Raw genomic sequence first — 110,954 nt, 5'->3', positions numbered from 1 at the left:
ATATATCCATTTATTTATTTCTCCAAGTTACGTTTTTGTGTGCACTGAGGAGTCGCAAACAGGCGTTTGTTTAATCATTTTAAGATTGGCTTTAATCAATGTTTGAAAATGAATTCTTCATATATGATAAATGAGAGGTAACATTTTATTTATGGTATTATTTCCACATATTTCTCTCCATTCTTCCTTCTGCCAACGGTGTCGCAGTTTCTCGTCCCTCACGTGTTTGTGCTTAGTGCGTACGCATGGGTTAGAGTTTGCGTGGAGGACACACATTTCCCCGTCATGTTAGTATTTTATAAATCGCAAACATTGCGTAGAAACTGGCGTACGACATTTTTTGAGCATATATCCCTTTATAAATGAGGCCCCAGGACATCAATCCTTAAAAAACAGAAAAATTAATAAGTTGGCTTTGTAAATAAATGAATATCACAGTATGGCTACTGTGTACAAAATAGAGACTCCTTAATCAATATATGCAACTTGGAATACAAAATGTACTTTTATGGGAATAATAGGGTCATAAACTTGAAACCCTCTACACTGCATTATTGGATATAAGTCCCTGTAGCGACATTACAGCCCCATATCAAATTGATAAAAGGCCCAACAGTGCAGAAAGATCACAAAAATGTAGCCTATTCAGTATCACAAACTAATTATAACAACAGAAGAGGGAAATATGGTGTATGATCTAAACTCCACCAGTAGTATTTGAGCCTTTGACTTTATGATCCCTGAACATGCACTTATAGGTATAGTAAATGTGAGGATCTGAGTCACATGACTTGGACTCAAATCACATGAAAAAAAAGGACTTTGCTTGGAATAAAACACCAATGAATCGTGACTTCACTTGAGCCTTTTGACTTTAAATTAATAGATAGTCACCCAAGCCTAAAATGTAAACAGTATGGAATTTTAAAAGTATTTATTTCCTTTCGCAGTGATCATTTAGTCCGGTTAAGGAAATGATATGGAGGTCAACAAAAAGCACTGTTGAGACTCGAGACTTGAGTATCGTGTCAGGTGTGACTTGGGATTTGAATTTTCTGCCTTCAGTATGGACTGTCTTGACACTTGACCGGGGACCTCTCTATTTGGACTTGAGACTTGTCAGCCCTAACTAAGGTCTTGTCTAAGAATTTCAGTCTTCTTTTTAGTCTTGACTTGGGACTATACTTGGAACTTGTAGGTGTTGAATTGGGACTTTAGTTGGGACTTGTCAGTCTTGACTTAAGACTTGCGTTAGGGCTTGTCAGTGTTTACTTGGAATTTGTCAGTCTTGACTTGGGACTTGAGAGCAAAGCCTTGAGTCTTATTTGTGACTCTAGAAACAATGACTTGGTTCCATCTCTGGTGGCAGTGTTTAGAGGTGACCCTGACTGATCATTTCCCTTTGTTTCTCTCCTCAGTCATTACCCTGCCTTGCAGTCATAAACAACTTCCCAAACATAAAGCTGTCAAACCCGTGGGCTCAGATCAAAGCTTCCATGTCCGACAGTCAGACTGTGGTCAGCAGCACATGCCCCACGCTCACTGCTTGATAACTTATTTGCAATACTGCAATAACACATTTATTTCCCATGATGGTTTTATTGGGGCATAGCAAAGTATTACTGAGGCGCACTCGACAGAAAATGGGGTCTAATAACACCCCATGGTTAACGGACCACCAGTAAGTGATCATTATTAAGGCATTGCAGCCTGCAAGTATATTATATATTTTCTTTCGTAACACCCTGCAGTATATGTGTTTCTAGTTTCGCTGCTTACTATTACGTAAGAACAGTTTGTCCTTCCTTCTCTCTCTGTGTCTTGGACTGAAGAAAGAGCATGAAGGTCTTTAAAATGGCTTTTATTAAAGGGGGTAATTGGAGTCAGGTCATCTAATCAGTGTTGACATTCAGATATGGTTATAGCGGTGCCCCTGAATCTGTTCAATCTTCACCAACGCTTGGTTTTGAAAGGAGATTGCTCTTCACAGCAGAGACCCAGTGAGGTGAAACGTGCCTCAATCCACAGATTCCAGGGCATCAGGCGCCAAATATATATCTGAAATGCCAAAGAACTGAAAATGATAACGAACCTTCAGCGTGTTATGAAGTTGCTTATGCCTGCATTCAATGGTCCCAAAACAACTATAATTAAAAAAAGGAAAAACTATGAAGATTGGTGTTAAAGGACAGAAAGCCCTCAAAAAATATACAATTGAAAATGACGGCAAGGACAGGTTTTATAAGGCTATTAGAACACAATGCTGAGGACACCTTACTTCTTCCTTCTGTCTGTCTGTACCTGTGTACTCTCATGTTCCGAATAACCCAGCTTCCCCCAAATTTCTTTTTGGTGTCTATCTACGCCGGGATCCTGAGTCGTGACTGATCCTGAGTCCTGAGTCCTGATCTGAGTCCTGGACTTTGAGTCGTGGCTGAACCTGTCACTGTGGCCCTGCCTGACTCTCATCATACTTCACTGATGGCTCCCACAGGATTGTTGACATCCTCGTGGATTCATCTTCTTATTATAGACACATGCATGTCCAAAAATGTGGTCTACCTACGCTGTAAAATGTATTATCTTTTTGATTTACACACGGCATCTATTGCACGTCTGTCCGTCCTGGGCTCTCCCTGAGGTTTCTCCCATTTTTCCCTTTGAACTGTGGGTTTTCTCTGGAAGTTTTTCCTTGTACGATGTGAGGGTCTAAGGACAGAGGGTGTTGTATTGTCATACTGATATTCTATACTAACTGTGAAGTCCACTGAGACGAATGTAACATTTGTGACATCTGGCTATATAAATAAACATAAATAAACACAAATCAGGAAAATCTTCCAATTTTCAAGGGTGCAATGTTGTGTTTAGAAAAATAAGAAAAAGCACAATACTCACATAAACCTGGAGGGAGAGCAATATGGTTTGTTGTTTTCTGGTCCAAGCTACAGTGGCCGACAGATGCAAACATGCTACAAAAGCCCAAAACACTTAGATAAGGAGAAACGTGCTGCAGCTTAAAAAACTATGCAAATACAAAAACACAAATGTGCCAAAACCCATGCAAAGGAAGGAACATCTTCACCAACTTGACAACACATGCGCAGCTTGTCAAACTTCAAAAACACACAGCCCAAAACATCTCGTAATGGGAATGTTTTAGGGCTGCCACTGTACCAAGTAGCTTCAATTTAGGGAATCATTCAAAAGGAACTTGTCATATTAAAGCTTCGATTTGAAATACAATTTAATTTGTGTGTGAATGATACACACAAATGTGCTATCTCGCATCCCCGTCCTTTACTGTGCAACAAAAATATCAACATTATATGAATAAACCTTGATACTTTATTTATGATTCAAATTAAAATACAGCTAATGTATTTTATACAACCCGATCTATTTACACCAAACAAGTCTCATATGTATTGCCCTTTGTAGAAAAATGATGGAGAAGTGATTGAAGTCCAACCATACTCCATGACCTTATGTTTAATGGCAACACGTTTGAATTATTAAATGTAGAGGCTAAACGACGGCTTTCTCTAAGTTGAAATACAGTGGGACAGGTAGTTTATCATTGTACCTAACAAGGTGGACACATTCCCCCCTGGTTATGCTGCAGTGTTGTGGGAAAGTGCTTAAGATCAATGAAGTTTAAAATGGCACTTACAGACTGTTACATAAAGTCCAATAGCCCATATCATAATGTGGCCGGTCACTTGAAATGACATCTTCTTCTTCTGGTGACCATCACTGCCTCCAAGAGTGGTGTCAGTGAACACACCATCCTGCAGCTTTAGTGTGGCTGTCCATGGTGCTGAAATCAGACTCACTGCATGTCAAAACCACCAATGGAGCTTATCACAGTAAGATGACTCTCTCATAACCTCTGTAGTCCAAACACTTTGCTATCAATGGAAAATGAAATGCTTTTTAGACTACTTGCTAATAGTCATACCCATTATAAATAGGCTTTCCACTTTGAAGAATAGAGTATTTTTTTTTTTCTTCTTTAGAATCAAATATGGATTCCAGACTTGTAGGAGCATTCAATTGGAGATAAGCTGTGCTGCATAGGTCTACAAGCTGGAACAAAATGTGTAGGGACAACAACAACAAAAATATAGTAAGTACTTACATTTGGTTGTCAATGTCAACTGCTGCAGCTCTTTTAAACTGATTCTAAATGTGGGTAAGGACAACAAATATTTTCAGTAAAAAGCTATTAGTGGTAAACTTGTGACAGTAACAACTTATTAACTGTCTTTATATTAAGATTGAAATGTTGTTAAAGTAATATTTGAGTCCTAAAACCTGGATATGAGTCAGCATTTTTGCACTTCCGGTTCCCTTGTCTCAAAGAAATGATTTTATATATAACAAATATATATATACAAAGCCGGAAAAAATCTGCCACTTCCTTACAGAGCCCCTCCTCCAACACACACAAAGGTGCACATGACCAATGAGGGCACGAGATAAGTTTGTGCACAGATGGAAGGCTGACAGGCAGGTAGGCCATCCAGTTATTTTAGCCGGGCCGGCTCAGATGTTTGGTCGTGCTTTTTACAGTAGCTTCTACGGCTTCCACAGATACATTTTTTTGTATGGATGTTTTGTCAAAGCACTTAAGATATTCATTGCTATCGGGATTTTAAGAGCATTCCATGGAATATAACAAAAAGTGTATCTCGAGCCGGTTTCTCAAACTTACATACCTTTAAAGCAAAAACAAAAAAGGAGCATCAATTTTGGATGCTCTAGGCTATTTTTTTAATTTTATTTCACTAAATCTTATTAATTATCTATTAAATAAACAAAATCCTGATCAACACTAACTGTAGTCAGATATTGGTCAATTCAGTCTATGAATGAGATACAAATATGGGAAGCGTTTGTTTGTTTGGAGCTTTGCATTTTTAATTGTTATCTTATCATACCATAATATTTCATTTGCATGGCAAAAAACGTTGAAAAGTTGAAGGTTCCTGAACGTGTTTCTAATATCCTTCCTCTCAAAACCGCAGCACCTGCGATATTGAAGAAGTCCCTCCGCCGCATGTAGAGCCAAGTGAACGGAAGCAGAGGCTCAGTCAGTCCGGCACACAGAGAGGCTGCAGCGACTCCTCTCATCTTTCACTCTCTTTCCCGCTAGAACAAATTACCTGGATTTAAAAAAACAAACAAACAAAATAAAAAAATCTTTCTTAATCGTGCACTACCGGATCTGAAACAGGACAAGAGAGGGGAAAGGAGATAAACCAGAGGAGACATGGGAGCGTTCAGAGTGCTGCTGGGGAGTTTACACTACATGGGACTCTACATGCAACTTAGTGTCTCCACAAGGCACGCTGGACACGGCGAGGTGGAGAACCACATCTCCGGGAACGGTAAGAGTGATCATTTATTTTTATTTTATTCGGGGGCATCAACGGGGCTGTGGAGAGGACGGCAGAAGTGATGCCACCTGCTGACATGCAGAGGAGGGATTAAACAAAGAGCAGCACACGGGCTGAGAGGCTGTTGCTGATCATATGCAAACTAATGCAAAGGTGTGTTTTATTTGATTGTGTGAGCAGGCATTTCATGCAAAAATAGTTTCTGGCTACCTGTCAGTGCATGTCTATCCATCTTATAGCAATGTTTGGAGAAATGTGGATGTTCAGACACATTTGGAAGGCTGAATGCATTTGCTAGCATTGATATAATTGGCTGTGGATCATTCTGTGATGTATGTCTGACAGGATTTTGTTTTCTGTAAGAGCTGCAGCTCTCTCCGGATCAGTGGGTGATTCATCCAGGAGGAGCAGAGTAGTCGGTGATGTCTGCTGATAGATGGAAGTTAATATGCTCATTGAGTATACCCATGAAATCTGTACTCAACCAGCTTTCCTTGGAGCTGTCTCTTTCTCTCTATCTCAAGGAGCCCCCCTAAATATCCTCCAAGTGTTTACACAGTGTTACATCATGCAGACTAACACATATGGAGTATACACAGTTTGCTTTCGGTCACTTTGGCTCGGCCTGGAAATCTCCACAGGTGTCACGATGCTGGTTTGGCTTGCAGATGTGTGTGGGTTGGACATAAAGGGAGGAAGAGGAGGCGAAGGGGTGGATGTGATGGGAAGAAAGTCAAGATGATTCACTGCCCTTGAGGTATTACAGGAGTAGATGTTGGGTTCTTATTCCGTTAATGTGCCTATCACCTATGACTCAAGGGGTATCCTACACACCTGAACTGTTGGGTTTAAAACACAAATGCCTTTTTTCCTTTCATTTAAAAGTGGATTTGCAAAATTACATTTTTGAGGTTTGGTAAAGTCAGGTATCCTCATGTCTGGACCTGAAACCTGAGAAGAGCGCGTTGAGGACTAACCAATTTGATATGAAGCACTGAGCCAGTCTATGATCCAGAGAAAGCAGTAATGTTAGATCTTCATGACAAAAAACGAAGAAATTCTAGACAAACATGAACTGCACTCACACACTTTCTTGCAGAGAAACTAGTCAGGATGTTCTGATCAAGATTGTTTTAACCGAGTCCTTTCATAATTCACTTGGCTGTTGGACATGTTGGACTGGTATCTGTATGTATGTGAATATAAAACGTAGAACAAATTTGACATTGACACATTGCAACACGTTTGTCAGACTGAGGTGACCAAAAACATTCCCATAAAGACAATGATAACATTTTTAGAGGCAGTATGTTAATTTTTTCCTTGTGAGGTTTGAGTTGTCTTGTGTGATCTTAGTTTGGACCTTTGGTTACGGCTGTCCGTATACCGGCATGGATAAAAAACTCACCTGGCATTCACCTACAAAATATCACAAAAAAAGACATGTAGTGACCAAGAAGAGACTCAGAAGGATCATACAAAGAGAAAGACTATAGAAGGGGCAATGAGCACAATAAGACACACAATGACAAAAAAGAGACACCCAAAGTGACTAGAAAAATTGGCAAACCAACCACAGACAAAAAATAACTACAATGAGACACCAAAGAGATGCGTAATGACTACAAAGAGACACAAAACGTGTATGTATGATAGGTGGTAAGCTTTTGCATCTCTGCAAATAATGCGCCAATATGTATGTAGGGATTGTAACCTCTGTCTAAGGGTGATTCTAGTCTTGTCAGTGGTATCCTCCTCCATCTTCCTTGGTTCGTCCACTGTCTCCTCGCCGTTGAAATTTGACTCCTTATCAGTTAATGCTCTTTGTTGTAGTCCCACTGACGTCTGCCTTTGTGTTAATGAATTCTCTTTTCAACTTTGCTGTTTCATCCATGTTGTGTTCCTCCCAGCTGTAATATGGGATGTCAAATATGATTCAAATCATTCTCTCTGGAGTTCGTTCCCAGTCTTTAGGTTTAACCAGCAGAGATCATAAAGTGTTGAGTTGTTTTTTGGGAGTGCTTACTTCCTGTGACAGCAATGGGCCCATATGGGAGTCCCACCGGGATGCTACTGAGGGTTTCTCTTCATTTAGTAATGCCCACCCGCTCTAAAACGTTTGCCTTTCAGAGCGATATGGGTAATACCTCCCGGCAGGTTGCGCCAACGCATCAGAATATCTTTCAAGCTGATAAATGTGAGAGAGATTTTCTAACAGTTAGTGTATGGGATTTGTATGGAAATGAGTGTGTGCTGATACACTTGTTTTCATGTTGTCCCTCATGTAGTATGAGAGGAAAAAAGCACAGTCATGTCCTGTATTTCTTTATTATAATATAAAATGGCCCTGAAAGTATGATGGTTTGCAGGGCATTAGTGATGAAGCGTTACGGGTTGAAGATGGGGATAAACCTTTATATTTGTGGAATCAATTAGAATTTTCTTTAAACTGACATCCATAGTCCTGAGGTGAATTCACAGCGCTTGCTACACCGCAGCAAGTTTTATCAAATGGATGGAAAGAAGACAAGTAGTCAAACGCCTTAATTTGTTATTGCTGAGAATATACTGCAGGTTTTGCTCGTATCGGTGGATTCCGAGCCCTGTGGGGGGGGTCATCATTTATCCTATGTCTCCCGTTCTGGCCCTCCACCAGCTGGAACAGTGAGCAGTGATGAAAAAGAAAAGGAAGTGTCGAGAATGAAAGAAAATAGATCTAAAAATGTTCCGGTCTGCCTAAACGCTACTTTAGTCATTGATACTTTTCAATTACTCCTAATTAGGGCATGGTTATCCTGCGAGGCGATTATTCCGGCCAATCAATGTCCTCAGTAATCAGTGAAGAGTAAATGAGCCCTTGGGCCAATGAGATGCTTTTCTTTACAATGGAAAAACATATATAATGAGACACTAGGAGTAACGCAGACAGACTTTTGGATCAGGGACGCACTAGACAATTTTTCAGTCGACACCAATTACAATTAATCTTACGTCATTGTATTTGAAAAATAATTTCATCAGCTGTAGTTTATGTAGGCATTAGGTCAAGAAAGGCATCGATCTTGTGACCAAAGATGGTTTACTGATTATTCCGTAGACTTGACCTTACCAAATCAGCCTTCGGGGCCTTTTGAATATTCATTATTTGTTCTAAATAACTTTATCAAAAAATGTTACAACTTCACTAATTGCAATTTTGTTGTCTTCTTGTTAAACTTTAAATAAGTTTTCCTCCTGGGCTTGTTATCGTTCTTCTTTTCTGTGTTTATTTGAGGATTCAAACCAACTTTACGGGTGCATACTGTCACATACTGTATTGTATTGTGTAGATGCTGCAAATCTTAAGTCAATTTAGCTTCTTACTATTGGCTTATTAATATAACTTGGATTGATATATCTGGATATCAGTTTATTCTTCGTCTGGCTAGCTGCTTGGAGGATGCTTTGGATAGTGATCAACTCAACGATGGCTGCGATTTTTTAAAACCTCATTCTCTTTTCTTCAATGTTGATTGGTGAAACTCTCTTATTTACCATACATGCTCCAGCAATGCCAAAAAGACACAAATAACATTGTTTTTTTTTTAGCAAAGTTCAAGACATCTCAGTGGACTAAAAACAACTGGGTGGTCTTATTTAAAAGTTTCTGGGCCCCCTAAAAAAGTGAGTTTGCCCCTCCTCAGATTTATTTTTGGCTCCAATGACTGGACTGAAAAAGATATCTGTGCCTGTGAGCCTTCACTCAGGGCTAAGTCTCATATCTCCACCCTGCTTTGACCTCCATCACCAGAGAAACCGGCCCCATTCTGGCTCCCATTATTAGATTGGATTTGAACCATTCTTTCCAATTCAACAGGTGAATCATTTACCATCAAGCGAAAGACAGATTCCTTTATGGCTGCTGCTGCTGCAGCAACTTGAAAAGGCTTCAGGCATGGCTGCTCCTTCTGACAGTATTTGAGAGGAATATACTGGAGAGTAAACCCAGGTCTGGCACAGATGCAATCACAGCCTGCGATGGTTAAGCCTCCTTTACAATCCTGTCTTTCCACCCTTAAATGGCCTTTTCTAATAATGTAATTTATAAATGTGGTGAGGGTCTTCCTCTGAAAGCAAGCTTGAGCACAGAGGCAATGACATCGCTAATGTTAGTCTATTAAAGATTTAACAGTGGCCAATGCAGTATCCCTGGCAAACATTCAGCAGCAGCTTGTGGGGTTTACTGAAGTCTTCTGCAGAATTAGACACCACGTATCCCCGTCTGCTCCTCGGCTCACTCTCAGTCCTCACGTCGTATTGTCACCACAGTGAGTTCCAGACGTCCTCACAGCAGAGAGTATAGAACAAAAACTGTTGTGACAGAAACTCAAAATCAAATACGCTGATAATGAGTTTTTTTGGTTTTTTACTTCTCTGTCAAGTACAAACACAGTTATCTAAATCTGCTATAATGGGCACAGATCCAAGAACCACTGAAAAAAAGGAAAACATCTGCTTCATCACACCTGAGAGAATTTGTAACAAAACTCAGCAAAATGAAAGAGCATTTGAATAATACAGGTTCAGTCAACATTTAAGTATAAATTGCTGTGATTTTCTCACTTTGACAAGTTAAAGTTTATTGAATTTCAAACTGTTGGTATCAGCCACCAGCAGCTAGCAACCAGACTAGCTTACTGATAGAATATACAGTGCTAGCTGTAGCTTAAAGGAACATGGAAAAGTTGTTCATTGGCCTGCTGCTGAACTGATAAATGTTAATCTGTTCTCACACAAGTTGTATACGTCTAAAAAATAGACATCCATAATTGCTAACAGTTAACCACCATGAGACGACAATTTGTTGATGATAAAGAAGTTAAATGATGAGGAAATTCAGCAAATTTGGCAATCATCTAGTTATACATTTAGTAGCTACATGTACATTATGTGTAAACAACGAGACCAATAAACGATTGGCATTAAAAAAAAATATATATATTCATGTTACTGTAAAATGTTCTGATTAAACAGTACAGTTCAATTGTCTCTGTAAACAGTGACAAAGAAGGTGCTGACTGACTCAAATGAACACGTGCATCAACAGGTCAGAATCCTAGATGTTTGAAACATCTCGCTGCGATGCCTTTCTTTGAACTAATATCATCTGGTCATGGTTGTCTTGCCTGAGTCTTTTACTACCCCGTGCAGTTTTTGTACTAATACTCAAGATATTGAAAAGCATTTTTCCTTATTTTTTTAATCAAAGACTAAGCAATAAAAGACAAAAAGCCACTTGTCTGCCACTGTGTGTATACACCAAGAGACATACAGTAGAAGGAGCAACGTGTCAGAAGGAAAAGGAAGAGAGAGGACAGAGGGACAGGCTGACAGTTTTAAAGCTTGTCTGCGCTCAGCGGCAGGTAGCTGATGTATTTAGGTCCTGACCTCAGTATATACTCCGCACTGAGAAGACAAGCACTGCAGGGCAGCCTGGATTAACTACAGCGGGTAGAGGAATGATTACTGTAGCTGCAGCACACCCCCGCACTGTTGTGTCAGGAGCTAAGAATCAATCTTACACGTCTACTGGCTTTTAGTGAACGTACCTTCATGAGCAAAGTGTACTCTGAGTAATTATCCTTGACATTTTCATATTAACAGGTGTTGATTCTGCCGATCTCCACCATTCACCAAAGCCATTGAACAGTGGCTTAAGGTATATGTATTTCATGATAGTGGTTTTGCTGGGATTAACATGTGACAGTTACATGAATTTCAGAAAGGTCATTTTTTTCCATGATCCTGCTCTCAAACAGGACGACACTTTAAGAAACAAAATTTTAAAAAACATGTTTTTATAACTAACAGATACATGTAGGAGCATTATAAATGTTTTATTTTTCAATGTGTAAGAAGTAACCATAAGTTACATTTTAAAATAAATCTAGTGACATAAAAAGTACGATATTTGCCACTAGACATTTAAAGTAGTCAAAATAGTCCTGGAAGGTGCCCTATTATGCTTCTTTGGGTATTCCCTTTTTTGTACTGTGCCATAGGTTTTTGTGCATGTTAATGGTCTGCAGAGGCTAAAATCCCAAAGTTCCCTCCAGAGGAAGTTTCTCTATAGACTCGTTGAACATTAAAACATGGAAACATTTCAAAGTAGAGGCACAAAATACCAAAATGAACCTGAAAAGGAGCATAATGTGTCCTCTTTAGGTATGGAATAAATGTGCTTGGTTACGTTCCACATCTGCATGGAAACGAGGCATTATTATCAGGGGTGCACATACATTTTCTGCCCTGGTTCTCAAAGGAGCACCTGGAGATGGTGCTTGGTGCTCATACTTAAAATGAAAAAAAACATAACTTTTGAGGTTGTCTTTACTTTATTTGTCAGACACACGCCACTGAACACACATGCAGAGGTGAACACAGAACACACGTGCAGAGGTGAACACAGAACACACATGCAGAGGTGAACACAAGACAACATTAGCACGACCAGTAATCCTACAAGCTGTCATCACTACTCTCCTCCTGACTGTTCTCCTGACTGTTCTCCTCTCTGTCAGACATGGTACCCGATGATGTAGGCCTACTACTTTCTCTCTGGTTGAGTCTGCGATTAGCTGCTTGCATCCACAAGTCAACAGCTGGTTTTGGGTCGAAAGTATCTCTTGTCATCTTAGACAAGTGGATGTAATCAAATAAGTATGTGAACATAACCAATAACCTACCATAGCCAATAACAAATGAATGTAACTTATTTTATTTGTGTTGTTCATTCATATCTTACTTTCCCTTAACATTTATTTATTTATGCATTTTTTTTATCTCTCCAGTTTTAAAGGATATTTTTGGTTACTGTCCTATAGTATACATTGGAATGATTTAAAACCTGTTTATCCCAATAATAATTATAAAGGAGTGCCTTGGAAATGTGTTTACATAAATTGTGACCAAACCGTTTGAACTTAGAGTAAAGTTAACTATCTAAACACTCAGAGTCCTTTACCTCACTGAGCTGTAGTCATCAGCCTCTCAGTCTGACTGGAGAGGACTCTCCCTCCACATTATTGTAGAAACATCTTCTTCTTATATCCGTTAAAGCAGCTAGCACCAGATTATAATAACAACAGCGCCGGTACCGGTGCACCCTCCCTCTCTCCATCGCTAACTCGCATTTTGGCTGTGAGCTGCGGGCGCCAGATAAGCCAACATCCCCCATTTTCATCACTTACAGCGCCCATCGTACAGGGCAAATGAAAAGTTTAACCGGGATGAAAAGGGTGTTACCTTGACTTAATTATGAATATTGTTACATCAAGGCCGAAAATTAGGATGAGCACGAACGGTCAAAAATGTTTTTTTCCCTCCCAGAGCTGCCAGTGCAGCGCCTCCCCTGATCTGGCGCCCTCGGCGAACATCTATAACGCCAGTGCTACGGGCCGGCCCTGAGTTCATATCATAGGTTAATATGCAACCTATGCAACTCGCAAATATATTTCTCTCTCCTCTCTCCTCTCTCTCCTCTCTCTTCTCTCTCTCCCTCTCTCTCTCTCAATGTTGGTACAGTTATGTGCAGTCTACACGTGGAAACTTGTGTGGGATGTAATTACAAAAATCTCCAGGAAAAGATTGCCAAAGCACATTCTCCATACCGTGCCCAGCTGAAACTATTTTTGGAGTCAACAGTCAACATGCTGACAGACGCCGCTGCGCCGTGATCAGGGAGACTAGGATTCACATTGAAGAGTGCGAGAGAGAGGAACTTCAGAAAGCCCTCATACAAGGCAGCCTGGCTCTGTGATGCAGAGGAGGGAGAAGAGAGGGCTGCCAAAGATGTCAGACACACAGACAGTCATCCAAGTGAGTTCATCCAAATAAACTGCGTGGTGAGCATCTTAATGAGGACATTCAAACAAACAAGATGCCTAGTGATATGAATGCTTCATAGATAATAGATGAACTGCCTAACTATAGCCACTTCCTCACGGAGAGTTCATACCTCATTCCTTATTTGTTTTCAAACAGATGGAGGGTTTACACAAGTTATTAAATTGAGTTATTAAGACAGAACTATTGAATTAGCCGGAGAAAATACTTTTCTCAAAGTGTTAATACAGGAAGAACACAAAATTAGACGTTTATTTGCAGATTAGATTATTCAGATTATAATATCCCTATCCATCTCAGCATTGATGGCTGAGTAAACAAAGTTGTCTCTTTGTGTACACTTGTCACAGCATATTTTTTTGTCATTTCAGTATTCAGTGGCTCTCTCACTTTTGACTAAGGTGGGACGATAAATTCGGCAGGGTTTGCAATTTACGTGCGACATATCCAATAGCGCTGCACTATGATAGGTCTGTAAATAAATAATGAACGTACAGTGAAATAATAGAACAATGTAAAATAATTAATAGAATATACCTGCAACCTAAACTTCACTCCGTCTTGCCGTAGCTGCTGTGAGTGAGAAAGTGGAATGAGAGTGTCTGACACACCCGGCCCATTTATCAGCCTCCCCCTTAAGAAAAGGAACCCAGCAGCAGTTCAGGTGCTCATTGTTCGACCATGTGGACTCAGACTTTTCGGTGTCCTCTATCATTCTTCCTTCCTTTCCTCACCTGTCACTGCGTTAACTCTGAAACCTCTGCCTCTTTCTCCCCCTTGATCAGAACGCTGTCTTTTAAATCGACACAAACAAGCTGCAGGGTCAGCCGGCAGTCAAGGACTCTTCCTCCGTCTTTCTCTATAAGTGCCTTCTGCTGCTCCCGTCTTTCACTCTCCCACAAAGCACTTCTCTGTGAGTGTGTGTGTGCGGGTATACTTTAGAGGAGGAATGATTGCGGGCAGCTTTGAGAAGGCAATCCAACACTACACTTTCTCTAAGGTGTGACTAAAACTCATCTCCGGGATTCACCATATAGGGGGGTGTGTGAGGCTTTCCGAACTTTGTGCAAGAGATGATGAAGGCAGCTTTGAGAAAGTTGATCCAAACCTTCACTCTCGAATGTGTTTGCATGGGTGTACACTGCGAGGTGTGTGTGCTTGAAGATATGAAGGGTGGGAGAGTATTCCCTCTACTGCACTCAGCGTGATGATCTTGGGGGGAAGTGCTTGGCTGTGAGACTTGTCTGTTGCTTATCTTCCATTAGGCACATTACTGCCAACATTGCCATCAAAGAAACACACACACGCATATAGACACTCAGATTCAGCGAGACACACAAACACTTCTCCTGGGGAGGCACTTGGCAGGACTCATCTGTTGGCAGTGTCACTGAGGGAGGAGGGGGGGGGGGGGGGACGTGATGCATTTGTGGTCCAGGATCAGTCATTTGCAGCCGGAAAAAGCTCTTCAGCCTCCAGCAGGCAGCCGCATCATTTATTGGAGTGTCATTCTTCCATGGAGAGTCTCCGTTTGTGTCTTGAGACAATGCAACTCCTGCAGATTTCCCCCGTACAATGTTAAAGTGATGCGAGAAAACATCATTTATGTTCGTTAACAATGGTATAAGTACTCCAAAAAACATACTGAAGTATGGAAATCGTTTCAAAAGACAGCTTGGTTTTTATGGAGCTCCGACGTTGCGTTGTTGTTTACGTCTGCGGTGCCATCTTGTATACGGGCATCATGTTCTCATGAGAATTGATATATCACATATGCAAGATCACTATCTATATTTTTCTAGAAAAACCCCTGACATCAAACAATCTTTGCTGTTTCCCACTAACAATTTTGTTCTGCGGCCCAAAAGCTTGCGTTACTTATTCTTCATTGTGTATAAATACATTTCTGTGATATTAAATTATCATATCAACCAATTAGGTTGTAGCTGCCTTTATAAAGGTGGCTTAATGATCGCTACCTGCAGGATTATTGATTTTGAAGATGCAGATATTGTTATTCACATTGGATGAAAGCAACAGCTTAAATGAAATGTAGTATTCACTAATATTTCCAAATGATTGGTCATGTATCCCGTTCATTGGTTTGAACAGCCACCTCCCCCCCCCCGCCTGTGGAGCCTCTTATGAAAGTATACCCTGCTTTTCTATACGCACTGATGTTATGGCCCCGTGTCAGCCCTTTGAAATCATCCCATCCCATAATCAGTGGGCGGCATCACATGACTTCAAGCATATGGGGGAAACTGACTTTGAAGATTGCTTTAATGTGTTTGCTTCTCACACTGCCTTTCATGTGGCTTTCTAATATGGAATCGCACATCCGCATTAAGATGATTTCTGATGCACTGTTTAAAGGATAGAATGATGGGAGTATTACATTATTTATAACACACGCTTTCGATATTCTACTTTTCCAAAAGCTCTTTAACTCTGTTATTGCTTCCAATTAGCTTGGCCCTACATTAATTTACTTCAAATTATAGGCAAAATGTCAACATTTCCAAAGATACCAGACATGCGGTTTAAAAAAAGCATGCAGCAGACACTGTAAATATTTATATTTGATTTAATTGTGCAAACATCAACACATTACTGTGTTCATATCTCAATATTTAATTAGGCTTTATTCAACTTTGCTTTACAGTAATTGCACAAGCAAGGTTACTGAGACAATAAAATGCAGTTTATCCTCTTACCAGAAGATAAGGTTAAATGAATTTAATGAGTATGTAAGAAAACAGGGGCATCATACAGCCTCAAAGTCAAGTGTTACAACATACAAACCACATATATCAATATGTCAAATTGCCTTTTAGTGTGGGATTTTTGTGTTTGTTTGCAAGTAGCATAACCCACCCACCTACAACATGATCCCACCATTTATTTTAATCGAAAGTAGACAAAAAGTGTTATATTTGGGTTATGCAGTTAAAACTATAGAAAAGAAGACAGTTGCATCAAAGGTTGCAATTAACTCTCAGATTACGGATAACCTGCGAGGTCGAGAGCGTAGCACCTTGTGTCAGAATTTAAAGAAAAAACGTTCAACTTAAATGTAATATAAATGTGACTGGTTATCAAAGTCCAGCCCTATCTGTTACAATGTCCAACCAAGTACTGTATAAGCAACAAATGTATACAAAAATGCCATAACTTCACACTTTATGCCTCTTCGTATGTCTTTGCTCTAAACTTGTTGCTTTACTTGCTCTTGAGTTGCCACTTCCTTAATCATAACTCCCCAAAAAAAGTAGCATATGCTAGGGCTGCTCAATTAATCGTATTTTAATCGCGATTATGATTATGGCTTGCAACGATTACGAAAAAAATAATGTATTCGAAATAAAGCGTTTTTAAAAAAATTATTAGTATTTTATTTTTTTATTATTTATTTTTTGGGGTTTTTCAGTTGAATTATACTTAAAGTTCAGGGTAATCAACTGTCCAATTTTTTTTTCTCCAATAAATGGATATTTTCAAAATCAATGAATAATCGCATTTAATAATCGCAATTACAATTATTGACCCATTAATCGAGATTATGATTTTTGCCATAATCGAGCAGCCCTAGTATGTGCTTTTACCTTAAAGCATATTCCATCCATCAGCAGTGACAGCAGAGGGCCCCTGGGCACATCAACCAGCTCTGACAGGTGGATTCCAAGGGGCTCCCAGGCCAGCGTGGAGATATCATCCCTCCACCTGGTCCTGGGTCTGCCCCTGGTCTCCTTCCAGCTGAATGTGCCTGGAACCTGGCGTCCTTACGAGGTGCCCAAACCACCTCAACTGGTACACTCGCATTCGGATACGAACCGATCCAGATCAGGTCATAGACAGATGACGCCATCAGCAACCACATCATCTGCATAGCAGTAATGCAATCTTTATCCAATCGAACTGCAGCCCCGCTCCGCCATTAATATTCATATCTTAATGTTAACTATTTTTTAATGTCTGACACTTTGACCACACATAAAAGTACTGGGCTTCAACTCAACGTTTATTAGCTGCATACGTAATCCTGCAAGAGCCAAAACAAAACAAAAACACCAGGTTTGCCGCTTTTTTTAGCCTCCCTTGTGAAGAGCACATGACACAGCATGCTCAATTATGTGTGCTGCCCCCCGGTCATTTTCAGGCAGGGTTATCCATTACAACATCTTGCTACTGTGTGTGTGTGTGTGTGTGTGTGTGTGTGTGTGTGTGTGTGTGTGTGTGTGTGTGTGTGTGTGTGTGTGTGTGTGTGTGTGTGTGTGTGTGTGTGTGTGTGTGTGTGTGTGTGTGTGTGTGTGTGTGTGTGTGTGTGTGTGTGTGTGTGTGTGTGTGTGTGTGTGTGTGTGTGTGTGTGTGTGTGTGTGTGTGTGTGGCCTGTGAATGACTCTCCTGGTTGGTTCCACAATTACCCAAAATGGAGCCAAAACAACTGGCATACACATGTGTAAAGTATTGTCCACACACACACACACACGCACGCACGCACGCACGCACGCACGCACGCACGCACGCACGCACGCACGCACGCACGCACGCACACACACACACACACACACACACACACACAAACACGCATGCACGCGCACACATACAAACTGACAGGCACATTTAGCTTGAATCCAATCATGCGCTTTCCCTCCTTTAGGCCGACTGCCAGTGATTCCCATATTCTGTCTTTCATGTCCGACTAATAGCCTCTTGGCCGTCTTTGGTGTTTACTAAAGTCTGCTGTGTTGGACAGCTTGATACCTGTCGGCAGTGTACAATGAAACATGTAAACACTCGCACACACACACATTAGCTAATACCCTTACACTCAGCTTGGTGCAGTAGAACAATGTAAAGTAAATGGTATTTTCTCAGTGTGGTTCGTAAAGGTTTGATGAACTGCAGACCACTGCCAAAGCCCAGACACACTGAATCCTCTTCCACTGTCTCCTAGAATTTATTTGTAAGTATTGGTCATTATTAAGGCTGTAACTTGAGTGTTTCTATTATCCTTTTTTTGTTGTTATATGTGAATAGGTGGAAATATAACATTGATTGCAGCTTCCAACGCTTAATAGTTAAAAGTACAAAGTAAATTAAAAATACTGTATCACAGAGAAAGGCAGTATATGTTTAATGTTGCAATATATAGCTTGAACCAATGAATGTTTGGCATCCTTACTTGATAAACACATGTATTTTTGACGAGTCTATCAATAGACTTGCCGCTTCAGCTCTAATCCGTGTGTTGGCTTGATCACTGAAGTGTGAGATGCAGACTCCTCAGAGGCAAATTCTTCATTCCATTTCATTTAATCCTTTATTTGAAGAGGGACAATGCACATTGATGAACATTTTTAACAATTAATGCTTCAAAATGTAAATATGCCGGATTTTAGCTTTCAGCTAATTTCCATCCGTAGTCCCCTCACATACAACATTTAAGAACATGACATTTATATATACAGCAAAAATAAATACATGATGCAGAAAGAGCATGAGCAGCATACAAGCATTTAACACATGGCAGTACAATGTAGCAGCTATGATACTGTATATAAAGTGCAGGAGAAGATACCCCTGTGTTAAAGTGCATTTAGCGGCGATTGCACGTCTGTTTGTATCTCATCCATTCTTTGAGTTGACCTTTAAAACTAAAGTGGGTCAATCCCGTATCTCAGTTGGGAGGCTATTCCACGAGGTCAACATCACAACCAAAAATGTGGTCTTAATATTGAAGAAGAAGAAGAAGATTGAAGATTCAACTTATTGTCATTACGTAGTACAGGTACTATGTAACGAAACGGTTTCTCTGCATTTCACCCATCCTAGTGTTAGGAGCAGTGGGCTGCCATTATTATGTACGGCGCCCGGGGAGCAGTGTAGGGAACGGTCGCTTGCTCAGGGACACCTCGGTAGCACTTGATCTTGCCGGGACTTGAACTGGTGACATTCCAGTTGCCAAGCCAAGTCCCTATGGACTTCGCCACCATATTAAATATATGATTACTCTGATTTTGAAAAGAATAAATACTTATTGTACAACAGCTAAATATTTAATTTGAGAATTTGGGAACTTGCAGCAGCAAGGATTCAAGATTTTCGTTTAACTTAGCTTAACGTCCATTCATTTTTATTGCACTTTCATGAACTCCAAAGTCTGTTTTCGGTAGGGAATTTGCCCTAAAGACAGATTCAACTGTGTGGAAATAAGTTGTAAAGACTGGAAGAAAGAGGAAACGACTAACCTGGCTCTGAACAAACCACAAACTTGTAAATAAAATATGTTTGATCTACTATGTGAGCCTTATGCTAAGCTAAGCTAACTGTCAGCCCTAAATCACTGCAGCAAGTGACTGCTACTTCTGCTTGTTTTCCTAAATTTTCTTTCAAATATTCCTCTTGAGAAAAGTATGTATCTTAAAATTAAGTCCATATACAAACTGATAAGAAATAGAGGGAAAAAAGGCCTACTCCAGTCCCCAAAACTATCCTTTTAAAAAGTCATATGTTTATATTTTAAATTGAAGCCTTTATGAATATGCCTCTAAGAGACACAGCATTTGGCTCCACAGGGAGTTGGCAGCAAAGCATCTTAATGCAGAGGGAGTCAGGGGGACATGCAGAGGACATTGGACAGAGAGGAGGTGGACGAGGCTGCTCAGAGCTGCTCTTAGCTGTCCCCCGGGGGGGTTCAGTCTGCAGCTGGCTGTGCTGCTCATAGAGGAGGAACAGTTTGTCCAGTGGGGATGCAGCTCAATAACAGCCCTAAACATGACATGGTATCAGCGATGAGAGCTCGCTGCGCATCATGCTGAATTGCCACTGGAGGGATGCTTTAACCATGAAAGCGCTCAGTGCTGAGCCTCTAACTCCAGACAAGGGATTAGAGATGAGTATATGTTGCATATCAAATCACCTTTTTGACTGGAGGGATGATTTACCTAGCAGTACCTTTCCACTCCTGGTCTCCTCTCCCAGGATTATTGGCCTCGCTTGTTAGACCAGAGTCCATTTTGCCTTCTCTCCAGTTACATTTTAATGTAATGTCTTTAGGATCTCAAAATGGTGTAGAAGCAACATGCATGACAGAACTAAAATGGCATCATAGGCAAGAAAATCAAATTTGTCCTCCTGTTACAGCACATCCTCTAACAGCCTCTAGCTTCTGAAGAGCCATTACACAGTACAGAGCAAGGACTCGGACAGCCTCTGGATTCAATTGGTTACACAGGTCTAATTTACTGTAAAATATGTACATCACCCGTCGCACACATCACTGTACGACGGGGGTATGGCGGCAATTTGTAAGCTAATGTGTTTGTGCTAGAATTTTCAGTAAATCATACCAACACTTAATGTCTTCCATTACATTAAACTGACTTAATAAGCTGCTATAGTATTTTTACTTCCTGTTTTACCTTCTGACATACACCAACTCAGCTTTTGAAAGCGCTTGTGGACTTGTGGCTTTTCCTCATGACAATTTGCTGAATTGTTATTTGTTATTAAATTAATATATCACACACCATGCTAAATGGTAAGAAGTCTTAAAAATGCATGATTAAGTTGGTTGCATCATATTTTGCAGTGCTACTGAAATCCCTCAAGCATTTGCTTTGCAAATATTGCGAGTAGCCATAGAACATGTTGGCGTTCAACTGTGAAATCCCTCAAAACAGCTGACATGTTGGCTCTTTGCTCCATTAGTTAAACTGTCTACCTTTGAGCTGCCGATGCAGTATGCTCCAATGTAATCAGATAGAATTGAATAATCAAATCCATGGTCACTGATCCCCAATCAAGCTATTCGAGTCAGTATGACTCAATGTTAGCAACCTCATAATCCTTTCAGGATTCTATTAACCCATAGAAAGCAAAACCAAAACTACCAGAATTATACTTTTAGATCCATCAAAAGACAAATTATTGACTTACTTACATCATAGCAGAATCACTGACTGGCTTGTTACAGACTTGTCATTTAACTCTAAAGTAGGTGGCAAACTTACTGATCTCTTCTACAACTACGTATGTTGATGATGTAATTCAATCATTTTAATTGAGAAGACTGTGTGAAATGGTCAAAAGCTTTAAATGTAGGCCTTTAGTTGAGAGTTGGCTACTGCGTTCTTTCTACAAGTGTTTTTTTGTATAAAAGTGCCAGAAGCTTTCCTAAACTATATAACCCATGTTCTGCTTGATTCTGATGCTCTGGTGCATGTGTGTTCAGATATTTATCCCAGATGTAAGCAGCTTATTTGTCATGTCGTTCCCTCTTGATTAAATACTATTGTGTGTCCCTGATAAGCTCAGATGTCTCGCTGCTGTCCTGAGCTGTACAATATGTCAAGATCATTAGCCTAGCCAAATAGTACTTTGAGAAAGACAAACACAATCACGCTGCGCATAAAATCTCCCGCAAATGAAGCTTAGCCTGGGCGATGCAAATAGATTACAACAGAGGAGATGTCTTCCCGACGTCGGCTCTGATTAGCGCCGCGGAGACGCAGTTCGGCCTGTTTTTAGAGAGAGTTGTTCCATTGTGACAGCCCCCGTCTCAGAGGACGCTTGATGTGTCGTGTCCCTATTAGCTGTGACACTTTCCGCGCCTGTTATTCTTTTTTTAATCTGTTGTGTCAAAGTCGTGCTCCTCTCTTTGTTTTCCGCCATTGCCTCAATCTTTTCTGGCTCTGTCTCTAACTCTCGTTTGTCTTTCTTTCCTTCCTCCTACACGTGTTAATGTGGCCCAGTGTGACCGACACTTGCTTTTTCCCACCTCTGATTGATAGAATGTTATTTACTTAAAAATTCTGTGTATGTTTTAAAAAGCAGCCCAGGTGTATTTTTTTTCCCGTCAGCTGCTCCCGTCTGAAGTCCTGCGGTGCTATTAACTTCGATTTTTTTTTTCTCAATGTAATGAGCTGCACTGAACTGAGACTGCAGTTATTTGAACATGATGCCCTCTCTTCCAAGTTTGCTCGACTAGTTTATCACACAGTAAAGATTGTGTAAAGCTATTCTTTTTTATTTATATTGTATTAGCAGTTCAAGCTATGAATCTGTGTTCGGCTTTATATTCAGTATGTTGAAGAATTCACTGAGAAACAATAACTTAGAGCCCTGCCAGACTTCTAACAAGTGTTGCATTTAGAAGCAGAGCACACAAATTCACCATATCCCCTGCATGAAACGTCTCCATTGGACTCCTTTGTTTACTTCCGTAACATAGTGACATCACTATGTAATACTCGTGCTTCTATTGGTTAGCGCTCCAACACAATTTACGTGATAGGGTAAGGTACGGGAAATATTTTTCAACATCAATAGAACATACATGGAGATGCTTACATAACTGCAGCTGTTGTACACCAGGATTAATCATTCATGCCCTCCTTGGGCACCAAAAGGACATACAGTTTCTTAATGTTATCCATTTCTATATTGTGCAAACATTATCAACATATTACAGACATCACTCCCCCTCATTGGAACCATGATCGCACAATACCTGAACCAATATGATAGTAAAAGCCAGTGCTTTACCATCCAGATGAAACAAGTACAAGTGCAGTGAATACAAATAAATGAAAAAGAAAGAAAGACAAATAAATAAGTAAAGAGGTGCAGCTAGAGATCTGGGGCCGTATTCACAAAATATCTTAGGGCTAAAAGTAGCTCCTAACTGGCAAATTTAGGAGAAACTCCTAAACATAATGGGCGTGTCAGTCTTAAATTTAGGACTCCTAATTTTATTCACTAAGAGCAATTCACAAAGTATTTTAGGCCTAAAAGTAGCACCTAAGTTTAGGAGAGCTTAAAAGTCCTCGAGAGGACTCCTAACTCAGTAAGACCTATTCACAAAGAATCTGAAAATGGCTGCGAGACGAAATGTTTTGGAGACAATGGAAGACTGTGAATTGATCAAGAGATATAGGCTAAATCGTGAGGGTATCAAACTTGTTGTGGAATTAGTGCGGGATGCAATAACATCCCCGACTAAAAGGAATAACCCGATTAGTCCGGAAATAAAATGTTTGGCAACACTACGATATTTAGCAACAGGGAAAATGCAACTTTGCAATGCCGACGATTTAGGAATATCGCAACCATCAGTCAGCCGTGCCATAAACCAAACCATTAACGCGCTCTCTAGACCACATATCATCCAACAATTTATCCGGTTTCCTTTGGACAATCAACAACTACACAGGATCAAAGCCAACTTCATGGCAATTGCAGGTATGCCCGGTGCGGTCGGTGCTATTGACGGGACGCACATAAAAATAATTGCGCCATCAAAAGATGAGGACGTGTTCGTCAATAGAAAGAAAGTACATTCCATCAACACGCAGATTGTTTTCATTCATCATGATAGGGGGACTTGAACGGCGGTATGGGCTGTTATTGAAAGTGTTTAAGTGCTGGAAATATGCTCATTGGATAATAGTTTGCGGGGTGCTTTTAATTGCCTCCTTGATTTAATGCAATTTACGTATTTTTATTGTTTGCTCTCTCTCTTTAACGTGCATATACAACGTCATTATCATGGTCTGCACAAACGTGTCATCATGCGTGTATTCTGCTACCTGCAATGTCCATAACTATTTGATAGGAATACATTTCTAGCCTAGGCTATTTCCTTGTTTTTCGGTGATTTAGTGGGCTCGTTTGTGGGATGTTGCGGATGAGTTTCACCGAGACCGCCTGCTCTGAACAACCAATCACCGTACTGACCGCTTCTAAACTCATGCACGAGAATCGACGTAATCCATAGCAACGGCGCGTCACTCTTAGTTCACTCTTAGTGATTTATCCTTAGTATGAGTAGGTCTCAGCGGCTTTGTGAATAACTTTTAAGAAAAAACTCCTACGTAAAATGTTTTAGCGCAAGTTAGGAGCACTCCTAGCGGTAAGATAAAATGCTTTGTGAATACGGCCCGTGGTGTTGCTTGTATGGGGACCATTTTTCTTCGAATTTGCCAGTTTTCAGCTGTAGTCTTGCTGTGATTTTCTCCATTAAAATGCACCCTGTTTCTCCAGTGGACTATATTGGGGGGCTGCGACTTCAGCCACAAGACCGTTGTCATTTTTTTCGCAATAAGAAGAAGAATTCTTAGTAAGAAAGCTACTTTTCTGTCCATATCACTGGGCAGTGTACCCAGTATAGAAAATGCTGTGTCCAAAGTAAAGGTAATGCCCAGCACCCGTTTAATCTCCTTTTGAACATCCTTCCAGAAGCCCTGAATGTTTGGACAGTCGCTAAAATATATGTGTGAAGTCTCCCACCCGTCGGGACGGGACATCTTTAAGCGGTTGACCAATCACAACAGAGCTGGCCAGCTAACCAATCAGAGCAGACTGGGCTCTGGTTTCAGACAGAGGGTGAAAAGAGGTGCTGCAGCACAGGCAGTATGAGAAAAATAAAGAGATTTTTGAACATTAAAGCATGGAGACATGTCACAATAGAGACACTAATTACAGATATGAACCTGGAAAATAAGCAAAATAGGCCCCCTTTAAAAAACCCTTCTATTTAACTTTAACTGAAGATTCTAGCCACTTTGTAGTCAGACATTCCCTGCATTTGCCTTACGGATTTAGAGTTCTGAAGTTGGAACATAATGATTTCATTTTAGGAGGAAACTTTCCTAATGTTTGGTTTATAAAAAACTATTTCAATTTGAACACTAGAAAATATTTATAACTAGTTTAGGTAGTTTGAGAGGTAATTAAAATAGCTAAGGGTCATGATCTGACTTGAAGTGTGTGTTTTGCTCCGTTCACCGCTGCTTCACAGCGGGAGGAGCTGCAGGTGAGCAGAGCTGCGTGTCTCCGTCCTGTAAAGTGTTTAACAATGAATTTTGGGTAACTCCTCAAACCTTCTGTTGGAGCTCGGTTTCCTTGTGCTGCTTGCAGCTATAATTTGTTTCTCCTTTTTCAAATGTCATTCATTACTTAAGTTAAGAGTCACCGCCTGGCTCCAGAAAACATTAGACATTTCTCATTTATCGTATACAGTTACAGGCATTTTGAAAAGCTGAGTTGAAAAGTCTAAACGTATTATAGTTACCAACTATTTTTGGAAAACCGTAAGCATACATTTAACAGCCCTAGCATCATTATGCCAAATCTATTATCTATAGATTTTATCTAAATATATTTTAGTGGCTAGTTCTTCTTGGAAATTGGGATGCAATATACTGTTTCATGTGTAAAAAGCTTGTTTCAAGGATTGTTTTTTGTCAAAAATAAATTGACATTAAAATACTTGCAGCTGCATTGCAAGTCAATTCATCCCAGCTCTATCAGAATGTGTTTTAGGAAACCAAAGATAAGGCTGAGCTGCAGTATCTCCATCCTTTTATCTTACACTTGACAGCTTCAGACAAAAGCTCTGTTTTGTTTTATTTCAACGCATTAGAACAGGAAAAGCTTATTTACTGTTCATTTCTGGAATCTTTTTTATACCCTGTGGGTCAGTAATCTCATTGAACAGTCCCACAATTATATAAATGTCTTTTCAGCTCCAACGTCTGTGTTTAAATGAGCTGAATACACAGTCGTCTATGTTAATATCTCAGCTTGCCTTATTGCTTCTATACATTTTTTAACCCACGTTTACTGGACTGCAAAGTACATACAGTATATTCTTATACAGTACTTGTGTACAAAACGTGAAAAATAACAACAACAATAAGGCTACAGACTGTATGCTAGTTTATTTGACCTTAAATCCATGTTGAATTAACAACAAAAGACATATTATTTACTCAGCTCTGCGTCAATGTGATCGTCAGTCATATTTAAAAAGCACATTTTTCATCAATCTACTTTTTATTTACCATCATATGATAAATAAAAACATGAACATAATACATGGATGGTTTGCTCAGATATTTGCTGTTTCAGAGACGTTTTTAAACTCCTTTTATCTTGAATATTTAGATATCAATTATGATGAAAGTATCATTATCCTCTCATCCCATGCCTACCTCTAAAAACCTTATTGTCATCTGTCATTGCCCTGTCTGCCATTATTGGTTAATCCTAACAGGTTCAGCGCCTCTGGAGTTCAGCAGATAGAGTATCCTCCTGCCTCTCTCCTGCCTCTCCTGCCTCTCCTGCCTCTCCTGCCTCTCTCCTGCCTCTCTCCTGCCTCTCCTGCCTCTCTCCTGCCTCTCTCCTACCTCTCCTGCCTCTCTCCTGCCTCTCTCCTACCTCTCATGCTTCTCTCCTGCCTCTCTCCTACCTCTCCTGCCTCTCTCCTGCCTCTCATGCTTCTCCTGCCTCTCCTGCCTTTCCTGCCTCCATCCTGCAGGGTGTAAAGTTCCCTGGGCGCTCTCCGTGTCTCTGTGTTTGATAATATTCGTTCCGTGATGAATTTAAACGGCAGTCCGTCCTGTAATCTCAGCCATTCATCAACGTCAGCCTTAATCGAGGCAGAGAAGGAAAGAAGAGTGAGGGAGTCTTGTTGGTAAACCTCCAGTGACTGCCTCCATAACTGCTGGTGTGTGTGCAGATCTGACGTCCTTAAAGAAGCACATTTTGAGATATGTGCATGCAGGAATATGTACTACAGTGACCCAGTATCCTGTCCACTCATTCATAGATATTTCACAACAGTACCCAGGGAGGCTCGATTCCAGCTGTCTACCAAAGCGTCTCCTCCCCCAACTTTTAAATCTTATTCTAAATCTACCTACAGCTTTTATGCTACGTTCACACCGGACGCGATACGAATATTAGCTTCGCTCTAATCGCTCAAGTTTCACCGTGGCTTGCAGTTTGTTTTATCGCGTCATTCAAAACAGACGTACCGTTGACACACCGCGCCGCACCGTTGACGGACAGTTGAGGTTGTTTACACTTCCATGCAAGATCGTTTTGATTATTTCTGTCATTGACTATGGAGGATATAACAACTATTGCTGCTTTGTACCTTCTGTGGAAGTCCTACAAACGTAGCAACAAACGCCGCTCTGTCTGGGTTCACAATGTAATCAAGCGTCGCACACAGTTTGGTGAATATCATTGTTTAATCAAGGAACTGCGCCTGGATGACTGCCGTTTCCAGCGGTATTTTAGGATGACCTGTGTCCAGTTTGATGATTTTCTATAGCTCGGGTTGGTGTCAGGATTTCCCGGATGGACACAAACTACAGGTGTTCCCTCTCAGCTGCGGAGCGCCTGTCAATATATCTAAGGTAAGTAAGGATCAACAGCAGGACGTCAGAGGGAATCCCAACGCTGATTGGCTTCCGTGAGAACGCGTCATGTGATTTTGACGCTGCTCCTTCAATCGCCTCAATCGCGTGATTCTCGCCGCGTCCACCACTTCATGCGCGCCGTCGGAGGGAATTCGCGTCTGATCGCGTCTCTGCATTGACTTTACATGTAATCGCGCCGCCCCCAAACATCGCATCGCGTCCGGACTAAACGTAGCATTACAAACATTCTTAGTTAGCAAATGCTCTTCACTCTGCACATTTCTCCTCGAATACTTGTTTCCACCTGATGAAGGTGAACCTGAGCAGGAGGAGAAAAGGAAGAGGCATACTTGATTGATCCTTCTAGGACATTTCTCTCTGTTGTTACACATAATAGTCATAATACACAAATGCCATACAATGGAGAGGTGTCGGAGCGTGGGGGGTGCCATGGTTAGGGGTGAGCTGGCACCTCTCCAGCTACAGGTCCACACTGTGTACATTTTGGTCCATGCAGCATTTAAACCGAGGGAAAATAACTTTGGATTCCCCTTTTAGCGCATTTTACAACTTTTAAGACCTAATGTGGAGTATAAATAAACTCGCTGATTTACATACGCCTCTTTCCTGATGTAAGTCAGTGGGGAAAAGTGTTTTTAGGCCCAAATGTTGTTACGGACTTACATTGAAGTTGTACAGCAATAATGATAATTGATTTGCTAATTTCATAATAATTTTTGTTTCTCAAATATGGAGATGTCCGGCTTTTCTATGCATTATATTATATTAGGCTGAATATCTTTGGGTTTTGTACTGAGAAAAGAAGACATCAAAGTCCTTTTAGAAATGTTGATGGATATTTTCATATAGGCCTACATTTTATAGACCAGACAATTAATCTAGAAAATAATTCTGCAGATTAATGGAAAAAGAACATTTCCACTGAGCACTGTAGTTATCAGTTGTTGCTTCCAAGGTGATTTAGTTTCCATATGTACTTAACCCCTTCCCTTTCCTTCAAGTATTGTAGGATCAAGCAGGCCACATCCTCTTTTTAACAAGATGAACCCTACAATGGTTCTGTCAGTGCATTTACATAATCCAATACTCTCCAGAGTCTAGTAGCTTGTGGTTATTTGTATGTAACAAAGAACGAAAAGCCAATGGCTTTGTCTTTCCCAATTAGCTGCCTCTCTTTACGTACATTGAAGAGTACTGTGTTCAGATTTGTACAAGATTCTTGCTAAATTGGCACTTTTTCTACTTAAAAGCCCCTGGAAACAAAGTGATTGACCAATAAGACAAGCCCAGCTGATTCAGCCTTTTTAGATCTCTTTCAACCATGCTTCCTTCACTTGCCGCCCCTCTGTTCTGAGTCAGGTGCAGTGGGGAAAGCCTACCTTCAGTTGTAATGGGGCGCTGGGTTTGAGCCGTGCAGCTGTCGACTCCTATCTATCTGCCTGTGACTGAGCTGGAGAGGATACTCCAGGGTGCATTAGAGAGGGTAAGGGGGTTAGATACTGAGTGCTGATATCTCCTGTCTCTCCCGCTGTCTCCTCTCTTCCGCCGATGCCTGGCCCGAGAGAATAGGGCTGGTGGAGGCAGCTTTTTAAAGAGGCAGAGGAAGAAAGATGCCGCCTGTTGGGATTTATTTCATTGTGCCTCGTCTGACTTCATCATCTGAAACTAGTCCCCCTCCGATGCCTGCTTTGATTCTGTTAAAAAATAAGAATATACTGCAATAATACCAAGAGAAAAGATATATTTAAAAATGTATGTTTATTGCTCTCTACACTCGGCGCAGTGATTTTCTGTGACTATGGGAGCTGCTATAGATTCACCTTGGAGATGGCTTTATTGATCGCTCCGTCTCCCGGGGGGAGATACACACCTTCAAATTCATTGACTGGATGTTTGTGAGCTATTTTAATTGCTGGGTGCTAGTTTACTGAGATGGTGGAAATGGAAAAAGTGAACCATTTGAGAGAATCAGATGTCAGAGGAAATATACTGCAGGGCACATAGCAACCAAGCCTTAAAACCTGAGGGCCACCATGAGTTTTCTTTACTGATAAATATTAAATGGTTTGCCATTACATTTAGTATATTTAGTACACACAAATAGAAGAATATTCTCAGATTATAGTTTGTTGGTTTGTTGTTGTAAAATTTGAATGAAACTTGTTCATTCAAATCTAAAATATAGTCATCATGAATAATATCTGCATAATATAATATCTGTTGTAGCTAACTCTGAGGAACAGGTGGTGGAATTCATAACTTTAAAGCAATGCAGTTTAATTGCGTTTGTTTTTTTCTAGGTAAATTGTTTCAAAATGATGTATTCCCACAAGTGTCATCTTCGTGTTGTTATTTTTGCAATTACATTACATACCGTTTCTATTGTCATGAGTGGCACAGTTATGTTTGTGATATTTAAAGGTCCCATGTCATGCTTTTCTGGTTATTACCCATCCCCTTGTGTGTTATGTAGCTTTTTCTGCATGTAAACGGTCTGCAGAATCACAAACCCTCAAAGTACACTCTCTAGCGAGTAAAACTCTAACACAGAAAAGACCTGTCGATGCTGCCCCAGAACGCCTCGTTGGAGAAATCTCTTTTTCCATTTTTTTCTTCCTGAATATGGTGACCTAACCATGCCCAGGTCCAAATGGACCAATCCGTGGAGCTCCTCACACACACTCACCCAGCCTTATCCTCTCTCAGCTGCGGCTCCGCGGATTTCTCAGGGGAATCGGGGGTTTGGCCACGAACGTGTCCGTTCACACAAGACCGCTCGAAAGCGCTGGAGAGGCTGTAGTACATATGCCAGGCCTGTAAGTGGCGCTGTAGTCACAGAATCAGCCCTTGCAAAAACAGGGCTGGAATACAGCAAATAGAGCGAAATGAGGCATGGCTAAAATGCATGATCTGTGCGGTATTTTGAAAAGAAAACTTCACAGACATGTTTTATATAGGTATGGCCCTACAATATATTATTCAAATATATATCATGATAGGTCCACTTTAAGTTAGAGACTCAGTATGCAAGCAGTGTGTATTTTACAAACCCTCATAACATGAAGAATGACTCATAAACACGATGGCATTTACACATGGCTTCTTAAACCTTCATATCATCCATCACTGTTTTATGGCTAGTTAGCTCTGCTCCTGCTGTACGGCCCGTACACCCCCCACAGGGCATTTTCATCCAGGCTTGTAAAAATCATTACACACCTCACCTTTTCAGTCGTTTTTTAGGAGCTGATATTTTTAGGGGTGTTTTACGGTGAAGAATTAATGGAAAAATCACTGGGAGGTGTTAACTAAATCACTGTTAATCCTTCAAAATTAAAGTTTTTTCTAAACTTCTATTGAAGGTTTCCATTATCTTCTCATATTTGATTTTTAAAGAGGACATATAATGCTCATTTTCAGGTTCATATTTGTAATTTGCTCCTCTACTGTGACATGTTTCCATGCTTTAATGTTCAAAAAGCTCTTTATTTTTCTCATACCTCTTTTCACCCTCTGTCTGAAACCAGAGCCCAGTCTGCTCTGATTGGTTAGCTGGCTGGCTCTGCTGTGATTGGTCAGCCGCTTAGAAATGTGTTGGAACTGCCCGTCCCTTAGCTTGTCATGGACAATGTGTTGGAGCGCTAGCCAACACATGTGGGAGAGAAACTCCCTCTGGAGGGAACTTTGGGATTTTAGCCTTTGTAGACCATTTACATGCACAAAAACAGGAAAACCCCAAATGAATAATAGAGCTTCTTGAAACTGGTCCGATCATCTTCAACATGGTAAATCCATGACAAATACTGTAGTACGATGTGTGGTATTTATTGCCATACTATCAGTCTAAGCAAAGGAGGCTGTGGCTCAGTGGTTTAGTGTGCTGATCTTCGGATCAGGGGAGCACTGGTTTAATGCCCACAGTATTGAGAGTATGTAAGTTGCTTTGGGTAAAAGCGTCTAACAAGTAAGATGTAATGTAAAGTATATAGGAAGTTGGCTTTGGAAAGAAAAACATATCTTCCTTCCAGAAAGGTCTATTTTTTTATAATCATTTGAAACTGCATCTCTAAATTCGCCTACCCCCAAACTAGTTTATAATGCTGTGGAAGCACATTATTTAATTGTGTTGTTTGGACTGCTGATTAAAGTTGTGAAGAATTGTAGACCAAAGTCCCACTGTGCCATTCCTGATTTAATTCATTTGTGACTACTCATTAGCGAAAATGTTCCAAAAACTTAAGACAAAACAGTCGTTCACATTGTGCGGGCTCATGCTGGTTTGTCTTCGGTTTGCTCGGGCTAAAGGCTTCCGGCAGGTTCTCTGTGTAACCGATGGCAGTTGTTTACTAGGGAGCTGTGCAGAGGCTCATTATCAGAGCGTGAAGCTTGTTATGAGGCCGTGTGAGAGACTCGTTAGGCGCTAATTATTTCTGAGGAGCTGCCTGGCGGGTAGGGATGGAAATGAGTATAGAGAGGAGCAGAGGGACGGTGTGGTAGAGTAGGAGGATGGATGTGGAGGTGTAGAGAAACGGATTGATCAATATGTCAGGAATTACTGCTGTGTGTCTTGACCTGAAGGGTTTTCTTTTTGGACTTCATTCAATTCAAAGTTCAGCCTGTCGCTATATCGTGAGATTTAAATAATGTTTTTCTTTTTTGTACAGGTGGTTCCAACTTGGGAATAACAACTCCCCAAGGGGTCCAAATATATGCCATGAAAGGTTTCCCAAGGTCAAAAGATGATTACATGGATAATATTGAAGCAATCAAAGACCCAACAAATATGTATTGAAAAAAAAACATATAAATAACACATTTCTGTACATTTCGGTACAGTTTGAATCCTTGAAAATACAATTTCTTGTGGTGAACTGTTCCTATACTTCCAATGTACATGTTGAGCAGGCAATAGGGTTTGTTTGAGTCATGTTAAGTGCCTGTTGAGTCATGTTTCTGCTGTCATTCCATTTTATTGAATGCACTTACCTCCAGGTAAGTGCATACTGCAGTGTATTTTTCAGCTAGTTACCAACTTTATTTGCTTCACTATGAGCATTATAATTAAAGTATGTTTATGGTAGCTTTTTTTGCTTCATAAATGAATGCTTCTCCGTCTGAAAGCCAACTGCAATGAGGGCCATAAAACATAAACAAATAAGACTGAAAAAGCATTAATCCGGCATCATTTGTTCTAAAAGTGGATTAGCTGAAATTGTCTATTTGTTTGTTCTTAATGCATTGAAATGCAAAAAAACAAGAAAAATCAAGCATCATCATAACTTTTTTTTTGCACCCTGCTAAACTTTCTCAAATAAGACATAGAAACTCTCAAAGCACCCACAAAGAATGAAATCTACTAACTGCGCTGCCTAGCAAATAGAGTTATTAGTATGCATACATTTTGTGCATGATTCTACCAGTAAGTTGCAGTGAAAGTTGGTTGTGACTGAAGTGCATTAATACTGACAGACTGGCATAATAAATCCCAGGCTGGAAGTTGTTGCCTCAGCACCTTGTCGCCCATCAACTGTAGCTCGTGGTCCGAATGGTCTTTTTCTTTTTCTCTCTGCCATTGCTCTGCCTGCTGTGTTCTTGGTGCAAAGGCACGATTTCAACTTGGAAAATTGATATTTGCATCACATGCGAAAAGGGCAAATTGCAGTCCCATACAAAACTTTATGGCCGTGTTTGTGCTGTCATTAGCACAATATATTTTGTGAATTGGACCTTGCAATGGGCAGATAGCGGGCAGATCTCCCTCCTTAGCATACTGTGGCTGCAGTTAAAGGAAGCAGGGAGCTGTGTGTTAATGTCCCCAGTGTCTCTACATTTCCAGACTGTTGATGCTGTTGCCCACTGTCTGGCTGTCATCAACATATTAGCTCCTAAATGTCAGCTCATCCATTTTAACGTTCCCTTGCTCTCACTTTATATCACACTTTATTTCAACTTTTCCGTGTCCTTATCTTGCCTTATATTCACATTTACTAGCCATAAGAATCACTTTGTCCAATCAAGTGTGTTTAAGATCAATGTATCTACATGGGCATCTTCAAAGGTTTATGAGTATCTATTTTTATTCTCTTCAGAATGTTAACAGGCTGTAACGTTGCCAAAAATTAGATGAAATTACATTTTAATTTACCCCATGGAGATATGAGTTTTCGCAGCAAAAAAATATTTGATGAAGATATACAAAAAATACAAAGAAAAGAACAACGTGTTAAGAAAACAAGATGACAATATAAATGTAGGAGGTGGATGTGTAAATATGAGTCAAAGCAACAACAATCAATTATGGATGGAGACTTTTTTTCCAATCTCCACTGGTTAACAATGTGGATCTCTCATATCTGAAAGTCTGTTTCTGTGCCTCTCACTGTTTCCAATTAAGATTGGAGAGATTTTACAGCACCTTACATGCTGCATGTTTTTTTCATGCAGCGCAAAGGACAAAAATAGCCCCATTTCTGCATTTTGAAATGTTCAAAACAGGAGCTCTGAATGAGACCTGATTGTTATGGAGAGGAAAGACTATGAGTTTTATAGCTGATAATGCGCGGCACAGAGAAATACTGCTTCTATGATTAAAACACATTTAGCCCGATCATAGAATGTTACTTTACTGACATATCGGGTTATTCAGCATATTGTTATTCAGATATTGTTTGCAATCTCTTGAATGATCAAGTAGCCCTCTTCATGCGCCTGATGTCTCTCTCGGATATATACGTATGGTGAAACATAAGATACTTTCACCTCCAACAGCTTTTGTACTACAAAGGCATCATTGTTATTCTGAACTCCCTGCACCCGTTGTGTTTTTGCGAGGAAGTAATCGCTTGAGTGTTGATGTTGTAATAATTTCTCTTGCAGAGGTGGCACCTTTTGTTACGTTGAATTACAGGGAATAAAATGACTCGTCCTTGGTATTCCGGCTGAACCCTCTGGCTCAGGAAGCTATGTTCTCCTTTTAACCTTTTTCATTTGATTAAGAGGGAAAACAGTGTTTGACCTGCGCTGTGGGGAGGCAGGCCGGCAGCTGGGATTTGGACCAAAACAGCAGGAGACTGAGCGCTAGTGGACGAGCTGGGAAAGCCAAGGGTGGTGAAGGTGGAAGCACAGAAATATACACATGCGGGAATATACTGTGTTGCATATTCTAGGTGAAAAGTTTTATGAGAATTTGCAGGAATTTATGTAAAGAAGAAAATAGAAATATATGCGGAAATTTGCTTCGCTGGGCTTACAAAGATGGAAACAGATCTTTTAACATATCATTAGCCGATAAATTAATTAATGTGTCAAATATAGATGGGCCATGTGGTAAGTTATCGAGCTAGCAATTAGCTAATGGGGAAAGATTCAAATATAAATATTTAGGGTTATTTGTTCATGTTGTTACCATGCCATATGCAGGTAAAAACATATATTTTCCTATATTATTAGCAGATATAAATATATTAATTTGTCAAATGTAAATACTGTTTAATATGCCATGTGGTGTTAGCGAGCTACCAAGTTAGCTAATGGGGAAAGATTCTTAATCTTTTTTTTTTTACCAGCAATATGATTTGGAGACAAAAGAAATGAACAGGTAATTGATAAAAGACATGTATTGCAATAGACGATGAATTGGAATAGCTTAATTCAACTCAGCATGCCAATTAGAGCTACACCCCACATGGTAACAGCTGGCTAGCAAAGACTAGCAGTAGCAGTTAACACATCTTTGACTGTGTTGTGATGGCTGTTATCTGCTGGTTAACTCAATTGGTATAGCAGTAGTGTGGGCTGCCAATGTGATGGTAATGCACTATGCATGCTGAGGGTTGATTCCTATTTAATGGGATGCTGGCAAATATGTGTACTTGTAATGAAAGAGGGCAGCTGAATGCTGAGCACACTTCAAACCAAAACCTGCCGAAGACACATTATTGCTAGTTAATGTGTAATTCCCCCCCAAATAGGTTTATTATTTAAAGATTTGTGTCTTTTACAGTTGAAAAGCTACAAGAAACCAATTTGTTGCCTGCTTGCATAGAACCAAATGGTAGAGAAAGTATTACCTTGAACCAAATGGTTTAGAAAGTAAGCAGCTTGCTGGGCAACCAAGTCAAACTCGTAGCAACCGAAGAAGGAAGAACCATGTATTTTACTGAGAAAATGTTGCTGGAGACCAAACCCAAGATGAATAAAAGATGAATATATATACGGAAAATATGAGTGATGGAATGCTAACGATGCTTAGTGTCTTTCAGCTTGTTTCTGAGTTCTCCAGCCCTATTGTGCCAATAATTTGTTAATTTAGTATAATGTTAAAAGCCTACTAATAAAGAAAAGATTGAAAACCTTGGAAGCTCAACAAGTTGAAACGGACATCTCTACACTGTACTCGCAGAATGAAAACTTTGCAAATATAGAATTTACTGAGTTTGTCAAGGTTAACATAAAGGAAGTGCAGTCAGACAACTCACGTGTTTCTTTAACATGTTTATTAGAAGCAGCATATAGTTGAGTTTGGCGTCTAGGCTCGGGCCTCATCACTCCACAGATATACATGCATGATGAGTGATGATGATATAACTAACCCCCGAGCCTACAGGCGGAAGCTGGGGTGGAAGCTGGGGTGGTGGTGGGAAAGGCAAGCAGCAGCGACGTGGAGGTAGCTGAAGCAATAGCAGCAGCAAGCAATGCATGGAGAGAGATCTGGCAGGTTAAATAGAGCGACATACTGTATTAAGGAGAATCTGTTTGGTTGGTTGTAGAGTGGCAAGGGGCGTTATGTATGAATGCAGCATAAGTGCTCGAGTTGACTGCCTGAACTAGCTCACAGGCTTCGCCCCATTTCTGAGTTGGCATTAAATACGGATTAATTTTTTCTATATTTTCGTTTTATAACGAGTTTCCAAATAACAACTTTGTGCTCTCGATTAAATCTCTGTAAATGAAGAAAGTATACTGACTTATGAATTACTTATTTACTGTGTAGGCAACATACATTGCTGGTGCATCAGCTGCAAACACGGCAAAGTTATGTTTTGATTTAAAAAGAACATATGGCAAATGCAATGCCTGTCTTACTTAAAACTCCAGCATGCACAATTTCCCATCTGCTGATCTTAGATAAGATACGCACTTATGATACAAGTGGTTCTTCTTGTTAACTTCTTATTGCAATCCAAAAGGATTTCAAAACTTTATTTTAAATCTAAAAGAATAAATGATGAACCGGGGTGCTTGGAAAAACATCTTCTAAGTATGTAGCTGCAGATTGAATTACATCCTCTCTACTGAAGAGTCCTTAAAAAGATTAAAGAGTGGAGTAGAGCTTGAGGAATGTATTTCCTTAAAAAATAACAATACTTTTTTCCTATCGTACATCATTGATCTCCTTTGGGTTGCTTCCCATCATGCCCTAGTTTTACTGTGGGCTTGAGAATTTGATTCAGAGGCTATTTTCCTCTAAGCCATTCAGCAGACTTTTAAAATATGCAAACACAATAGATTTACCTTCTACCGTTTGAGTGAAGAGGAAATGTATTTACATTTAAATATACAGAGGCTATGCATTAGGGAATATTAGTTAAATTGGGGTACAAAAAAATACAATTCTATTTAGCAGGGGTGTAATTGAACAACACAACAATATATTCCCTTCTCCTTCCCAGAGAGGGGCCCATACATCAGCCTGATTACCATAATAACAGAGACTAGGATCTTGCCATTTTCTCATCTGTTGTTATGAAGCCATTTGAAGACGGTGAAAAGCTCCTGAGAGCACTGTATGCGGCCCGACAGCCATCTCACACTCTGATCAGCATTAGCATTCAGAGGCTGAAGCCGCGGGCTGCCCCATCATGCTGCAGGTGGCGTCTATTTTGCAACAAATAACAAGTAGAAGAAGGCATATGTTAATGTTCTACTTGTCTCACAGGATCTTGTTGCTTACACTGTGGCAGTAAAAAAGGAGAACATTATGTCTGAGACTACAATCAAGTGTCTTTAATTTTGCTAGCTTTACACAGTTCATACTTCTTTAGTTTCTTTACTGTGTTGCCAACTAGATTTGTGACATGTTTTTTTTACTTCAGCATCTTTGTTTTTACCCTTCCAATTCTTCAAACAATAGATGCATCGAGGCAGTGGTGGCCTTTAAAGGGACTATTAAGGAATAACCATGGTTATTTATTAATCTGCATCAAAATACAGGATATATTCCCAGTATTTAAAAAAATACAGTTACTAATCCAAGGAGTTTGATTTTAGATTAATATCAGTTTTAACGGACTGACTGGTCTGGCACATGTTGGACGTGGTTAACCACTACCAAACAAGAAACAATGTGACTCACTGTAATTCCAAAGTGTTCTTATTTACATTGTGCTCTTAGCTGATGTGCTAATGCTTACTACAGGTATGTTTGCAATCATTTGTCAACTGTACAAAGCCCTATGAACCAACAAAATTACGTTTTGATTTCTATTAAGAATTTCAAGTTAACTGATGGGCTGACTGCTTGGTAAACCATGTGTTATTTTCAGTTTTTCAGCGTGGTAAACACAAAACTTGGACAACTGTGACATGTACAATAAGGGTAGAGCTTACTTAGCTTGAGCTCCAGCCAGTGGAGGACCTCAGAAACAGTGTGTGCATCCCGAGAACATGAAAGGAAATTTCCTGAATTATATTTTAATCATCCACCGTCCATTTTACAACTTTCAAATGCCTCCATTTGGTAGTCGGCTATTGCGTCAAATTGCGCCTTGCATGCCATCTGTTGGTTTAAGCTGCTGCATGATACACAGTATGCTATTTACTCACCTGAGGATGGGAACAGAGCATTGCCTTAGCTAGTTAGTTAAGTTACCCCTAACCCTAACCCTGCTAGCTTGCTTAACTTCAGGTGACTGTTATCTGATTGGTTACGCATTGAAGGTTCAGCTGTAAACAATGTCAAAATTATTTGAACTTTTAGCGCAGCGCTCAGCAACCGCCACCGCTGGTCACGTGAAGCAACTTTAGAAATGATAACTTGCAGAATCCTAATCGTTGCATGGCAACTAATGGTACTTACTGCTTGTGCTGTAAGGTTGAGATTATGGTAGACAACTGGGCACTTCATTGTAGTAGTGATATGTTTGCAATTTGCCTGTGCTGCCTTCAATCCCATGTTCGTTCTCTTAATTGGTCCCTAGTCATTAAAACATAGCGCTGACTGTTATACAACTTTGACAAAAGCCCCTAATAAGCTCTGTGAAGCTGCAGAGTCAGCGGTTTATTCTGTGGGGGTTCATCACTACGACCAAACCCTTCTTAGAATAAGTTGATTGAGTGTTGCTATACAAATATTGATTAGTGGAGCTTTAAAGTTATTAGTTACCTCACAGTTTGACAAGACAAAATATTCAGTCCATAGTTTATTGATTTGCCTGTCTGTTGCCACAAATATGGCCCACCTACTCATTAAACTAAACTTGTGTGCATTATGTTCAGTATACAGAGCAGTTACTTTTGGAGTAACTCCTGGGATTTTTTATTGAAACGTATAGTCCTTCATGTACAAAAGTATCCTTTTATTCTTTTAAAATGTGTGTGATTCCACGTTGACATGTTGACTATAGGTTTGAATCATGACATACACTCTGTATCACCAAGATATATTGCCCACTTAGGGTATACTTTTTCTATATTATTGAACCTATATTACACTCACATTTCACCCATGTTACGCCTATATTACACCCATGTTACATACATGTCACAACCTTATAACTACCCATGTTACATCTATATTACACCTATATTAAGAACATCTTACACCAATGATACAACAATGTTATAACTATATAACATCTACAGTATGTTACACCAATATTACACACATTTTACACCCATATTACACATATATTACACCTTTATTCCACCCATAATAAAACATTGAACACCCATATTACACCCATGTAACGTGTATATTACAACCACATTACACTCATATTATACTCATGTTACAACCAATTCACACTGATATTACACCCATTGTAAACGAGCTAATAGATGGAGTAAATTGGAGGCCTAGGGAGAAAGACAGAAAGAAATAATCTCCTGCACATCCTTTTATCACGGCTGTAATTACCACATTCCATTTGTCAAAGAAATAAACAATCACAAGGCCCCCCCGCGCAGCACCCGCCCACAGCTATCTGCTACCTCACACATGGTCCTTCATCTTCCTCCTCTTCTTCTGCCTCTCTCCTTCTGTCACATGCACAGGCTCATATTAATTTGTCCCTTTATCCTTGCAATATATTAGTTTCTCACAAACACAGAGGCTCACTCTCATAAACGCCAACCCACTCATTAATTCAATCTCTGGTGAGGATTTATTTTTATGCTCATCGCGCAAAAACACACAGAATCTCCTGAACACTCATCGTCATTTATCCGTGCTTCTCCCCTTCCTCCCGCAGTAAATGGGTTTTCACGGATGCATGCCGTACTGTAGCTCTCAAGCACTGATTTGCAGTGATCGCCTGAGAGCTTTTCAATGTTTATCTTGGAGATAATGATAATGCTTCAGGGTGAGCAGACCCAACTCATCGCAGCCTTTTATGGCCTCAACAATGACAGTGTGGATCTTAGAGATGACTATTACTGAGAGATACAGCCTTAGATAGCCTCCCCAGAATCACTGGAATATAGAGATTTGCAAAGCTGGAGAAGATTACATTTAAAGTGGTTTTATTTGTATTTGTTCACTCAAATATTTTTTTCAAGCATCAGATATCTGTAGAAAAAGGTCGGAAACAACGTATCACATAATCAAATTAGCAATTACTGTGTGTATTTTGTAAATTGCTCAGTGGGAATGATCTGTGTTACATTATAATGGACTAGTGATGGCTATCACACGTATCTGCATTCTCCAAATGGTTGGATTTGGTGTTCTGCGCTTCACTGCTAAGTGGGGAAAGACAGATTATCATTGCTGAGAGCAACTTCAGAGGCTCTTTCTCATACACAGCAGTTTGTTTTATGTCCCAGCTTTGAATATTATCAGCAAGCAAAGAGCCCTTGGCATTGTTGCTGGCTCTGGCCGTGTAATGCCAAATCGATACCTTGTGCGCTTCGGGTTTCACAAATGAAAAATACAAGCAGATTTGATCAATGAACAAGAGGGATGTATGACTTGAGGCTTGTACTTGCTCTCGTAATACAAGACGGATCCATAGTGCCGCCTCAGTGCTTGAAGAGTGGAGGAGAATCCATGAACCGTACTTAGTTGGTGCAGGTTGGACTCGTTTTTATTGACTGATTAAAACGAAGCAGGTGCAAATGTTAAAGATGTCATAAGTTGACACAAGTCTGGCTGATTCATTAGAAAACACACTGACTCCTGTGAAGTGTCACCTTTCTGTCAGGAAAAAACTCAGAACAGAGGATACTAGGGCTGAACGATAGATCGTGTCATGGCGATAACCGCGATATGCGCATGCGCGATATTCACACCGCAGGGACGTGCGGTTTTCTTCTTCTTTTAAAAAAAATGCTAACGCACTTTAGCACAGAATTCAAAATAAAGATACCCTTATTACTTATCGAAACTGCACATATAATATATCCGATTAAAGCTAAGACTCCACAGATTATTTAAGTATAGTATCATCACTAAGCGATCCGATCTCGCGACACGGGAAGCAAACACAGACATCACAACACGTACCTTTACGGAGCTTTTACGGGAGATCGTCTCACAGAAGCTGTCAATCTGATCAAAAGACGTGTTCAATGGCATTAAAACGAGAAAAAACGCGGCTGAATCGGTTGATCCATAGGTTAATAATGTATCTGTGGCTTTGAAGCGGGCCGGCGCCACGAGGGGGCAAAAGGGGGCATTGCCCCCTCAGTTGTATTCTTTGCCCCTCACCTTGAGCATCATTCATCCATCAAAAAGTACAATAAATGTCACAATTATTAAATAATAAATTTAAATAATTATCTTCCCCAATACACGTTACTATGTTTGGATCAGATATGTGGGCAGGCAGTCAAGCAACGTGTAAAAAAGCCTCTCTACCCCAAGTGAGCTTGTAGTCTTAATGTTAGCGTGTGTGCTTAGCTGTAAACACAGTCGGATGGGTGACCAAACCGTCCCCGTTTTCCGGGCAAAGTCCACGTTTTTGGTGGCCGGTACCCGGTTGAAACTCCCGAAAATGTTCCAGTTTTTGAACGTGTGTTAAAAAACAGAGCAAGGTGAAATAAAATGTAACATGTCGTCAGTAAAAACAGAGTGAGTGTTGTGCCTTTTGTAGCGTTAGCGTATTTCTTCTTCTACTACTTCTTCTTCTACCTACTTCTTCTTCTTCTTCTACTTCTAATTCAATGTCCTTCCCGCAAGATATCGGACAAAAGAAACTAAGCTAGTAGTGTCAACTAAATCCGTAGTATCTCAACAAAAGTGCTTTAAACGAGGTAAGTTACGAATTTATGTTCTCAATCTTCATGTGTGGGATTGAATATTAAATTAGTTTAGATGTATTGTCCCCAGGGAGACATTCATTTTCACAGCTCTGTGAAAACAATATACATGAAATCAACAACAAATAAGACAGACAACTACAGATAGCACCCATAGCACCACACATGATGGTTACTTGTTATTATTTAGGGCTGCCTGTATGGATCAGGTTTTTGCCAACGCGAGCCCTTTTACAATAATAATAATAATAATAATAATATGTTGTGTATTATATAAACCATATTGGTACAATGAGCGACATCTAGTGACGGATTTTGGAACACTGATTTGATTTTTCTCATCGCGGTTAGACTCTAGAGCAGGACTATTCAATTACACATTCAGTCGGGTCAGATTTTATAACTACAAAATTCAGCTGGGCCAGACATTCAGCGGCCTGTAAAAAGCGGGTAGTGACACATTTTAAACCAACACATATTACTGCGATGAAAAACATGCAATTTTTATTCATTATTCATCTACTGTAACAAAGGTACATCAAAAAGTGCAAAAAAACACAACAAATTAGCATTAATTTAACAGAATCTGGAAAAAAGTACACAGTTGTAGCATTACATTTGTTTGCTTTAGAAGTCAAATATTCAGGTTATTTTTTTTTTAACCAGGCACATCACAAAGTGCATTTACTGAATACAATAATAGCAGTCTTAATAAATGTCCTCACATACAAAAAAAAACAGCTAAAGAGCTCCCATGCAACACAAAGAGGTAGTACTGAAGCAATACTATTTTTTCACTCAAGTAATAACAAAAAAAATCATACGTTTTGGTCACATTTGACCCAGACACACAAAGTGCATTTAAATGAATACAGAAATAACTGTCAAACCCTTCAGTGCACAAACCCATAACAAGGGATACGGGTAACTATATGAATGAATACTACACTACACGTCTACTATAGTAAACTAGGTGCTTACTATCACCTCATTTGTGATTTGTCATCGCTGACTTTCTCAATGGGAGAAGGGACATTTTTTGTTTTAAACAAGAGCAGTGATTTTTGGCTCATATGTCAATGCAATCCTAAGACATTGGTGGAGAGTGCTGTCAGTCAGGGAGCAGCGAGTGCTACTTTTGATTGAGTTCATGTGTGAAAAGCTTGATTCACATGTGTATGTTGATCCAAACATACTGAGCACACAGATCGCTACTTTCTGAACGTTAGGGAACTGCTGTTTTTTGACATCACTCCAAAACTTCGCTGTCCCGTTAGTGCGCTGCGCTTGTGCCATGGTTACTGATGAATGCATGTCAATAAGTTCCAGTGTATATTTCCCCTTGTCGATGCAGGGGACCACTTCCTTTGCTCTGGTTGATACGTCCCCCTCTATTGCAACAGTGAAGGGGTCTCTGGCAACGCCCATCACCTCTGTGGGCAGAGCAAGTCCATCCAATCGACCGGCAAAGTTCTCTTTCAACCTCGCAATGAAATCTGTCATCACATCCGTGATTTGTGCCGGAGATGTGATGTGTTTGGGGAGCGTCGGAAAATGCAGCATCCAACCCGTGCTCAAGTCGGTCGCGAAAAGGTCCAGCTTGACTTGGATCTGCTCCACAAGATCAATGACCGTTTTGTCTCTGTTTACGCTTCAGAGTTGAGAGAGACATGTTTTAGAGTTGCTATCATAGGACCACCGTTACTAGCACCACTGGATGCACTTTCAAAAAACGTGCTGCGTTGTGGTTTGGTGGTTTCTATGCAACCGTATGCAATGCGGAGTGTTGCGTTCATGGTCTGTACTAGTGTAGGAATTTGGCTACGGGAGGCTGGGCCACTCGGGATTTGGTTCTGGGCCGCATCTGGCCCGCGGGCCGCCATTTGAATAGGCCTGCTCTCGAGACAAACCAGGGGACTTTATTTGTATTTTTAATCTGTGTCTGTCCATTTGGTGTAGTATTTTATCCAATATTACATTTGGTTTATATATTAGTCACTTTCTTATGAAAGGCCAGGTTTTAGGCCTTGATTTGAACATTCAATCCTGGAAATAATTTTTCTTTAATCCTTACCTGACTAGAGTAGGTAGTAAGTAAGTAAATCTGTATAGGAAGACGAGTTAAGGAATAGAGGAGAAAATGTTATGGTATAATTACAGAGCCTGTCCATTTATAAATTGAGGAAATCAATGTTAGTCTGTTAACCAAAGTGCAGCCATCTATCTATCTATCAACTATCTACTATCTGTTATTAAAGATCAGAGGAAAAGAACAGAATGAGAGGGGTAAATCCAGAATAAAAATAAAGAAGCAAAGAGATTGTAGAGCAGTGAGAAGGAAAAAAGCTTGGTGTGTCAATTCATTACATTGCCAGTATTTTTTGTTGTTGTGAAAAAAAGATCGCCCCCTCTGATTTTTTAACAGCCCCCTCAGTCATTTCATCCTGCTTTGAAGCAATTGTTTATAATTCCATTCTTATGTAAAAATCGGAGCACAAAAGTTAGCTGCTAATGGTAGCCACCACAGTGTATGCAGCTTCCGGTTTTGGCTACGCGTCACTCTCACTCCTTATATGCAGGGGTGCACATAACTGGTACGCAGGTACGCATGCGCGGCAACAATCTGAAATGCGTACCGTCACTTGTGTCACAAAGCGCATTTGCGTACCGATGTATATGTGAAGCTTTTCAAGAAGGCGGTTAGATCATCGGATGACGGAGTTGGTCTCCGTGTGCACAGACAGGGCTGCTGTTAACGTCGGCCTGTACAGCAGCACTGCGCTAAAACAGCTGATCACAACGTTCACACGCTCTGTGGTCACGAAGCTCTGCACTCTACTACTACTCTACCACCTCCCCCCCCCCCCCGTTGACATTCGCGATACAGGGGGCTTCATCATACTCCACTAGCACCCCCACCCGCTGATATTCGCGATACAGAGGGCTTCATGGGAACTTTGAGGGCAGCCGGAAGTTGGAGTACCAAACACTGACTCCAGGTACTCATCTGAGTACATCACTGAGAAAGTTGTGTGCACCCCTGCTTATATGCCCCTTTCACACCAACGCGTTTTCAGCTCCGGCTCGGAGCTGGAGCCTGAAAAGTACCGGTTTTTCCTGTTCACACCACAGCGGCAAGAGCTTCGGAGCTAAGAGGCGGCGTCGCTTACGTCTCTTTATAAACTCAGGCAACACTAACCAGGCTTCGTGTGATTCTGTTTATTTGTACCTTAGTTTGACCATCCGTTCACTGTTATTGATCATTGTGGAGAGCAGGCAGACGTTTTGTTTTGTATTATAGGAGCTATCGGATGGAATCAATACATGGGCTGCCCAGGTTGTCGCGTCCGACTATCACAAGTAGAATCATAATAAAAATACGCCGGTAAAATGTGCCTGTAGAAAACGGTTTATGCCACAATAGGATAGCAATAGCAAGTAGTCAGTTTACCTTCGGTTGCTATGCTAACATCAACCATTTTATACCAGAGAAACTTTCATAACAGCGTTGTGATGCCAAACAGCGTCAATTCAGACTGACACACATTCACTTAAGGGGAACTGGGGATATGTATCAGCTGCTTGTGTGACAGTCGGACAGTGAATACTTTAGAGAGACCGCTCTAAAGTATTAGCTAACCCGGAGCTAACGGGAGAATAAACTCCCGTGGAAGAGCAGCCAGCACTGCAGCGGTCGGTAAATGCCGCTGAAACACATTAATAAACAATGAACCACGGCACTCTGGAGAAAAGTATAAGCTTGGAGAAGTCGTTATTTTATTTAATCTGACCCGACGCAGTCCCCTGTTTTTGTTGTTGTTGTTGTTGTTGTTGTTGTGAGTGCCGTTGGGGAGCAAATCAGCGATGTAAACGGTGACGTCATGACGCAGCAGCGGCTGCACCAGTCGGGCTCTGGGCGGTGTGAACATAGCGGGAGCAGAAAAGGGAAACCGGAGCTGAACCAGAAAAGCTCTAGCTCGGAGCTAGAAAGGGAAAAGCGCTGGTGTGAAAGCCGCAACAGAGAGCCGCAGTGACGCGTCCTTAAACCCGGAAGTAAACTTCATCCGGTTCCTTCGTCAAAAAACAATGCAAATTCTCCATAGGATTTTGGAAAATAGCTTGAAATAAGGTCTGTGGTTGACACACATTTAAGAGAGGAATCACGTTTTGTTCAGCCAGATAATCTCCACATGTCAACCCTACTTTTATAATTTTTGAATCATAAATCTAGTCGCCAGAAGCAAAATGCTAACGTTATGCTGTAAACGAACTACAAGCCAGTACAGCAGCAGGGCTGCTGTGGCTGCTTGCTACAAAAGGAAAACTTGCACGACTCTCATGTCAGGGGTACTTGAGTGAGTGACATGCAGGCTCTGCATGCACAGCAAACCACCAATCACAATCATTCTTGATCAGATCACAGCAGGCCCCGCCTCGCTAGTTTGCAGACCATCAAAACACCGGTAAAAAATGGCACAGGAGGACAATAAAAAAAAACGCAATATATATATATCTCAGGGGGGGGGAAAATTGCGATGTCAGTTTTTTTCAATATCGTGCCCTAGAGCAGGGGTTCCCAAACTTTTCCATGCCAAGGCCCCCCAAAAATCATTAGCTTCTGGCCGGGGACCCCCTTTGCAAACCCACCAACAATGCTACAAAATATGTCACACATCAACTTTAAGAACGTTTTTGTTACTTTTATTCTCTATTCAATACTGTAATTATTACATTTGTTTAGCATGAGAATAATATTAACAATATGTTTTCAACACAGAATAAGATTTGTATGGCAGGGCATCTTTGTTCCACCACAATGTTTTTCTTATTATAGACACTATGTTGCAATACATTTTACCCTACAGAAAATATATTTACATATGCAAGAGTTTTTTTTTTTTGTCTTTCTTGCATTATGTCTTCAAAAGTTTTCAGTCAAAAAAGAAAAAAAATCTATTAAACTGACTTGGTTCTGTAAGTTCAACACTATATTCCCACTGAATAACAAACCTTTCAACAAACTGTTGATGATACAAAAACAGAAAAAAGAAACCAAACCTCTCTTTTGTGTGTGTGTGTGTGTGTGTGTGTGTGTGTGTGTGTGTGTGTGTGTGTGTGTGTGTGTGTGTGTGTGTGTGTGTGTGTGTGTGTGTGTGTGTGTGTGTGTGTGTGTGTGTGTGTGTGTGTGTGTGTGTGTGTGTGTGTGTGTGTGTGTGTGTGTGTGTGTGTGTGTGTGTGTTGGAAGTGACAGACAGTGATCACACTAGTGGGAGGGATGGGCTTGGTGGCTCCTACACAGTCTGTCAAGCCTGGGCTTAATGTCTGTCAGTGCCATACGCATGTCATTGTCCACATGTAGACGTGCTCTATGTTTAGTTTTGAGTACCTTTAAAGTTGAAAAGCCAGACTCACACAAGTAAGTTGTTGCAAAAGGGAGAAGGCATTTCAGTGCCCTGTCAGCCAAGGTGGGATAGTCCTTTCTTACATGTAGCCAGTAGTTAGACAGGGGAAGAGCCTCAAAGTTTAGTTTTAAATCCCCTGAGTTTGTCATCTCAATCAGCTCCTCCTGTGACTTTATGTCCAAACTAGAACCGACACCGGGGGAAAAGGGGTTCCTAACCCAGTTTAAATGTGTGTTTTCAAGGTCAGGGAAATAGTCTTTAAAATATCCTTGGAGGTGCTCCAGGTGGGACTGGATCATTGGAGAGATGGAGTCCAAATCATCACATGACAGCAGCTCCTGGTGAAGTAGTGGGAACATCTCTGTGACTCCCTCCTGGAGCTTGTTTGAACACAGAATAATCTTTTTGGAAAAAGCACGCACTTTGTCTTGCACCTGCAGTATGTACGTGTCACGTCCTTGCATGCTTTGGTTCAGTACATTTAGATGCAGAAAAATGTCTGACATGTATGCAAGTTTGCGGATCCAGGTTGCATCAGTGAACCGCTCTGCCAGCTGATGCTTTTCAGAAGAGAGGAACTCTCCAACCTCCCTCCGCAGCTCATAGACACGGTTCAAAACTGCGCCCCGTGACAGCCAGCGCACGTTTGAGTGAAGCAGCAGCCCCTCAAAACGGGCGCCCATCTCATTACAAAGCAGGGTAAACAGTCTGTGTTTCAAGGGGCGGGCTTTAATAAAATTCACCACTTGTACAACCTCCTGTAGTACCTGATTCAACTCGTTATCCATCCTTTTTGCGACAAGTGCCTCACGGTGGAGCATGCAGTGTGTGGCGACTACATGCGGGGCTTTCTGCTTAATGAGAGCGGTCACTCCACTGATCTTGCCGGTCATTGCCGCGGCTCCGTCCGAACACACCCCCACACAGCGGGCCCAGTTCAATCCGTTAGACTCGATGTAATCGTCCAAAACTTGAAAAATATCTTTCCCAGTGGTTCTTCTTTCAAGTGCTTTACAAAACAGTATATCCTCGACAAATCTCTCCTGGGAAATAAATCGAATGTACACAAGCAGTTGGGCCTCATTCGATATGTCTGTGCTCTCATCTAGTTGAAGAGCGAAGTACTCGCTGGCTCTCACCTGCTCCAAAAGCTGAGCAGATACGTCCTGCGCCATGTCACCAATCCGTCGGCTGACGGTGTTGTCCGAGAGTGGGACAGCGTCAATTTTTTTAGCAGCATCCTCGCCAAGCAATTCTCGGACAATGTCTTTGGTAGCTGGTAAAAGCAAATCCTCTCCGATTGTGTGAGGTTTTTTTGCACGAGCAATGTGGTATGAAGCTAAAAATGATGCCTTCAGGGCCCGCTCGGGAACGGTAGCTTGCTGTGTGAATGCAGCAGATTTCCTGGCCAAATGCTCCTCTTTACGTCTGAAGAAGTCTGCCGTTTTTTCGGCCTCTGCCGGATGTTTTTGCATCAAGTGACGCTGAAGTTTCGAAGGTTTTAAACACTCGTTTGAGAGGGTCTCCAGACAGAGCACACACTTCGGGCAATCATGGCCATTTTTCTGTATGGCTGTAAAGCCATACTTAATGTACGCTGCCTCGTACCTTCTGATTTGAATTGGCCAGGAGTTCTTAGGTTTTTTTGCAGCAGTGTCCTCCACAGCAGGGCTGTTGGTCGGTTCCGTTGACCTGTTCTTTGTCAAAAACCTGTCCATTTTGAGCTAGCTAGCTTGCTCGCTTGAGGAGCAAAGCAGCTTGATAAATGGCGCAAACCGCCAGGTCTAAACATGACGTCATGGCGTCGTGAACGATGTTTTGACTGGTAGGCAATCAGAAAGATGACTATGGCAAATTATATGTTCCATTATTATAAATTATATTTTATAATTATGATTTTTTTTTTTTAAATCAGATTTAAAATATTTATTAAAAAATAATTAGAATTTTTTTTTTTGTCTTTCCTTTTTTTTTCTTATCTTCCCTCCAATTTTCTGAGGCCCCCCTAGCGCCCCCTGGCGGCCCCCCAGGGGGCCGCGGCCCCCACTTTGAAAACCACTGCCCTAGAGGATACACTTCAGTGGTGTTAAATAGATAATTTTACATACATCACGTGTTGATAATCTTGCTCTGGAATCAATCTGAGACCCAGGATTTCCCCAATTGAAAAAACACAAGTCTACTAAAGTACTGTAGTTTCATGGGAATTCCCACTTGACGAAACAGTCACAGTGGAGTTGAAAGTGGAGTTCCAATTAATTGTATAAAGTGATTTCTGGAGCTAGTCACTGCCTTTCATTAAAAAACTATTGATTGCATCCACCTTGTATAAAAGAGTTTCAGTCTTAAGGCAATTCGATTTTCACTATATTTTAATAATTATTTTAAATAAACCGTAGTGCTTCTTGTAAATCAAGGTTTCTTCTACTATACCCAGGGTTGGATATATTTACCTTAAATGTATCTGTACCAGTTATTTTGTATTACCTCAACACAAAATGAGGGGAAAAAAAACAAGAGAAAAGAAAAATACTTTTTATTTGAAGCGGAAATGCGGAACAAAATGGAACAGCAGAATGCAAGTTAACAGCTGGAAACATTTTATTATTCTCCAAGGACTAGAATCACACATTAGTGTAGCAAAATGTTAGCTTAGAACTAAATTAACCAAATGCAAATGTCATAGTTTGGTCTGAATTCTGTTTGCTGGACCAGAAAGTGAAGCGTTTTGTTCGTTTCCTATGAAAAAGGGGATGAGTCTCTGCAAAAAGAATCATCCTGATGAACTCAAAGTACAGTTAACATTGTGCTTTGCAATAACTTGCACTGTACTCTGATGTTGTTTGTATAGCACATGCTGTACAAATAATAGCAAAATCCATCAAGTGAAACAATTTTTTCCTGTAACTCTATATGGCAAAAAAAGTGTAAGATGTGCTTAAAGGCAATCAGTAAATGTGCCTGTGAAGATTTCTTTAAGCAGGACTCATGTCTGCAAACTATGCTCTCTAAGGTAAATAATCAAATGTCTGTTTTTGTAGCAGAGGTGTCGTGTCAAACCTTGCCCCTTTCAAACAATCTTTCTTCCTGATGCTGGTATCGCCTGTCATTTATTTGCGAGAGGAAATGTTAGTGTTGAGTACACTTTTCTTGTCATACTATAATTAATGACCTGTCATTTCTAACGATCCACCCATTTTATGTCCTCACAGTGGCAGAAGGCTTAGTAAAGTAGAAGAGACGTCCATCTCCAAGCAAGTTGGGTTTTGTTAAGATTCTCCTGTAGGATCATTCCTTATAGGGCTGTTAAAGTTCGTACGTTAATCGTTGCGATAAATCAGTAAACTTTGATGTGTAAGAAAAAAAAGGAAAGTATGAAATTGAATCCTGTTACCAAGTTTGACCCTAACTTCCTCCCGTAATGCCAGCACATATTTCCACCATTAAATGTATGGTAGTGAAGCAGAGAAATTGGCACAAGAGACATGTAATGCACTGACTGGAGACTTCTGGACATCAGTAAGAACTATAACTACTTCAGTGTAACAGCACAAATTACCCATGACAAATGTTCTAAGTTCGCTTTAGGTATGGCGAATAAAAAGTTGCCCAGGAGGGGGAGATGCCGGACGAGTTCACCACTGTAGATAGTGCTGGCAATTTGATATCAGCTGCAACAACACTGCCATAAATGGTACATGCCTTCAGAGTAGTTGACATGGTTACCTCCGCCAAGGATGTTGTGTTTTGGCTTGGTCTGTTTTTCTGTTCCCTCTATATTACAGAAAAAATAATGGCCTTATTGTCATGAAACTTTGTGGAAAGGTGTAGCATGGGCCAAGGAAGAAACCATTACTTTCCGTGGGGATCCAAATCACGGGGCAGATGCACAGATTAGGTTTCATTTTCGTTAATAATCTAAGATTCAACCTTCTTGATGCAATTCATGTGGTGACGAAATGGTGGTTTCACATATTCAACTTATCTAAGAAGCCTTTGAATGCAGCATCTGCGCTCTCCCAGTGTCGTCGTCAATCTGACATTTTCCAAGTTTTCTACACTTCCAAACTAACACTAACATAATACGTAATCCTGTATAAACCTGTAACTGAAGTCTTCTTTGACTTTGTATATCTTCACAACATTCCAGATCAAGCCTTGTGCAAATGTACCTACCCTCTTTGTAATCAGTTCACAGTGAAAATGGATCTTCCTGAATGCTGATGCAGACAGCCTTTGTTGCTTTTTATAAGTTAAAATACTAGATGTAGGATCTTTACTCAAAAGACACAGCATAAAGCCTTCACCAAAATTAGAAACAACTTGTAATTAACATAAATGATCTACTCCTCCCTCACTATTTCACACACACTCACACACCCCACCTCTCCTTTTAATCAATCTCAACATCACAGGAACTTGTGGAAGATGTCACCTTTTTCCATGTTTGAGATCAGTGTTAGGGCTGCTTTAATATGTGTTATCACACTGACACCTGTTGACTGTCTCTGTGTCTGTCTCTGTGCAGCCATGTTCACGGAGGTGCCTCATGATATGATGGCTCAGAGCGGTCAGGACGTGGAGATGGCCTGCTCCTTCAGAGGGGCCGGGACCCCCTCCTACTCCCTGGAGATCCAGTGGTGGTACATCAGGAACCATGCGGACTGGACGGACAGACAGCCCTGGACAAACAATGAGGTATGACCATAACAGGAACTCTGAATGCCTTCTAATGCTAATTTTCTTTTGGGATATGATTGACATGTGTAAATATTCACTCATTACTTTTAACGTTTTTTTTAAACTGCAACTTCTTTGCACATTTTATAATGTGTTCATCTTTTATTTAGAAGTAATAGGTTAGTCTGTAACGGAGGTGATCTTTTGGGCCATAGATCTCGGCCTCCGTTACGGATTGTGTAGATTTGTTGGTGGCGAAGTGTAAGTAGTTTGTGCATCTGTCTGTGTTTTAGTTTGTCTGTCTCTGTTTGCTGGTTTTATTCTGAAAAGTGTTCCCCTTCCCCCATGTCTGTTACGGCTGATTGTGTGCACCTGGTGGCCCGTGTTGTCTCCTCCCCCCTCACCTGTGTCTTGTTGGGTTGATTGGGTTGTGCATTTAGGCTCTGGGGTTTTTCTGTTACGTAGAGGTGTGTGAGATCCTTGTGGCTGGTGACTGTGCTCACGGGAACAGCAAGATTGAGGCTGTGTCCTGTGCTCAAGTTTAATAAATGCCCACGCCGGGTTATAATTTTGGATGTTCTGCCTCTGCCTCCTTGCTTGGTCGGGCCGCTCAATTGTCAGCTTCACAATTGGTGTCAGAAGTGGGATTGACCGAGTGAGGAGGGGAAAATTATGGAGGAACTGAGGGAGATGATGAGATCACTCCTGCAGCCGGTGAGCAGCAGTTCGCACAGGTACAGGAACGGGAATCCATGATGGAAGAGGAACGGAGACTCCGGAGGCAAGACGGCAGATTGGCTGGAGGCTCGACGGGCACTAACTCTGCCGCTGAGGCATCTAAGATCCTGGCGGAGAACTGGAGATTTGGGCAAGAGCAGAAAGAGGAGCAGCTCCAGTTACAGAGGGAGGAAGGTGAGAAAGGAAGAGGAGATTCGCTTAGCGGAGGAGGCTCGTCTGATACGCCTGGCAGAGGAGAAGAAAATCAAAGACCAGGAAGATGCTTTTCTAGCCGAGGAGGAGCGGGTGAAAATGGCCGAAAAGATCCGTCAGGAGAGAGAGCGCGTCGGGCAGCAGAACCAGCAGGAGCGCCGGAAAAAGGAAGAATCAGATCCCAAAGAGGAAGAAAGGGAAGCTTCCTTCTGACTTCACGCCCCCCCCTGAGGAAACCAGGCTGCACAAGGTGAAGCAGAAACCTTGCAGGGAAGCCAAGATTTTTAAGACACTGTGCTTCCGGGGGTGAGGAAATGTCACTAAGGTGATCTTTGGGGCCATAGATCTCGGCCTCCGTCATGGGTTGTATAGCTTCATTGTGGTTGATTGTGTTCACTTGGTGCCCTGTGTTGACTCCTCCCCCCTCACCTGTGTCTTGTTGATTGATTAGTGTGTGTATTTAAGCTCTGTTTTCCCTGTCAGTGGACAGGTAGTGTGTGGGTGATCCTTGTAACTGCTGACTGTGTTCAGGGAGGACAGTCATATTGAGGCTGGTGACATGAGAAATAAATGCCCACACCGGGTTATATTTGAACTCTCTGCCTCTGCCTCCTTGCTTGGTTGGGCCGCTCAATTGTCAGCTTCACATAGTCTATTATAGAGTTATAATAAGGCTGCTTGTTTGTTTTTAATTCATGAGCAATGTCTTTTTTAAATGCTGCTGTAACAAAAATTCTAAAATTGGGTCAATAAAGTTAGTTATATAATCTAAAGGTGAACACTGCAACATTGCTCAAAGAAGATGTCTGACAGGAAAAGAAACACAAGCAGTTAAACAATCAACTCAATAAAATGAAGCTTAAAGTCAAAATGATTACTCAAACAGTGGTAAATATCCCTCACAGTTTAAAGTCAAATTGGACTTAAAGTTCTTACTGCAGTTGTGGATCAGACCGTTTTTCTGTGCAATGAATTATTGTTACCAGAGCTCATTGTGCCCACTGTTTTCATTTCCCAATATGTAGTTTAGATTATTCAACTGTTGATGGTTGTTTAAACTATTATGTTTCGTACCCTTTGTACCAATTGAAATGTACAAAAATAAGATCCAAGTTGAAATACAATTATCCCTCCCAAGGTCTCTCTTTGTTGTACAACACTTTATGTACTGTGATTTTAAATTAAAGCTTTTATTTGTCCTTTTTAAGCTGAATTATGTTATTATTATTATTACATGGGTGGCCATTAGGGGGTAGAGAATAATAAATACAGGGAGACAGTCCAGCAACAATGACAATTTCCCCAAGTAGAAATGTGTTTTGCTTTGTGTTAGCAACATAGAGACATTAGCATTCATTTCGACTTCTCAGACTCTTTTGAAGCTTTTAGTCATCAAAAAAGACAGAAAAAAGCTGCTAGATTGTTGACAAAGCTACAGTAACACAAACAATTTGATGCAGCTATAAAATAGAAAGGGTAAACAGCATTCCTGATTAAAGCATAATGCTCTAAAAACCAACATTTGAGGAAATCCTAGCTCAATTAAACCAACAAATGATTATGTAGTACATTTCTCGCATGGATTAATGTGATCTTTTTTTCTGTTGAATTTTGGATTCATATATTCCCATTGTATGTTTTTAACACTATCACATTTTTTTTTAGGTGGCTCCTGATGAGGAGACGCCAAAGGATGCTACAAAAATAAGTGTAAGTAATCTGTTAAACCTCTCTGAGAGAAGCCTTATGTTTGTCCTTGGTGTAATATTATGAAATGAGCCACAACACCCTGATGATGACATGAAAACATCTTGCTCTGAATGATCAGCAGATGTTGTACTTATGCTGTGTTACACACACATCTGAGTTTCAGCTGCCGTAGACGCTCCGTCCTTTATGGGATGTAGAATCACAGTGTCAGCCGAAGAGCCGGCAGCGCTAATGTGGGGGGGGAGGGTCCTCCTTAAGGGAGCACCACCTGCAATGCATCATCTTTGGATTCTCATAAACACTTCCTGTATCTTTATGAGTACACACCCAATCTGAATAATAAACAATGAGGGGGACAGTGTGGGAAGTCAGCAGAAGTCTTTATATCTTCTCCGGTGTCTAGGCACACAGCTTTCCCGCAACAAGCAGCCAGGCCCAACAGAGAAGTGACTACAATTGAACTTGTTACTTCTTTTTATTGTAGAATTCAGCAGGATGTATGAACTACTTCACATAACCAACACATGCTACTGTCTACTTTTAAAAGGGCCCTGATGTGCATTTTGGGGGTTTCCCTTTCCTGTATTGTTTCATTGGTTTTTGTGCATGTAAATGGTCTGCAAAGGCTACAATCCCACAGTCACAGAAGCAGCACACAATACAAAAAAAGAACCAAAAAAGGAGCATAATGGGGCCCCTTTAAATTGCTACAAAGCAGTTATGTATGTCAAAGTACAAAAAAAATGCTATGTTAAAAATATCACATATGCAAAGATGGGTTGTGAGAAAACAAAAGCACACAGAAAACATGAAGCCTCTCTTCTTCCTCCCATGAGGCTAGATGCTGCTGATTTGCTATAATGTGTGTGTGTGTGTGTGTGTGTGTGTGTGTGTGTGTGTGTGTGTGTGTGTGTGTGTGTGTGTGTGTGTGTGTGTGTGTGTGTGTGTGTGTGTGTGTGTGTGTGTGTGTGTGTGTGTGTGTGTGTGTGTGTGTGTGTGTGTGTGTGTGACACTGCAGGCTGTACAGTTTGAAAATCATTATGATGTTTATGTATATAATGAATGTTGGCCCACATTCGTGCAGCAGTATGAAAACATGCCTGATGAATAGTGCTACCAAACAGCATTGAGCTTCCACTAATTGTCACACACACATGCAGGGAGCAGCAAACACACATACTGCATGCTACCGTCACAAAGAGGAAGGTGGATGATAAACAAAGTTGTATTTATATCTCAGTGCGTCACATGCCACGATGTCTCCAGACTCTCATCATCTCAAGAGCGCTTATCTTTGAACTTGCAAAGCTTTTACTTCTACTTTAAAAGCCACACATATATTTTTTAAGCAGTAGCTATGTCTGAGTGTGTGTGTTTGTGTGTGTGTAGGAGTAATTTGCTGAGAGCTGCTCTAGAGTGAATCCAGGCTGCAATACATCTTTGCTGAAGCTCTCATATTCTTTGTACCTCTCTATCACTGCATGTATATGTCTTCCAAAATATGCATTATTTATGATAGGCATCCATAGAGTTCAGAGATATATTGTGTTTTACTAAATCTGCCTAAATGAACATATTAAAACGCCTAAAAGATAAAGTATACAAGTATACGATTTTCTCTTACCCTATTTATTCTATAGTTACCTAGTTATTTATAAAATATACAAAAAACTGACATAGTATGTCGAAAATATATTTTTTAAAAACGTAGTATCGTATGTTGAAAATATGTGTGTCGAAAAAATCTATAAGAAAACGACATATCTATTATGTCAAAAATATATAAGAACGAGGTAGTATTGTATGTCGAAAATATATTTCAAAGACGACATAGCATGTCGAAAATATGCAAAAAAAACACAGTATATGACGGCATAGTATAGTATGTCGAAAATAAACAAAATAGTATAGTATGCCAAAATATATAGGAAAAACAACATATAGTATGTCGAAAATATGCAAAGAAACGACATAGTATAATATGTGGGAAATATGCAAAAAAACAAGATTTTAAGGTATGTCGAAAAATAAAAAAAAACACATTGTATTTATATATTTTATCCAGGATCAAAGCCACATAGTTGCACCTGCAAGGTGAATACTGGTATAAAAAAAAAGTGTTTGAATGCGTACATTAACAGGTTTATGATATCACTGCCCCTTCTAAGACACGATCTGACTTTAATTACATTTGACTCGAGTGTTTCGTCAACTTAATGTGTTGCTTAAAATAATACTTCTGCATACAGTATGTGACACTGTGAGTGTTGCACGGCCAGATACGGCTGGAGAAGCTGACTCAGATAAATATCAGAAATATATGATACATTAAGATGTGATATGATATGAATGCTAATGGGACACACTGACGTCTGCACTCACAGCGCGGACTGTACGTAATGTCACTTTGATCCGGTTACTTATGTTGTGGCAGATATTTAAGTAAGCTTTCTTAACGCTAATGTTATATTAGTCAGATTGCTCTGAAGATGGGAGGTGATATTCTATTAATTTTCCTGTTCACAGTCAGTTGATTTTTGCCGGCCGTCTTTCCTGCAACAGCAGTTTTTCTGTATTTCCTTTATCCTGTAATATGACTTGTTCGCTTTAAACTCCGCACACGGAGCTCTGATTGGTCAGCAGACGGTGCTTTCACTGAGTTGATCTCTTATTCTGGAACCAAACCTGCTCTGGAGCAGGTTTGCCGTTCAGCATAAGTTACCATGGAGATCTAGCCCCTTAAGAAGAGAACCAGCGTCGTAGGACCAGAAACCCAGAGTTTTCCCTGAAGTTAGCTCGCTAAGCGAAAATCCGGCTTTGTAGTACAGGCCTCTGGTAGAGCATCAGGACCAGGGGCGTTTCCTGGACCTGGAAACATTCGGGGCTTAGCCCACAGTGGTGGTGCCAGAGATTTTCTTTTTGGGGGTGCTGTGGGGTAGCTTGACGTTTCATAGAGGGTGCTCAAACATGTAGGGTTTCCCATTAAGGTATGGGGCACTACAGTTGAATTTTCTACTGCAACACTCCCCACACGCACATACACAGTGCACCCACGTCTCTTACAATGAAGGCTCGATAATCAGCTCACAGCATATAGGTGTAAGCAGAGGTGAAGTGGTTGGACCTAACATCCTCTAGGGGGTCCTCACCTCCTCTAGGGGGGTCCGGGGGCATGTTGCCCCCGGAAGATTTTCTTTTAAATGTTGAAGTTAAATGCATCAATCTGGTGCACTTTGAGAGCAAAATTAAGAGATCTATAGTTACATCTCTCAACATCCATATGAAACAGAACTGGAAGCAGATTTTCTTTTTCTTTATGGATATTTTACAAATCACTTCCCTTTTAAACTGTATTCTTGTTTTACTGTCATATAGTATTTTATAATGGTTTTTCATTTATTCTCTTATTGTTTTTATAACTATAATGATCGTGTAAACGTGTGCCTCGGAAATAATATTTTACATAATTTGTGACCGAACCGTTTGAGACCCACTGAGATAACTTAGACTTAAGTTAACTATCTAAACAGTCCTTTAGCTCACCTGGGTCTCTCAGTCTGACTGGAGAGGACTCTCCTCCAGCTTGTTGTGGAAACAGCTCCTCCGTTAGTGCAGCTAGCTAACCAGATGCTAACCACACAGTCCCTGCCACTGGTGCCCCATGGTCCCTGCTGGCACCGGTGCGCGCTCTCTCTTGCTCAATCACACTAAATGCGCTATTGCCACACAATACACAGAGCCGAGCTTGAATGAAACACAGACCCAGAAGTAATTGTACTGTATTTCCATGATGCAACTCTCTGATTGGTCTGGTGTCTTGCCTCTGTTGCATTCACTGAACATGGGAAATTACAATCCTGCCGTCCTCTCTAGTGTCATGATGAGTTTCAGGTAAAGCACGGTTAATGTATTATTTTATTGAGGGAGAATTGTCCGGGGCTACAGAAAAAACCTTCGTGGCTAAAGCCCAGGCCAGGCGACGCCACTGATCAGGACACACTGTTTTAGGCATATTATAGCTATGAGATTAACATGATGATTCAGCCTCCATGGAGATAGACATATGACAAGCATGATCATTTCTGACGTGGGTCTTAGCTAATCTGAACTGAACATTGTATACTGCTTTGAACCGGTATGCCTCCATCTTGTGATTGTAACACTCTCTTGTAAGCATGTGAAGGACACTGTTCAGGAATTAGTTGTCCCATATGCTCTGTATGTGAGGACTACTTCCATTCTTGAGAGGATGATAAATACATGTATCCTGATATTGAAGCTCAAGCCGGTCCGAGTGATATTTTTCTAACATAATCGTATGCCAAAATATTTTTAAACGACATATTATAGTATGTCAAAAATATACAAAAAGACCACATTGTGTGGTATGTCGAAAAAATATTACCAAACTATGTAGTATAGTACAAGGGTTCCCAAACTTTGCCATGCCAAGGACCCCCATATAGTATTATGCTCTGGCGGGGACCCCCCTGTTGCAATTTCTTTAAATTATGTCTACAAGTGCCTCGCGATGGAGCATGGAGTGTGTTGCCACTACATTTGGGGCCTTCTGCCTGATCAAAGCTGTCACTCTGCTTGTTTTGCCTGTCATAGCCCCACTGCCCCATCTGAACACACACAACGAGACCAGTCAAGTCCATTTGAGATGATGTACTCATCTAAAAATGTCTCTTCATGTGGTCCTACCTTCCAGCGCTTTGTAAAATAATATTTCCTCAACAAAGTTGTCTTCTGAAATACATCTGATGCATGCAAGCAATTCTGCGACATTTGCTACATCTGTGCTCTTATCCAGCTGCAGAGCGAAATATTCACGAGCTCTCACTTGCTCCAAAAGCTGAGCAGATACTCAGTTTCACTCTAGGTCGCGGCAGCTCAATTCTGATTGGCTTGAAGGGCGGTCGTGTGATTCAAAAACAAAAAATATTAAAAGATTGGCATCAAAGGACACATAGATTGATAGATATACAGTTATTAATAACATTAAAAAAAAAAAAAAAATGTAAACTTAAAAAAAAAAAAAAAAGATCCCGTTTCCCTCAAACTTTGCGTGACCCCCCTGGCGCCCTCCCGGGGGATCGGGGCCCCTACTTTGAAAAACACTGGTATAGTATGTCAAAAATGTGCAAAAAAACTGCAACATTTTTTTTTTTAAATGGCATAGTATGGTATGTGGAAAATATACCAAAAAAAAAACCGTTGGTATAGTATGTCTAAAATATACTGTATACTGTCATTTACAATAATATGACTTTTCTATTATTTTAGGACATGTTATATGACTTTTCTATTCTTTTTTGGATCAATTTGTTCATGACCTTCCTTCAACACACTACGCTATGACATTTTTATAGTATTTCCGACATACACAACTATGGATGTTTTTCACATTTTACGACATACTATAATATAACTTTTTTCCACTTGGTATTCCTTTACTTTTTGACTGATATTTTTGACATTGTCCTAGGGGTGGGCGATATGACGATATATATCTTCGTGACGATATTAGGTCTCCACGATATGCTTTTTCAGAGATACCGTATCTATCGTGATAAAAAAAAGAAAAAAAGATTGAAATTTTTTATTTTTGAAAAGAAACTATAAAAAAAATAAACTGATGTGAAAGACATGCTCTAAAGCTATCTAGTCAGGATTCAGACAGTATTGCACTTTATTTATTGTCTTGTTTGATTCTGTTGGCTTATATTTTATCAATAAGGTATTTATATAGTTTTTCCCTTCAGTTATGCTAAAGTCTTTTATTGCACTTCAAGTCTAAAGTTTACATTTTAATTGTTTGGCACTGACTTTTCCTCATTGATGTTTTATGTTTTACTTAGTTATGTTTTACCCTCCTTTTCATGTTTATTGATGTTCACTGCTAGTGCTACCTCAGAAAGTTCATTTTTATACTGAGAAACTGTGCCTTGAAGCCATATCAAAATGTTGAATTGTTCATTCAGGGATTCATTTCAGAAATAAAACCAGCTTGACATGCTATTTTGGTCTGTTACTCCTTTTTGTTTTTGTTACCTTGTAGGTGGTTTATACTGTTAAGTAACTTGAAAAATAACCATAATAACCGACATGAAAAAATATCGTGATATACAGTATATCGTCTATCGTGATACTGCTTGAAAAATATCGTGATAATATATTTTTCAATATCGCCCACCCCTACATTGTCCTGTAATTGCCAAATATGTTGCCACCAAAAGTTCTTCAAGCTTGTATTAAGTAGGTTTATTTCCCGGTGTAATCAAATGATTTATTTATTTTCATCTGTTTATCTCTACCAGGTTGTTAAGGTTGTAGGAAGCAACATCTCCCATAAACTGCGGCTATCCCGGGTCAAGACGTCGGATGAGGGCACCTACGAGTGCCGCGTCATCGACTTCAGTGACGACGTGGGCTCGCGCCACCACCGCGTCAGAGCCCGTCTGCAGGTGGTGCCGGAGAGCGCCGTCAGAGAGGGAACCAACAGCGACAACTTCGAAGCCCTGGACGACACCAAGGGAGGGGCCGCATTCGAGGACGAGTCCCACGGCGGCGCCAAAGAGCACGTCCATCACCAGAGCCATGGGAACCACCAGGAGCACGGCAGGCGGCCATCGGCGGCGGCGGTCCCCCCCCACGGCCACAGCCACAGCGGCAGCAGCCAGCAGCACAAGGCGGGCAGGGAGCTGAGGAAGAGGGACGTGGACAGGAACCACAATGACTGCTCCAACGAGCCAAGCTGCAAGCTGTAGACATTATTACACCTGAGTGATAGATTACACAAGGATTGCATTACATGATGTGTGTCACCGCATAAAAAGCTATTCTTCCCACACAGTGCGAGCATGTGCACAAATCCAGAATGCCTAGAAATGGCTTATTCAGAGCACGGTGCTGTAAACTGTGCTGGGGAACGTAGCTTTTTCTTGCTGTGCATGGACTGTCTGCTTCATGACGTTCAGCAAAGAGGGGCTGATGGGTAGATCTAAGCAGCTCCATTGTTTCTGGCCTCAGCACTTATTAAAAAAAAAAAGACTTACTATAACTCATGCTTTGTTCGACTCTTAAGATACTGTAAATGACACAACCCTGCTTTCAGGCTCATTCTTCTTCCACTGCCTTACTCTTTCGTTTAATACACCCTCAGAAAAAAAGGATTTAAACTTTTTGCAACTGGGTCTATGCCCAGTAAAATAACAATGTTCCTTTTCTTCTGAGAGTGCACTGAATGAAGCTAAAGCGCCAGTAATTCTTCCCTGGAAATCTTTTTCCGAGTCTGATTCCTTAGCGTTTTTACATTCATCTGCATCTTTTTTATGTTTTAAACAACGATCACGAATCTTTATGCAGCTGATTCTTCAGCAACGTATTCTGTGTTTACTCGCAGGGGAAAGAAACATGCTTTCTTCAGCAGAAACTCATCAAGGTCCCAGAGCTGCAGTGCTCATCAAGGACAGATACAGCCTCAATTCATTTGCCTTGGAGTGGCGGTGTGGAAAGTGTGGGGTTTCTAACAAAGCACATCACAGGCTGTATTCTTCTTTTGAGATCATGAATCTGCAGCCCAATAGAAAATGTGATTTTTGTTGACCGCCTCCGCAGGTTAAATCCATTCATGGCCGTTCAGGCTGAGAGAAATCAATCATAGGGAAGATTAACAGTTTGGAAAGCCACGAAAAGATCAAAATCCGTGCTACTAAATTAAAAAATCTGACTTAGTGTGCCTCTGAATATACTCCTTGTCTAGAAATCAATGAAAAAGTGTTATCTTTTTGGGAAGAGTGTTGCTATATTCCTATCCAAGCTTAGTTCCCTTATTTAAAATGCTCATCAATCATTTAAAACGCCTCAATCCTCTCCACTACAAGCCTCTAATCCACTCTGTATATATGACTGTATAATATGAAATAAAGTGAGTGCATGTTCAGTAATTTTCTTAAAAACTTTTTCAACCAACCATACACAAAGACAGTGTTAGGGTATTTTGTCATTTATGTATTCGGTTAAATAAAGAAATATCCATTCTTTTTTTTTTCTACTTTAAAGTCCTTTCAAATAGTTTTTAAAAGCAGTTTTCTGTTGCTTGACTGCTCTCCAGAAGTGCTGTACAGACCGATGAATGACATATTCTTTTCATAGCTGCACAGAAAGGGGTTCCCCTTATGTATCTTAGTACTTAAAGCAGTATTTATGAAACTACTGTACTGTATGTGCAAGGCCGCCAACATGAGTGTTACCTTGTTTCAAGCGTGGAATTACTTTTGTGCAGTTCAGGAAGATTGGAAAGGCCTTTTTACATCTGCCAGTTTTGTTACTCGATGATAATCTCTTTGCTTGCGAAAAGCATTCTGAAAGGGTAAAATGGGACAAAGTGAAAGTGGGAAATAATACCGGATACAACCTTGAAAAAAAAGAGAGAAATGTTGTTAGGGAAACACTTATATTTATATACGGAAGAGGATTAGGGCCACATTATTTATTTTTTGGGGATGTTAACATTTATTTATTTATTTTTTAAATCAGAATTCTGACTTTAATCTCAGAATTCTGACTTTTTTCTCAGAACATCCCCCAAACATTTTTTTCATGTGGCCCTATTCCTCTTCCATTGGCTCTTGATACTGCCTCAAAATAACGTGTCTCAAGGCCATGCAGGGCTTTACTTCTTTGCTTCATGACAGGAGTACACCCCTCCTGTTATTCCGCGTTCACACCGGAGTACTTTTCCCACTTTAGTTCCGATATAGTTCCGAAATGTCGCGTTCACACCAAAAAGAGCCGGAACTAAAATGAGTTAATGAGAACCTTTGTACCCCCTTTTCCGTCCCTGCTAGAGAGCAGGGACTCTCATGCGGCTCTCTTGTGAGAAAATAGCTATATTTTTGATTGGCTGGGCGGATTGCAAACCACGCCCCGTAAAACTCAAAAAAAGTGTTGTGAAGCCACCATTTTATTAGCATTATTAGCATTAGCCCAGCGCAGAAACGCAGAGAGACTAATTTATGGCAACACAAAATAAAACATGGGAGCGGTGGAGATGAGGAGGTGTCGGCGTTCTGGCGATTTACTCGGAAGGCTGGGAGTCCCAGCAGCTTCTACTGAAGCCAGTCCCCAACAACCGGGGACTTCCGGCCGAGGATTTTAGGCGGCAGTATACGCCGTGAAGTTGTTTGCGGCCTGCCAGTAAACCCAAAGCAGAAGAAGAAGAAGTGACGTCAGCGGCTTCATTTGCCTAATCCACCTCCAGGGATTTATTCCGGTGTGAACGCGATCTGTACTAAATTCATCAGAACTAAAGAGTTCTGATGAACTAAATTCTCATGAACCTTTGTGGGAAAAGTACTGCGGTGTGAATGCGCCTAATTGGCAGACCCAGTAATCTGAGAGGGTGGAGCAATGATCAGTGAGTGGGGTTGTTTTTATTCCAATGGCGATTTGATGTTTTGTAAAGATTCTAAGAAGTCACTGTAAGAAAAAAAAGAAGGAAACATGTACATTTCTTCTAGAATGTTTGGTCTCACTCTTAAGTGTATGGCTTATGAAATGAAATAAATTGTATATGAAACAACAGTTAATCTATGGTCCTTTTCTTATTGATTTAAAGGGTATGAAAATATCCAAAAGGTTAGTGTGGGTATTCGTCGACGTTAGCTTGGGTTTAGCTTTGGTCCCTGCTAGTGTGCTTAAGGAAAAACATTAGGCGTTGTGTAATCGGTGCTGCCACAGCCCCAGCCCCACTCCCATGCTGCGGATGACTAATGGTGCCACTGGCAGCCCTGGCAGCAGCATAAATAGCAACAGCGCAGTAAGAGATAAAGAGGCGCTCTGCTAGCGTTAAGCCAGGCCAGCTAAATACAAAACACGTGGCGATCGTGTTTCACTCTAGAAGCCTCATACATTCATTACGGAGCGATGAGGCGCGGCTCCGGGGTTCTCCCGTCAGCGAGGTGAGGAGATAATGGAGGTGGCTTCCTGTTTCCTTCATTTTAAACATCCCCTGCTCCCTGTAGGGCTCTGAGTGATAACAGGTACAATGATAGATCGGCCGCTATCCCTCTCATGAGGCGTTCAATTCCTTTGTGCTTACACAACCTGCCTGCCTGGTGTACCCTGTGGCCTTCATGGAGCCACAGCTGCAGACAGCGTTTCAGATGTGGGTGATGGGAGGAGAGCTCAAAGGTTAGTGAGAGAATCGCCCATCATCATTTATTTTTGTAGACTTAAAGGGGTCCTATTATGCAAATTGTAATGTATGCCTCCACTGTGACATGTCTCCATACTTTAATGTTAAAAAATGTCTTATTTTTCTCATACGGCCTGTGCTGCAGCACTTATTTTCACCCTCTGTCTGAAACCAGAGCCCAGTCTGCTCTGATTGGTTAGCTGGCCAGCTCTGTTGTGATTGGTCAACCAGCTTAGAAATGTCCTGCCGCTTAGCCTATCAAGTACAATGTGTTGGAGCGCTAGCCAACAGAAGCGTGGCTGTTACGTAGTGATGTCACTATGTTACGAAAGTTAACAATTGTATTTGGCTCAAATGTGGGATGTTGGTTCTTTTCTCCATCTAGGATGACACCAAAAGTCCACCAGACGTTGGATTTCGCTCTTGAGTAAGTGTTATTGACAATGCTGTATTCTCCGCTAGAGAGTTTCACCTCAGCCATTTCGAATGTTGCGCGCTCAGCAGCAGATTTATACGCTGCAGGTTATGATTATGCGCGATCTCGAGGGGGAGAGGTCTGAGGATTTAAAAATTACATTATTATTATTTTGATATATTTATTATGCAACACCCACGACCCGACCAGCATCTTCTTTGTTTTACCCAGAACCGAACCCGGAAAAAAATGTTTGAAAAAATACCACCCGCGAATCACTCTTTTTGCGTGTCACCTGTCGGGTACCCGACCCGATGCAGTTACAAAGTTGACTAAATCACTCAAAATTCAATGAAAGCGATGATCAGCAATTGTATATGTTCAAATGTCTACTGTGAAGGATATCATAAAATGTTAATGCAATCGAATGTAAAACAAAAAAGTTATGATTGATGAAAGTAGTAAATCGGTCAAATTTGAGCCGAAGACAACAGGAGGAGTAAACTAATTCAAAGAAAAGACAATGCACAATCCACCTTTTGAAACTTTACTACCCCATTTGTGGCATTTTATATAATTTTGTGCAGCTCCCTCTGAAGGCATAAAAGGCTTGAGTCGCATTTATGCAGAACTATTTCAAAGGCCTGTAAACAGTCTTTGAAGTGTAACATTGGTGGAGTTCCCCTTTTAAAGTAAAAAGGTTATCAATCTGGCCATGTTTAATCTACTCCATATTTTATTTAGTTTGTACCAATAACATTTGACACCTAGCCCTTGTCTAGGTCTACCAAGGGGTAGACCTAGGACCAGGTGGAGGGATTATATATCTTCGCTGGCCTGGGAGCGCCTTGGGAGCGCCCAGTCAGAGCTGGTTGATGTGGCCAGGGAAAGGAAGGTTTGGGGCTCTCTGCTGGAACTGCTACCCCCGTGACCCGACCACGGATAAGCGGGAGAAGATTGATGGATGGACCTAGCCCTTTGACTGCAACATCACAACATTATTTTACAATAGTTGGGATTCTTTTAATTAAGAATGTTTCACAAAACAATCATTTTATCTGGGTGAACAACAGCTGTGGTTCCAAGTAAGGTATTTCTTGAGAAATAAAAGGAATAGCAAGCATTATAGTATGTACGTGAATTCACATGGAACAAAGAGCCTCAGCCCTCTGACTGCATGTCTTCTCATGTAGAAGACCTGTCAGAGGTGTTGCTTGTTTTCTACACCTGCAGCAGCAGAGATGCCTCGTTGACATGTTCCCTTTGTACCTCACTGCTTATCAGAGCCCTGCAGAGCGTGAAGGTTATCACAGCCGTATCTGATGGCTCTTTTTTCTGGCACAATTATCAGATTTTCTTCCGTCAACTGACTTGTTGGAGTCAGCGGTTCAATGAGCGCTCCGTGCGAGGGACGAGTCACATCAATCATTAGCACGTTAGCCCACTGGCTGCTCTTCTGTCTCAGCAGCAGAGCCAAACTCCTCCCTCAGCAGCCGGAGCGCATTGTCCGAGAACTCGTCTCTCGCCCGGCCCATTCCGCTCAGCTGGATTGGGTGGAGGTCGGGGTGGGGGGGGGTGTAGGAGGACGGGCAGTGCAGCTCGTTGAGAGTAAACCAGAAGGCATCCGGATCCACCTGGATTAAGTGCTGGAAAACGCTGTGGAGTGGAAAGAAAGACATGGGGATAGGATTAGCTCTGGGCTATATTCTGCTAAGGTTCATAATATGGAGAAACACATTCCTGTAATCCAAAGTGACAGACTGAGCACAACACAGCAGGTTTACTCGCTTCACTCCTACAATTTGCCTATAAATGTCTTTATCTTCTTTTCTTCAGGTGTGTTCCCAAAGGCATTTTCAAGGCAAAAATGATCACAAAATCCATCTCAACAACAAAGGCGTAACCAAGGACATACTCAGAAATGATAGCTCCTCTGAGCCGCTGTGTAGCTCAATTGGTAGAACTGGTGGCCCATATACTGGGGCTTGGTCCCAAAGTGCTGGACCCGGTCTTGAATCCGGCCCAGGACCATTTGCCCAATGTCTCCTTATTTCAATCCTGTCTCTACAACACATATTGATAAAGTCAGACTGAAGCACTCCTTAGTGCAGCAGTCAATTCTAACAGTAAATACAGAGCTAAATCCCAGGTCAAATGCACGCTAAAGGGTCTGCATTTGACGCATAACATCACAATCTCTCAGTGATTGTTATGTTAAATGTTTGTTTTTATTGTATTATGTCTTAATTTGTCCTTGGTAATGTTGCAAAAGGAGCTGCGCTCAAATTTAAAATGTCAGACTTGATCTGACCATTAGAGTAATAATGTGCACTCTTTCAAGAAACTAGTTGCTGTGTTTTCTTTGTATGGATGTTGTATGACAGAACAACCTTAAAGGTGGGGTATGTAATTTTGGAAAAACCAGCTCGAGTGCGCTAGAATTTGAAAATACACAACCGGAAAAAATCTGCCACCTCCTTACAAGTAGGCCTGTCGCGATAATCGATAAATTGACTTATTGTACGATAAATAAAAATGGACTCGATAACTTTTCTGAGCTCGATAAATTGCTGTTTACATAAAGATGTGACCAGCATTTTAGCCTGGAGCGCTGTGGCTGCCAGGCGCACTGTGAGGGGCGGGGCTGACACACAGCCAGGTCAGGACACTCCGCGTGCACGTGCAGCAGCGTAGCAGCCACATTAATAATATAGCGACAAGCGGGAGACAACGTGTGACTTACTCGCGGGGAATTTAAAGTGAAATGGAATTGGTTGCAAAACCTAACTACACATCTCGATTCTCCGGTGTGGCAGTATTTTGGATTCAAACCAAATCAACGAGGCGAACCTACGGACTTGAATGAGCCGGGCGGTGTGTCGCATTGGTTTAAAAAAGGTAGCGACAATAGCAGGCAATTCCACGCATTTTAAACCACCTAAAACACAACCACCCCATTCCGTTTTCCCAGCTGGGAGCAAACACGGCAGCTGGAGATGGAGAGCCCCCGCCCGACAATGCAAACATGTTGGTGTTCCTTGCTCGAAAACTTAGAAAAACAGATTTGGATATGGCCTGTTGAGGCATCTGGGTGTTTGACAGTGGTCTGTACACTTGACTGTTGTTTTAAGGAGTTTTTTTTTGCTTGTGAGATAATGTGTGCTCATATTTATTTATTTATTAAATTTATTTATTTATTTATATATATATATGAGAGAGAGCTCTGTTTTCCATCCTGACTCTATTTAATTTATTGTTTTGGTTGTGTGTGATTTAATTAATTTAATTAATTTGTTTTATTTATTATATATAATTTATATATTTTAATATTATTTCACATTTCATTTGCAATGTTGAATGTTCAATAAAAAGTTATGTTTGAAAGGATGTACTTGAATTATTATTATATATTATCATTATGTCTAAAATGGTCTTAAAACGGCGCCGACAATATTATCGTTTATCGCAATAATTTCCATAAAAATGTATCGTCCAACAAAATTAATTATCGTGACAGGCCTACTTACAAGTGGAAGTGGGAGATCCAACATACACGAACGCGCACATGCCCAATGAGGGCACGAGATAAGTTTGTGCACAGACGGAAGGCTGACAGGCAGGTAGGCCATCCAGTTATTTTAGCCGAGTCGGCTAAAATGATTGGTCGTGCTTTTTACAGTGCTACGGCTTCCACAGATTACATTTTTTTTATGTATTTATTGTCCTAGCATTTAATATATTCATTTTTATGGGGATGTTAAGAGCATTCCATGGAATATAACAAAAAGTGTTTCTGAAATAAATTGCATACCCCACCTTTAACAAGATTTTCCCTTATTATTCATGAAACTAACAGCCACTACTTTATTGTAGCTTTAATATTAGTTGCCTCCAGCAGCAGGCAAACTAATCAGGTTAGAGTCTTAAACTTACCTCTGCCCAGTAACATGACTTATAAAGTGCAGTCAGCTAAAAGCTGCATATTAAGCTTTGCTGTCATACTGCACAGTCCCAAGTACCAAAACCTTTTTTTGGGTTTAAGCCAACAAATAGTTTTATGTATATCTAGCATCTTCTTTAGCACCTGGAAATTCACTTGATCCGATAAACCACTGCGTGTTGTCTTCTATCAAAGAAACTCAACCGCATCTAAAAAAAGAGATGAAATTACAAGCTAATTAATGGATCAGTCAATCAGAAAACAGCGTTCATTATCATTTAATAATTACTATTTCAACCAAAGTTCAGCATATTCTCTTTTCCACCTTTTTTCTTTATCCCATGTTATAGTTGATTGAAAAATGAAGTGATCCTAAATGTCAGACCATGCAAGCTATTTTAAGATATAACCTCGGGCTTTAGGAAACTGTGACTTCACAAACCAAATGATCAATGGATTTATCCAGAAAATAATTGGCAGATTATCTGAAAATGAAACTCATAGTCAGTTAAGAAAGCATCACCCTCATAAACTTGCTGAGGGAGAGCTTTTCAGACTAAGGGCCTCCTCAGCAAAATCAAATGTTAAAACCTGGGGGTTTAACACATGATTTTGCTGAGGACGCACCTGCACATGCGAGCAGGCAACACACACATGTGCTGCAGGATCTGAAACATGAATATAAACATCCTCTTTATGCCTTGGCTCATAAAATGGAGGAAGGAAGTGATTTAATTATTCGGCTTCAGCGATAGACTCAGTATTTTTTTTTTTTTAAATATGTCGCTATGTGAAAGCAGCACTAAGAATACCGACATACAGACATACTGTATGTGGAGCAGACATTATACAGAAGGTGATCACAGCGACACTGTGTATTTGTCGATGTTTTAGCTAAGTGTGACTTCATGGCAATGACTCAGATATGATCAAAGCTATAACGGAGATGTTATAATAAAATGAAAACACAGCGGATTTCTCACACCACACGTGTATTTTTTTAAATATTCTGTTTTTTTAACGTGTAATGAATCCTAATGAATTATGTATTTGTATTGTACCGTAATTTTCGGACTATAAGCCGCGCCTTTTTCCCTATTTTTCGACGCTGCGGTTTATATAACGGTGCGGCTAATCTATGGATTTTTACAGCTAACGGCGACCACCTTTAACTCTATGGGCTCTATGGCCGGTCCGCGGACCCCCACCTTTAAGCGGCGGGTTCCAGCAGGAAAAGCTGGAGGCCGGAAAAGAGTGAGACAGGTAGCGCGGAAACAGGTAGTAAAAGTGGAACCGAGAGTGGTATGCCGCTGCTGCGGCTTATATTCAGGTGCGCCTTATAGTCCGAAAATTACGGTAATTAACACGATAAAAAATGTTTTTGAATGTAATTATTTTTCTTTCTATTTTATATGTTAACTCCTAACCAGTGAAGTTAGTTAATACAGCAGTTTATTGAATTCAATAAAGTAGAAAAGGGCATTATCTAGCAGGATATAGAAGGACATAGCTCACCTAATGGCAGCCTCCTGCAGTCTTATTGGTTGTCTGCAGCTGAGGTAGGGCAGGCAGGCCTCACAGACAGCATCCAGCTCTGCATCACCTAAAGAAAAACAAGAAAAAGGGACCGTTTCTACATCTCATCCTCCATATTGTCTTTAAGAGCCAAATATCAAACGGCATACAGATGTATTCGTCTTCGCAGGACCAATTTTTAAAAATATGTAATCAGAATACATTTCAGGCCAATATTTATACACCATTTAAATACTGTGCCCAAATGTCCACACGTTCCCAGCACACAGATGGTACACTGGAAAGTGAAGAAGGAAAAGAGAAAAAGATGAAAGAGAGGGAAAGAGGAATCCTGCCTGGACTTTACCTTTTCCTACTCCTCCTAATGAGCTGAGAAACTGCTGAGAAGGCTGAGGAAACATTTCACAGCGGGCTTTTTCCACATCTCTGGATTTCACACATCCATCCTGCCCCTCTTTGAGGAGCGAAAATGGCCTCCTTTTCCACCATCCTTCATCTTTTCTTTCTTCACTTCCTGCAGTTTTATGCCACCTTCTTTATATGTACCTTTTTACAGCTCCCTCCATCCACTTGACTGCTATCCACTCTTTCATCTCCTCTCTCCCTTCATCCTTTCCTAGCAGACATTTAGTGATTCCCTAAGCTGCAAACTGGGCTGCCTTTCAAGCCTCATTTCAAAACACGTCTCTCTCCCTCTTTGCTTACTCCGTTTGCCAATTCTACCCACTCGGCTTGAACCAGGCCTGCGTGCTGTGTGTCAAGAATAAAAGCAGCGGTTCACATTTCAGAGGTAAATGGGATTATTTAGCGGCCGCTTTTAACCCTTTTCTTCCTTCCTCTTTCTGGCGCTGCACTCCTAGCCTGTAGTGTTTTGTGGAATCAAGGTGCATGCAGGAAAGTGGGAAAGAGAAAGAGGCACAGGTGTCAGTAGGATTTGTGGTACATGGATAACAGGGTGGAATTGGAGCTGAAGCTGCTGCTGAAACACATTATTTGCTTCAGTCAATCTGTGTTTCTGTCTTCCTCTCTCTGTGACTGAGGCTGGGTAATTGGCTTGCTGCAGGCATCCCTGAGGTAAGCTGTAGCCAAATCGGTATTCACATGAGTAAGGCTGCAGCTTCGCTCCTGCTCTCTCACATTCTCTCCTTCTTCAACTCCAAATGTTTCCCCTTCAGATATGAAGGAGGGCAGCGTCGAGTGCCAGTCAGAGAAACCATGCTGAAGCATGGCCAAATCTTAAAAGCAACACGTTTTTACCTCATGTCATTCCAGATATAAGAGGGTTTTAACCAAAACATTTTAAAGAGGCCCTATTCTGCTTTTTGGGGTCTTCCCTTTCCTGTAGTGTGTTACATAGGTTTTAATGCATGTAAATGGTCTGCAAAGGTTAAAATCCCAAAGTGCCCTCCTGAAGGAGTTACTCTCCCCTTTGTTTACTTCCTCAACATAGTGACATCACTATGTAGTGCCCCATATTGGCTAGCACTCAAACACATTGAACATGAGGTACGGGAAATCTCTAAGCGGTCGACCAATCACAACTGAGACAGCCAGCTAACCAATCAGAGCAGACTTGGTTGTGGTTTCAGACAAAGGGGGAAAGGAGGTGCTGCAGCACAGCAAAACAAGTCCACTGAGTACACATACTGTATTAGGCCCACAGAACAAGGCCTAGTGGGCCGACAGGACCAAACACGAGTAGCCAATGGACGGACAACCAATCCTTGAGTCATGCAGCTTGCACGCCACAAAGTCAACCAGCCCCTCCTCTAACAGGTTAAGTGGCACTATCACACAGCCTGCAGCCCACTACCAGCATATGACAGTATGGCACTAGTGCTGCAGTGGACCGATCCAGAGGTTTGCCTTGCAAGTGGAAAGTCAGGGGCAGGGCTGCCTCTCTTCCGCCGGCGTGGAAAGGAGGATTAGCACCGAGGGCATTGCGGTGTGGCCTGAACGTTCTCAGCGTTCGGGCTGGTGCCTGCTTTCTGCCTGTCTTGTACTGCTGTAGCAGAGGCCTGCGTCCACCTGTACTGTGCTGCTGTGGTGAGGAGGATTTTAACCCGGGGACATCGCAGAGAGATGGAGCGTCTCCACGTTCGGGCTGGGGCCTGCTTTCCACCTGTCAGTTTCTGCTATAGCGGAGGCCTGCTTCCACCTGTTGTGTGCTGCTGTGCTGAGGAGGAATTACCCCTGGGACATCGCAGAAAGATGGAGCGTCTCCACGTTCGGGCTGGGGCCTGCTTTCCACCTGTCAGTTTCTGCTGTAGCGGAGGCCTGCTTCAACCTGTCGTGTGCTGCTGTGCTGAGGAGGAATTACCCCTGGGACATCGCAGAAAGATGGAGCGTCTCCACGTTCGGGCTGGGGCCTGCTTTCCACCTGTCAGTTTCTGCTGTAGCGGAGGCTTGCTTCAACCTGTCGTGTGCTGCTGTGCTGAGGAGGAATTACCCCGGGGACATCGTGGAGAGACCGGAGCACCTCCACGTTCGGGCTGGGGCTGTGCTGAGGAGTATTTGCCCCAAAAACATCACGGATGCTGTGCTGGTCTGGGACCCCCCTTGGCATTTCATGTGGCCGGACTGGGTCAGTTTCCAGGGCTGATTTTTTGTCCCAGTCCGCCCCTGCATGGGGGGGGTATATTCTAAGTAGTCTGCAATGGTTATGGGAAGGGGATCCAATTCTGTATGTCTTGTTGAATGAAGTGTTTTCGGACTAAGGCACCCCACAAAAATTCACTGGGTTGTCTTATTTTACAGTATGGGTAACTACCAGAAAACCTATATGCACAATTAATAACAATGTGAGAATGTTTATGATCCCTGATGATTTGTCCCCTGTATATTGTTAAATTTGAATACCTGTCTGCCTGTATTTCAATATATGCGTGTCTTTTGCATATAATATTCTATGTAAGAATTGTTTGTTGTATGAGAGTAAGATACCATGTTGTTTTTATAGATACAAAATAAATTTAAAAAAGATCAGTTTTCACTGAGATTTTATAATCCCACAAATCTGTCCTGCTTCAGGAGGAAATTATTTCAATAATAAGATTAATGTAATTTACAGTAGGCAAATTCCCTTATATTTGCATATCTTTAAATCAGAATTAAATAGGTTTTCACTTCAAAAGCACAAATAATGAATCAGAGCAGTGTCAAACCATTGTGTGCAGATGTATTGCTGCTACACCCCATAAAGCACTTATTGCATTCTCTTTGTCCTTGGAAAAAGAAGTGATTATGATCATCACAAAAATTAATAAAAAGGCTTCTTATCACTGATTGCAAACCACCACTTCTTACTGGAATTCATGAGCATGTCATGTTCATTACATAGTTTGAAAAACACTTATACAATCAAACCGGAACACAAAAAATAAACCAAACTAGCTCATTTGGGGTTCAGGTTGCTCAGATTTTCCAATGCCACTGTGTGACAGGGACATGGCTGCTTAATGAACACAATGATCTATGAAAAATTAAACAAGCAGCTCCTAATTATATCATTAGTAGCACACTGGCAATGAGTCCCCAGGACACCTTTGGCTGAAACCTTCCAGTACTGAAGCTATGCCATGCACAATTGTAAAAAAACATATTGCATTTTTGAGTTAATTCATTAAATTCCCTCCAACCCTGTCGTTTCTTGATTCGCTGATTGCTGTGCAGATTTGACAGCTTGATTGTGGTGAAATGGAGCTTGAGGGAGAACAGTTGCCTGCAGCACTTATCCAGAGTGCAAGTAAGGATTCTGCAGCATCCTGCTGTCTCAGTTGGCTACGGTCTGCAGTCAAGTTCCCATCAGCAAAAACACGTGGGTTTGCTATCCTGGCTCCAAAATGGTGGAATGAGCTCCCCATTGAAATCAGGACAGCAGAAAGCTTACACATCTTCTGGCGCAGACTGAAAACTCATCTCTTTCGACTCCACTTCGAGCGATAGAATTACTAACAAAGCACTTATATACTAATAAAGGACTGGCTTATCTAAAGCCAGTTGAGTAGCACTTGAAATGTTTTAGCTCTATGAAACCTGATGCACTTATATGATTCTGTTTTCTTCAAGTTTGTATCTCGTTAGTCGAATGCACTTATTGTAAGTCGCTTTGGATAAAAGCGTCAGCTAAATGCAATGTAATGTCTCTAAAGTTGTCTTTAAAATATGTTGAATTTAAGCCCTGCAACAGCTGGGAACCCTTCCTAGTCAGGAAACTCCTCTACGGGTACTGTGCCATTTTATATCTGAGTGGGAATGACCTAAGTGTTGAAGAGTTTAATGCAAGGGGCATGCTGGGTGCTGCTGGGAATAAAACATTACTGATCTAAGTAGTTAAGGAAAAATCTGAAAGTGTATTGTCTGTCATAAAGAAACACTGCCTTGTTCCAAATAGTGACCCACACCAAAAAGTACACTATGATATGAATAATAAGAGGGTCAGCATCTTAAGTTCTCTGCCTCACATTTTATAACCGGATCACATATTCAAAGAAAACAAAGCAGGGAAATGGAGATACACAAACTGCTCCCATAATACTCCTGACATATTTGTACCGTTAAACAAGACTGCCATCTGCTGGTAAAACAAGTTACTGTTTGTGTGTCCTGGGTTCAAGACTCAGTGACCGAATCCCAGAAATTAGGTGGCTTTTGTGGCTGGAGCAGAAAAGTTTGTACTTCCATCAATATTTAGTGTAGAATCAATTAAACTAAATATATATTTTAAGGTACAACAAGTAGTCCCAGCAGAGTTTTTTAAGTATTTATCTTTCTTTTTATTTGAGCTTCCACATGTCTTTTCATGGCGATAAAGACTTCATGACAAGATTGCCAGATATAATACTCACAGGGAGCCAAACAAAAACCTAGGACTGTTAGTCAGAAATAATATATAGCCTCTTAAAATCTCAAATTGTCTTATTTTTATTCTTTTAACATTTTTTCAAGCATCATTTATTTTCAGGTTAAAAAAAACAAGGTACTTTTAAATGAGTAAATAACACTGCTTCAAACCTTTTGTAACTGTAGGCAATTTGACTTTAGGCAGATTTGGTCAGTCATTGACCTCAAGTCTTTACGCCTTCCTTTACTGACCCTATCCTGCCTAAAGCTTTATACTATAAACTATTCCTTTAATACAGAAGTATAATATACCATTTGTTAAATGAGGATTATTTAAAATAAGGCTGCACAAAGGATGATTTTGCATGAATCTTTATGATTGAAGATTATACCTTGTAATGGCTTGACTTTCAGAAATTTCATTTCGGTGAATTATCAGAGCTTAAATTATGTCAGAGCCTTAAGTAACTATACTATAACAAATAATATGTAATTATTTATAGAGTAGGTTCAAATAATCTATCCTGAATATGTTGTTGCTCAAATTGCAATAATGTTGCACCAACTTTCTAGAGGAAAAGTATGGTGTCAAGGCTAAATTAACCATGATCAAGTGACCACTTGTATCTGGTATGATCACTGTGATATTATGGATCATACCGTGCACAATCATAGAGGAGGATAGTGAATGGTGTGTCTTTGGCAACCTGTGTGTGTGTGTGTGTTTATTCTCTTACCAAGACTCAGCCTCTGGCACAGGGAGCCGAGGCCCTGCAGCACAGCCAGCTGCAGTTTGTAGTTCAGAGTGTGTGTGTAGACGGGCCCGGCCTTGGCGCTGGTCGGGGCCTGCCGCAGCAGAGAGGAGCTCAGCTTGGGCAAGACCTCTTTGGAGACCCTTCTCCTCAGGAAGTCGCCACATGTCTCACCCAGCGTACACAACACCTGGCAGAAAGAAAATGCACATCAAAATGGATAAAATGTCGATGCAGTGTGTTCTTTGTTGACAGATCTGACAAATGACACTATATTTACAGAAACATGGAAGAAACCCAATAGCTTCAGTTACTAAATGACAGGATACAGATGTCTGATGTTGTCAATTCATCAGGGAACATGTGACAAAAATAAATAAAAACTGTCAAACTTAAGACTAATTCACGTTGACAGTAGGATCAATTGACACCTGTTCTTTGCAAAATGATCACAAACAAGTGTGATCTTTAACCGAAAGGCTTTGATTCTCTGAAATACTTAATCAGTCAGCTCTTGGGAAGAAAGTCAACCAAAGAAAATGATGTTCCTGTCTTGTTAGAAATGTTTTGAAATAAGATTTATGTATACTGATTATCGTTAACAGTTTTCAGGAAAAGGCTTGTTTGTTTTTTTACAATCATGATTACAACTGAGTAAAGTGCCGCTTGTTTTACGTACCCTGAAAGCTCGGAGGACCGCTAAAGGCTCATCGGCTGTGAGTCTCTGCAGGAGGGGGGGCCAGCAGCGATGGGCCATTGGCAGCAATTCATTTTCTTTCTCACTGAGTACACACACACACAGCTCCAGCACATCTAGCACCTGAGGACAGAGACACGCAGTATATACATTGGTGTATATTTGAAGTATATACACATGTGTACAAGTAGCTTTAAGGCGATTTGACCTCTGGAGACCACATGGAGGTCTGAAGCTTGTGGGAACCAATATTTTTCTACAGCAATACTTTCTACTTGCCTGTATCAGCTGATATGTACAGTAAATAATAACAATAACATGTCTGTCTATTGTCTTACTTAATACTGATTGTTTCGGTACTGTCACTGTTACAGTTGAGAGTTGTCCTGTGGAAGATAATTAACTAATTCAATATTAATAACAGCATTTGGAGGGATTGAAATGTGGTTCATATGTTAATGGGGACTGCACAGTGAACCCAACATCGTCAGTTATCCACTGTCACCCTCATGAGGTTGATATTTCTGGTTTTGAGATACATTTCTGGTACATTATTTGCTACTAATTCCATCATCAGGATGAACTTTAATATCACCAGTACATTGGTTTATGACCAAATACCTGCCGAACGAATCATCAGCCTCAGAGTTACTTTACACTAAGAGGTTAGCATGCTATACGCTAAATTAAGATGTTTAACTTGAGATGGCTGACTTATATTTGCTTAAAAACAGCAACAAACTAGCAATGTCATTGTGAACATGTTAACATGCTAATATTAGCATTTAGCTGAAGTTCAGCATCACAGAGCTGCTAGCACAACTGTAGACTTTTCACTTGTAACTTTTAGCTTGTTGGCTCCATATATTTCTGTCGTTCTAACTATTCATGGAACTAAATCTTGAACTGGCTGCACAATGATGGCCTTTTTCTTCAGCTTCGATCTAGAGTTAGGCATAAGAGATGGACATCCAACCACAATAAGACACTACATTACATTACATTTAGCTGACGCTTTTATCCAAAGCGACTTACAATAAGTACATTCGACCAGGAAGATACAACCTTGAAGAAAACTGAATCATATAAGTACATCAGGTTTCATAGATCCAAACATTTCAAGTGCTATGAATCGAGCGATTAATTATTAACCAAATACTGCATTTGCTAAACAATATAACAATCAGATGAGTGCATCATGTATGGCTCTGTCACAACAATGTCAAGGAAAGAAATTCATTTTTTATAAAAAGATCTACAGGTTCCTTTACAATGTTAAACAACCCTCTCTAGGAGTATTATCATCCAAACCAAAACCAGAACCCTTCTCACTGAATCCCACTACAAACAGTACCTTGAGCCTGAGCCTGAGGCTGGGGTCCGACAGCAGGTGAATGCAGCGCTCCATTATATCTTTAGTGACGCTGAGGTGGAGGGGGAGCTCTGCCTTCACATCAGGACCACCAATATCGTCAACATCCTCACACTTCAGGGGAGGGGGGTTCTCTGGAGAGACAGGATGGTAAGATGGGTCACGTGTGAGTTATCGAATTTCAGATTGTTCATACAAACAGTTTTTAGAGTTATAAGCAATATTTAAGTGATTGAAATTCAAAATACTGATACATTTCAACTAACATAAACCTATACAAGAGTGAAATAGAACGTCCTATTTTGTCCTCATACAGACAGCATACTGTGTTACCGTTAAGATCTTCAAGGTCGTCCTCTATTCCAATGCCCTCTGCCAGCTCTTTCTCTTTCTGGTGATCCAGCATGAATTGTCGAATGTTGAAGAGTTCTTCATGAGGCGGGCTCTGCTTGGGTCTGACGGAGTTACTGGTCATACTAGAGTTTGAGGGGAACCACCTTGCTAAAGGAAAAAGAACAAGAGTGGGTTAGGTAAGTGGATGGCGAGGTCCGGAAACAAAAGAAAGAACTTTTTCTTTATTTTGTTTTGTTTGTATCACCTGTTACCATTTGACCCTAACCTTTTTCACGCTTGTCACATGTGATGAATTAAAGTGTTGATAAAGTGTAATCCTAATTAAATATAACTTATAACAAATGGTTTTCTAAAGTGATGTAACATTTGAGATAACAGATGCTTTGATTTTATGGTAAGAGTAACGTATTCTTTGAGAAAACAAAGGTTTTGCTGATGAGGAAGAATTGTTTTTCTTACCACAGGAGGAACATAGTTAGAAGGCTTTTATGACATCGTTTGGAGGAGTTTCTCTGCGGAGTCATTTATCTTGGGTTTTATAGTTATTTATTACATGGCTTGGTTGAATACTCAGTTCTGAAATTCAGAGGTCTGCTATTTCTCGATAGCAGAGCACTCCTAAGGACGCTCTGAACTGAATACGATGTGCAATCAAATCAATTTACTCACAGACAGTTGCCTAAAAAAACTGATAATTTTTCTGTCTGATACTCTACATCAGGGGTCACCAACCTTTTTTAGGGTGAGGGCTACTTTAAAAAAATAAAACAAGTCGGGGACTACTTTTACTCCTCTTTTTTTGTTTTTTGCAGTGTATATATTTAGCACATTTTAACGTTAATATGCTTACCTTTAACCTTTGTGTGCTGTTTGGGTCTGTGGGACCCGTTTTCAGTGTTTACTAAAAGAACATGTTTGCAATCTAATTATTTTAACCTGCTTTATTTGGGGGTGGACGGGCCTCAGCTCCTCTAGGGGGGTCCGGGGGCGTGCTCCCCCGGGAAGATGTTTTTTAAAATGTTGAAGTGAAATGCTGGTGCACTCTGGTGTATCCATACATTCTGGTGAATTTGTGGATACAGCTTTCAACACTCATATGAAAGGGAGCTGTATACTTTTCAATAATCCAATCATCTTTAGAATATGATCACAACCAATAACAAATCATTTAAATTGGTTTATTCTTATCTTATGTTACCTAGTTAGCACTCTTTCTTTCTATTTATGCATATTTTACTAATCACTCCCTTTTTAAACTGTTTTTGTTTTTTTTACTGTCCTATAGTACACATTGGAATGATTTCTTAATTTATCTATATTAAATAGATAAAGGTGTGCTCTCCCAGCTCTCTCGCTCGCTCGCTCTCTCTCCCTCCCTCCCTCCCTAGCTCGCTCTCTCTCTCCCTCTGTCTCGCTCGCTCACAGAGGCTGTGTGCTCCTCCGTGGCGATGACGGCTTGCGTTAAAAAATAATAATACACATATTTGTAAAGTGGGGGGACACAAACGGGATTTCGAAAAGAGCGGGGGACATGTCCCCCCTGTACCCAGTGGAAATTACGCTATGCGTGTGTGTGCGTCAAGTGCAATAAATATATATGCAAGTTGCAACACACAGAGTAAATCTCTGCCCCTCATGTGCTGTGTAGGCTGGCACGACTAGGCTGTTCAATGGGGCTGATGTGTTGTGTAGATTCTGCCAGAAGGAAAATCAGCAGGGAGGTGCCACATTGCTTTTCTTCCCGACTGCAACTCTGGACCCGCAAATCAAGCAAGAACGTGATTGGTCGATATTCATTGTGGGGGTGGCGGGAGGAGGGATGTTAGATAGATATAGAGTTATATTAAGTAGATAGAGTTCGCTATGTTTTAGGTTTCGTTTATGCATAGGGTAGATTCTTTTAATTACATTTCCTTTTTTGTTTTGTGTATTTTATATATGGACTTGCTTGGCGAGCTATTTTTAGAACATGCCCCGCGGGCGACTCACGTTGCCCCTGCGGGCGACTAAGTGCCCGCGGGCACCGTGTTGGCTACCCCTGCTCTACATGAAAGACTCGCTGGAATACTTTCATTTTTATATATATTTTAAAAGTGCGTTATGGAAGGAAAAAGGTAAAAAGACACAGAGAACAGGAGGTCACAGAAGTAGACACACAGGATGTCACTATAGAGAACATGGTATGGGCTCTGGCGGTGATTAAAGATGGAGCACAACATCTTTATCAATGCTGCCATCACTTTAGGATAAGTTGAAAAATAGGAATATTGTGTTTCCGCGCATTGGTTGCCTAAATCATAATTTCTCTAGATGGTAGGTGATTTTAGGTAAAGACATCACTTTATAAAGCTCACCCAGAGCCTTCAGGAGCGCGTGCAGCACGGAGCAGAAGAGAGCAGCTGTGTGCTGGTAGCTGAGATCCAGAGCCATCAGCACGTCCTGGACGATGTCCCCGACCAGAGGCAGCAGACTGCAGTCAGAGTGAGTCAGCATCACCGTCAGCACCCGGGGAGCCTGGTCACCGACACACAGATATGATGAAACACACAGCTGCCAGCAAACCTATAGAGACTTACTAACAGTGTTCAGAACAGAGATCTGGACTCGTGACGAGTCAAACTCGTGTCGTGAATATGATGAAATATGTCTCAAAATGTACTTTACTTAATACGGTTGACTTGTGACCTCATATGACTAAATGATTACGGTTATTATTCTGGCCGCACCAGGGAGATTTCTGATGCTCATATTATGAAATTTGTCATTTTGACTGTCTATGGTATAAATGTATTATATTTTTAAATATTTAGACACTACACCTATTGCACGTCTCTCCGTCCTGAGAGAGCTACCTCTGCTCTGTTGCTCTCCACTTCCATTTTTTTCTCCATTAATTGTGCAGTTTCTTTGGGAGTGTTTTCTTTTGCGCTTCAAGGGTTTAAGGTGTCATATATATTATACACTGTAAAGACCCCTGAGACAAATATGGCATTTGTGATAATAGGGTATATAGATAATATTTGATTGATTGATTTGACTTGGAATGTTTAGTTTAGGACTGAAAACACACAATAGAGCATTTTTACTTGGTAACTTTAACTTACCTTGGACTAAGTTCTGGCTCTTATAGTTATAGTAGACTTTTAATGTGTGCCATATTCATTCATTCATTCATCATCTGTTAGTACCCCATAACAAATATAAACCGCTACTGCTATTCCTGTGGGTTGACTGTGAACTGATCATGATCTACAAAAACTTGATCTCCAAGATCTCTAAATAATTGATCAAATGATTGATCAAGTCATTCATCCAGCAAAACAATTACCGGTATATTATTCTTATTTTCGTGTTTTTGACTTTTGGATGGACGAAGCAATGTTAAGATATCATTTTTTATAGCATTTTTGTACATTCTATCGACGACATAATTTTTGAAAGAACTGCAAACAGATATATACATTCTTAATTGCTGCCTTATTAATTTGCACAACCATTTATCCTCAGGTAATGTTAAAATATAAATATGTTTAAAAACTATAACATCAACAAAAGACCATAACAATTACCCTCAACCTTCTTTATTTATTTTTGTCGCTTTTTGTCTCTTGCTCCTGTGCGTTGAGCAGCATGCTGAACGTGTTACCTGTGGATGCTGGCTGAGCCTCTGCAGGTTCAGTGAGATGTCGTTGAGCAGGTAGTCGCAGTTCTCAGTGATCAGCTCCTTCAGGGAGTGGTACCCGCAGGCCTTACTGATGTCCCACATAGAGCCCAGCGCCGCCTGGCTCACCAGCAGCGTCTCCTCCCCGGCCTTCTCCAGTACTGGGTACAGTGATGTCATCAAAAGAGGCCGAAAGTCCCGCCCCAGTGCCTGAGCGAAGCAGGCAATGCCTTCCAGTTGGATACACAGCTGCCAGATGTTGCTGTTGAGCTGGTGGAGGGCGGAGGTTGATGGTGAGGAAGACTGCGAGCCGAAGGATGAAGAAATCTCTTGTATGGAGTTTGTCTGAGTGTGGCCGCCGACGTTACTGTTGGATATGGAGAGGAGGCTGGAGGGGCTGAGCAGCTACAGAGAGATAACAAAGAAAGGTCAGTGTCATGCATCATAATGTTATTTTTTCAATAGTGTTTCAATTTGTAAATAAAAAGTTCAATATAAAAATGATAAGTTTACATTTACATTCTAATTCTTCTAAGGATCTTAAAGGTACGCTGTGGAGTTTTTTTTATCAGAAGTTGAGCAAAGTGAGTCCTCGTTGACAATTTTTGCCAGCTAGCAAACATTAACGCAAACATAATAGGTTTCAAACTTCTTTTTTTTTACTTTTATGAGAAAGCAAATGTTCTCCATATGTTAGCCTCCATGTGGTTTACAAAAATATTGTAAAGGACACCTATCATTTTACAGAAATACTATACAGGGCAACTTTCATTTTTTATTTTCCAAAAGAAACCTCTACATGGTACCTTTACTTAAAAGAAAACTCAACAAGGTACCTTTAATTTGACAAATAAAACATGTTACGTTCATTTCAAAAACATGCATAGCCGAGTCAAATCAATATCACCACATTCAAACATTAAAAACAATACGTTACAATAATGCATTTACACTAACGGCTGTTAAAACCTCCAATCAATAAAAGCCTATTTGTTTGACTTTAAACATCACATCAGTCATTGGTAACTAGCTGTTATTATGATTTATCATTACACAGCTAACTGTCTGTAGTTTCTACCATGTTCATCTATTCTTCTTTCCTTTAACTTTGACTAAAGGAAGGACCCCACAGCCGTGTCTCAGTGAACAAACTCCCCCTCTCACTGGTGTATATTTCTGTCCTTGGAATACTTTTGATGTTGATGCCTCTGGGCTAACACTTTAGCTGACAAAGAGAAACTGCAAGTTTATCGAAAAACTAGCACAGTACTGATAATGTTTTCAGGGCCTGAAATATATTTCTCTACCTGTCAAATCAATAATCCAGCCCTGAAGGTTGAGAGCAGAAACCTGGGAAACCTGCTCAGAGTGTTCAGGCATAAAAGCACTCAGCGCTCAGTCCAAGGACAGACTGTGAGCGTGAATATCTTCCTTTGTTTGGAGCGAATTGATCTGACCATGATCGCAATTTAAATGCAGAAGGAGATGTGCAATATGGGCTGAGCATGGGAGTCTAATATCACACTTGATTAGAAAGTGTTCACAGAATACAAAATGAGATCAATGAAATTAAAAGTCAGGGTGCTTCAGAATATCATTCCACCAAGAGCGGGATCATCCATTACACATGATGATTATTACCAGAGAGATAGCTGATCAGTGAATTTAAGATGGTGATGATGATGCAATATTCAAAGCCCAAAGGACGATACATTGCAACCACCCCCATTTTACCATTTAAAGGACTTTAAACGGCCCTTTTTTGCTTTGGGGAGTTTTCCCTTTCCTTTAAGTGTGTTACTAATGTTTGCGTACATATTTATGTAACACACTACAGAGTTTCTCTCCCACACACTCCCCCAATGCCTGAAACGCCTCCATTGGACTCCTTTGTTTATATTATACATGATAGTCTAAGAGACAGGACATCTATAAGTGGTTGACCAATCACAACAGGGCCGGCCAGCTAACCAATCAGAGCAGACTGGGCTCTGGTTTCAGACAGAGGGTGAGAAGAGATGCTGCAGCACAGGCAGTATGAGAAAAACAAAGAGCTTTTTGAACATTAAAGCATGGAGACATGTCACAGTAGAGACAGAAAATACAAATCCTAATAATTGTTCAAATCCACAGAAAGTGAAATTGTGACTTCAGGACAAAGTATCGACAGTGCAGGTCTGAAACTCTCCTCGGTCCTTCCTTCATGCAGCGGTCAGACTATGTAACCACCACGGCCCCTGGTAGACCCCCACACACACAACAACAAAGACTATGCTATAATACCCCTTGTTGAGAAATACAAATGTGTGTATATATATATATACACATACAGGTATATGTATTGCACAGTTATTAACGGCATATATATATGCCGTTAATAACTGTACAATACATATACCTATGGGCTATATTCTGAGCCCATATATACCTGGCTTCTTTATCTTCAAAACTGTTACAGGATGTGTATTTTACAAATAGTGTATTTTTTTTAAATGGGTATCTTTAATATTTTTTGAATGCATGCTTCTTAGCTAATATTAAGCTGTCTTTGGCTCTTTTCTGCTGTAACAAATGCACATTTCCCCTGAAAAAAGGTATTCAGATTCTGACCTGCTGGTCCTGTCGGTCTCTTTCCGTCTCCTCGCTGACGGTGATCAGGTGCCAGTTGTTCAGACTGGTGTACTCCTCCATGATGGACACCACTGCCACTTTAAGGTCATCCTGGGTGACAGACTTTCCCCATACTTGACTCTCCAAACCCTGAGCTTCTGTTGCCACGCTGATTCCTGCTGCGCCCCTGACGATCTCATTCAGCACCATGGCAGCCTGCTTCCTGTACGCTGAGGACTGCTGGTACAGATCCAGGAAGTGATCTGTCAGCAGGTAAATGTTGCCGTAGTAACCTTAAGATAAAAAGAGGGATAAGATGCAAAATTATAAGAAGTTTGATGATTTTTCTACAGTCTCTTCCTATAAATATCAAAGAGCGCTCATACCTAATGTTCTACAGATCTCCATGAGCAGAGAGAAGATCTTCTCATCTGTGAAGTAGAGAAAATGCCTTCTCTGTATGCGAGCGGCGTAGGAATTATAAGAGTCTGAGCTGGTCTCTATGGTAGCAGCGTAACTCCTTTCCTCCACGATGCGAACATCCACCACATCCAGCTCCAGCACCTGCAAAGCACAGAGTGTTTGTTGTGTTTTTAACAAAAGAGTTACATCTCTATACTGTGGTTTGAGTTTTCTTTCATTATAAAATAAGGACAGAAACAATAAAAGCAGGCAAAGTCAGACTCAGGGAGGGCCCTCATATGAAACTAGTTGTTGTTTGAGTGGGATGACATTATTCCGTTTTTTATTGTTAAAGTGGTGTGTTTTTATTGTGTTTATTAATATATAGATTTTTTATTAATGAAAAAAGTATTTAAACAAATCAAATATTGTATTTCTGAGATATATTCTATTTATGATTATATAATAAGCTATTTACATTACGTGTTTGTTTTTTGTAAATGCATGAAAGGACTGCAATCACAATCTACATCATATTGATACCTTTGCAAATATAGAAGGGAATTTTCTAAAAACAAGATAAAAGTAAACTGTGATGTGGGTTAGGTTTAAATAAAAAAATAAAAAAATGATAACAATTATTTTGTAGTGACACTAGAATCCAAATACTTTCTTACTTGAAAGTACCAATATATGTCATAAATAACAATGAGAATATCGTATGCTTCAGTATTATAAGGGTTAACAATGACATCATAATGACACTTGGTAATGAAGATGAAGATATCAGCTGTGACTCTGGTTCAGTGACGACACGAGATCTTTAACTTCCTTTAATCAGTGTGTATAATTGTATTTGATAATCAATTAGCTGGATTTACTCAACCTAATCGGATATACAACAGTCATGAAGACATGTGTTATTCTGATTCCCATTCAATCCGAATATGAAGTGTAATCTGACAGGTTACCTGCATCAAGGCTTTGGAAATCCTCTGGAGATGCGCTGCAGAGTTCAGCACCACGGAGAACTGCGAGCCCAGGACCTTTAAATAACCCAGAAACACGTTGAGGATAAACAGCTTCTTCTGGTCGTCAGAGGTCCTCATCAGTCTGGGGAGGGAGGTGGCCAAAGAGTGGAGGTTCTCTGAGAGGATGCCAGTGAAGGTCTGAGCACTGCTGCTGTTCGTATCACTGCTGCAGCTCTGGTTCCTCTGGGAGACCTCTCTGAGAACAACCTCACACCTACAGGAGAGGACAAGTTTCATTCAACATGTTTTATCAAGTAGTCTGAGTACCAACTGCTTTTTTTACGAGATGGTGTTAGATCCAAATGCTGTTGGTGAGATTATTGTTAAAGTTTTTTTTCACTTAAGGATAATTTTTTTGTATACAATTTCCCAGATTTGCTATGGTTTTTCAACCTTTTTCTCACTACATTCATCAGAATAGCATTCTTTCAAGGAGGTCTATTAAAATAATGTATTCATGCTGTCCTATTCATACCTTATTGTTAACAAAGTTGAAAGAACTTTATTTCAAATAATAGATATTACCCGGCCGATCACTACACGCAGAATTTAACAAAGACATTAACGCAAACAGTTCTTTCTGGGATGAACTTTTAGAAAGTGTTTTGCAGATTTATTATCGATCATTTTTCTTTTTTTGAGAAGAAATGTGTTGTTAAGAAGATAGGATGTTTTTTTATAATACATTTAAGAATGATGTTTTGTTGATGTAACAATAAAAACAATACATTTTTGTTTTCCAGTAGGATATCAAGCATTATGTGAAACTACTTCTAATTAGATCAACATAAAGGCTTTCAAGAAACTATACAGTATATATCTGTTTTATAATTAATGTGTCTACTGTAATATACCTCAGGCTTTTTTGTTATTGTCCATTTTAGTTATTTTCCTTTATCGCATTATGTAATGTATTTATCTTTGTATGCCTTAAAGGTGGGGTATGTAATTTTGGAGAAACCAGCTCGAGTGCGCTAGAATTTGAAAATACACAGCCGGAAAAAATCTGCCACTTCCTTACAGAGCCCCTCCTCCAACACACACGAACGTGCACATGACCAATGAGGGCACGAGATAAATTTGTGCACAGATGGAAGGCTGACAGGCAGATAGGCCATCCAGTTATTTTAGCCGGGTTGGCTCAGATGATTGGTCGTGCTTTTTACAGTACTACTTTCACAGATACATTTTTTATGGATTTTTTGTCAAAGCACTTAAGATATTCATTGCTATCGGGATGTTAAGAGCATTCCAAGGAATACAACAAAAAGTGTATCTCGAGCCGGTTTCTCAAACTTACCTACCCCACCTTTAAGTGTTTTATTGGAGCATTGTAGCACTATTGGAGGAGCCTGGCACTTAACTTTTCATTGCCAACAACTATCCTGTAGCTATTGTGTATATGACAGTAAAACCTTTGAATCTTTATTCTATTTCTTGACTGAAGCTGTATTATGTAGTTTTGTTCATTTAAAATATAAAATCAGTTTATCTCACAAAAATGTAAATCAAATCCAACCTCTTCCTAACTCTGGGCTCCTCATCGTTGACTGCCCCCACCAGGGCTTCAAGCAGCAGCCCCACACACTCCCCCAGTGAGTGGCTGCACCGGGCCAGCAGGTGTTCCCCCAGCTCCACCATCTCCAGCCGGACCCTCCAGTGCTGGTGAGCCGAGGAGCAGGAGATGATCTTCTTCAGGAGCGAAGAGAGTCTCCCCGCGGTGCTCTTCACCCAGTCCTGAGAGCGATGGACCATCAGCTGAGAGACTCTCCCCAGGTCTGGTGGGGCAGTCCTGCAGGGCTCACCGGCCTGGAGCTGGGCGTCCTCCATCACCAGCTCCACAGTCCTGTACCAAACCTGAATGAGAACCACAGTAAAGGAGATCAAAAAAGGAATTACATATTTAAAGTGATTTAAACACTTTTGTTTCACTCTAAAGAAGAGAAGACATGTTTGCTTTACGCAATTTTATAATGATGTGTTTGTCATAACCTAAAGCCTTTTATTGAAAAGCATTTGGTGGCAAAGAGGAGTTATTACAAATCTATACAAAGATCGTTATACTCTCTGTAAAACTGGAACGGTATGATGGACATTCTCCTTCGGCATTTTTTATTACAGTACGATGCTTTTTAGCTGACGATCTTATCCAAAGCAACTTACAAACATTCAATACTCTAGCAATTTGAGTTCAACAGTACACTTCAACATGTTAGCTACAGGGGCTGGGATTGAACAGCTGACATTCTCATTGGTCAATGCTATTTAGCCCCTGCGCGAGTTTAATTAATTCAAAATTAAGTAAACAACAACAATTCAATGAAAAACACATAAAGTCTACTGATATATAAAGTGGGTGATTCTGTAAACATTTGTCATGAATTAAAATAAATAACTGCATCCTGCCTTTAACGTTATATGTGGCAGCGTAAAAAAGCCCCTGAAACGACATGAAGACTATCAAGGGCACAATGTATACCGTATATTTCCAGTATATAGTGTTAGGATACACTTGAAGTTAATATGACAAAAACATTATTTTCTATCATCTTAAACTTTTGGACTGTGAGTTCAAACTAAAAGATGTTTTGATGAAGTAATGAGAAATAATCAACGTATTGACCAATGATAACAATTACAAGTAACCAAATAACTTTGTAGTCTCTAAAAGATAAGAAAATAGTCAACATGTCAAAAAAAGAAATGTAGTAAGTATTCATATATATATATATATATAATATATAAGAAGCTGCAAGCATCAGTTGTTTAGCATTTTTGATTACAAATGGATTAGGAATCCTTACTCACAGTTTTAATAATAACACTAATTTTGTAGTAATCTATTATGTATGTGGAATTCATTCATAATTCAATAATACAGGACTAAATAAAGATTGAGACCTGAGATGCCTCACCACAATGAATGACCTGTAGCAAGTTTTGTTACAAAATGCGAGCTTGCATCATCACATAGAGAATCAAAGTGAACACGGGTACCTTTATCGCCCTGACTGTCACTGCATGGCCATGTCTCAGGTCTCCTGTAATGATCCTAGATACAGCCATGGTAATCCCAGGTAAGAATGAAGCCATGGTGCTGCCTAGAGCACCTCTCTCCTGTGACGATGGGACTACATGCTCCTGAGTGCAGTCACACTGCAGAGTCAGAGCCTGGAGGCACTTCAGCGCTGCCAACTGTACGTCTCGAGATCTCTCCTTCTCTCCCAGAGCCAGCAGCAACGATATGGCAGATCCAATGCCGGGAAGCATGATCGGTTCAAAGAGTTTGAAGATGATATCACCATAAGCGGCATGAAGCAGTGCGTCCAGGCACTTCAGCACGGCAGATTTCAGCTCCTCTGAAGTCTCTGCAGGTTTCCCAGGATCGGTAGGAGTGCACAGGCAGAGGCAGAGCTCTGACAGGAGGTCCCGGAGAGTCTCCCAGCTCTGGACACACGTTGTCTCCAGGACGTGGCTCATGGCCTCAGCCACAGCCTGCACCAGTTTGTCCTTCTTTGTCCCAGGGACTTTGAGTACGAAACGAAGAGGGAAGAGGACGTACTCTTGGAGCTGCTGTAACGTGGCATCGTCGATTTCTTTTAGCTGAGCGCTCAGCGTCTCCACGTCTGTCACAGTGGGAGCTTTGGTGAGGAGGACACAGGCCGGGCGCAGGTAGGCAAAGGCGATCTTTGGATCACTGATCTGATGCATGATTGTAGGCATGATTGCAGGAGTCACTTTAATGAAGAAGTGCAGAGGGATAGAAGATAGATAAAATAAGTATTAATGCACAAATTGAAAGAACAGGCAGTATTACAGTTCACTGAAATTGTACTAGTCAAATAATAAAATAAACTATATAATTTAACTAGATAATCAACATTATAACTTTGAGATTAAAACTATGCTGGTCACCTGCCATGTTGGCCAAGTACTTTTTGCGTTGATATTTAAATGTACTTTATGTAATCAGAAAGTTACATTGACAATTGTTTAAATTGTAAGTAAACAATTAGTTAGTAGAGACAGTATATCATAGAAATAACGGTTATGAAATTTAAAATGTTGTAATAAAATTGCAACATACATAGAGAAAACCGCACACAAAAACAAAAGGTATAGATAGGAAATTCAAGCATATTATGCAAAAAACCTGTCTTTATTTTTCAGGTCTGTCCTACAAATTAGGCCTATTTAGATGAGTATTTTCTGACCTAACGGTATAACAATTGTTAACACTTGCACTGAAAATGTTATTGACCAGTCACCAATCTTACCTGCTTTTGACTTCTTAACTGAATGTTATATCTAATTTTAAAAAATGGCCAATCAGCCTTTAGTCAAGAAAATTCAAATTATTTTTGTCTGAATGTTGATACTGTCCTCTGGACATTCTTATGGAGGTCAAATCTGAGCCTGGTTATGGTGTTGCTTCTGGTCTTGGTTTTGTTTTGTATTGCCAGAGACATTGTTGATGTATTTTGTTGTTCCAAGGAAGTAGTAAGTTGTCTGGACAGTGCTGTATTATGTACTTATTATCATACACCAATTGCCCTTTAGAAAAGTGAAACGTTAAACTATTAGCGTAAAGAAAAAGATACAGAGCAATACTATGTACATGCAGTAACAGTAGAACATGTGTAGCATCGATGCTAGTTAGCTGACAGCATCCTGCATGCTGCTGAGGCTGCGGTACAGGCGTCACCAGAAAGTTAGCCTACCTTCACATTAGAAGAAGTTAGTGGACCCGCTGCAAGGCCAAATAAGCCCATGTAAATGGCTTTATTACAAATATAAGATTTTAACATCACACTGGTGAAGTTCCTGAACTCCACCCACAAGGAACGTCATGTTTCTGCGTTCAATGTCGCTCGAATGACGTAGATAACACGAGTTTGGTTTTCCTGCTCCGTCGGTTGGATTTTCAAAATAAAATAATATAAAGCACTACTGTGAAAAAGAAAACCGTATAGAAATGTATAATAAACAAAATACCTATACATATATAAACAAAAACATACAATACATTCAGCCTCTGACTGCCAACTTCGTATTGTCAGTATACGGACTGACTACTGACAATACGAAGTTGGAAAACATCCACCATCTAAAGCCAATTTTATTTTGAAAGGAACTGATATCTTTCACTCTCGTCTGCTAGCTTGCTACAGGACCGGTCCATGTTGTCACTGTGCTGATCAATTATGTGAATTCAGCTAATGGTTTTCTTCTTTTTCTAACATAGCACGTTGTTTTCATGGCTATGACGTTTTCCGTCTTTGCAGTGGATGTCAGACAGCTAGTTTAAATACGAAGGTAATGCTACTGTTATTATGCTCAGTTGTACGTTAGCTTAAAAACGGCTAATATTTAGCTAACTCTACCTCTAAAATTAACCATGGTTTACTCTGAAACGTTAACGTTCTGTTAAATTGTTTTGCAATGGTACCTACTTAGATATACGGGGGACTTGTGAATCTTACGGAAAACATGCCCTAACATACCGCTAGTGTATGAAGCAGGACTAGTTTTTTATTTACCTTTTAATACAGTAAATCATACTGTCAGTTTAGTGGTCGTAACTGTATTCCTTTGATTTCAGTTATCTTGTCATTGACTGTGGCCTTCCCACTCAGTCTGTCAATGTCCTTGGACCATGTTATTAATAGATAGTCACTAAAATACGCATTACAGGAAATGATTGAATTATCATGTGATCTACTCATTCTGCTTTTATCTCTTAACTTATCTCTACTTTAAATCTATCATCTTATTTTTCCTCAGTGGTCTTGGAGGCTTCATGCTGTCCATTCCTGTCCCTGTCCTGTGCCAAGTGTCAGCATGGATGAAGGAACCCTGGAGGCAGCCATCAGTGCCTATGGTGCCCAGCTGCAGCAGGTGGAGACCGCCCTGTCAGCTGGCCTGGACCCTTCCCAGCAGTCAGACCTGCTAAAACTGAAAGAGGACCTCAGTCAGCTGATAGAGCTCACTGAGTCCAGCCTGGTGTCTGTCAAAAAGAGTAAGCTTCTGGCCAGCCTGGAGGACATCTATGGATTTCAGGCAAACACCTCAACGGCAGCAGCTGGCACAAACGGAGCACACGGCAGTTTGAACGATGAGTTTGCTGCTTTCTACACTGAACTCGGGGGGTCGTCAGGTAGTAGCTCTGACACTAGGGAGAAGGACAATGAGGAGGAAGGTGGGGTAGAGTATGGTGAGGATGAGGAGGAAGAAGAAGAAGATACACTCAGTGGCACCAAAGTAAGAGCACCGTACCGGACATCATGGGGGACATTGGAGTATCACAATGCCATGGTGGTGGGGGCAGAACCAGCAGATGGAGAAGAGGCACAAGTTAGAGTTTTCTACGTCTACCCCACCCAGAAGTCTATGAAACCCTGTCCATATTACCTGGAGGACAAATGTCGCTTCCCGGATACTTGCAGGTAAAGTTCCAATTTTTACACTAAGACCTGCAAGGCATTGTTTTATTGTCAGTATTTGCCTGCCTCCAGTGTAATAGCAGATATCCTCCAGCAAGTGTCACCCATTGTCCACACAATGCAGGCTGACCATAGCTACAGAAATCCGTCAAAAACTTGAGAAATGTTCCTTCTTTTGCTACTTTTATTAAAAATTGAGTTGTCCCCCTATTGATCTGCTTGTTATTTGGTGACCCAGGACTTGTCTAAATGACTGTCTAGTATTTTCACAAATGGGAAAACATTAATATAGATTCTATTACAGTTTATAATTTCTGTCTTCTGCTTCTTGAAGGTTTTCCCACGGTGAAGTGGTGTATGTGTCGGAACTCAGAGAGTTCCTTGAGTTCGACCTGAGCAATCTTGAAGCAGGCTCGTCCTGCTTGGCTCGACATGAGGACGGCCTCTGGTACCCTGCCAAAATCAAAGGTATTATGATGACAGGGCCAGGTTTTCATCATGAATTTTAAAACAAACTCACAGTTTTGGCAGTAAGTGTCCACTATACTATGATATACTGAATGTAAAGTATCCAATAGATACATTTCCTTGACAATCAAAAGTTATCTGAGTACCATTTACAAAAGGTAATATAATAAGTTAGTTTAAAACTTTTTCTGACTAAACTTTTCTTTCTTCTCTCACTGTAGAATTGGACAGTGGTTTCTTCACTGTGAAGTTTGACTCGGTGTTGCTGAAAGATGTTGTGGTGGAGGCCGACTGCATCATCCCTCCTTTGAGAGAGGACGACCTGCCCTCCTCCTCTGACTCTGACGACAGTGGAGATGAAGATGAAGATGATGTGGTTTTTGCAAAAGGTGTCTATGGTTATGAGTTGCTATACCTGCCAATCAAAGCCAGAACTAGTCTCAGAAACCTTTTTTTTAAAAGCTGGTAATGCAATGTATGTGGAAGTAAAGTTTTGAATTTGAGTGAAAGTTGTGTAACTAACTATTTCTTCTTGGTTTTCACTTGTTACCCAATAGTTATGGACTCCGCTGTAGATCCCACAGAAATGTTAAGAAGTGCAGATTTCGGTGGCTGGGAGGCCCACACCAGAGGCATCGGATCCAAGCTCATGCTCAAAATGGGTTATGAATATGGGAAAGGTAAGACCAAGTGCACATGAATCACATTTCAGTTTCTAAAGTGGTAACGTCCTGTTCTGATCGTGGCACTTATTTATTGATTTATTTTCTATCTTTTTTTAGCAAGATAACTGATTTACTGCACTACTCTCCATACAAATGTCTCACCAGCATTAAAGGAAGGTCATAACAAGTTTAAGAAACATTAGTTTATATCTTCTTTGCAACGTGCATGCTAAGTGCCTTAGTTGCGTTGTCATCTTACAGAAAGAAGGTACGGGTAAGAACACGGACAGATTTTGCATGTTTCCCCCAAGGTTTCTTCCTTCCCTAAACACATGCATGCTAGATTTACTTAATCTGTCCGCCTCTGCCCTTAACAAAGCATTGGCTTTAGAATTTAAGTTGGTCCCTACGCTCTGCACTGTGCTGCACTTCAATATTTAGGAAGGGTTAAATGCGGAGGAACAATTTGGCTGAGCGCCCAGGCAACAAAACCTCAGTGGGATAGGTGCTGTATAAATAATCAATATCATCGCAAAAGAAGGAGTACCTCACATAAGCCAGGACATCCTTATAATGAGTTTAATAACAATTAATATAGATAGGTATGGAAGTTTGATTGAAAGGGGGTCTTGCAAAAAAACTCAAATCAATGGGTCACAAAAGATACAATAAAAAAAAGTGTTGATTTGATTTTAGTAACTAGATTGGTAGTAGGAGACCTTCAGCACGGCTGACGCATTCATATGCGTCGGGTCGTCCCATTTCAAGAATTAAAAAGTAGTTCATATGACTTTGGTGTGTTCATGAGCTTTTACTATGTGAAAGAGGTGCTGGAGCCAGGCAGTATGACAATTCATTCATTGGACATTGAAGCAAGTAAACATGTCTTAATTAGGGGTCCTGAAAATGAGCATAATATGTCCTCTATAACATGTCAAATTTGCAGAAAAGTGTAACGTGTGTCCCTTGTGTTTTCTCAGGCTTAGGAAAGACGCAGGAGGGTCGACTAGAGCCAGTCATGGCAGTCGTCGTGCCTAAAGGGAAGCCTCTGGACGAGTGTCCCGAGCTCACCCCGAGACGACCCCGCATGAAGTCTGCCAAAGATGGCAAGGGGACAGGCCGCCCGAAGAGGAAGCCTCGACGCAGAAGGCCACGGGGGGGCGCCACAGGGGGGCGCAAAAACGTCTTTGACTTTCTCAACAACAAGCTAGGAGGCAAGAGTATTGGTCCTGCTGAGGGGGGGGCTGCTGCTACTGGGGTAGCGGCCGGGGTGGAGGCTTACAGGGGCGGAAAAAGCATAAAGAGGACTCTGAATGTAAAGGTGTTCCAGGCTGCTGAGAGGGTGTCCCAGACTGAGAGGGAGATCCAGAAACTGACACAGACCCTCAAGAGACAGACGGGAAGGTCAGTACGGATCAGTTGTTCATTTATTATATGTCTAATCTGACTTCTGTGAAGGCTGGGAGCTGAACCAAGAGCCCAAACAATCATAGATACAGAAATGCACGGCTATAATTTATTCTGGGATATGAGCACACTACAGGCTACAGAGCTCCTGTCAAGATGGCCCGTGGGAGTTGTGAGGAAATGTAAATAAGCTGCAAAGTTCCGAGGCTAGAAACTCATTTCCGTTGCCGACTCATTCTGGAAAGTGCAGCTAAAACCAACCAGTGTCTTCCCACTTGCTAATCTATTTGTTGTTTGTGTGCGCAAAGGGATGCCTCCAGAGTGAAGCAGCTGGAAGAGAAGCTGTCAGCGGCCCGCCGGCTGCTGGCCCAGCAGAAAGCCCAAGAGCTGTCCGTCCAGGGCGAGCACAGGAAGTCTGACACACACAAGAAGATGACAGAGTTTTGAAACTCAGTTCTTCTCAAAGACTCAAAGAGGGTAACTGGAAGCACGGCCTGCCTGAAATGAACTTTTGTCCCCCACCTGTTGTCAGTTATTTGCTCCAGACATTTATTTTAACATTTCTCTCCAGCATCATGGATTCAAGCTGGCAGCCATTTTATGCAGAATGCAGCATTTTCTAATCAATTCTGATTCTCATTTTATTTTGAAGCACAGAGCGGTTTATTTTGTTCGATCGGTTGGTTTAAAATTGTACAGTTCACACTTATGTTACAAACCTCATTTTGTTTGTGGTGAGCATTATGTCTCAGTGTATTTTTTGTCTGTTTATTTCTTTTTACTAACCTTATCATAAAAAACCTGTTTGAAGAAACTACAGTGCATTGTTCTTTCTTTTTTAGTTACACACTGTTACACAGCTGAAACCGAAGTGAAAATAATTTCTTATCTACCACAGAATACTAAATGTGTTCTTTTGTTATACTTTGCTGGCTAGGAGCTGCTTCGATGTTTAGTGCAGTATACCTTGACGTGGTTTTCTGACTGACTTTTAAATTACATTCTCAGGAGTTTGGAGACCTTTAACAGTTTTGAAGTGATGCCCCTCTATTCGCCCCCGCTTCTTACCAGCTCGTACGCAGCGTCTTTGAAGCTATGACCGTAACTTCTCTGTTAAATAATGAATTTGGGGAGCAGCTTGTCTGCTCGTACATCGGCCATTGTCTGTAGGCGGTGGGTGGGTAGGGACAGCGTCTACCTTGCTTCCTTTCATTCTCAAGTAAAAGGTTAGGTAAGTCTTGTTGTTAGGTAGCTGAAAATTAGGTCTTCATCCTTTTTATAGGCCATTTCCTACTTTGAATGTGATATAAATAGTTTTAAAAAACAACACAAAACTAGTATATTTGTTGCATATATGAAACTTGTTTTTATTAAATGTTTTAAGTATAGGTTCCTACGGAGCCCCCTAGGGGACATGGAGAAGAAAAAAAAGAAAAAATGTGAACAAAAAAAAAAAGTTTTGCGAGATCTCGCAATACTTTTATTTATTTATTTTTTCAAAAAAAAAAATCTTCAAGATCCAGGCTTAACAGACAGGTGGAGGTGATGACTTCTGCTAGTGGAATTTGGAATATTGCAGAAAATCAGTCCTCCGTCAAAGACATTATTTTTTTTAGATATACCATTTGTTCAGCGGACAACCTTAACATATTAATGCCACTTTTATAATAGCTATGTGCTGTGAATGCAACTGCCACAAGCATAAAGCTAACGTTAGGCTGTAAAAAACGAAATGGCGGTTAGGCCTACATGACTTCATATCACCATTGCTAAGCTAAAGGTGGCTAATGTCCAGCGGGAAGATGTTTGGCAGTCTTATTTAGCCACTTGTTAGAAACCACTTTCTACCACACCTAAAAACTTCAGACATTCACTAGTGGGGAATTTACTGAGTTTGAACAATTTGTGAACAATTTTGTGTCAACTACCAGACCTTTTATTCGGGAATCTAACCAATATCAATAAAAAAGGAAGCCTGAAAATGCTGAAGTGCATTACCAGGTTAAGGACTTATTCCTGAACCATTCTATTACAGGGACACTCTTCTCGTCATTATTATGGAGACCCAATTGTTTTTTTTAAGGCTTCAAGTACATTTGGCAGGTTTGATGTCCAGCTAAACTTAATCTGCATAGACAGAGGTTTAAACATCCTGCTGTATGTGTTTGAACTTTATAGCCATATGTAGGGAAGAACGGGGTAAATTGAGCCAGTGGGTAAATTGAACCACCCCCTGTAACCAGGCAACGCCTTATAGTTGTAATCAAGTGACCAGAAGTTATGCAAGCTCCACCCATTTCTCATTACCTGTGAAAGAGATATACTCATTGTGGTCTGGTAAGTAAACATTTTTACAAAAAAACGTTTTTTGCTTGTCAAAGTACATTTTCCAGATGTCAGCTCTATCGGCTGTCATGTAAAAAAAAAAGTATCCAGGTTGAAACACATATATTGTATATGTTGATGTGTTGGCAGCGTATTAAAACATGTGTAAGATAAAGATGACTGAATTTTAATGCTAGGCTATTTTTCTAAAATGGTGGCTATGGGGTAAAGTGAACCATGGGCCTTGGGGTAAGTTGAGCCAGTTTTTCAATGAAGAAATTAATGAAAGTAGGCCAAGTTGATAATAAGAGCTCATTGTAGGCTACATTTAAAGTTGAATTTACCCTGTGTTTGATTGGTAAGATGTATGAAATTGTATCACCATTTGTATGATTACTTTTCCTTTTAACATGTTCAAAAGAAATCATTCAATTCAATCGAAATTTATATTAAAAATATTTGAAAAACTAAGCTTGTATTTGGTTTGTTATTTATTGTTTATAGTTACCTTTTAAGATGTGTTGTAGGTATGCCCATGTTTGAACAGGTACAGTATGCCCAGGTTTGAACAGTGGTTCAATTTACCCCCTGACCTGGATCAACTTACCCTACACTGGGCAAGTTGAGCCACATTACCTTTTTTTTTAAAGAAATAATATTTTTACTGCCCTTGATCAAATATGAATTATTATCATTGCCATTGATAGGAGACATCCTGAATTGTAGGTGTGTGTTTTCATTTTTACTATGTGTCATTTCTCCTTGCTTAGAGGACAGCATAACAAAAAAATGGCTCAATTTACCCCACTCTCCCCTACTGTACATTGATTGATCAAGGATCCCAGTCTGTCAATGAGCTTGTCTATTTCACTACAGGCAGATTTTACTCACTTGCTATGGCAGGCGCTGCTAGTTTGACAGCAACGAAACATGACTAGGGGGTGACATTACTTTTCTGATGAGTTGAGTATCTTGATGTCGATGGCATCAACTGGAAGGAACGCCTGGCTGTAGCACACGAAAAATGAACTCCCTTGACATTATTATGATGAAACTGCCACTCAGATTGATTAACTTGTTAAATTAAGTTGCCAGAAAGCAGTTCCAGATGGCCGCAGCCCACTTTAACCTGTGGTTACATTCCCCCAATGCAATGACAGTGCAAAACGCTGAATGCAAGAAACAAAACTATAAACTTGATGATTAGCATAATATGTCTCCTATAAATAAATATGCTGAAGTAGTCAATGAAAAACAGCTATAAAACTGGTGACCATCAGCAAGTCACAGCGGGAGTGTTGTCCCTAAGGGCAAATAAACAGTGAATATCTCATGGTAAAGTGATACAACCCAGTCTCACGGCATTTCGTGTTATAGTCACGACATTTAATCTATTGATTCGTGTTCACCAACACGATTTCCCCCTTTTTTTTCGTGTCAAACAGAACGATTTTAAAAGCAATGTATTTCTATTGGTAGTATGTTTCGTGCCTGCAGCACGTCTTTTTGTCCATTCGGGTCTTGGAAGACCGGAAGCTGTGGGGTTCATAAAAACATGTTCTTACTCAAAAATCCTATAATGTCGGAATTTTTTTGTCTTCTGTGAGGAAAAGAAATGGGGCTCAGAGCCTCAGAATACTGAAATCTGTATTTTTAAAAAATCTTTTTTTCCTTCTAATTTTTTATTTTTTTCTAAATAACACATTGTTATTTACTCACCAATAACACACAATTATCCTTGTTTTTATTTATTTATTTTAATTCCATAATCTCTGGCTTTTTTGGCGTCCGTTAGGAACTGAATTTCAAAAATAAAAATAACCGGAAACAGACGTAGGCCTATAAGGGACATTTCGAGCATCATTGCGATGCACAGCATAGATATATAAACACATATTATATAATACATATATTGTCGCCCTTAGCTGTGATATAATGAGCATATACCACGGCCTGAAGTGAGCTATTGCTTTTATAAAACGGTTACCAAGTGTGGCAATATGAAAGAAAAATACACACTCTAATTTAAATAGTTTTTATTAGTAAATAATGATGTTCAAAATAAAAAAGTCCCTCCGTTGCCTTCTGCACAAAACATAAGGCGCTTTCACACCAAGTACTTTTCCCACAAAGGTTCCTGAGAACTCTTTAGTTCTCATGAACTAAATACAGATCGCGTTCAAACCAGAAATTAGTTCATGGGGGTGGATTAGGCCAGCGCTGGATTAGGCAAATGAAGCCGCTGACGTCACTTCTTCTTCTTCTGCTTTCAATCAATCAATCAATGTTTATTTATATAGCCCAATATCACAAATGTTACATTTGTCTCAGTGGACTTCACAGTTTGTACAGAATATCAGTATGACAATACGACACCCTCTGTCCTTAGACCCTCACATCGTACAAGGAAAAACTTCCAGAGAAAATCCACAGTTTAAAAGGAAAAATGGGAGAAACCTCAGGGAGAGCAACAGAGGAGGGATCCCTCTCCCAGGACAGACAGACGTGCAATAGATGCCGTGTGTAAATTGAAAAGATAATACATTTGCACCATAGGTAGTCCAAATGTTTGGAAATGCATGTGTGTATAATAGGAAGATGAATCCACGAGGATATCAGTCCAGGACTTATGATCCAGGACCTCAGCCACGACTCAAGATCCACGACTCGCGATCCAAGACACAGGACCGCAGGATCATCCATGACTCCGGATCCCGGCGTATATAGACACCAAAAAGAAAGACATTTGGGGAAGCTGGGTTAATCGGAACATGAGAGTACACAGGTATAGACAGAGAGAAGGAAGAAGTAAGATGTCCCCCGACAAACTAAGCCTATATCAGCAAAACTAGGGGCTGAATCTAATCAGCCCTAACTATAAGCTTTATCAAAAAGGAAGGTCTTAAGCGTACTCTTAAAAACGGATAGGGTGTCTGCCGTCCGAACACAAACTGGAAGCTGATTCCACAAAAGTGGAGCTTGATAAGAAAAGGCTCTGGCTCCCATTGTACTTTTAGAGACTCTAGGAACAACCAACAACCCTGCATTCTTGGAACGCAATGCCCTAGTAGGACAGTAGGGTATAATGAGTTCTTTAAGGTAAGATGGCGCCTGCCCATTAAGGGCTTTGTAGGCGAGAAGAAGAATTTTAAATTCTATCCTGTGTTCTATAGGGAGCCAGTGTAAGGCAGCCAGAACAGGAGTAATGTGGTCCCTTTTCCTAACTCTGGTTAGTACACGAGCTGCAGCATTTTGAATCAACTGAAGCGACTTGACTGACTTCTTTGTACACCCTGATAATAAGGAGTTACAATAATCCAGCCTTGAAGTAACAAATGCATGGACTAGTTTCTCTGCATCGTTTTGAGGCAAGATATGCCTGATTTTTGCAATGTTACGTAGATGGAAGTAGGCGGTCCTTGAAATTGATTTTATGTGGGTGTTAAAGGATAAATCCTGATCAAATATAACACCAAGATTCCTTACAGTCTCACTGGAGGCCAAATTAATGCCATCCATAGTTAGTATATCTTTAGATAATTTGTTTCGTAGATTCTTCGGGCCAAGTACAATAACTTCAGTTTTGGTCGTGTTTAACATCAAAAAATGTAAGGTCATCCACGTTTTTAAGTCCTTGAGGCAGTCTTGAATTTTATTTAGATGATTAATTTCATCAGGCTTGATTGATAAATATAGTTGAGTATCATCCGCATAACAATGAAAGTTTACAGAATGATTCCTTATAATATTGCCTAACGGAAGCATATATAGACAAGTTTACGCGCCAAACCACGGGTAGCGCCATAACCCTACACAAATGCACTTCATTTCCGCCGGAAGTCTTTTGCACAGCGTCTGTCGGTGTAAACCGGTGTAAACAGTCAGACGGGCACTGGTGTAAACACAGCGATTTCGATGCTAACAGTGATGCTAGCTTGGGAACACGATTCTACTTCTTTGACTGGAGATGGCGTTACTCTCCCCCACCCGAATTCAGTGCAAAACTGGGAGGATAACATGACGACGTGGCCCAGCATAACGTACAGCAAAATTTGCTCCTACTTCGTTCAATCCATGGCAATAGATGGAAAAGCAATGGACAGTCTGAAGGCATATCATAAGGCTGCGCACATTCTACTTTGCCCACATGCTCCCGAAAATTGTTGACGATTTTGTTGAGGGAAGGTTACAGTTCTGCAGTAAATATCTCAGCATTTTAAAACCAAAATAAACTGCCTTATTTAGGTCATGCCCACAGGAGCCAACAGTTGTCTGTTGTTTACATAATGCACAATTTACATGATCTCTTTATGCTGTGCAATATATCATATGTGCCTGTACTGTTTGAGTGAAAATAAAGTTTGATGTAATTTAATTTCATTATTGCACTGTTATTGCATTATTGCATTTCATATGTTCCTTAGAGTGCTACAATTTCTTTTAACACAGTTCATCATTCATATTAAGCTCATACTGTACATAAATAACACTGAATTAATTAATTGTTGAGAGGAAACTAAAGAAATGGCTTCAACAAGAAAGATCACATGTTTAATCCTAACAGGTATTACAAATTAAAATATAAAAGCAGCCCACACAATTACATCACTATGAAAATATTCATATATAATATTAAAAAATACAATGCATGCAGTATTTGTTGTGTTTATCTGTATTTAATGAACAACATGGCTGGGTGCTGGGTGCTGGTTTGTGGTCGTAGCACTCTCTATCTAACCACTCGTTCAGGTGCTTTCTCGAGTGATTGCAACCAACTACCGCACACGTAGTTCCCGAACCACTTTTCTTCATGTTGTAATTGTTATATCCTCTTTGTCTCTGCGATATCAGTGCTTTGTCGGCACAACGGAGCTAGCTAGCAAAACAAACCCAGTCCGCCAAAACGGAAGTGCATTGCATCGAAGGGAGGAGTTCAGGATGTAGAGCGGAAACGGCTCAATAACTTGTGTATAGTGTGAACAAAATAGGTCCAAGCACTGAGCCCTGTGGCACTCCATGGCTAACTTTGGTTTGCATGGAAGATTCATCGTTGACACGTACAAACTGAGAGCGTTCAGATAGATAGGACCTAAACCAGCCTAAAGCAGTTCCCTGTATGCCAACTAAGTGCTCTAGTCTTTGCAATAGGATATCATGGTCGATAGTATCAAATGCAGCACTAAGATCGAGCAAGACAAGAATAGAGACAAGTCCCTTGTCTGAGGCTATTAGAATGTCATTTGTGACTTTAACCAGAGCTGTCTCTGTGCTATGTTGTGTTCTAAAGCAAGACTGAAAATCTTCAAATAAATCATAGTTTTTTAAGTAATCACACAGCTGTTTTGCGACTGCTTTCTCAAGAATTTGAGAGGAACGGAAGATTAGAAATAGGTCTATAATTGGCTAAATCCTCTGGATCGAAGTTGTGCTTTTTAAGAAGCGGTTTTATCACTGCTACTTTGAATGATTGTGGAACATAGCCTGATAATAAAGACATATTCATAATATTTAATAAAGAAGTGCTAATTAATGGAAACACTTTTTTTAACAGCTTAGTTGGAATCGGGTCTAAGATACACGTTGATGGTTTAGAAGAGAGAATCATTGAATTTAATTGTTCAAGGTTTATGGCTGAAAAGCATTCTAGTTTACTATCTAGTGTAATATTAGAACTTACATTTCCGGGAGCTGTTGATAATACTATACTGGTCAAAGGCAAGAGTTCATTGATTTTGTTTCTAAGAGTAACAATTTTATCGTTAAAAAAGCACATAAAATCATTACTACTGAGTGCTATGGGAATAGAAGGCTCAGTCGAGCTGTGGCTCTCTGTCAGCCTGGCTACAGTGCTGAAAAGAAATCTTGCATTATTCTTATTCTCATCTATTAATGAAGAGTAGTAGGCTGCTCTCGCTTTACGCAGTGCTTTCTTATATTCATTGAGAGTAATATGCCAAATTAAACGAGATTCTTCAAGTTTAGTGGAACGCCATATCCTTTCAAGTTGTCTCGACTTTTGCTTTATTTTGCGGGTTTCGGCATTATGCCATGGAGCTAATCTATGTTGTTTTATTTTCTTCTTTTTCAAAGGAGCAACAGAGTCTAATTTTATTCGCAGCGCATCTGTAGCACTATCAACAACATGATCAATTTGGGGTGGTGTACATTTTGTATACGTTTCCTTCCCTACATGCAGACATGCTATCGAGTTAAGTATTGGTGGAATCTCTTTCTTAAATGTGGCTATAGCATTAACAGATAGGTTTCTGCTGCAGGAGCTTTTGGCTAATGCTTTGGGTTTACTGGCAGGCCGCAAACAACTTCACGGCGTATACTGCCGCCCAAAATCCCCGGCCGGAAGTCCCCGGAGTTAGGGACTGGCTTCAGTAGAAGCTGAGTGCTGGGACTCCCAGCAGCTTCTACTGAAGCCTTCCGAGTAAACGGCCAGAACGCCGACACCTCCTCATCTCCACCGCTCCCATGTTTTATTTTGTGTTGACATAAATTAGTCTCTCTGCGTTTCTGCGCTGGGCTAATGCTAATGCTAATAATGATAATAAAATGGCAGTTTCACAAACGTTTTGGGGAATTTCACGGGGCGTGGTTTCCATTCCGCCCAGCCAATCAGACACAGGAACCTTTTTCTCCCACGAAAGTCCCTGCTCTCTCTAGCAGGGACTGAAAAGGGGGTAAAAAAGGTTCTCTAGAACTAATTTAGTTCCTGGGACTTTTTGGTGTGAACCAGTGTGAACCGGTGTGAACGCAACTAAATCATAGTTCTCAGGAACCTTTGTGGGAAAAGTACTTAGTGTGAACGCGCCTAGTGTTCAAGGTGGTTGCTATGCAACAACACTAATAGCAAGCGAACATATTAGACAGAGAGCGTTGATCCATTATTTTACTGTTTATTTACATTAATGTGTATGTTGCTGTTTATTGTGCATCCACTGAAAAACTGTCCAGCATCAGTAGCATGGCTTACGTGGTCACTTGTATAGGTTGAGGTTGTTCGAGGCTGTTGCTTGGCGTGACGAGAATATTGCTCCACTTTCTCCGGTCCCCGAGATTGGGCTTCCAATAGCTCTGGAGAGAGCTTTTGCACCTGTGGCCACTAACGGTCATAATTTCTCTGCTTTGTTTCAGAAAGCTTTTGAATGGTGGTACTTTTCCAGTTGGTCTACCTGCTCTTCACGTAGCTCTGCACGTCGTAGTTTAGGTGCTTTTTTTTCTGGAGATAGGCACTGCTCAATCCACTCCTCCATGCTATAGTAAGACCCCCCGGGAGGTCGAAGTTAATCTTAAATGTTTCCATTTTATGCTTTGTAAATTTGTTTCGTAACGGAAGAAATTTAAATATATTTATAAAACTGACAAGTCAAATCAAGCAATCTGATTGGTCGATAGCGTTTTTGCGGACCTCTTTGATTACAGATTTGAAAACATCGTTGCTTGCTTTAAAAGTAGCACAATTCATTATGTTAAACCTTCAAAAGTATCTAGATATCCCTGCCCTAATGCCAAAGGAACTGCACACTGAATATGTTTTTCCGTTTGATGTCTATGTCTGGACCGCTGCGTCAAAAAGGAGGGCTTCTGCCCCGTTACTTCTCCGCTGCTTTCTTGTTCCAGTACCAACCCAACGGTATACTGTTTTTCTCAGACGCGGAGTGACTTGTTGTGAAAAGTAATTTACAATTCTACCCGTGGTGTACGCTCAGTATATCACGGCTAAGAACCAATCAGATTGCTTAATTTGACTTGTCCGTTTTATAAAGTGTTACATATATATCTATGATGCACAGCCACTGAACTGATTACCCAAGATCCTCAGCTATGGTTTAAGCTCGCTGATTGGATGTTTTAGCCGCAGTGCATATAGGGATATGGTTTTAATGCGATATGAAGGCCCAATCCCAAACCACTCCGTCGACCCTACCCCTCCGTGACGGAGTGAACTCCGTCTGTAGCCACACTCACAGCTCAACGAGGCTCCCTCCTGTCAGATGGAGGGAGTAAATACAGCGGCAAGCTTTGGGACGGACTCCCCTCTCTCCGGCAGAAACAGGAAATGCCTTAACTGTATGTAACAGCGGTTTCAAATCAGCATCTCTTAGACAAAAAATGTAAATTAATAACTCAAATAAAGCTACATTTATTTGAGTTACTTTGCAGATTCTGATTAATGATGTGAAATATAAACAACCCTTAAATCAGACTTTAGTGACACCTGAGTAACATTCAGGGAAGGTGATTGTCAAGTGCCAACAATCAGGAGAGATATTTGATAGATGGTGCTTGAGAAGACTAAACATTTATCTGCAATTGACATTAATGGAAACGAGTAATAAAGTATATTCATTACTCATTCTCTACGAATAGTTAATTAAAGACTGTATAATGGCTATTTTGCACATCCCTTTTCACCTCTGTGTCGCCTGTCAGCTCAACTTACATGAGGCCGTTTAGACAATATAATAATAAAGGGCGGTGCCGGCTGTCAGCGAACCGATCCGGCCTTTCTGCGCGACTATCACTCAAGTGCGGGACATAGTCTCAATTTGTGGGACGCGGGACAAATAATAAAAATGCTGTGTGTGCAGTCCCGCACAGTGCGGGACACCTGGTCACCCTACACACACGGTTCTGCCCCTCACGCACACACGCTTCAAATCAAGTTGCATAAATGCTTGAGCTACGTTTTTATTATAATTACTGTGAAATCTGCCTATTATGTTTTCGTCATTAATACAACAAACACACACTTGCAACTGATAACACTGGCAATGTATTAGACTATTAAAAAAAGAAATCATGCTTCAAATAAGTGGGGGTACGGCGTACCCCGCGTCCAACGACCACTACACCATTGTATATGGTGTAGTTATGCAATGAATGAACAACTTGGGTCGCAGTGAGGTTCCTTAACAGTGCATTACAAGACATCTAACAATATGTGTATATACCTCCACCATTAAACTGTCATAGTCTGCACATTTCTTATACTATCTACATACATAAGAGTATAATTGTGTATAAATGTGTAATATCAGTTAAAATGAGTGCTTCAACATAGTTAACATTGCAGGAAAGCAATATTAGACGTTAAGTACTTTGTCAGGCTTAATATTTATCTGTAGATAGATACCCCCAAAGCTTTTTTCTTATTTTAAAAAAGACCTTAATCTAAAGTATTATTTAATGTTTAAATAAAGGTTCATTCTTTTTTCTGTTTTGCACCTCCTCATATTAATATCTTTGTACATCCTGCACTAAACTGTTTTATTGTAGAGATCACTTATAGTATCTTCTTGATTTTTTATATTCTATATTTCTATCATTGACCTTCTACTTTCCCCCTTTGTAAGTATGTACTCTTAATATTTTTTTCATCAAATATAACACATAAAAACAATAATTCAATTACGTGCTTTAACCACTAGGCGGTGCACACAAGGTACACACAGCCACAATAACTTTGTATTATTAGTGTAGGACACTTATGTATGTACAACATCTGAAGATGTGTAGTTTTATTCATGTTTTCACATAATTTTACAGCATATTGCTATATTATTTCAGACTCAGTGTTTACATTCTTATATTCAAAGAAAATCAGTAATATCTTTAAAAACTACAAGTCCTTTTATATCAGCTTTGCACCGTTATGGTGTAAATATAACCTATCTACGAATTAGATCAAATGTAAAAGTCAGCCGAATTAGTGTTGATACTGCGAGGAGACGTATTGTGTGAAGAGAAATTGAAGATGTTGTTTAATTGTTGATATATTTATGGTTCACGTCAAGTATTCAGTTTCGGCGGCATTTCTTCCAGTTTGTCCAGAGGTCTTCTCATCAGGGCTCTATAAATAAAGAACTACGGCAGATCTGTTATATGTAATGCAGCCGAACCCTGTATTACAATGCCGTCATGTGATGACTTTCAAAGAGAAAAGCAAAAACACTCGGAATAAAGTATTATTTTCTTTAAAAAAAAAAGTTTTTCGGATTTCATATCGCATTAACACCATATCCCTACATGCATTGCGGCTAAAACATCCAATCAGCGAGCTTAAACCATAGCTGAGGATCTTGGGTAATCAGTTCAGTGGCAATGATGCTCGAAATGTCCTTTATAGGCCTACGTCTGTTTCCGGTTATTTTTATTTTGAAATTCAGTACCTGACGGATGCCAAAAAAGCCAGAGATTATGGAATTAAACAAATAAATAAAAACAAGGATGATTGTGTGTTATTGGTGATTAAATAACAGTGTGTTATTTAGAAAAGAATAACAAACTAGAAGGAAAAAAGGCTCTGAGCCCCATTTCTTTTCCTCACAGACGACAAAAAAAGTCAAACATTATACGATTTAAAATAAAAACAATAATCGTGGCTTGATATTGAGTAAGAACATGTTTTTATGAACCCCACAGCTTCCGGTCTTCCAAGACCCGAACGGACAAAAAGACGTGCTGCAGGCACGAAACATACTACCAATAGAAATACATTGCTTTTAAAATCGTTCTGTGTGACACGAAAAAAAGGGGAAAATCATGTTGGTGAACAAGAATCAATAGATTGTTGTGACTATAACACGAAATGCCATGAGACTGGGTTGAGTGATAAGCAGGGATGTACAGTGCCCTTTGTAAGCCCTCCCTAAAGTCTCTGGATGGACTCTTGCGGGGCAGAGGGCAGCCGCACACTCGGCCCCCTTGGGGAAACCCTGCACACACTCTGATCCGTTGAGTGGCAGCACTTTTAGATTGCTAGTGACTGGAGGGATCATATGAAAATTGCTGATCGTTGGGGGAAAATTGTAAAATACAGTGTGTGAGTTGATTTAATGGGATCCCGTGAGGGTCTGTGCTTCACACTTTACCACATTTATGAGCCCCGGGTCCTTGAGGGAATGCGCTGCACAGCCAGTAGCAGATTCACTGTGTGTGATGTGTGCCTGGGTGTCTTGGCCATCTGTATGTTCTGCACACTCCTGCAGACGTCTGTCTTGTTTATGGATTCAGACTGGCCTATTAGGGGAGTTTTCGCTGCTAATCGGCACATATCACAGCCTGGATTACGCGATTAAGGATATGTGATGGGGAAATTGATTGGAAGGCCACCTTGACAGATGTTTTACATAGGAATTCACGTTAAGCTGTCCATCTGAGGGCTGCTAGGCTACAGAGGACCACCTATCAATGCATAGAGTACAATGATCTTTTTAGTGTTTTTTTACCTGGCTCTGTGAGGCACAGTTTTGCAGTTTGACATGGATCCCATTTTCGAAATACTAAAACAAGTTGTTAAGTATTCATTGTTTTGTATCTTACACAACCACCACAACATGTTACATGCTAGCAATGGTTACAGGAAGTTAGCTGTAGCATCAGCCTTTAAGCATTTGTATCATCTAGCTATCATGATGTGTACTCTCAGGACCCTTTTACAGGGCTTGTATTTTAATAGTGAACATATCAACATTTATACCGTAAAATAAATACAATTAAACATACAGTATCTACAGTATACATACAGGCGGCCAGCAGCATTACCATTGGGTTCATCATGTGCCAAGGTTTATTAATTTGTCTCCTTGTCTAAATGAATTATCAAAGCCCTGGCATATGTATCTGCAAGACAATCACTTAATTGAAATTTGCATTGAAGGTCAATTTTTCATCAAGGTAAATGTAATGACATTTAGTTGTAATGAATAACATTGTGTACCTTAATGGAGCCCTGCCATCTGACACATTTGTAATTTGCACAAGTATTTAATACTGAAATGATGGATATTAAATCCCTGCTGAAAAGGCACGCCTTATGATTTAAATTAGCTCGTCGTTTCATGAAGACCATCCTCATTTCATCGTAGGATTCAATATACAGTGGTATTGTGCTTCCATAGGAAACTCGAAGGACAAATGGAAATGAATATTAGTTCGTATACTGTATGAATGCATACAAACACTAAGTTAACTTGTCGTTTTTATGAAGCTGAGCTTTTTCTTCATTTGGAGTTGCAGGAAAGTGCTAATTTGTATTTCAGACTTTCATCCAGCCTTTCTGGATCACTGCTGGAATCAATGAATAAATACACAGCACTGCCTCCATTTCACCTTGTTTAAAGTGCTGTCTTTCCATATTGTGCTTAATTGCAATTTTCTCCTGTCTGTGTTTTACATTAATGATCAATGGGTGGTTCTCTGCTGAGTCAGTGGAAATACAATCGTTTGTTGGCTGAGGTCAACTTTCAGGTCATCACTACGGGCATTCAGGTGTAACGTTATGCTTTTAAATCTAATTGGAGGTTTTGCAGAGGCGGAGCAGCAGAAGGCAGATATCTGGGAACAGAATTCAAGTGGAGAGGAGTTGATAACTTGCTGATAACCGTAGTTTAATAATAAAATTATAACAATTCGTATTTGGTGGATACAATAAGCATTCAGAAAAGGTACATGTGATTGGATGCTTGTTTTTTTAAGAAATACATGCACATACTTAAAAACACCTAAGCATAATTTATAAAATATATTTGTTCAATTCAATTGTGGAATTAAAATACATTTAAATGGACCAAACTAAAAGTAAAAACTAAGTCATTTGAAATGTACTTTCAGTAAACAGCACTGACATTTTCTTTTAAAAAGGGAAACCTCTACATCACACCACAGAGTAGATTTCTTTTAGCATCACAGAAATGTTTGAACAATATGTCAAGTTAAATGCTCTTCCCAAATAATATTAAAATAGACAGAAAACTTTTATTTTTTGAAAGCCATTAAATATCTGCTATAGAGAAATAACAGATCGCAGAATGTCCAAATTGACCAATCAGAATTGAGTATTCAACAAAGCTGTGTAGTAATTATAAAATAAACTCCAGTGTGAAAACATAGGCCTATATGAAAGCAATGAGAGACTGTACAGTCATACACACCCCGTTGCCTAGTCAACTCAGTGATAGTTGGCAGTCTCATCTGTCGAGAAGGTTCAGTGAGTTTGATTTACTCACCTGTCTGAATGTCATTTTGAGAAACTTGAGCACCGAAAAGTCCTCCCGAGTCTGCTCGACTTCCCTGCTGGTTCATTGTCGAAGGATAATA

At 40.5% G+C, this 110,954-nt stretch overlaps 3 protein-coding genes across 5 annotated transcripts; 2 read left to right on the top strand and 1 right to left on the bottom strand.

The window, feature by feature from the left end:
* The first annotated feature begins 5,074 nt into the window (after nt 1-5,074).
* vstm2la (V-set and transmembrane domain containing 2 like a) lies at nt 5,075-64,311 on the top strand. 2 transcript variants are annotated; one of them, XM_079674104.1, is made up of 4 exons: nt 5,075-5,393; nt 51,929-52,098; nt 54,676-54,720; nt 61,044-64,311. In XM_079674104.1, exons 1-4 carry the CDS (start codon nt 5,276-5,278, stop codon nt 61,491-61,493), a joined length of 783 nt encoding a protein of 260 aa, XP_079530230.1. In that variant the 5' UTR covers nt 5,075-5,275; the 3' UTR covers nt 61,494-64,311. The 2 variants fall into 2 exon arrangements, with proteins under 2 accessions (XP_079530230.1, XP_079530231.1); XM_079674105.1 differs by lacking the exon at nt 5,075-5,393 and adding an exon at nt 41,884-41,992.
* A 1,742-nt stretch (nt 64,312-66,053) lies between these two features.
* tti1 (TELO2 interacting protein 1) lies at nt 66,054-91,397 on the bottom strand. Of its 2 annotated transcripts, XR_013807020.1 has the most exons (15): nt 91,258-91,397; nt 89,534-90,273; nt 88,056-88,393; nt 86,477-86,750; nt 85,490-85,667; nt 85,104-85,396; nt 82,479-82,898; nt 81,187-81,346; nt 78,812-78,979; nt 78,461-78,612; nt 77,089-77,229; nt 76,395-76,599; nt 70,795-70,882; nt 69,424-69,488; nt 66,858-66,995 (listed from the first exon to the last, which is right to left on the bottom strand). XR_013807020.1 is itself a non-coding variant. In XM_079674103.1 (14 exons), exons 2-14 carry the CDS (start codon nt 90,257-90,259, stop codon nt 66,776-66,778), a joined length of 3,363 nt encoding a protein of 1,120 aa, XP_079530229.1. In that variant the 5' UTR covers nt 90,260-90,273; nt 91,258-91,397; the 3' UTR covers nt 66,054-66,775. The 2 variants fall into 2 exon arrangements, 1 of the variants encoding a protein (XP_079530229.1); XM_079674103.1 differs by lacking the exon at nt 69,424-69,488 and having other exon boundaries at nt 66,054-66,995.
* A 287-nt stretch (nt 91,398-91,684) lies between these two features.
* Nucleotides 91,685-96,333, top strand: zgpat (zinc finger, CCCH-type with G patch domain). The gene is made up of 7 exons (XM_079677465.1): nt 91,685-91,852; nt 92,321-92,982; nt 93,314-93,447; nt 93,669-93,836; nt 94,005-94,127; nt 95,093-95,516; nt 95,828-96,333. Exons 2-7 carry the CDS (start codon nt 92,378-92,380, stop codon nt 95,964-95,966), a joined length of 1,593 nt encoding a protein of 530 aa, XP_079533591.1. The 5' UTR covers nt 91,685-91,852; nt 92,321-92,377; the 3' UTR covers nt 95,967-96,333.
* The last annotated feature ends 14,621 nt before the right edge of the window (nt 96,334-110,954 follow it).

This window comes from Notothenia rossii (genome assembly GCF_949606895.1).
Source record: "Notothenia rossii genome assembly, chromosome: 4".
NCBI classification, from domain to species: domain Eukaryota; kingdom Metazoa; phylum Chordata; class Actinopteri; order Perciformes; family Nototheniidae; genus Notothenia; species Notothenia rossii.
The sequence above is the reverse complement of the archived record's forward strand: the minus strand, read 5'-3'. Positions and strand labels throughout refer to the sequence as shown.

Coding starts and splice junctions, on each gene's coding strand:
- vstm2la (XM_079674104.1), top strand. CDS start 5,276: ATGGGAGCGTTCAGAGTGCTGCTGGGGAGTTTACACTACATGGGACTC. Junction 5,394..51,928: donor GAACCACATCTCCGGGAACG/GTAAGAGTGATC, acceptor GTCTCTGTGCAG/CCATGTTCACGGAGGTGCCT. Junction 52,099..54,675: donor AGCCCTGGACAAACAATGAG/GTATGACCATAA, acceptor ATTTTTTTTTAG/GTGGCTCCTGATGAGGAGAC.
- tti1 (XM_079674103.1), bottom strand. CDS start 90,259: ATGCCTACAATCATGCATCAGATCAGTGATCCAAAGATCGCCTTTGCC. Junction 81,347..82,478: donor GGCTCAGCCAGCATCCACAG/GTAACACGTTCA, acceptor GTCGGTGACCAG/GCTCCCCGGGTGCTGACGGT. Junction 78,980..81,186: donor CGCGCTCCTGAAGGCTCTGG/GTGAGCTTTATA, acceptor TTTTTCCTTTAG/CAAGGTGGTTCCCCTCAAAC.
- zgpat (XM_079677465.1), top strand. CDS start 92,378: ATGGATGAAGGAACCCTGGAGGCAGCCATCAGTGCCTATGGTGCCCAG. Junction 93,837..94,004: donor TGATGTGGTTTTTGCAAAAG/GTGTCTATGGTT, acceptor GTTACCCAATAG/TTATGGACTCCGCTGTAGAT. Junction 95,517..95,827: donor CTCAAGAGACAGACGGGAAG/GTCAGTACGGAT, acceptor GTGTGCGCAAAG/GGATGCCTCCAGAGTGAAGC.